Consider the following 102,077-nt stretch of genomic DNA (forward strand, 5'->3'; position numbering starts at 1 on the left):
CCCCCTTCTTGGCTTGTTTCCAAGTCTTCCAGGGATCGGATTCATAGACCCCACCAACTGCCTGCTTCTCTTCTTGACGAAGAGGGTAGCCTTCGTTCATCCATTCATTCATCTTTATCTCTGGTGCATTTGCATTTCTTTAATCTACCTTGCCTCGCCTTACCTTGCCTTACTCACTCCCACACTACATTACATTACACTACACTTCTCGGTCCCAGGTCCCTTCGCCCCCCGAGACCCTTATTTAGCTGAAGCTAGACTTCCACTGGCTACTACTGTTCTCGATATAACCAACTCCAGATCCCCCTTCTTCCCAATCCATCCATCACTTACTCACTTCAATCTAATTCTCGATCTCTTCACCATGGCCTTATGAGCCTCGCTCAGCCTCTCTTTGCCCCTGCGTCTCCAGAGATGACGTCGACTACCCCGATCAACGCCTTCGCTATGCATGATTCCAGGACTGGCGACCGGACGCCATTACACTATACAATGAAGACTCCTGCACGACACTCTCCTGGCGGACAGTCTCATTCTAATAATATTTCCCATTCACGATCTAATTCGTATAACCTCAACCACTCCCATTCTCACTCTCAGACACTCCGACCAACCAAGTCAACAAAAACATCGACTCCTCTCGCCTCTCCTCGGATGCCATACTCGGTCGGCCAGAATCACCCTCCGCCCAAGCTATCGCCTCGCGTGGTCTCCGACAACAGATCACCAAGTCCTAACTATTTTGGCCTCATCGTCGAATCAGCCAATGAACGTGGAGACTCCTCCTCAGGACTTCCCAACGAGAATTGGAGCCCTTCATCATCAGTGAAATCCTTCCAGGCTGCGATTCCCAAGCAGGTCCCTCTTGATGCTAATCCCGAGTTCGAGGCCTTCAAGAGACAGGCTGACTTCAACCGCGGCAAGTCGTTTGCTCTCTCCACCAGTCACTATGCCCAGCCGTCAGTGACATCAAACGGAGTTGCACCTGTGCGCCCTCGACCTCCTAGATGGCACACCCATGGAAGTGACACTGGCGGCCCATCGCCCTTTGGCCGTGGCTTGAGCTCTGCCAATGTTCGACCAGCCAGCCGGATGGATGTGGACCAGGATAGCCTAGGAGACTCGGCCTATGTGTCATCAGACTCGAAGCGTAACTCTGAATCATCTCTCTATGGCCATGTTCCCACTCTTCACATGCCTCGATTCGACTCCCCGCTACCAATGGACCCTCAACAGCAAAGAACGAGTCTAACTCGATCTGAGGATCGAGACCCTCGGCTATCTATAATGGAACATCGCCCGGATCCTCTTGATACTCGAGATGTCAGACGCTCTGCAACAGTACCAGCAACTCTGGAACCAGGACAGCCTCACATGATCACAGGCCAACAGCTACGGGATATTCTTCAGAGTGTGAAGCCGGAAAGACTGCTTATTCTTGACCTTCGATCATCACAGAACTACGCTCAGTCCAGAATTCAAGGTGCTCTCAACCTTTGCATACCCACTACACTTCTTAAGCGAGCCACCTTCAACATTCAGAAACTCAAGCAGACTTTCCAGACTAGCTCTGACTCAGAGAAGTTCTCTACTTGGCAAGACACTGAATACATCGTTGTTTATGATGCTCACGCCTCCGATAAGCGCGATGCTATCACCGCTCAGAACATGATCAAGAAGTTCACGAGTGAGGGGTATGCCGGCGGCACCTGCATCCTCAAGGGCGGCTTCAACTCTTTTCAAGAGAACTTCCCTGACCTGGTCGATCACCAATCGGCAACTGGATCTCCCGGAAAACCCGGTCTTGGTCATGGAGGGATTGCACCTGTCATCGGCGGAGTCATGCTTCCCAATACCAGCAACGACGTGAACCCGTTCTTTTCCAACATTCGCCAGAACATGGACTTGGCTGATGGTGTTGGTCAATTGGATGTATCACGACCTTCAGCCCTTGACTCACCCTCTCTTCCCCGCTGGCTACGAGAGGCCGCCGCGAAGCCTGACCACGGAAAGAAGGTTTCGGACAAGTTCCTGCACATCGAGGTTGATGAACAATCTCGAATGAAGGCGGCGTATGCGGCTTTTAACCCTAACAACAAGGATAAGCGAAGTCAAGTACAGCTCTGTGGTGTTGAAAAGGGAGTGAAGAACCGATACAAAGACATCTTGCCTTTCGAGCATGCTCGAGTGAAGTTGCAAGAGAAGCCCGAAGGTTCATGTGATTACATCAATGCAAGTCACCTCAAAGCTTCCCGAAGCAACAAGCAGTACATTGCCACCCAGGGGCCGCTCCCCGCCACTTTCGAGGTATGTTGTAAGCCACTTGCACAATGCGAAAATTGACTAACGTCTATTCAGGACTTTTGGTCTGTCATTTGGCAGCAAGATGTGCGTGTGGTCGTAATGTTGACTGCAGAGTCTGAAGGCGGGCAGCTCAAGTGTCATCCTTACTGGAAGGGCAGAGACTTTGGAGCCATTAGACTCAAGCTTCTGTCTGAGAAGAAGGTATCTCTTGACATCGACAAGCATAGGTCCGAGTCCCACCACATGCCATCGGCTTCGGCCAGCGAACAGGGACGCAAGCGCGCAAACACCACGACAACATTTGAGTCTTCGACACCTACACCGAGACCAACTCAAGCCCCCGCAGAGGCCCCCTACGTAATTGTTCGCAAATTTGCACTCTCTCATACCGCTCATCCTTTTGCGCCCATTCGAGAGATTACTCACTTGCATTTCCCGTCATGGCCTGACTTTGGTACACCTGCACAGCCATCGCACCTGTTGGCGCTGGTTGAGCTGGCCAATGTCATGCAGCGTTCTGCTCTGCCTGTTGAGACTTCTTCGGTGGTGGGATCCAAGATTACGTCACTTGAGTCACTCCCTATTACATGGTACGATGAACCCGAGACCGACTCTCGGGCACGACCAATGCTGGTACACTGTTCCGCTGGATGTGGTCGTACTGGAACATTCTGCACTGTTGACAGTGTTATTGACATGTTGAAGCGTCAGCGACAGGCCAAGATGGATTCGGTACGATCTCGTGATCATGACGGAGATGTCAATATGGGTGAGAACGGGGACATGTCACCCCGCTCTACTAAGCACTTTAACTTTTTCACCCCTGGCCAGCGATCCAACATGGAGAGAAAGGTGGCCCGAGGCGGTGCAAACATCAACATCGACTGGTTATACGACGATAGCGTGGATCTTATCCAGAAGACGGTGGAGGATTTCCGAGAACAACGACTCAGCATGGTGCAGAGCCTGCGACAGTATGTTCTCTGCTATGAGACAGTCCTCGAATGGGTAACGAGGATGAATGAGCGAGCGTCAAGCGCTCCAAACGGACGATTACGAAGTGGCAGCCTCCGCCACTAAGATCAGGATGCATCACGAATAAGTAACGGTTATTATGGAGCACATCTGCACAGGGCACATGGAATAATGCAACAAACGGAACTGGATGGATGGTACAGGCGTTTAATGGTTCAGCTGCGTCTGACTCTATACGGAGGCCAGCGCACCGTGCATGCAATGCTTACGAAAGGGACATTATAAAAATCAACGTTAAGGCGGACCTTGGCTTGATACTTACTATGAGTATGATTGGTTCTTAGGGGATTCTGTATAGTAGAACAAAAAGGTACGATGCAAGGGGAGCGGAGCAACCTTGGAATCATTGGACTTGCATAGTAGGATCATGGAAGGCTACATTGCGTGTGCGATTACCCTTACGAGGAATTCGTTTATGTGAGATGTATGATAAGAGAATAAGCCAAGTTAATTTGCAGTATAATAACTTACACTATTGTCCTGAAGATAAGGAGCCACGTCTGAATCTATCACATATTATCGTGGAGTTGTGTGAGCCCATCGTTACAGCAAGAACAGACAATGCTGTTATTCCAAATATATCGATTTCCTAATTGGTCGTTGTATCTATCACGCGAGATGTCGAGGCGCATCTAGGCCCAATTACAGCAAGTCACCCAGAATGGCACTGCACAAGCACAATCGCAATCTGGGCTCCAGAAAGCGTCACGGGAGGGGAAACACGTGTGATGACGTCGTATCGAGCACACATGCATGAATCTGGGGGGATGGGCTTTTCGGCAAACCAAAGATAGAAATGTCATGGCTGGGGTATGAGACGAGACGGGCATGACCGGGCTGACCAGCCTAGGGGGGCGCGTCGGTACAACGGGAAAGGGCCTCGTTTCAGTAAATCGTCGACTAGTAACAGTAAAAAAGGAAACGGATAAGGTTAGGTGATTTGCAGAATTGATGTGATTGATAATCGTGGAGACATGGTTCTGGTGGGTTCTTTGGAATGGATTAGAACTCATCTTACTCCGTATAAGCTGACCTAACGATACTCGACTAGCTATCGTGGACTCGCTGTAAACCAGTGAGCGAGTCCACTGGAGTTTAGTGGCCGAACCCCAGGCTGTCCAGCCCAGGGATCTTGACACATGCCTGTCCATTGTCCACTGTCCACGAAGCCGGGGCGTCAAAGTTTCACAATGTTCCAAGGAAAAAAAGGGTTCTCCCTCAAGTAACAACAAACAACAAAAGAAAAGAAAAACGTCCATGCTTTTGGTACTCGAAACTGGAACCTTCCCTCCTTCTTAGGTTGTTAGCCCCCCACTTCCCTTCCATTGCCTCCCCTCCCTCCCACTCTGTACATATCCCTTTAAGGTAGTCGCGGCGCATGCATCCATCTCATCGTCCTTGAAACGGGTGCCTTCCCTATCGTCGTCGCAAGCAGTGGAAAGAGCGACACTTGGAAGCCACCAACTGCATATGCAACAGCGGGAAAGTGCGAGTCCAACGATAAGGAATTACACTTCATTGGTCTGACTCCCCCGCCATCACCTGGCACTCACTGGCTGTCTTCTACTGTTTTCCCTCCTCCAACCTCACTCACTTCCATTCTTTTCTCTTTCCATCTTATTTTTATTCACAATAGCCTGACGCTTCTGTAAGCTTTAATAAACGGCTTGTGCAATACTTATATTTGGCCTTCCGCATTCCCCTCGTTTCTGCTCATCTGCGCCTTTATTATACGCATTCATCGCGACTTGTTGCGCTGTCTCTCCTTTCAACCCATCATCCATTCTTTGGTGGGCTCGTTTAGCGGATTTGAGACCTCCCCGTTTTAGCCTTTCGCTGCTGATTCAGAACCACCCCACTGCGCCACCAGAGTTGCCCAGACGAAACGCTCCTAGTCTCTCAACTCTACTTTACGCTTTCAGCGCCCAGCCTGACCTCAAACCGGCCTCCCCCGTTTGGGCGCCGATAAGACGAATATCCCGCCCTGGGATTGACTTTACTTTACTTTTACCATTGATTCATTCTTTGGTAACCTCATCATTCAGCGGTGGCCATGTCACATCTGCCATCAGCCGCCGACACGATGCGCCGCCTCTCCCACGACCTTGCGGAGCCTTCGCGCAATATCGAAGACTCCAATGGTGCGCCCTCAGACCATGAAATGGAAGATACACTCGATCTCTCCATGCCTCCTCCCGATGAGGAAGACGATGTCCTAGATGACGATCCGAGAATTTATACACCACCTCCCCACATTGCCGCTCGCTTCTATCGCCCGTCACAGGCTCGTCGCAGAGATTCGGCTGCCTCATCGCGCCGCAACTCAATCTCGTCTGCTCACTCGCGATGCTCTTCTATTCAACCATCAAGTCACCGCGGAGGTGAACAGAGCAAGCATGTCGCACAACATCTTCGCCGCGCCTCTTTTCTTGAGGACCGCAGGGCGCGACTTGCCGATCGAGCGGCGCATGCCGAAAAGGTTCGCCTTCGAGCGGCCCTGGCTAAAGCGACCCATCGAGACACTTCACTATCGGAGGAGCGAGCCATAGCGGCACAGCAGGCCAGGGAGCGCAATTTGGCAGAGATTGTCGCCAATTGTGCGGATGAGGTCAAGAAGGCAAAGCAGGTTGCCGAATTTATGAAGGAGAAGCGAGAGCAGGATATTTCCCGACTGAAGGCTCAGATCGAGGAGCGAATGGCTGAGGCAGAAAGACGAAGGGAGGAACTACGAACCAAGAATGCGTCTAAGCGGAGTCGTGGGCAGAGTATTATGGCAAGGAAGCCCACAGACTCAATGCCCGATGTCGAGCAAGAGAGACGCAAGCCCACGGAAGATGAGGCCGCAAGGAGCATCCAATGGTGGTGGCGTGGCTGCCTCCGAAAGAGAGCCATCTCCGAGTTCAACAACCTCGGCTTGACCGTGGATGGCATCAGAGACACACACTTCGATACTGTCGTTGAGCTCCTGGCTCAAGAGCGGGTTCTTGTCATCACGGCACAGTTGCTTAGACTGTGTGGTCTTGAGGAGGGTGAAACTGGTTCGGTTGGCGAGATGACAGCCGTTCGCACGTTTCTCAGCGCCTTCTTGATCCTTGGTCATCCTAATCAAGTACTCAGCAACAAAAATGACAATGGCGATGAAGACGTCGTGGATGTACTCAATTCTCACCGACTGCCTTCTACGGACCTTGCCAATCCTCAGTTACAAGGCTTGATAGGCAAGGCGCGAGACTTGCTCATTTCTTTTGAGAACACACTCTCTCGCTTGACATCCGCCAACAAATACACCATGCCACCTGCACTCAAGAAGAAACTTCCTGAGGCGTATGCCACTTTCTACAATGCTTTCATTGCTTGGAAATCTCGGGACTCTAATGCCTTGATTGAGGTCATGCTCATGCAATTTGTCGAACTCGACGCAATCTATCATACCGTCAAGGACACAACTGACGATGCTGCTATCGTTCTTTACAAGAAGAGCATCCAAGACAACCAATTGATGCTCATTGTGCGGATCAAGAAACTAGCAGGTGCAGAAAAGGGCAAAGAAATGATCTTCAACGCGGTTGCCGAAGCCCGCAAAAGTCGACTTGCCAAGAAGAAGACCGGAGACACAAAGCCCCGTGTGGCTGAGAACGCACCGGGAGAAGCATCTGAGACAGCCAAAAGTCTGGTCTCATCTGAGTCTCAAACACTGACTCCTCCTGCAACACCAGCCAGCAAAGTCCAGGAGAAGGCTCCTGCGCCCAAGACTGGCCTCAATGGTCTATTGCCTAATAACAGGATTGTTGTGCATGAGCTGGCCATCAACAAGGAATATCAGCTCTCGCCTGACGAATACCGAGAACAGCAATCGGAACGTTCGAAATTTATATACATGAAGATGCGGACCACTATGACGGATGACGACAGTGAGATTAATTTCCAAGTTTTTGCTCTTATCGCGAGCTACATCAAGGAAAGGCTCCAGCGCCTGCTCAAGCCAGGTAACTCCATGTATAACCTCATCGGTGAAATCCTGGACCCCGAGATGGCAGAGCGGCAATTCGCCCTCGGCAACTTCTCATATGAGAAATTCTTCACTGCGATGTCGTCACTTCTACCCAAACTATGTGCCCCTTTTCGCGATGAAGAGGTTCAGGATTTGATCCAGAACAAGCTGGCAGACGGCGACATTATTGATCGAGTTGAGGCCCTCAACGGGTTCATTGATGTGATGCTCTGCGACTACATCAACTATCTTTTGCGAAGTGCTGCACCTCAGCTTATCCAATCCGCGGCGCCTTATGAAGCTAAGAGGTTCGCCGAGGATGTTGAGAAAGGTCAGCTTGGCCTTGCAGCAGCTGAGGCGACATGGAAGGCTTCCCGAGCAAAGGTTCTTGCAGAAGTTCAGAAGAGGGACCCAGAGGGAATCAACCATCCGAGGTCGCGACCGAATGCTGGAAAGTTCTATGCGCAGATGCTCGTGGACATCTTTACCAGGATCTCTCCCCCACCCATCGAGGAGGTTCCAGAGATGCTTCGTCTAGATTACAACCGCATCGGCCAAGTCTCTACCACCATTCAGCGGGTCATTACCGCAGGTGCTGTTCTATTGCAGTGCAAGAACCTCTTGAAGCGGGATGTTCGGTCTTCATGGAAGATGGAAGCGACACGCGTCATGGCTGTTCTCGAGGCTGGTCATCCTCTCCAAGCTACTGTGGACGGCGTCATGGCTGCCCTTGAATCTGGACGGTCGATGCCGACGGCGACCAAGAGCCACCTCCGCGCTCTTGTTACCAAGGTTCTGACTGCCAGTCAAGACATGGCACAGAACGGAAACGAGCCCAGAGAACCTGTCCTGCGACTATTGCTCACCCGTCTTCGTAGCAACATTCTTGCCCGCCTCGCTGCAGGATCAGCAAGCGAGAAGGTCAAGGCGGCCAACACGGCTGGTGAGAAGCTAGCCAGTCTTGGCCTTTCCGAGTTTGTTGATCGAGTCAGAGAGATTTCAAACTTACTGGAGAAGATTGGAACGGTTGACAGAGCAGCCCATGGGCCTTGGTGGGATGCTGTCGCAACGAAGGTTGAGCAAGAAGAGATGTCAACATAGATGTAATGGATTGGATTGTTTTGATAGGGATTATGCATGATGAGCAATAAGGATGCATGGTATTTGGAGGTTAGCATTTGATTCTTTCGATCAGGCAGGAATGGGTTTGCTTTTACTGGGAAGCGCTTTTGAACTTGGGTTGCATGGCGTACTGGTGTGGAAAGCCAATATGGCTTACTTGGTGGGATTGGATTAAGCTTGCCCCTTCAAAGAAGTGTGGCAGTGTTGATGGGTAGCTCATGGGATCGGCAAATTGCTCTTTGGCTGGAATAATGGATAGAATGTCATTTCAACAGAGCGCTAGGAGCGTAAACTATTTCTTAGTTCTGAATTGAATCATGAGGAAGCAATGGAAAGCGTTGTGACAATTTGGACTTGTGAGCATGACTTGAGTATAACCGTGTCTAAATAAGGAGAATACTTGCCTAAAGATTAACTAAGAAATCATAAAATAAAAAAAGTATTGCAAAATTTAGGGTATCCCAGGCTAAGATCATCCCAATGTATATCAGGTCGCAGTGAAGGTGAGCGCTGTTTTTCTCGATCCTCTCCCAATGGCTTCGTATCCTAATACATACACTGTTTTGTATATACTTAAATAGCATGTGTATTAGTAGCCGACTCGATATTGTTAAAGTTCCAGTCGCTCCTTTGAAATCACCACGAGTTACCCTATCTCATGATGTACAGTGTGAGTGAATGTCATGACACAATACACACGGCTTGGCCATCTCGCTTGTCGCCGGCAATACGGCATACCAAACGGCCCTGAGCCTTATATTGACCCGAAAATTTCGACACGGCATCGACACTCTCTTAATACTGATACGATACTGGGGGCAGCTACGCTACAAAAGTGCCATCAATGGGGGCTCTCAGCTGCTAAAAGAGGATATCATTGGCATCCCATAAGAGTTCACCCATCAACGACCTGCCCAATTGCGACGCTGAAAAGGGTCAAGGATCCGGGCCAAAATGTCGTCCTCGAAGGGCCTTTTGCGACATCTGCCTCTGCCTCTACGTCTGTGGAGCAATTGTAGCCCACTATCGGTGATTACACGGCAGACGGCACCGTCTGTATCTGTTTCTGTTTCTCAAGGAATTGGAATTGTCAACTGTGGTATCTTTTCGAGAGGTCTTGCTTCACTTGTAAATGGTCAAGTGAAGCCGTTGAATAGTCGCCGTGATAATGGACGGCCTATGCCAATCGGTATTCGGAGGTACGTTATCCCTTTATAAACGTTGGATACAGAGAGGAGAGGGGCAGCTGGGGTCTTCAACGGAAATGGAACCGGCCCACACCCCACCAACCGCGGGGTCCTCCCTAGGTACACGGCAACGCATCATCACGCTCTTGTTTGCTCTGCCTGCCTACCTACCTACGTTACCTAGTCCATTGCCCTTTTGTCAAGCTATATCTTGCCGCCTGTTCCACCCTCACATCATCATCTGTCTTCTGCAATTTCTTCTCTATTCTCATTATACCCCATTGTTCTCGTCGAGACTCGCTAAGCTAAAGCTCAGAGCTATAGCTTGCTAACACATCAAACAGTCTTGTCCCCAAGATCTCTGATCGAGCTTGCTCCGCCCACGCCAGACTCGCACGCAACGAAACAATGACTGACCGCGATGTTCTCCCCGACAATGTCAAGCCTAAGCACTATGACCTCTCCTTGAGGGACCTCGAGTTCACCAACTGGACTTACAAGGGAACTGTTACGTACGTCACGCCGCCTCTACCCCTCATCGTGAAGCTAGCTCTGACAGCTCTACAGTATCGACTCGGAAATCACAAAGCCTACCAAAGAAATCATCGTCAACACTCTCGAACTCAAGCTCTCTCACGCCAAGGTCTCCGTCGACTCCAAGACATTCGAATCTACAAAGTTTGACTATGACTCCAAGGCTCAGCGCTCCACCATCACCTTTGACGAGGAGCTCCCCGTCGCTTCCAAGGCTTCCCTGATCATCGAGTTCGAGGGTATCATCAACAATGAGATGGCTGGTTTCTATCGCAGCAAGTACAAGCCTACCGAGACTCCTTCTGCTTCGGTTCCCAGCGATGGCGAATGGCACTACATGTTCAGCACACAGTTCGAGGCTTGCGATGCTCGCCGAGCTTTCCCTTGCTTCGACGAGCCCAACCTCAAGGCCACTTTCGATTTCGATATTGAGATTCCTTCCGACCAGGTTGCTCTGAGCAACATGCCTGTCAAGGAGACTCGCCCTTCCAAGGATGGCTGGAACATTGTATCATTTGAGACCTCTCCTGTCATGAGCACTTACCTACTAGCCTGGGCTGTCGGTGACTTTGAGTACATCGAGGCTTTCACCGACCGCAAGTATGATGGCAAGCAGATTCCTGTCCGTGTTTACACCACCCGTGGTCTCAAGGAGCAGGGTCAGTGGGCTCTCGAGCACGCTCCCAAGATCATTGACTTCTTCTCCGAGATCTTCGACATCGACTACCCTCTGCCCAAGTCCGATTTGATTGCTGTTCACGAGTTTACCCACGGCGCCATGGAGAACTGGGGTCTTGTTACCTACCGTACTACCCAGGTTCTCTACGATGAGAAGACCTCTGATCCTCGATTCAAGAACGCTGTCGCCTATGTCGTCGCCCACGAGCTTGCTCACCAGTGGTTCGGCAACCTTGTCACCATGGACTGGTGGGATGAGCTCTGGCTCAACGAGGGTTTCGCCACCTGGGTCGGTTGGCATGCCGTTGACCACCTGCACCCTGACTGGCAAGTCTGGGCTCAGTTCGTCAACGAGGGTATGGAGGCTGCTTTCCGTCTGGATGGTATCCGTGCCAGTCACCCTATCCACGTTCCTGTCCGAGATGCTCTTGATGTCAACCAAATTTTCGACTCTATCAGCTACCTCAAGGGTTGCTCTGCCATTCGCATGCTTGCCAACCACCTTGGTGTCGAGACTTTCCTCAAGGGTGTTTCTAACTACCTGAAGGCTCACGCCTATGGAAACGCTAAGACTACTGCTCTCTGGAACGCTCTTGGCGAGGCCTCTGGCAAGAACGTCACTGAGCTTATGAACCCTTGGATCTCTAAGATCGGTCACCCCGTCCTTACCGTTGCTGAGGAGCCCGGTCAGATCTCTGTCAAACAGTCCCGATTCCTGTCTACCGGTGATGTTAAGCCTGAGGATGACACCACCACCTGGTGGGTCCCTCTCGGCCTTGAGGGCAAGAAGGATCACGCCGGTATTGCTTCCCTGTCTCTTACCACCAAGGAGGACACCATCCGTGACGTCGACGAGGACTTTTACAAGCTCAACAGTGGTGCCACTGGTTTCTACCGTGTCAACTACCCCCCTGAACGTCTCGCCAAGCTTAGCAACCAGCTAGACAAGCTTAGCACCGAGGACAAGATCTCCATCATTGGTTCCACCGCCGACCTTGCCTTCGCCGGCAACGGCACCACACCTGCTCTGCTGACCTTCCTCGAAGGATTCGGCAAGGAGAACCACACTCTGGTCTGGCGCCAGGTTCTTGACTCCATCGGTGGTGTCAAGTCCGTTTTCGGAGAGGATGAATCTATCAAGAAGGCTCTGGATAAGTTCACACTGAAGCTTATTGACCAAAAGGTCAAGGAGGTTGGCTGGGAGTTCCCTGAAGGCGAGGACTACCTCACCGGTATCTTGCGAAAGGAGATCATTGGTGTTGCTGTTGCCTGCGGCCACCCTGCGTAAGTTTCTTGTATCCGTATTTTTGACTGGACTAACAATAGTAGTGTTACTGAGGAGGCCCTGAAGCGCTTCAACACTTGGGTTGAGAACCCTGAGGCTGGCTCCATCCCCGCCCCTATCCGTACCGCCATCTGGCGCGCTGCCATGATGAAGGAGCCTGCCCGTACCGTTGAGATTCTCAAGAAGGAGTGGTTCAACACCAAGTCTATCGATGGCAAGCTTCTTTCCCTCAGCGTTCTCGGCACTGTCAAGGACGCTGAGCTCCTCACCAAGGAGGTCATTCCCTTCAACTTCAACGAGTCTCCTCCCTCCAACGCCGTCCCTGCCGGAGACATGCACGTTCTCGGTGGCTCTGTCGCTAGCAACGTCATTGGCCGTCCTTTGCAATGGAAGTTCATGCAGGACAACTGGGATGCCGTCATCACCAAGCTTGGCAACCCTGTCGTTGTCGACCGATACATGAAGCTCAGTCTGGGCAGCTTCACCCACGTGTCTGCTGTTGACGAGATTGAGAAGTTCATGGCCGACAAGGATACCAGCAGCTTTAACCGAACTCTGGAGACTGTCAAGGATAAGATCCGTGGACGTGCTGCGTACCGCGAGCGTGATTCTGAGAAGCTCAAGGAGTGGCTCAGCGCTCATGGATATGCTTGACTGTGTAAGCTATGATGTTGGAAGCATGTTTGTAATAAAAGTTAAATACCATTGAAATATCACGACTGTTGGGATTCTGCAGAGTTTGGCTCAAAGACTGCGTTGACGTTAGAAACCGTTGGCAGCAGGTTCTGTTGGATCCGAACACGACATTGGCACAATTGAAACCGCACGACATTCTGGCTATGTCCAAAGACTAGATTAAAGGCTCCTGGTCACAATACCGCAACTTGATCTCTGATATTGCCCTGATGGTGGTGCTGGTGCTTCGGCCCAGGTCACAGTAAGTGACGATTCAGTACAATATAGTATCAAATCCCGAACCCAATCTCAACGATTCCACAACAGGTTCTTCGGAACTTTGATCGGTCTGGTGGTCTAGTGGTATGATTCTCGCTTAGGGAAAACCCTACAGCATAGCTTGCGAGAGGTCCCGGGTTCAATCCCCGGCCAGACCCTTCCTTTTGCTTTTTTAATAGTCAGCTCAACGGGAATTTATTCCTTTTTTTTTTTTTTTTTTAGCTAACGGTTTCTCACCTCAGAATGTTGTGTTGAGTGAGTGGAACATGGTTTGTTTTGAGGCCTGTTTACAATAAGGTGTGTGTGGTATTGACTGTGTGACTCTTTTTCAACTTTCACTTTTGTGAAAAGTAGAAATACTTCGACAACATATACATCTTCTGAATAGAGCTAGAAGCTCTAGGCAAAGAGAACTGAAGATAAATGCTAAGACAGCTTATGCTGTTTGCTGAGACGTAGCTGGCCTGTCAATGAACATCTCCTCCAGCTGTCGATGTACCAATAGATGAGTGAGTGAGGCAAGATACAGTGACTCGACATGTGATGAAGACCATAAGACGAGAGAAGGTCAGGGGATATGAGGAAGAAAATGACTCGAGCTCTCAGATTGACGAGCGATAGCCGAGTCAAGAAAAGAGATTCTTACAAGTCCCTAAAGACGATAAAAATGGCAAGGCTGTAGAGTAGAATTTGATTGGAGCATATCTTTGAAGGGCTGGATAATGAAATATTAGGCTTTCAATATCTGAAAAGCTTTCAGTGACAGACAGGACTTTTGGAACATTGTAGACAAAGTGAGGATAGACATGGATGGTCTAAACTACACAGCTCTTGGGCAGTCATAGGAGATGTAGTGAGCGATATGTGGACATTCTCATCTTGAACAAGCAAAGGCATATACATTTAGTCATAACTGTGTCCTAAATTATACCCTCAAAACATCCACATTGTCCGAAATCCAATCATATTGCGCCGTCCTGAAGTTATCATCAATGATACTGTTCTTATTCGCCGTCTCAAACCACATAAGCTTCTTGCTCCCCTTCCACTCTGGCCAATTCGCATACTTGGTGACGCCCTTGTTAGGATCCAAATTATACAAAAAGTTGAAATAGTACGTCCTAATACTGCGCATAGCGTTATTCGGCCAGAGACCATAAAAGACTTGTAGCAGATCAGAAGCATGCATCGTTCCGAGAATAGGCGTGCCGTAGTTGTAACTCGCGAGGTAAGACCATGCTGGGACGTCGGGGTTCTGCTCAGCTGCTAATTGGAGAAAGATTCGACGGGTCAGGGAGAAGACCAAGTCGCCGAAGATGGCAGCGCGGCGCTTGAACATGGGGAAGACTTCGTTGAGGAGGGATGTTCGAAAGGGACTTCCTGCGCTTAGGGCGGTGGGATATGTGTTCACCAGAGCGGTCAATTGCTCCTTGGTGGCCTTTTGGAAGTAGAGTTGGTGAAGATAGTCGACAAACTTGGCTGTAGTGGTCAAATTTGGTTGGAAGAGAGCAAAGAGAGTGCCTTCGTCTTCCTGGTTGCCGTTGATCATGGGGACTGCGTGGTAACTACCTGATGCGATGAGTGCTTCTGGACTATCAGGAAGAACAGTGCCGTCCGGGCGAGGGAGGTATGATAGAGCGAGGGAGTTGTACGACAAGAGTCCGGGAACAGAGTTTGCTGCGTTCAAGAACTTGTCGTAGCTCAGACCACGAAGACAGGCGAGCGTATCAGAAGATCCAGAGCATCCGCCCGATTTCACAACTGCGTCGTAGATAGCTTGCGCCTTATCGCTATCCACAGGTTCCGCGGGGGCAACACTACCAGAGTTCATGATGGCGCCGCGGAAAAGGGGCTTGCCGTTGTAATCGGCATCACCGCCGTAAAGGACCATCTGATCGAGCACTGAGATGGCACCAGCGGATTCGCCCCAGATAGTGACCTTGTCAGGGTCACCACCGAAGGAAGCAATGTTATCGGCAACCCACTGAAGACCCATGCGCTGGTCAAGAAGACCCAAGTTCGAACTTCCGTCCTTCTTGATCTCGGCACCTGGCATGAAGCCGAAACCAGCGACGCGGTAGTTGACAGCAACGTAGATAAATGGCTGGTCCTGGTCAATGGCAGTGCCCAAGAGACTAGTTCCATCGTACATAGCGCTCGAACCAAGCTCAAAGCCGCCGCCAAAGATCCAGAACAGAACAGGGAGTTTATCACCAGGCTTGGTACCAGCCGGTCGTTGGACAGTCATGGTAAGACAATCCTCCTGACCAGTGATGGGAGTAAGGAAGGGAATAGCCAAGAAGTCTGATAGAAACTTGGAGATGACATCTTGGGCACCAGATGAGATGAACATCTGAGGACATGACGGGCCGGTAAGTCCTGAAGCATCAAAGTTGCCTAGAGGCTTGGATAGTTTCTTTGGCGGTTTGAGTCGCAGAGAACCCGTCGGCGGATCCGCAAAGGGAATTCCTCTGAAGGAATCAACAGTGCCAGAAGTTGAGCCGATGACAGTTCCAGAGGGAACAGCGACTGTGACTTTGGCAGCTCGTTCTTCAAGAGCTGGCGTGGCTGGTTCAACAGGCTGAAGATGCGGAATAGCATCTGGTGCAGGGAAAGGAGCTGGGACAGCTACCACAGCCGTAAGAAGGCCGAAGCCAGAGACAAGACCTGTAAACTTCATTGTGAAGCTCAACTGTAGGACTGATAGCCTAGGATGTAGGAGTGGCTGGAACAAAGTCTGAACTGAACCGCCACGGAGAGAGCCGTACGCAACAAAGCTTAATAAGTGTCTCAAGCGTCAAGACAACGAGCCAACAGACACTGATCCCGCTGTCTCAGTTGAATTGCTGATCCTATTTTCACACGGGAAATGAGCACAATTTGAACTCTCAAGCAACACCGCGCTCGTCCCCTCCCGCTTTGACATATTCCCACAATATATTGAGTTTCTCTCTCCCTCTCATACCCTGGTTCGACGTCGACGGTGAACTTGCATCTTTTCCTCAAAGGCATATTCCCCAGAAGTGGAAGCCATCGCCGTATTCACAAAAGTATCAGTCCAAAAGAAGTCCCTGAGCCGAGTGCAGTCCCCGCTTCCCCGTGGGGAAATCAGCTGCCAGACGAGAAACCATGGTGTATTTGCCAAGTTTCTGACTCTACGAGACCGAGGCAGAAAAATGTCGTCCCTGTTAGTCTATCCACGTGGAGAGGGGGAGGGATCGACGATCAGCTGAATGGTTTTTGTGATAGTGTGTTTGCTGTGGTTGGTGGAGATGTAGGGGGAAAAAAGAAGATGGTGGTACCGGAGGGAACGACTGAATAGTTTGATGGTGGGGAAGCAAAGTTGATCAAAGATGGCATTGGCATTGGCATTGGCATTGGCATTTGGTGTAAGTCGAAAAGAGGTCATACCCCGGACCCTGAGATCCTTGTCTGCCGTAGTTTGTTTAAGTCAAGTTAGGCCCTGGTGACCTGTCCAAGTCCGGGGAATACATACAGCAACAAGAATGCGGGGGAGGATTAGAAATGTCGGTCTGTAGCTAAATCAATACGAGGATATTATTGTTCTTATGAGGGATTAATGTCTATTTCGAGTAATCTATTCACTATCTGCCATTTCAATCCCGCGTATAGATCCAATACCTATCCCCCTGTTCTCACATTCGCATCAAGAACGTCATCACACATGACCAACCCAACCCCAGCCTGTTACAATTGAAACAAATTAAGCGGTAGAAACCAAAAAAAAAAAAAAAACTTGTTAATTACCAGGTAAAAGCCCAAACCCAACCCAGCACCAACTCAGCCTTATCCGAAGACAAGGTACTATAACCATGGCAGTGTAAAAATGGCAGTATTTGCGATCAAAACCTGGAGATTATCAGACTTAACTAACAACCGCTAATCCATCACACACACAACCATTCTCCGATGTTCGAAATAGGAAGCTCTCACGATGCCATTCCTAAAAGAATACTAAGATATGCAAGTGCAAGTTCGGATCAAGGTCTGGAGAAAACTCAGAATATCTCCGCTTTCCTGTAAGCAGAGCTGAAGAAGATGGTGTAGTCGTGCAGCATTCCGAGGTTCGGACTGAGTCCGTTAGGTTAAAGAGAAATGGATAGACATGTGTTTCTCCTTGCAAGAGACTTTGACAAGTGGTTGCTAGTGAGAGTTGGCTTCCAAGTTGATCCAAGTTGAAGGGCTCGCGTCGAGCCTACTAATGGTCAGAAATGCTCTACCCCGCGAACAACCCAAAAAGCAACTGACTTCAAAGTGTCAAGGGCAATGCTCAAGAAATGTCATTGAATTCGTCATCAAACGCAGACCATCTCGCTAGAAAGATCAAAACCACAAGAAAGGCATATGTATGCACATGTCCTAAACCTATCCCTCACTTCAGTCCCTCTGAAAGCTCAATTCAATTCACAACCAGTCCCCAAAAGCCAAATGCTGTTTGTTGCTCATACATACCCTGATAACCTAACCTTGCGCCGTCGACTATCTGATAACCCTGCGCCGTTGCCCATGTCATGCGTGCCTGTGAGGCAGATTGAGTCTTCATGCAATCCCAAAGACAATCCAGTCCAGTCCAGCCCAGCCAAATGTATCGTGTATACCGAATGCGTCCTGTTGCCCTCAAAATTAAACCGTGGGGGTATATCCATCCCATCTGAGTTTCATATCATACACCGAATTTAGCTTGCTTTCACATCACCACGCCCACAGGTGTGCCCTCGTTTAGACAGCGTTTCTTTGAAACGATTGCTGGCTCTTCCTCGGTCTCTTCCTCGTAGCTACTGCTGACGACTTCGGTGAGGACATCTCGCTTGCGCTTCTCGCCAGTTGGTTTCTCAGGATCTTTCTCCCATGTCTCGATCTCATCGGGGTTGAATGTTCCGACAATCTCTTGGCCTAGAGCTTTGCCCAGTCTCTCTCGGAGCCCCAGAATCGGCCAGATGGGAACTCTTGTGTATTCGATCTTGAGACCAGAAACAATAGCGTCGTCATCGTCAGCTGGAGCCTTGAAGGGATCGTGGAACTTCTCCAAGAACGCCTTTGTGATGTGGCCAGTATAAACAATAAACTCGGATGTATCAATGTCGTGTGTGAGAATCTTCAGCTTGATGTCGTGAAAGTTGGGGCTTGGAGGAATGCCCTGTCCTGGTGAAATGCGCGAGTCGCGTCTGCCACTGATAGGTGGGGTAGGGTAGAAGTGCTTCTGCGCCATCCCTAGAAAGACACCCACAAAGTGGGCATCGTGATCGGAATTCGAAGGCACGAGGATACGGGCTCGCAGTTGCTGAAGGCGAAACACGGGCTCGTTCCAGGTTCGTCCAGGTCCAGAAGCGACGCGAAAAAGGTTGTTTCGGACTGAAGCCAATTGAGTCTTGCCGATGTAACAGATCATAGGTAGGTTGGCGGGGCTGTAGTTTGGCGAGGACTGTGTTGAGATGTTAAAGGATTCAGCGGGTCGCGTTGAAACTGATTTGAATGAAGAGTATGAAGACTTTGCCTCCTCAGAAGGGTAATTCCACATAAGCTGCGCGCGTACAGCATCACGGTAAACGCGACCGCCAAAGAAGAGATGGAGTTCGGGGAGGTACTGCGGCTTGTTGAAAGGTGTAGGCCACAGTGTGTTGAGGACCGACTTGACAGCATTTGAGGATAGAATAGGATGCAATGGGTCGGGCAGGAGAATCTGCGTGAGCGCGTTGCTAAGACTGATGATGGTATTCGATGGACTCAAATGTCCTCGCGATGGTGGTGTGCCTGGAGCCGCTGACGGCTGAGGTGTATCGCACGGCGGCAGTTCCTCCCATCTCGCGCCGAGCAGCTGAGCGTGTAGATCCGTCCAACAAATGGGTCGCACAAAGAGCGATGTGCCGGCGTGTTGCTGGAAGATATCGTAGAGCGAGTTCTTTGCGGGCCGGTAGATGCGCTGCGGACGCCTTTTTCGCGGGGCGACGATGGGCGCCTGTGAAGTGCAGGGCGTTGTGTCCAGTGATACACCGTTAGCGTTACCGTTGCGCGACGGTGAAGTCGAAGAGATAGCAGAAGAAGATTGCGAAGTCGCCATATCCACCAAACTGCGCAGCTGTCCGATGAAGCTGCCGTTGCCGAATAAAGAACTGTCGCGAAGGGGGGTTGATTAGCGCTGCGTGTAAATGGGTTGTGTTGGTTGGGGGGAGGAAGGATATCGTTGATGTCAGAGGAAAAAGAACAGAAGAATAGCGTAAACTTACTCAAATGCAAGCATCCGATGATTGAATAGTCGATCTGTATTTGCCTCCCTTTGGATGACTCTTTCAGCGCTTGTTGGTTGCCTGAAGCCAGATGCTTCTCTCGAGTCTTTGTTGTAGAGCGAGCCTTGGTTCTGCGACGCGCCCTTAACGATTCCCTGTTTATCTCCAGTCTTTTCCAGTGACAAGCTCTCCGCTAGCGTCTGGCACGAGCGTCGCCCTTGTCTTTTTGACAGAAAAAGTAAAAAAAAGGGGAGATCCTTAGTGTCCAATAGGAAATGAGCAAAAAGAAGAACAAGGCAACTCTTGTTAAAAAGTAGACTCTTCAGTGAAAGAGAAAAAGAAGGTGGAAGGAGGGGAGAGGAGAGGAGAGACGGGAGGGAGGAAATATCGGTGACACTGAATGAATCACACTTAGGGCGTGAAACCAAGGCAAGGCAAGGCAAGGCAAGGCAAGGCTTCTTTTTTTCACTCTTAGGTATGAGTTGTTAGTGGATACGACCTGCATCTGCACCAGGAAGAATCTGCACGAGGGACGAGGGAAAAAGCGCGTCGCCACCGTGATTCGTCGCGGAGCTAATCGGCGCGAATGAGTAGCGAGTTCACGTGAGCAGCCATCCCTCGCATTAGGCAGCCATAAAGGGAGGCGCATGTGCTGCGCCACATCATCATTTGTAGCCTGATGGACAATCCACCGATTAAGGCATCAACTTTGCTCTGGGTGCCAGCCAGCCTTGCCCCACATCAATCCAGCCCGTGAGTGAGCTTGGTGAGCTCAGGTTGGTGTAGCCCCGCCGGTGACGAAGCGAAGCGCAACTCAGCATCAATCAGCCCGTATCTTGCGCCGATTTGTCCATTTCCCTCCCAAGCAGCTTTGATATACTGGAATTGGTCTGATAATTGCTCTTCAAGATGCCGGTATGTCCAAACCAAACACCCAAACTTCACAAATAACTACACAAACACACTCCACCATCTCCTATTGCATCACCGCATCTCACGATATATCAACCAAGCTAACAATAACAACCTCTCTAGGCATACAACTCCGTTTTCAACAATGATCCCAACATCCCCCGCATAATCGGCAACTTCCCTCTCCTCCCTCTCCGTACCAAGACCAGAGGCCCTGCCTACACCCTGCCCAACCCCTCGCCGCCTCTGCCGGCCAACGAGTCTCCCGACCCCGACAGCGAGAGCTACGACATCCTCGACGAGGTCCTCGCCCTCTTCCGCGCCAACACATTCTTCCGAAACTTTGAGATCCAAGGCCCCGCCGATCGTCTGCTTGTGTATGGAATCTGGTTTGTCAGCGATTGCCTGACAAAGATCCGACCTCAGGCTTCTCTGCGAGATGCCCAGAAGGATGTTTTGAACTTGGCGCTTGACCTTAACTTTGCTATTCCTGGAGACCCTGCATGGCCTCTCAACCAGGTATGTTTTACCAAACTCAAACTCGAACAGCACGACGAATTGGCCGGTTTACTAATGTTTGAGTGTAGATGTACGAGCCCCCTAGGGACAGACAAGAAGCGGAGCAGCTTAAGCAATATATGTCGCAGGTTCGACAGGAGCTTGCGTCTAGATTGCTCGCTAGAGTATATGATGAGGATGAAACTAAGCCTAGCAAGTGGTGGTTGAGCTTTACCAAGAGAAAGTTCATGGGCAAGTCTTTGTAGAGTATTGGCAAGGGGGGAGGGGAGAGAAGGCATTTTAGAAGACTATCACCAAATCGAGGAGCTGGCGTCATACAAAATACATTTTCAGTACTTACTTGACCTATTTCTGTCGGCTTCTCAGTACTTGGAGAGTCGGGACACTTGAGATTGCTCCAAGCGACCAGAATGAACCGCCTACACAGACCTGTCAAGATTACCACATTAGCAGTCAGCCACCATAACTCATCAGATCTTATTATAACTTATTGTAGTTTACTCTAAGTCACCGTAAAAGTAGCCGCGTGTTTTATGACTTGAGATTGAAGGTCTTTGCTATTTGGTACTGCTCCTTTGTCATATCTTTGACAATCAGGGCCATCATGTTTATACTGGTTTGCTTGCCAACATCAATGCTATTATCAGGCTTCCAAGAAAACACATGCGATTGTTTAGGCAGCTTAGCTACCGCTAGCCTCGCTTCAACAATCAGTTGTTGAATGACCTCATATTGATTGAATAGAAAGCAATCAAGGCTTTCATTCTGACTATAAATTCTCCCACATTCCCCGACCAAGAGTCACAGTTTACTTCACAACATACCACCAGACCTTATATTATACAAAGACATCTTTATACACCTTTCTCCTCCTATCACATCGACACAGGGGAGACTAACACATTTCGCTTCGTTCTCATCACCAGCAACAGCAGCCCCCGTGATCGGTTGCATCTACTCTAGAGCTTTCAACTGTGAACGACGGAGACGCTACACTCCTCGAACTCACCCCAAATTCGGCAAAAATTACCCAGTCAAGAAACTCTGACAGCTCTCGCTCCCCACGAAGATCTCCCAAACTTGAGCGGGGATAACAGACAAAAGGGTTGGCGGAGTCTATCTTTGTTTCTTCTGTTGAACAAAGCCTGGCCACTCAACCGCCTGTTCACAAAGTCATTTCTCTTAAACTATACGGTACGCTATAAACATATCACTTCCTCATTTATTGCGAACATTGTACACTGACTCTTCATCTCAGCGTCACCGAACCCAAAAGTAACTCAATTGATCACGACCCAGATTGTTCAGACGGTCAAGGATAACATTGACTTGTTGGATGACCAAGACTTTGAAGCTGTTGTCGGAAACAGCGATCTGGGACACTCCCTACATCTATTTTAGACAACCTCCATATCCACGAGGCAAGACTATTATCAGTTCTCCTCAACCCCTTTCCCTTCCAAGTTGCTCATGCAAGATAAGATATTCCTTAGTCTCGCCTTCATCAAGTCTTATATACAATGAGTCTCTTTCCAAGCAGCCATATAAGGTACTCATGGAGTCGCATTCGTCATTTCGAGAGGTTCGACTACCAGAAAAACGATGACGGGACATATGAGAACGTCCAGAGGAATCTGCACACCATGATGTAGATGGTTGTCGAGGTCTTTCGGCCTCACAACCCGTTTCAATTCGATCAACTAGAGTTGGCGTTTATTTTCGCCCAGGACGTCTCGGAAGAATGCCATGTCAGCTCGATCGAGTATGATAGACAATCTGATACTCTGGGCAAGTTTCATCTCATCAAACGGAGTGGCATACCTGGTACAGCTAGATGCGAACCAACATGCAGAAATATTTCGCCTTACAACCGTATTAGCGGATTTCCCCATATCACGCCAACATAGCCAACGTCTTTGCAATCGGGACTCGGGCATACAAGTATCTGCCTCGGTACCAGCCTTGCAATGGCTGACTGCAAGAAGCCCAGAGTAAACATTATATTCCATCTTCCCTTTGACTATTAGCACCATATATAACGGTGTTACTATACTCCCCCTACCTTAGTTACCGACGTCAGCAAGATTATACGCACTAAGCCAACACCTCGCCGCCGCAGGCAGATATTTCCATTCGAGACAAAAGGAGTTTGGGCTAGAGAAGCCTTCTTGTGCTGAGGTAGTGGCCTCGCATTATCCCTTCTACACGGTAAGTCGACTGTAGCATGAAGTCTTATAGTCACTTACCGCAACACAGAAGCTCTGACTCTCGCGTTCAAGTTTCACGTTCGGGCCGTTATCCTCCCTTGCGGACACATCTTTGGCGCCTCCTGCATCAAGCAATACTTTGACATAAAGACGCGGGAAGGATGACTCACATCCTGCATCAAGTATCACACTGCCTGCTACTACCATTGCTACTGATATCCCTTCTACGGGGTACCTATGCCTTGTAGTATACCACGCATGGCGTTTACTCGGCATATCGGAGGCCACGACATTTCGGCCGCATGCCACAACCCCTACCTCTAGTCTTATACTATCACCACCACTGTCGATCTCATAGGTCTTGCAGAGATTCAATTGACGCCAGCAAGACCTGGAAAGCAAGATTGGAACAAATAAAGCGATCGCAAAAACTATTCGCTGGCCAAGACCTTGATGAACCTGCAATTGTTTCGCCCATGTCATATACGACAACCCTGGGCAAGGCCACGAATGCTTCGTATATATCGAACCTTTGGCTCATCGATGACAAGATTGTGCACATCACCTTTCCACACATCTCTGAACTCACCGGGTTCGGAACGCCCCCTATGAGTTTCTATTGCGCCCACTGGCTAGATCGCTTCGCTACCGGGCAGTTTTGGGCCACGCCAATTGTACCCGTGAGACTGCAGGAGATTGTCGCGGAGTACATTCTGATTCAGGCCAATCTTTTTAAGAATAAGAAGGACTCTCAGGGACTAAGGCTTGCATATTACCCAACCACCTCGAGCGTTCATTGTTCAAGATACTAGATCAGGACCCATTGACGCAAAGCGGAGACTAAGCCATACCTCGCCAAAGAGCAACACGAGTTCTTAGTACATTCTTTCTTTTTATTATATTATATTCTCCATGCGAGACTTGGCGCCCATGTCGGCGATACCAACGATGAGATACACGTCGTCCACTACGATGGACGATTGCATCCAGATGATAGGAATGCCACTGTCGTCAACTTCAATGCCTGTCCTCGTCCCCGCATCCTTCTTGCGAGTCGAGGAGCTGGAGGCCAAGGCCTAAATCTACAAAGTGCTAATGTGCTTATTCGATGTAGATCTTGGTAGAAAGTGTCGTGGGAAGACCAGGCTGAAGGAAGGATATACCGGTATGGGCAGCAGATGGAAACTTATGTCACCAACGTTTTCTGTGAGAATGCGACCGTCGACGACTTCTTCAGAAGGAAGCGAGATAGGAAGCATATCACCAACGCCAGAATTGTAAACGGCATCACCTTTCCTGACCCCCAGTCGTGTTGGAACTAAGGATATAGAGGATATGCCCGAAACCTCCTCATCGTCGTCGATCGAGACTAGGAGAACTTTCTGATATGTCCATCCGGGTCGCGTGGGGGGTTCGTGAACTGACACGAGAACAGTTGCTAGGGTCATCACGGACACCGGTATTCACATGTTGGCAGTTCTAGAGCAGCAATCACGCTCCATCCTCCACAAGCGTGGCGGCTGTATCAAAGTATATAAGGCATATTTCAACAGCATGGCCGCTCAAAGGGGCTACCTCTTCATCAAATGCTGAGCAGAATGACCCGAGCCCTCAAACGAATCGACAAAGTCAAGCATCTTCCAAACCATCTTCTCGAGCACCAATGACATCTTATCTGAGCCCTCTCATCACCACAATGAGACCGGTTGTGGAGTTGATCCGCAGATATTTCCCCCATAAACTTTGGGTTGAGTATGTACAAAGGAACGAAGTCCGGAAGGCCATTGAGATGGCTTTCGACGAGTACGTTGGTACCAACCTTATCTCGTGATCAGCATACAGCTCAGAGATTTCCTTCCCTCTCTTATCATGTGTGCTAAGAAGGGAACATGCCTCCCTGCAGCCTGCTTATTATCGACACAGAGTTCTCCATGGCCACTCGTCAGCCGCGGGAAGTCGCAGTTATTGAGTATTCGTCTGGAGATACTCAACTGAACGCGGTCACCAAGTTTGACTGGGATGTTCCAGAACTATATACTATTTACAGGCTGGGGTCACCATAAGCTCTCTCTCCTCAGCTCCTGGCAGCCCTCAAATACGGGCGAACATGTGAAAAGAAACTGGACTGCAACACATATATTAAAAGCCCTAAACAAAAAGGCCAATGAGAAAGATGATCTCACATAATAGCTGGGATTTCAGACACAAGCTCAGAACAGAAGAAAACAATTCAATTTTCTGTATATATTAAGAGGGACTGAACAACATGCAGAGAAGTCTATGAGCTCAACACAGACATATCATTGCTCGACTGAAAATAGCCTGGAATAGGGCCTTCCCGCCTCTGATGAAGACGGCGCATACGCTATGTCTTTCAAAATCAACTGAGAGAACCTGGAACTCCTCTATAACAGACTTCCAGTGTGGCAGGAAACAGTAAACTGTCAAACAACAGCTCTCGCTTTCAACACTCGCAACGAAAATACGAGTGTTACTTCTGCGGCGAGGCGTTCCACCATCTCTCGAGCCTATCATACTTCTGCCACGTGTCCTCCCTGCCCCCATCGCCAAACATGCTCCCGAAAGTCTTGCACGAGAACATAAGTCACCGACTCGAGCTGCAGATGGAGTCTGCCCGTCTGGCAGACATCCTGTACCCTTTATTTCAACCCCGCTGAGGCTTTGCGAGATAAGGACTGGGAGCTGAAGAAACAATGATAAAGGATAGATTGGCGATTGAGTTGATATAAACGATTTGGTGATGGATTATGGAAAACGCCTTTCAAGCTCGTCTCGGCACTCTCTACAAGACAAGAGAAACCTATTCTATAAATTACCAATTCCAAAAGTTCCTGGATGAGTCTGGGATAAGTTGGGAAGAGCTCGACGGTTTTTCTGACGAAGTGCAACCACCCGAACCTCTGCGGTCTGATATGTTTTTATCACAGCCCTCAATTCGGTTACACATGAGCATAATATTCAGTTCACAAGACGCTTGCCAACCTGGTAGAGACTTTGAAAAGAGACTATCCCAACCTCCACGGTCTCCACGACGAGATTAGGGAGAAGTTCGAGATCAAAAAGCAGACCTGACATCTGGCCAAGGAAAGAGAAGAATGTTACGGGATTGTGGACGAAATCTGCCATCGTCTCAAACAGAGTCAACACCTGAGCCAATCTGAAAGAGACTTGAATACCGTCAATATCAGGGTCCAGCATATACAGGACCTCATTAGGGATGACGATAACGGAGTACTATATGTACCTCACAGCCAGGCTGGACCCTCACATGGAGATGCCCCAGACCAGATTAGTATCCCTGCGCCGGATCTGCGGAGCCCCCTCCTATCCAGGATCCTACAGTTGTCGTTCGATGAATTGTGAAGCAGAAGAAACGACTCATAATATCCGTCGATACATCTTAGGTCTAGATGTAAGATCAAATAATCAGCATGTTTCACCCGGTAAATCTAGAAAGATTGCCGTAAGACATGCTCCCGCACTATGCACGATTCACCATGTATGAAAGTCACCGAAAGCCCCCTGAAAGATCCGGCGGCGATGAACGCAGGCCTATTTACTGACTACCCTCAGGCGGCCAAAGTGCCACCTCAGTACACCACAGGGGCTAGACGACAGTCCACGGTCTTGGGAACGTGAGGACTTTCTACAACAAATCGATCACGAAACTGTCTATGGCTACTGGAAAGAACGCGGTGGCCGAGACGAGGTGACACGCCTAGACTGGACGTATTGTCTTTTTTACCTAATATCCTACCTTTTCTAAGCGTGAAATTCTTACAAACACGAGCTATATTATTTAGACAAACTCGGACGGGAAGCCGAGGAAGAAGCCCGACCAACGATCAGAACAGCCGAACGTGAGAAGACGGCGTGGACAGAGAGGAGTAACTTGCCCATTCTGCTCGGCCCACTGCAATGCTGCCAGTGGTATCGTCCACCATCTTGAGCAAGGTGCTTGCCCAGCGCACCTCTGGACTTGAGATATGCTCCAAGTTGCAAAGAGATTGATGCCCTCTCATATCGTACATTTCAGCAATTAGACTACGTCTATCAAATGCCAACTCAAAACTGTCTAGCATCTATAAAGATCTGGAACACTTCGCACTGACAGATGGGTCACTAATCGAGATATGGGCCAATCTGCCCTGCATTTCCTTCTGCGCTTCTTCAAGGTGAAGTGGTTTGTCTTGGAGACGATACATGGAGTCGTCAATCAGTATTTTCCTTTTCTTGCAAACGTCACCTCACAGGGCCAGAAGCGTGTCTCAGCTGATGTAACATATATATCCCATATCACGAATCGCGAGAACTCATAACGACAAGTTTCTTTCCGACGACCAGATCAATGATTTCATTCAAGGCCAGGAGGAGTCTGGAAATTATAACCGATTTTCGGCATGCCAATCCAGACAAAGAAACAGACTTAATAGAGCTCAGTCGCCAACAGTATGCTCAAGAGCACGCCCTTTCATCAATACAACCTTGTCGTATATAGCAAGCAACGAGAGAATAGATCAAAACAGAGCTACGTCTACGACCCACGAGTTTGGTGTGTGGTAACACTATGGAGCATGAAAAGCTGATTGGAAAGATCAACTCTTTGTTCTATAATGTATATCTACTCAGCATACCTATATCAGGGACAGATGACGATTCCGACTCGAGAAGACAGCCAGAAACCAGATGAGAGAGCCAGGAGAGGTCTTGAGACTAAATGTAAGGCGTTCAGGGTCAGCAAAAGCTAGCAACAAGCTTGACACTATGAATAACCGAGAAAAGCTGACCATGAAAACCCCTGCCTTTCGACATCATGTGGCCACCGCACACGTTTGGAGGAACGAGGCACTTCTGATGGTGCTGGTCATGATTCATAAGTAATGTTCGAAATATAGAAACTCTAGCAAAGCGTCTACGCCAATGGTCCAAGAACCTAGAGCACACGTCTGGAACAGACATCATACGTGCCAGATACTTCCTTAATCTCTTCCGTCCTTACATTCCAGATGAAGACCTGGAAACATTAACAAGGTGGCCCCACCTCAAGACACTCATCTTCTCCTTCCTGAGCTTCCGGATATTTATAAAGACGTGGAGGGATCTTATGTGACTGGCAGATCATGGGGCTCTGATGAATTCGCAATTTCAAAGCCCCAATGCAGTGATTCGGCATCACTTATGGTGCCATACTTCAGGCGCGCCCTGGAAGAAAGAAACGAACCCGCAATATCCAGCTGTTTTATGACTGTCCCTCATGAAGCAAGTTCACCGTCGGCGGCTTTTTTACTACGAGATCAACTTGGCAAGACTTCTGGGGCTTCATTGCTTGTTATTCAGAGACCGGGTTCGACCCAAAGAGTTGGATGCAAGAAGATGAAGCATCTTATGATCCGAGAAAACAACATCTCGAAGGCGATATAATCTATAATAACACTCCTTCCACGCACTCACCCTAACATCCTACAGCCACACTATTTGTGGAGGCAATGATCCGTCGCTACCTACACCACGTTGTGTGGGTGAGATAGGCGCCAAGAAACACCGACTTTAATGGCTAAACACTTACCAAGCTCTATATGCATCTTATACGCAAACGTTTAACACTCTTCTATAAACTAGATATATCATATCCCTTTAGAACTTCCCACCGCACCTGATGGGAAGCTATCAAGCACGTCAGCGGGAGTTAAAGCAACGGCGAAACACTGTTGGAGTTTGGTTGTTTGGAATGGCTGGTGTTTCTGTTTCACACCTCTTCGAATCTTTCTTCCCCTCCCTCCCTCGCTCACTCATAGTCTTCCCAAGACTATTTATAGCAAACATGAGCCCATCAAAGTCACGGAGTGGGTTTCTCTTCATCCCGCCGTTCTTCCATATTTCAGACACAGTTGCTGGTACGTGTCCAGCTCCCAGCAGATAAGGCGGATGAAACCCTCAAAACAGCTAGACAGACACCTATCCCATTGAAAACAACATAGGTATTAACCAGGATCAGGAAAGGAGAGATTAGATAGACGAAAAGAAGGCGCAGACTCCGTTCTCCAGCTATCTCGAGACCATTTGTTGGATGTGAGATATTGTCTTCAAGTCTTTCCGCGACATAAAAAGACATTAAGATCCCCTATTATAGAAAAACCTCATAAAGAAGCGATATACTTATTCCTATACGGCAGAATCACACATATACAATACACACTCCCCTGCTATCAATTCGCAGTCAACCTTTCTAGCCGTCGAGGGCAGGTGGCCTGAGGACCAGGAAATAGCAGACCCAGGGCACCAAACGGCATATTAAGGAAGAAGGGAGTCTTTGCTCTTGGGTAATAAGCAGTCAAATACTATCCAGCACAGTTTCTTGCATCCTCTTCACATTTGTGTATGGCCACAGAACGATTCAAGTTTAGGAGCACTCCATCTGTACCTAGAAAAGTCCTGCATCCATATCCGTCTGGCCTAACTCTGGGTATGCTATACAATCCACAACTGGACATAATTCATATGTCCACTTCACAGAATATTTGCTCCATTGGTCTCAGAATGCACTGAATTTAGGGTCTCTATCCTAAGTGTTGAAAAGATTTAGGTAAATTTAGGATCAACTTAAGAGGTCTTTAGACTAGCGTTTTTTACACCTTGATCTGAGCAGAAGGTTTCGCGCCCCCTTTAGGGGGTTCTTGTATGTAAATCAATATTTCTATGTAGAGTTTGAATAGAAAGACCATTGGATTATGAATGGATTAAGTTATCTGAGTACGTCTCTGTGCGTTGCCCTCCGTTGGTATAGTAGCCTTGGTTGCTGTATCTCCTCTTCGTCGCTCGCAATTCGGGGCTGAATTCAAGGAGTTCGTATGAAATTTGAATGTAAGGCGTTTCTGTGACAAGAGTCTCAGGAGCCCCTTACATGTATCGTTGGGACTCAGGATTAAGGTGAATTGATGGAAGGAGAGGATGGCATGTAAACAAGACGAGCTCATTGACGTTTTATGATGGAACTGGCTAGAGGGGACGAAACTGTGAGAGGAGAAGAGCAAACACGAGTTGAAACAGTTTATATACATGGAACTGAGAGTGCTTTAATGGTTAATGAGGTGCTTCAGCACTGTCGGTATACTCGCCATCTCCTTTACAATGTCATTGTCTTGGTAAGCAAGACCGACTGATGCTTCTTTACGCTGAGGCCCCTTTGCACTTACTTCTCCTTCACTTGTCGATACGCATGTCTACTTCATTCTTGCACCTCCTAAGCTTTAAGACAACACAACTGTTTCCATTGGGTTCGAAAGTCTCATCATCACAATAGGTCATCATCTTCATTTGCTATCCCCTCATTTACAACTCACGATTCTCGACATCGCGTCATTGTGGCCCGTCGACGTTTCAAAGATTCTTTAATACCATGTACGTTCCTCCACGACTTAAACGAACCAGGAAGCCGACTTCTAAATTACGTGACTCGGTAAGCCATTATGTCCGTCAAAGCGGCTGTATACCTGATTACTCGAGTAGGTTGCGGTTGCAAAACCTGCCACTGAGAAGCAAAAGCAAAGCCGGCAAAACCGGCCAGACACGCCCCCCAGAACACTCGAATGCATAGAGGTATCCTCTTCTCCAACACCTTCCACCGCAGTACGCAACAACTATGATGTGCCCTGTGGGGCAGTAGTCTCTGCCACAGAACATGAGGATGCACCTCCTGAAGAAGTATCCTACACTGAGATGCCTGAAGTCTTGAGCCAGCTGCCGGAACCAGACAATTCTAAAGTTTTCGGATTTTGGCTCCAGGATCATATTGAGGATATTTACGCCGAGCATAGAAGTTTTTGTTTGAAGCAAGATGAACACGGCCTTCATCAGAAAACAAAGCTCGGCATGCTCGAAGTCACTGTCCCAGAGAACGGGCAAGCCATTCCGTTCGAAGCCATATCCGCCAAGCGCCCCAATTTCCAGAAAGTACAACTCCTACAAGGAGTGCAGTTCATTTTCTATTCACCTGAGTCACTGGTTCGATTTACGAACATCTTGATTACCACCCTTTTTTTACCACGCCTTTTGCCCATCGTGCCATGGGTTCACCTCAAGCTAGTCATTTTCGACCCGACTTGTCTTCCTCGAGCACCAGAACTGATGGCTTGGCAAAATATTGGCGTTGACCAATACTTCCTTGCTTCTTGGGCGTTTGCCTACGAGCATTATGATGATTGGATGAAAGCCATGAAGAGGTTCTGCAAGCTCTCGATGGTAGCCCTGGTCACTCTGCACTTTTGCTACCCTTATCGGAACTTCGACAATCTTCAATCTCTTTCGAAACCACTCCGAATAACCGAGAATCTGGGATTGTTGAATATCGACTTTGAGGTGAGTAACTAGAAGAAGGTTCCTGAGCCGGAATTCCATATGGCCATGGCCGTACGTGCCATCCGCCGTCAAACCATGGATGACAGAAATGAGAAGATGAAAGAGGACCTCGATATCAAATCAATTTTCCAGGCACATGGGTCGTGCTATTCGACATTGCAGTTGGATGAGGATAAGAGTGAGTGGAAGGATGCCCTTAAAGGTCGTTCACACGCATCCGAATGCAAAGCAATACGGGCACACATAGACCAGATGCTTGTACTCATAGCAGTATGAGATTAGGTTGGGCGACAGCATCGCATTGCCATTCAAAATTCTGTTTCTTCATTGATATGAACAAGAGGTTCGCCTTGCAACAGCTTCTTCAACAAACATTGCGATTCATTGATACAAGTCTACCCATGGCATACATACTACCTTGATAGCTCAGAAGGAATAAGCATTAGATAGATACCAGAAACGCTTAGAACGTCAACTAAAAGAGGCCCAAAATGCCTGTATCATGTCGAATGGATTTGTGAACTGGATGAGATGGCCGTCAACCTGCACATGCTCCAGCTGGACGATTACTTATACAAACGCTGTCAAACCATCCCTGATCCAAAGCCTCTCTTCAACTCAGGTATCTAGCTTTCTCCTCTTGAACCTTCCCCTCGCCTCAATTTTACCTTCAACGGGCACCGCCCTCCATGCTGTGAATAAGAATCCGTCTGCACCTCCACGGCCCATCATGAAAGGATGTGTCCTCCCAGGAAGAACCTGCCATCGTCGTGCCCTGCTACTCTGGATAGTCACACCGAGCAGAAGCGTAGGGTTAATAGGGAACTCTTCACTGCCCTCCCAGCGCTCAAGCTCTTCAGCTGTCTTGCCTTCGACCTCTGGTGGAGGCGATGATACCCACGCGGCTCGACGCGCCACGCTAAAGCAATCGGCCAGTTGCGTCAGGGGCTCGATGGTGGGAGAGTAAATGGCGATGGGGGCGCCACCCGCTAGCAAAGGTACTGTGCTGCGGACAATAGAGATGGGATCCATGGTGCTTGCAACTGCGAGGCCAGAGAATCCTCCGGCGCGTGTTGTGTCGACCACATGCCGAATACGCGCCCACCTTCTTCTCTTCCGGTGATAATTCCCTCTGCGATTCGTCTTCCATGTCGCAATTTCCTCTGGTGTTGCCTCGGGTGGCTTGTTGTTGTATGCGTCGTCTTCATCGGGTGACAGGAGCTGCAGCCATGAAATATCCAAGAGGTTGGTGTCGAGGGGGTGGTAGGGCGGAGAGGGGTTGGCGTTTGCGGCGTCGTAGTTGAAGTATCGTAGAAGAGCGAGGTTAGGCTGGGTCTGGCCGTGGATCAGGGTGAGTGTGTTTCTGTTGACGTAGGGAACGTTGAAGTCGCTTCGCTTAGAAGATCGCTTCTTCTCCTGCTTTTGTTCGGGGTCTGTTGCTTCTATTGTCTGGGGCTGGTCTTGGTCCATCTCGTCTGTAGGAGCAGTGTTGGTTTCGGTGACTTCTGGTGCAGCGGGATCTTCCGTGTTCTTCTCCTCGAGCTTGGGATGCAGGATGTCCATCCTCTCAGCCAAAGATGCCACCAACAAGCCACCCGTATCATCTACCACCAACCACCTCCCGCCCTGCGAAGCACCAGCATCCTCAGTAGCAACACCTCCATAGTGAACATCAGCCCAGCAACCGACCAGCGCCATCATCTCCTGCCTCATCTCGAGAATCTTTGAAGCATCGCGGTCCTCCAGCAACCACTGCGCTAGCATCGGTACGTCAAGAGGTAGCACCGTAAACCGTCGAATATACTTTTTCGTCTTGAGGAGCTTGTACTTGGCCAGAGAATACGCCGTCTTTTGGTCAATAGCCGTATGCGACAGCAGTAGTTTGGCGATCAGCTCCTTGCCCGCCGATGCGCCCTTGCGCTTGAGCTCCTCGATCTCTTCCGGCTTGAGAGTCTGTCGGGCCGAGTCGTCGATGATCTCGCGATTCGATCGGATGAGGACCTTTCCGCTCTCATCAACAAGAGTGAGCTCCTCGCCATCTGCAGCTGCAACAACATCGTCTCCCTCGGCTGGTTCTGTCGCTTCGGCACTGGTGTCGGCCAAGTCGTCGGCATTGAGCTCCTTAGCGGGCACGACGCGGAGGCGCGCAAATGTCTCTCCTTCGCGCTTGTCTTGGACCTCGTATGTGAAGTGGTACGGACGGTTGATGATCAGGTTTGTTGGGAATGAGCCATACTTGCCCAGCGAGATTGTCCTGTCGCAAAGTTAGTCGTGCAGGGAGGGAGTGGGAGAATGACGATTGGCTTACGTATTTGGTACGACCTGTAATACGCGATATGTCTCGTTGGGGAGCCGTAGGGCTACCCACGAATTGGGCTGTACCGTCTCCTTGTCCATTGCGTTTGTTGGAGCGAGTATGATTTGGTTATTGAGAAGAAGAAAAAACTAAGGTAAGCCAGCCTCACCTCGGTGAGCCCCGCCACGGCCCCCACACTCCGATCTTCACCGAGATCGCGGCAGCAAGGGAACCTCGTCAAGGGGATGCAATAAAACTTAGGACCTCTACCCTAGGTGACAAAAAGCCTTAGGCAAATTTAGGTAAATTTAGTATAGTTTAGTATAGATATAGAGGATCTTAGACTAAGTACTTTTAGCACCTTGGTTTAACGTCAGAGGTCTTCTTACACCTTGAGGCTTGTCTAAGTAATGAAAAGATGGTAAGTTTAGTATGTCTAAGTAAGTCTTTGGACCATATCATGGGATTTATTCTCACGAGAAACTTTTAGAATGGAAGTTCTTGTTAAATGGCAGTTATTTTGAGAATGAACACTAAATTGAAGGTACTGAGTACCTAGCATGAAACTGTCCCGAGGTACTGAAACAGCTGCATCTGCAATAATCGCCAAAAACTACAAGTCATTCATCTGTTTATTGGTGTCTCTACAAAAGATCTACTCCGTAGCACTAAAGACTTCCGCTAGTCTACAGGAAACCAATCACAACTTGCAAGACCCAAACCAACCTCTCATATTTGGGCATAAGTCAACATCGCAAAAGACCCAAAGTCTATCCTTTCATGTGCTCAACACTTCTCACTTCTCGTGGCTTCATACTCACAGTTAAAATTGGATGTCAATGTCCACTCACGCAATTCGGTCGCCATGGGCGTCCCGTTCGTTAGTAGCAGATCCAGAGTGTCCGCCAAAAAGAGAGGCGAGATAGTTGCAGATACCGTACCAAGCATAGAGGAACAAGCTCATGCTTCCGAAGAGAAAGAGGGGGACAAGAGTGTAGGTAGCAAGATCTGTGAGATCAGTCAGTATATGATACAGATAGGAGACATGGGGGAATACTTACAGACAACGCCGCCGGAGCGCTTGACAATGTTATACAACTCGTTTCGCATGATGTGCTCCGCACCCTTCTCCCACTTCCAGGGACCGACCATTCGGAACTTGGTGTTGAAGTTGGAACCCATGGCCCAGGTGTAGAAGACTTTCTAACCCTTCTTCATGACTGAGCCGGCCTTGGGTGCAGAACCAATGTCGAGAGCGAGCTGGTAGGCATAGCTCTCATGATCAACAGCTCGCTTGGTTTCATAGAAACTGTAGTTACCTCGAGGGTGAAGACGATAGTCGAGGTTGTAAGACTCGAGGGCATTGGAGTCACGAACAGTAGGTACCTCCTTAGGGTACTGGTGCTGGAGCAGGTGAAGAACCCACAGCTGAGCCTGGAGCTCGGCAAGGGGTGGGATGGCTCCAATGGAAGGGCGGACAAATCCAATGTAGCCAAGAGTCACATCTCCTTCTTTGTAGATCTCTCGAATGTTGGTCTGAGCGACAGTTGGGTAGTCGTTGTCCAGAAATGGGAAATCTCGAGTGTAGCCGGTTGCAAAAACTAAGACATCAGGCTTGAGCTGCTCCTTTGGGAGGGTCGAATCGCTCGTAAGTTTGTTGTCGAACTGCATGTTGCTATCTCGGTCAATGCTGGTAGGCCAAGTCATCACATCGATCTTCTTGCCCTTAGTGTCTTCAATCTTGACATTCATGAAGAAAGATCGGATACGGTTGCCCCATGACTGGGATCGTTTGCCGACGCTCATGTAGGGTAGAGCCTTGTCGGACTTGCAGAGGAGGACTATTGATATATTAGCTCTTAGGTCTGATCAACGAAAAGGGGATACTTACTTGAGTCCATGTACTTGCGGTCAGGGCTCATCTGGCCGACCCACTGATCAGGACCCTCTTCGGTGCCTGAGATGAACTTGTGCATATTTTTAATCCAGCTGTCGTAGTAAGTCCAGAGAAGTTGGCTCTTCTGCAGTTTTGGATGCGCGTAGGCCGTGTCGAACAGGCTGGCGACAGAGGTGTCAACAGGCTTGTTGGCAGTAGGTGTGGAACGTCCCAACGCTTGAGGAATAGGGATGATCTATAAACTGTTAGCTGACTCTTACAGTATTAGTGTGATGACATACCTTGGGCGCACAAAAGAAGCCATCGCGATGGCAGAGAGTCACAGTCTTTGCACCAGAAGTGACAGCGAGATACGCAAGATCCATACCGGTCTCACCAGCACCCATGATGTACACATTAGTGTTTTCACCAAACTGATCTCGAGACTTGAGATGGGATGAGTGAAGGACCTTGGGGACTCGTTCGATACCCTCGATGTGCGGCATGACTGGGTTGACGTTGATGCCACTGCAGACAGCAACGGCATCACACTCCCAATCAAAGGCACCTTGTTTGTTGCGCAGAGAGATGACATGACCAACGTCGTTAGGTCCACGACGAACTTTTTCAACCTTGGTGTTACACTCAATCATAGGCCAGAGGTTGAAGTTGGTGGCGTAGTCCTTGAGATACTCGACGTAAACTTCAGGGGTAACGAAATCAGGGGCATCGTCTGGGAGACGGAAGTCAGAGAAAGCAGTGAGATACTTTGAAGAGACGAGCTATGATATAGTCAGCATTTGTTTCCTCAAAAGAAAGAGGTGATAACTGACTTCAGCATCTTCATAGACGCGATAGGAGAAAGTGCCGCCGATCTGGGACTCAGCTTCGAAGAGTCGGACCTGGATAGGAGGGATGGGGAAATACTCATGGGCGTGAGCAAGGAATCGAAGGGTAGCTAGTCCAGCTGGACCGCCACCGATGATAGCCACCTTCATGGTGACTTACTTTAAGACGTAGTGATGATACAAAGAGTTTTGAGAAGGTATGGTTGATAGAGAGTGAGATGGTGATTATCAACAATGAGATGCTGTCCTGACTGATGATGTAGGATGAAGAGATAGATGAAAGGGAGCTTCAGAGAAGAGGATGATATCGAGACTGGGTACAGATGAGTAAAGATACTGTAAACAATGTCACTGGTAAGTCAGGCTGGACGCTGCCACTGCCAGTGTCAAATGGAGAGTAGTGGTACATGGCGACATGTTCACCTTGGAGTGAGCTGAACAGTATGTCAGTCGAATCCACTGGTACATTTCATTAATCGTCACTATTGAAGGGTATCTAATTAATGTAATGGATTATCTAGATATTAAAGACACATAGAAGAGTGCCGAGGGGAAAAGTGAGGGCATCGCGAGCTTCGTGTGGTAGTAGATTCTATGGCTTGAAAGCCCCGCGGCTAGATAGTTTAAGACAGACATTTCATGGCACACAACTTTCAACAGTCTCTTTGGATGTCCTTGGGGTGCAAGAAGACTTCTGACATTGAACTAAGGTACTAAAAATACTTAGTCTAAGATCCTCTAAATTTATACTAAATGATGCTAAGTTTACCTAAGGTTTTTTGTCACTTAGGATAGAGGTCCTAAGTTTTATTGCATCCCCTTAGATGTTCACTGTCAAAGCCTTGTGTTCGAACGTTTTCATTATTCATATATCTCATGCCTGAACATCCCATTGCAGCTCATTCAATTGAATCAATGAGGTGGGTGCTCATCCCCAGACAACGTTACATACTAACTATTGCGAACACTTTTACACGCAGTGATGGCACCTCTTGTCTTATATCTTACTTTACTATCGAGTACTTTCTTTAATCTAAAGCCTAGAACACAACTTGTGAACTTCACTAACTTCCTCCTAGGTGAGGCCTCCTATGAAGGGAATACATGACCACCAGCTGAAATCCCCCTTACCATTGTTCTTTACAGTCATTGTCTCATTATTACTTTGAGTCCACAAAACTGGCCAAACCCCATGGGGGAAAAGAAACAATGGATCGTCGATTCGCCTTCGAACTCAATGACAAAAAGCCTCGACAGTCGCCTTGGAGAGCAAGAAAACATCGGACCTCGATATATGGTATCAAAATAAACTTAGTAAAGGGTATTCTAAGTCTATACTAAATTTATCCTAAACTTATACTAAGTTACCTAAGTCTTTTTGTCACTTAGGATCAAGGTCCCGAGTTTTCTTTCCTCCCTTAGACTCGTTCAAGCTTAAAGCTTATCGCGAACCTGCAGGACACTTAAATTTCGTATTCCATCGCCTGATGCCTTGTTTTATGTAATTTTTACTGTCATTGAACTCAACTAATTGTTAGGTTATCTCCGTTCCTGCCTGTTGCCCTTGTTTCGACCTATCGAAGTTTCCCAACAGAGTACTTCTCAATTTGAGCCTCAGGAACCAACAGAAAAAGTCCCTCGATAGCATCGACAACTTCTTTCTTCAGCATCATCAATCAATCATTGGACTTGTTTTCTCGCAAGATCATATGCATCCTGCAGCCAGCTTTGGAGCCGGACCGACCTCGTCATTTGAATACAGCCTATCATCAACTATCAAGCAGACCTGCTCTTGATCACTTCATGTTGGATTCACATGCAAATCTCGATCAACTTGTGGACTGTGAGGGCCATGGAACTCATACGCGCATACACGAAGAGACAGAAACTAGGACTGGGACTGGGACTGGGATGAGAGCCTAGGGAATCGACTTACTGTTCCTAAGCAACAATGAGACCGTATGATGTGGAACTCGTCGAATGGCGCGATGGGTATTCATCTGCATATTGGCTATGTGTCACAAAAGCTTCATTCTCCTCCTCGGAACTGAAGTCCTGGGTGGGCCTTCTGGAATATCATCCCAATTTTGAGTCGGGGCGGAAAGCTTAGTAAAGAAACTGTTATGGCATCTCGATTACTTTCATGGTGTTCAATCATGGCCACGGACATTTCATGGAGTCAGGCTGAACGGCGGAATTTTAAAGAAACCCACGAAAACAACTGGAATCAATTCAAGTTCTTGTTTCATTGCATCGACTTCGATAAACATCAGGAACGGTCTGTTGTTGACGTCCCTCTTCTCTAACCTCACTCTCATTGGCGACGTTGCTGAGGCATCATCGATCCACCAAGCGCCTTTCGGCACAGTATCTTCTCATCCTGAAGCTTGACATGCTTCTCACCGAAGCCTCAAAACTCTGAATACCGCCATGCAGGAGGCGTCATCCTGCTTCCAACCTCCTCCTTACACATGTGAGATTCAGCAGGTGAGATGAGACGTCAGATGAGTCTAGGTACAAAAGAGATGGAGGATCTCTATTCATCAGTCTCATCAAGCCGATCAAGTTCAGTTCTCACCTCATTCGTTACCCTCTCATTTCTACACTCTGTCCGAGTAAGAGATGAGAACGTCCCTCTTTTACGCCCTCAACGGGGCCCTCGGGGTTGTAGCCCACGAGTCGCTTGCCCATTTCAAGATTGAATCCGGTAAAGAAGAGCAACGCTCTCTTGAAGGATGCTCAAAGGATGGCAAGCACAAGTGGGTTCCCGACCCTGCGACATTTGTCTTCCCTGAGAACGACTACAAGCCCGGCAACTCCTGGGATCTCTGTGTCGGCACATCTCATTGCGCCCCCCACGAGGCCTTGACTCAGGTTTCCTTCGATTTCAAGGACAACGGCATCGTTTTCAACTTCAAGCATATCGACCACTACAAGTACGAAGATGTAGCCGTCTATATCGAGCGTGGTCAGCCTCCGACAGAGGACTCTTTCAAGTACAACAAGAAGAGTGACCACTGCAAGGCCAAGAACGACTACAAGGAGGCCAAGTGCTTGGTTCCCTTCTTCTCACTCTCGGATGGCGGCTCCTACAGCGACCTCTGTCCTCTCGAGGACAATGGAGGCTGGAGACTTTACATCAAGGTCAAGGCCACCATTTCACACGGGAACAAGAAGTACGAGCTCTACAGCCGCTCTCCCGATATCAACGAGAAGTACTTCGTTATCAGTTACACCTGCGCTGAGTGCAAGGAGTAAGTCAACCCGTTAATCAGTATGCCTCACTTTACCTAACATTACTCAGGTACAAGCACAAGAAGATCGAGTTGATCGAGGAGAAGGAAGAGGCTGAGGCCGAAGCCGAAGATTCTGAAGAAGAAAAGGAGTATAAGAAGAAGAAAGAGGCTGCGGAAGAGGCCGAGGAAGAGAAGAAGAAATACAAGAAGAAGAAGGAAGAGGAGAAGGAAGAAAAGAAGAAGTATAAGAAGAAGAAGGCTGAGGAGGAAGCCGAGGCTGAGGAAGAGGAAAAGAAGAAGAAATACAAGAAGGAGGAAGAGGAGGAGGCTGAAGCCGCAGAGGAAGAAGAGAAGTACTACCCCCGCTTTGTCCTTTCATTTCACCAGTACTAATGCAGCTGCAGGCATAAGGAGCACCATCATGAGCATTACCACAAGCATCACCATAACCATGGCCACAACCACGCTCATCGCCATGGACACAGACATGGCCACCTCCACGGTCATCTTCACAAGGAGCATCACCACCATGATCACCGCCATAAGAACCACCATCATGACCCTCATCACAAGGACCCTCGTCATAAGCATCATGCTCGTTCTTATGATCATCATGACCACCACAAGCACCACGATCCTGGACACTACCATCATGACAACCATGATGGTCACAAGCATCACGATCCCGGTCACCACGGTCACCACGGTCACCACGATGGTCATGATCATTATAAGCTCCATCACTACTATGATCCCAACAGCCACCGTGACTTTAATGCTTTCTTGGACGATTACTTTAAGCACTTCGGTTATCACTACCACAACGATGATCCTGGTCATCGCCATGGTCATCACGGTCATCATCACGGTCACCACGATGGTCACTACCACCATGATCCTCACAAGCACCTCCATGGCGAGCATCACGATGGAAAGCACCACCACAATGAGCACCATGATGGCAAGCATCACCACAATGAGCATCACAGCCATCATCATGTTGAGCACCACAACCATCACCACGGTCACAACGAGGGACACAAGCACCACCATGGTGAGCACCATGACGGATATAACCACCACCACGCTCGCGGCTTGCACGGACATAAGCACCATCACGGACATCACCATGGCCATAACCACAGCCACGCTCATGACCATGTCCACAAGCACCGTCACAAGCACTTTGACGACCATGTCCACTATAAGGAGCATCACGTTTACTACGACTATAAGGATGATGGTCACCACGACGGTCACCACCATGGTTATGATCACCACGATCCTCACAAGCACCACTATGGTCACCATGATCCTCACAAGCATCACCACCATGATCCTCATAAGCATCACTACAGCCATGAGTACGACTACGGCCACTACAAGCGATCTGAGCACAAGGAACCCATTACTATCTACTACAAGGAAAAGTCCGATCACTCTCGCACTCACATTGATACTTCCAAGAAGGAAAAAGCTTCCAAGAGTGAGCTCGAGGCCGAGAAGCACAAGAAGCTTTTAGAAGAGGCCAACAAGAAGGACGAGTACAAGTACAAGCACAAGGGCGACCCTGAGCACAAGTATCACTCCGAAGAGGATAAGTACAAGCATGAGAAAGAGCACGGGCACAAGTACAAGTACGGACCTAAGTACGAGCATGAGCATGAGCATGATAAGAGGTCTGCTTCCGAGGATAGTGGTTACAAGTCCAAGCAGGAGGTCAAAGGGGTCTTGAAGGGACACTTCCAAGAGGCTCTCAACAAGTTCTACCATGCTTACATCGCAAAGAAGGAGCACAAGCACTACGAGCACGAGAAGCCTGAGGAGAAGCACGACTCTGGCCACTACAAGCACAAGGAGTACAAGCATGAGGAACCTGAAGAGAAACACCACTCTGATCACCACGAGCACGAGGAGCACGAGGAGCACGAGGAGCATGAGCCTAAGAAAGAGCACGAAGAGCACGAGGAGCACGAGCCTAAGAAAGAGCACGAAGAGCACGAAGAGCACGAGGAGCATGAGCCTAAGAAAGAGCACAAGGAGCATGAGCCTAAGAAAGAGCACAAGGAGCACTCCTACAAGCACCCAAAGGAACATGAGCATGAGCATGAGCATGAGGATAAGGAGCACGAGCCTAAGGAAGAGCCCAAGAAGCACGAGTCCACCGAGTTCGAAAAGTCCTCTCACTATTCCGCCAAGAAGGCGAGCTTGGAGAGTGAGAAGGAAAAGGCCAAACACGAGGCTCTGGAGAAGCTTTGGGATGCCCGCATCACTCATGAGCGCAAGTTCAAAGAGAAGCTTTTCTTCATTGAAGCCGGCCACTGGGGTAAGAAGGGCGCCCACAAGCGCTCTCTTGGGTCCAAGTCTAGCGAGGCTACCGAGGTAGAAGTCAACAGTGCCAAGGTCGAGAAGTACATTGAGGACGCCGAGGACAAAATCTTGGACGAAATCGAGGAGGCCATCCGAGTGGCTATCAAGAAAGGCGGCGACAACCCTAGCAGTGGAACTATCCTCACGTACGTCAGGAAGGTTGAGAAAGCCATCAAGATCATCATTGCAGAGAACGTCAAGAAGATCATCGCCCATATTGTCAAGATTGAAGGCGTTGAAGAGCCTGATGAGGAAACCATTATCAAGTACCTTGCTCCTGCTATCAGCGAAATCGTCAAGGCTGCCGACAAGATCTTCGCCAAGACCCTCGAGGCTCTGGGCGAAGACCCTACAGATGAGGAGATCGAACACGCCATCAAGAAGGTTCTGAAGCTTCTCGATGAGGTCATCGACGAGGTACTCCGCAAGGCCCTCATTCTCATCTTCGAGTTGGAGGAGGAGACCGCTGAGACAAAGCTTGGTAAGCACGATAAGCGCTCCGATCCCTATGACGACACCACGGTCGAGAAGGCTGTTGAGAAGACCGTTGAGAAATGGGCTGCTAAGTACGTCGAGGCAGATGAGAAGAAGCACAAGCCCCTGAAGCGCTCCGTGCGATTCGCCCGACTCTACAACTGAGGCGCTCCCAAAGGAGGGCAAGTCCATCCAGGCTAAGATTGAATACAACGATCTTAAGGCCAGTGTCACTGGACACAAGAGAACCACTTGACCTGGGTACATAATAAGGATGCAGTAGTTGGTGCTGTGTCTAGTTGACAGGTTGAGGAGGGATTAGGTACATTGTTTCATCATTTAAGATAGCCATTCCTTTAATAAAAGTAACCTCTCTCTTTCTCTTACTTGAGCTGCACAGTCAAGATGTGATAATGCTTCAAAGAGCCCCTTGAGGAGCAAGAACACCTAACCTTAAGTCACATGTGCAAGTTTATGTGTTCAGTTTGGAATCATAAAATTGGTATATTCTGTATCGTATTCCCAAACGCCATTTAACATAATTCACATAAAATCATAATAGTTCTATCGCAATCTTTTCTCTAGTTCCAGTTAGGAGCGTATGTGATGAAGGCCATCAAGCAACCTGAAATCAGACCAGCTGTAGGAACAGTGATAAACCATCCAAGATAGATCCATCCAACCATGCGCCAGTTGATAGAACGCCAATCTCCGTTGCAGAGACCGACTCCGACAATGGCACCAGTGATACATTGAGTAGTAGACACAGGCAGTTCTGCAAGAATGGTTAGGGTATGTTGCTGAAAAGTGTTTGTGGGAAAACTTACTAAGACGAGTGGCCAGGATGACAGTGATAACAGAACCAAGTTCCATGGAGAAGCCACGGGCAGGGGACATGAGAGTCACACGGTTACCCAAGTTTCGCATGATGTTATAACCATATGTCCAAAGACCAATGACAATACCAGCACCACCGAAAGCGAGAATCCAAATGGGGAGTTGAGCCTTGCTTCCAGGGACGGCCCCGGACTGCCAGATCTGGTAGATGGAGGCATAAGGGCCGACAGCGTTGGCAACGTCGTTGGCGCCGTGGACGAAAGAGGCGGAGGCAGCAGTCATGACTTGGAGGAAAGTATACAGGAATTCAGTGCGATTGTCGAAATGTTCAGCACGAGCGTGAATCTCTTCAACATCGCCGGCAACAACAGACTTCTCGCTCTGAGAACTGACAATATCCTTATCGACACCGTGAAGAATGGCAAACTTGAAAGCCCACCACATGAAAGCACCAGTATACCAAGGGGCATCAGGCTTGGGTCCAACCATGGACTTGTGCTGGTGAGGGTTGGCAGCAGGCTCCTCGGTAGCCTGCTCGGTGACAACCTTCTTGTCATTGCCAGCGGCCTCGAGATCCTCACCAAGGGCAGCAGCACGCTGAGTGCGGCGCTCCTCAAGCTCCTCGCGGGTAAGATGGCCTTCGTAGAAGTTACGGACAACGCCCTGGAAGTTATCGGGGGTGGGAGGGACAGGACCACGGCGGAGGAGGAGAGGGCCAAGGAAGATATGGTAAGCCTTGAGCTGCCAATCCTCCTTGATAACGATACGGTACAACCAGGGGACGAGGAAGATGGCCATGAGAAGACCCCAGCCAGCACCAGCAGCGACGATCACACCGGGTATTTGCGCCTCAGTAAGGTTGACCTCATAAGAGCCACCCTTCCAGATGAGCAGCATGACGATGAGTGAGGCAGTGGCCCAGAAGTAGAAGGGGACAAGGATAAGACCTTTGATAGCGGGGTTCTTGCGGAGGAGGACGCAGTATTTTGTGAAGAGGAAGATGGATGCACCAAAGATACCGGAAAGCATAGGGGCGATGATCCAAGCGAGGAAGACCTGTAGGATTTGAGTTAGCGTACGTGAGTGTGAGACGGTGGTTGAGTACTGACCTGAACGACACCTTGCTGAATATCAAGAGAGCCGTCCTCCTTGTAGCCAACCCAAGTAATACCAGAGCCGCCAAGGGCACCAACACCCATACCCAAAACACCACCGAGGATAGAATGGGTAGTAGACACAGGGAAACCAAAACGGGTAGCAAATGTGAGGTAACTAGCAGAGGCAACAATAGCGCAGACCATACCCAGCATAAGAAGAGCAGGGCTATCGTCAAAGGCCTCAACGTCAACAATCTTTGTTCGGATGGTATCAGCCACACGGCCACCAACACCAAGAGCACCAGTGAACTCCATGATGCTAGCACCGATCATAGCCTGGAAGTAGCTGATAGATCGGGAAGACACCGACGAAGCCCACGAGTTGGCGACATCGTTGGCACCGATGTTCCAGGCATCGAGGAAAGCAAAGATAGTGCCAACCGCGAAGAGGTAGTCGTACTGAGCGAAGACTGCCATTTCAGTGGTGCAGTACAGTAAGAAGAAGTTCAGAAGGAAAGGGAGGATGTGTAAGGGATCTGGAGAATTCAGCTTCTACGAGATATTTCCATAGTATATATAAGTTTTTCCAGCTGGTGGAGAAGAAGAGAAAGAATTATTCTACGTGGGCTATGGAGATACTCACACGCCCCCCAAGAAAAAAGGCCAAGACAAGACATCGCCAAGACGATTCCACCGAAGAAAAGGACCTCGAGCTAGGATTAACATCAAGCATCCCGGGCTTGCCACAGAAATTCTTGTACGCCAAGAGTCAGATCAACAGAGTGCGAGTGTGACTGCGTAACACAGAACAGGGCTGGAACATGCACGAAGGGGCTATACAGCAAGCAATTGGCTTTCTCTGTCAACGGTAGCAACACATCCGGGAGGCGTTGAAGAAACTGGAGACACTCTCCACCTGGAGAACTAAGCTTACCTTAAGCTTGTGACTAACCTTGTTTCCAGTGCTAAAACGTCTCAGGCTGTAACTGGCGATCGCGGGAAAGGAAGACGTGATGGTTTTGGGAAATAGAGCACGCGACACACAAGCTGAGAGGGGAATACGATGGTTTTGAGGTGGAAGAGGAGTGAGAATGCGACATGATTCCTAATGCGTCACCGACGTCTGAGATGGTGATGCAGATGGCTAATGCTAGGGGGATGTATGCCAAGCTGTAGGCGAGCCATGGCTTGACGAATCCTGGAGGGGGAAACGAGCTGGGGGAGCTTGTGATGATCGGTAGAGATGGTAAAGGTTGAGTGAGCTTGGAAGGTTTCTGAACTCAATGGCTAGAACTGAGCTGCTGAGCCGTTCTTCTATGGACAAGCTCTTCACAGCTCCCTTGAAAGAGCCCAATGCCTCTTCCTTTCTCAGCCGTTGATACTCGACGAACCTCTGCTCCTGAGTAGCCCTCGTGTGCCTCAAGCACAGACACGCGACTCGATACTCTTTCCAGCCAAAACCTCAGAACCTCGAAACACACAACGAAAAAGCGACCAATCAAACAGGCACCATGCGTTCAAAAGTCGTCGGTGCACTAAACGAGAAATGCTGCAGGCAGGGATCATGACAAAGGGGGGCCCTCAACTTTATCGTGGATAAAGCCAAGGAGCTTGCTCCTTTTTGTGTTAGATCTACGGGTATTGTCCGAACCAAGCTTTCAAGCACGACGAATCAGAAGAAGGGATCTCTACACGTGTGAGACGTCAATGCCAGATTGGCTACTGGGGCTGCATTATGATGGGCAATGTTTTTATGGTGGATAGAGAGGCAAAGAGAGGATATTCTCGGATGATTTAATCGGTATCCGAAAAGAGTATATCCCAGGCGGAAATATGGTCTGTGAGGTGGTTCCTGAGACAATTGCTATGGGGACTTGTTCTCAGGTGTCACCGAGGCAATAAGACAGCACTCTTGGCGTAAAGCCGGGAACTGGGATTCCCATCGTCGATGATGGCTATGTTACTGATTCCATGCTCTTCCTTGCCACGGCGCATGTAAATCAGTGCTCAGATGGACGTTGCCTTTGACTTGACCCACTCGTGATCTTCACGGAGTTGAGGCGAGTCAATATGGAGCACTGGCTGCTTCACAAGTCAAGGACAAGGCTATACATAGCTCATCTCTAACAATTATATGAGTTTTGGGTAATGGTTTGGTAAGATACTGAATGTTTCTTGTAATGTAAAACCGGGAGATAATAAGCTTAGAATTAAGGTATCGGCAGTTAACGTCCCGGTTGAGATACAGGGTAGGATCTCGGGATTTTAAGTTGATGATAAAAATAAACGTGAAACGGTCAGTACACGCGGCAAAGCCTTGACTTTTGTTGACGATCTTGTGGAATTTGAAACGGTAACTCAATGCTTGACTGTGTGTGTTTCTTGTGACTGACTGATATGTCACTGCATATTCTGTTTCATCGGAACAAGGCGAGCATGTCACTGCAGGATGGTTATTGTAGATACTTTAGACTTGAAGTGTTAGATATGAGAGTATCTGAAGTCAGCGATTAAGCGACCAAGTATCATGCTTGGGCAGTCAGACTCTCTTCTGAACCTTTGCTGATCTCCATGCTAGACATCTAGAATACATTTCAAACAATGAAGCTTGGGTCGGCCACGTGACAGCTTGCCGTTTCGAGAACTGACTAGTACGTCTCTGATTGGTTCGGCTGACACCACGCCGCTTACCCCACAGCTGCCCCACGAAAAAGTTTCAGTATATCCACCAAAACTCGGTATCGTAACACATGAGCTGCATTGCAACACGACTCTTCAACGAACCACAAGCGTAATTGGTTTAGTGGTAAAATTCTCCGTTGCCATTCGAGCAGCGTCGGGGAGCCCTGGGTTCGATTCCCAGATTACGCATTCCTTTTGCCGTTTCTACGTCTTTTTACATCTGCATCTTTTTTGGAAACTTGGTAACTATTCTGTCCACTAACTACACTACTCTGAAAGGTATTGTATAAATCAGGCGCGAGCAGTCATATCCTTCTCCTCGTGCTGAGTACCCTGAATCTTCTCTTCATCGAGAGTTCGCTCCCCAAGACCAATGTCTGCCTCGTAGAAAACGTCAACGACCTTCTTGTAAGAGGGGACAAAGTTGACAGCAATGGGGTATGACCAGGCTGCGACGAAGAACATCATGGGTACAACCATCGAGATACCAACGTCATGCATATCTGCAACAGCTCCTGTCAGGGGAGGCACACAAGCACCGCCAATGACACCAGCAATAATGAAACCGCTTCCTCTCTTAGTATGGCGACCAAGACCTCTCATACCCAAAGCAACAATGGTAGGGAAGCAAATAGACTCGAAAAAGAGAACGACGTAGAGGAAAGATACACCAGCAGTTCCGTGGTGGACGATAGGCGGTCCGATAAAGACAATGCACATGGTCAAGAACACGAAGAACACCTTTCGCGGTTTGCAGAACTTCATGAGAAACGTCCCGAAGAAACGACCGACGGTAAAGGCTGCCTGTGCGCCGGCGAAGAGCTTAGCTCCCATTGAGTCTGATGTTCCTTTGCGCATCTCAGTCGCGTAGTTGATGAAGAAACTCGCGATAGCAACTTGCGCGCCGGTATAACAGAACTGAGCGAACGAAGCATGGAAGAGCTTATACTGTTTATAGAAGGGTTTGTCATCGGCGTCTGAGTGCGTCTCTTGAGCTTGCAAGGCCATGTCTGGAAATTGTTAGTGAACGTAGTGCTGGTGCAGGGGATTCAACGTACCAGCGTCGGTGATTTCAGGAATCTTGGAGACGTAGAAGAGGCATGCCAGGATCAAGACAAAGACGGCGATGGAGAGGTAGACCCATTGCACGTTGGCAAGCGCTGCGTTATCGTCGAGATTGTTGAAGAAGACATATGAGCCGAGAACGGGAGCAATGACGGTGCCGATACCGTTGAAGGCTTGGGAGATGTTGATGCGGATTTCTGAGTATCGAGGAGGACCGCAAACTGAAGACGTCAGAGACGGACACAAACTGAGGACGATTCAACATACCAGTGATGAATGGGTTAGCAGCAGTCTCAAGAGAACCAAGCCCGTTTCCGATGATGAAGATGGACATGCAAAACCCGGCAAACGACTTTGCCTTGATACACGGAATAGCAATCAACGCGCCAACAGCATACAAGCAAAGACCCCAGATGAACACAGCCTTGTATGAATAATGACGAAGGATCCACGCAGCATGTCCCAGCGACGCAAGAGGATAAGCACTGAAACGTTCATCAGCTCTACTATAACACCCGTCGATGCTGATATACATACCCAAAGTACGCAGCCTGAAGACCTGCCGACCGCGCACGATCGATATGCAGTACCTTTTGAAAGTGCTTGTTCAGCGTATCAAGGAGTCCATAACTGAAACCCCAGAGGAAGAAGAGCACAGTAACAAGTGCAATAGGCCAGATGGATTCTCGCAGGGTGAGTTCCGCTGCCTTGGTGACTTTCTTATCCGAGACCTTGAGCGATCTCTCCTTGAAGAACTTTTTGGCGCCCATGATGGAATGTATTACGAGGAAAAAAAGAAAGAACTGTAAATTCCAACAAGGCGAAAGGGGAAGAGCAAGCTATTTACAGTATTTCTCTATCGGCTCGAGCAAGGGGGCAGGCGTAACACATTGACCGTCATAGAAAGTGTGGCATCACGGTTCTCCTGCGCTGTAACCTCATAAGGGAAAGGGCTCCAGTAGCTTGAGTGTGTTTGTTGGAGAAGAATCTGGGGATTTGCGGGGGAAAGGGGAGAAAGGGTCTGGAATGGGTTTAGTTGATGGAGTGATAGGCATGGTTTATGGTTGTTTTTGGTCGGGGACATGATTCAGGTTTTTGGGCCATCCATGGTGATCGTTGCAATGATGGACCGAGTGGGAGGGTTGAGGATGCATTGGGTGATACATACTTCTAGAAGACATCACAGAGATAAGCATTACTCTAAAGTTCTAGCTAGAGCTTTAATGAAGGGAGATGTATAGTAGAGTAGAGTAGACATTGCTTTGAGTGATGTTGTTCATGCATATCAAGTAATTACTCCAACTTCACAAGGATTCATCTGCCGAACGTGGCTGGCAATAGCGTCAATTCCCAACGGCACTCTCCCTCGGCAAGTCCCCGTCTGTTCTGGTGGTCTCTTTTAGTTAAATTACAATCTCCTCCTTGATTTCAACCCCCAAGAACGCGGGGTCAGAAGGTGAAATGAAACACAAGAGCTAAATCCTCCGTTCGTGATACGCACGCAACTTACGTGCATAAAGACCTTCTTATTACGGCTATTTTCATGTCTATCATCGGACTATTTTCTCTCTAGTTAACCCCCATGCCGAATGGTAATCTACCTGAGATGGCCAATCGCATTACTCTGTTGGTTGCGAGGAAGTTTGTTAAAGTGCTGTGTCTCAGGATGCGACGTCAGACAAGGGGATCTATCTGAAGATTTGACATGGTGAATCGTTGGTTGGAAGTGATGTTGTATCAGAAGGTTACAAGCTAAAGTCTATTCACTCCCTTGACCATGATCGAGAAGTGTTCTAGACTTTTGTCACTGTCGCATACGAGAATTATCTTGCTCACTCAGCATCACAAACCATGAATATTCATTTTGCACTGGTAGAATATCGAACCCTCTCTGTTTATCGACGTCCTGAATCATCACGTGACTATATCCTACCTCGCTTTCATCAGCGTATCGCACTGCAAGCGCAGAGACGAGATTCGTTTTTTTCCCTCCGCTTGATACTCCCTCAAGACTATCGTATTCCAATATCAGCAGCAGGATATCGCCCATCATGCCATCGTAATCGGCAGGCAGAGCATTATGACCTCTCACCCAACGAGCTCACAGTGGTCGGACCTTACGAATCAGGTATTGCTACGACATTCATGGTGAGCGAATGAATGTCGATGCCCCTGGTCGAAGGCGTGTTTGGTCAATGCTACTCGTGGAGCACGTCTGATGGTCCGAAGAACGCTTATTACAAAGTCGAGGGCGATGGCCCCCATAAAGGCTTATGCCCGCGTCTTCCTCACGAAAGCGAACTCATGCCACACGTTAAGGCCAATCAATACCTTGAAGTCGGACTGGTCATCGGCGAAAATCCTACCAAATACAAACCGATAGGGTTATCCCGGAATAAAGGACGACAAGAAGAAAAGACAGCCAGAGGAGTTTTGGACTGCAGTCAAAATGTAATGCAAGCCTTTATTCGCATCGGCGAGTACATCCAACCACAGGCAAAGCTGTTTGTTGGCTGTAGACTCAGAGATGGCCACTTGCATGCTGCGAAGATCACGAAGGATTGTATCTTCTATTATCATGAGTTCTATGGTGGCTATGATGCCTTGAAGATGCAAACAAAGTCACGAGATGTTCTCGTGACCAAGGCATGCAGGTTTTATGCTGCAACGACCCGGGAAGTGCCTCCGAAGCCCAAGGTCATTGTCTCATGGAGCCAAGAGAGCGCCCCAGCTAAAAAAGAAAGAAAAAAAAGAAAGAAAGAAAAAAAAATACCAGACCTTAGGAAAGGTATCCTAAACTCATCCTAAATGTATCCTAAACTTGTACTAACTTTATACTAAGTTACCTAAATCTTTTTATTATTTAGGATTTAGGTGCCAAGTTCTCTTTCCTCCGGGGCATATAGACACAACTATCCTTGTCAATACACAAACCGGCGACATCAGGTGTATGACCTCCATATTAGACTCATTCGCTCAGTTCAACACAGACAGACTGTACTCCCCTCAGTATGATGATTGAGGGGAGAATGCCTTCTTTCACGACAATGTGGACGAACCACTCTCAAATCAAGCCATGTCGAGTCTGGCCACTGAGTTCAAAGTGAGCGCTGCTCTTTATTAAGTAACTATATGTGTGAAACTAATCTATACGCAGAAAGCCTGGCCTGTACACACAGACCTGAACAAGGAGGTCGTGCAAGCTGTTCGCCTAGTTCTTTGCGCTGAGCAAGTCGGCGGTTCGATAGTGCTAGCAAGCCTCCCACGATCATGCATATTCTACTTCCTCGAACTCTGTCAGTTGCTGATCACACCTGACGATGATGGTGCCAACATCAAGGTCTGAGCTATCTTCACGTCAACGCAAGTGCACGCCAAGTACACGACTTGCACCCCAGAGACTGCTTCAACTGTGATGTGCGTTGCACCTTGCCCGATGTTGACATTCCGGGGAGTGAAGAGGAACCGAATGCAAACCAAGAGCTATCGGACTGGTTGGTGGCAGTATGCGAGCATCTACGAACGATCCAATCTTCATCACGCGCTCATGCCGATGAGAGGGCCGAGAGACATGGGCTCGTTCTATCAAAATCCATCGACGGTGTAATGACACACTCAACAATGCGATCGACGTCAGCGCTCTCTGCGCCGGTTTGGAACAACTGGCTTCCATCCACGCGTGTTTACTCGCCAATAACACGGCATCCCTTTCCCGGCAGCTCGGATCCGTTATAGACGGCATTGAGAAGGGGATTCTCCGACTGAGAGCAGATGGCTGAATACATTTCGCACTTGAGTATGCTCCGATGGAAGGATACCATCAGCTTTCATCTTGCTTTGCTTCGATTCTGGGCGAAGTCTGCCTGCGACTATCTCAAGCATATACTATCTTGATTATGTATGTAGCCAGCTATTCCAGGAGGGGTAACATTCAAGGTGGAATGTCCCGCCTGACAAGAGCGCACGGAAATGCGCACAACAGTTACAGGTTCACACGAAAATAGCAACACAACGTCAACAATGAACCAATAATTTATAGTTATAATAACAGTCGAGCTTGGCATGAAACTCATTTACATATATATCCTTGGGCTTGGGCTTGATAATATCCGCTGTGCTTTCTCATGGTCACAAACATTGCAGATTGTGGGATAGACGACGAAGTAACGTTATCTGGGGATGAACATTCACGAATTCGTGAATGAACAGCAATGAGATGTTCTGGTATTAGGTATATGGTCAAGAGCAACATTTAAATACCAAACTGTCGCATACGAGAACAGTCGTCTTGTTCACTCAGCATCACAATGCCTTCCACCGTGAACATCCACTTTGCACTGGTAGAACATTCACTGACATGCTCAGCCAACATCATCTCAAAATGCTACAAATTCACGACCTTCTCTTCCTAACATCTTCAACCATCTCAAGAACCTGGTGCTTCAAAATCCAGACTCCAAAGCAAGGTAAACCAAGAAACTCACTAATCAACGGACATTATGCCTTCCATACAGGAAAACAAGTCCAACCTTACCGCTATAACGAAGAACATCAAGCAACAAGACCTCATCAACATGTCCGCCGACGCCGCAACGATCGAGGCTTGCTACACTCTCATCGCCATGTCCCGCGGCACCAACGAAATCATGCAACACTGCCAAACCTCCAATTGCAACAAGTCAGTCAAGACCACTTTCTATTGTAAATCCTGTCAGGCTCGTGCTCGTGCTCGTGCTCGTGCTCGCACTTGTGCTAGTTCTCACAAGCACCAGTACTCGACTCGATCCAAGGCTCGAAGTAATGAAGATCGAATTAATGCTGACGCGATATTAGTCTGACAGGTGAGCTCCTAATCCGAACTAAGACAGATGGCTGAGCCATCGGCGTTTGAGAGCGGTAAGGAGTAGGATACTCTAGGAATGGTAGCTGCTTCATCAAATAGTACAGACTAAAGAACCTCCAAGTGAGTAAGTAGAACCAAAAAATAAAGTCTTTCTTTTAGTACGCGCTGTGTCAATAGCACAAGTAAATCTCTCTCTAACCCAACCCCCCCAAACTCCAAAACTATGTACCGTTCGCTCTTCGTCCACCTCTAGTACTCCTATCAACATGTCTCTTAAGAACCTTCCTCGTCTCCACCAAACTCCTCTTATGCTTGCTCTTCGCCTTGCCCATCGTCATAAAGATATTCTTGTTGCGCTGCTTCTCCCTATTACTCGTGCTCTTGCCCTGGGCCTGCATCTTGGACTTGCTGATAGCCCGCGTGCTCTTGTGCTCCTCGCGGTCTGGCTTGCCCTCCTTAGCAAGCGCGACACGCTCTTCCTTGGTGAGCTTGCGGAGACGCGCCGGCGCTTCGATCTGCTCGGCGGTGAGGCCGTCGTCGCGGTGGCGGTCTTCTTCTTGCTGGCGCTTGCGGCGGTTGCCCATTGCTTTGTCGATCGAGGCGGACATGCGGAGTTCTTGGAGCTTGGCGAGATCGGCCGGTGTGAGGATGGTTGTGGTGGCGAGCTTGGAGATGCGGTCGATTTCGGCCTCCTTCTCCTCTAGAGCCTTCTTAGTCTTTTCGTCCATAACAGGTTCTTCGTCTGTCTTTTGCTTCTTTGACGCAGGCTCGTCTTCGTCATCCTCCTCATCGGAAGAGTGATAGACATTAATCCAGTCTCCAGACTCGCTGCTGTCATCAGAAGCAACCTCCCACTCGTCAGACTTGTTTCCCTCATCCTCTTCATCAGTAGCAGCATCCTCTGGAAGACCCTTGGCAAGTCGCTTCTTCTTCTTTTCCTCCTCCTTCCACTTCTCCAGAAGCTCCAGACCCTCAATGCCGCCGACATCCTCTTCACCAAACTTGCGCTGGGCCTGGAAACCAGCCTTCAGGTTAATAGTGGCATTCTTACCACGGTCTCGCTTCTTCAAAAGCTCGGCACCGACCTCTCGGTACAGTGACAAGAGACCCTTGGCAGCCATCATAACACCCTTGTCCTTGCTCTTGCGGTACTGGACCAAATCTTGTAGTAGAGTATCGGTCATAGCCAGGGGTTGACGAGCGCAAATTTCGCGAATAGAGTTTAGACCAGCAGCGGCGACCTCGGCGGCCGAAGCTTCTGAAACGAACTCGTTTGCAATCTTCTGAATAAGGGGCTCCAGCACATCAGGGGGCACCAAGTTATGGACTGCCTGCGCCAATGAAGCCAGGAAAGAAGTAACAGACTGTTGTCGAGGAGTAAGGAACTTAATGAACCAGGAGTAGAGCGCCACAATAGTCAACTTGTGCAGACCAACAAGTCGGGTAACGAGTTGTGTCACTAGAATCTTTGTATCGAGAGATAGCTTCGCCTTGGTGTTTTGTAGGTGTTTCGAAAATAACTCCTCAGCAAAGTTCTGAGGATCGTGGAGAAGATGAAGAGCGGAGAAGTTGAGAGGATGAGGCTTTGTCTTCTTGCGCTCAGCGCGCTTGACCTTATCGACAGCCCTGTCGTACTGCTTTTTCGACTTCTTGGTCTTCTTGTTGATACCCATCTGATGCTTGACCTGGCTCAGGTCAACTTCCTCATCACTGCTCTCGTCCTCAAGCTCCTCACGCTCCTTGTCTCCACCCAAGAAGAAGCGAACAGCACCGACAACAACCTTCTCGTTGTCAGACAGACAAGCCTCCTTCATGACATCAACGGGCTTCGCATCGGTCCAGAACTGTCGCTTCCACATCTCGCGTGTGAGCTTGATGGCCCAGATAGCTCGAGGAGAGGATCGATCGGCGGTGACGAGGTTGTAGAGAACGGTCTGAACGGTTCGGTTGAGAGGGTGGTTGATAGATTTCGTGTTCGAGTTTCGCAGATCGCTCAGGATTTTCTGGAACAGAGTTTCACGTAGCGTTTTGCTGGGCGACGACACGAGGATGGGAAAAAGCGTGGTGAGGACGCTGGTCGAGTCGATAACTTCCTTTCTTCGCAGCAAGACCAGGCTTCCCACGATCTTCTCCCGTAGCTCGGGGTGCAGAATGACATGGTGCTGTGTGAGAATGGACTTTAGGTCGTCGGGGAAGGTAGCAGTCTCTTCCTTGTAGCAATCGGCGACGTGAGCGATTAGATCGATAATGTTGTGGAAAGACTCGACAGAATCGGCGGTCGCAGTGCCAGGAGAGACCAAGAAGATCTCACGCTGAGCCTCATATTGTTCCAATTGCTTCAAGAACTCTTCCTTGTACGACCTAGCGCTTCGTATCAGTATTTAATCGCGGTGTCGAGAATTAAAAGACGTACTTTGGATCGCGGCGGATTTTTTGTTGCAGACTCGCGCTGTGGAAAATGTCAGTGAAGGGTCAAAAAGAAGCGGAATCGTTTCGCAATTGACGTACAAGTCAGCATCGAGCTTCTCGAGCGCAGCGACCTTTCGTTTGACCATTGCGACGTCGAGGCTCTCGCTGTTGATCCGTTGATGTAGAGCGGGAGGGTGGGGGATTGGTCCCTTTGAACTTTGTCTGCGAACGAAGAAAATTTGGGAGATTTTCTGGCCGATAAGATAAGCTCATCCCCACGCGGAATTGGACCGCGGTTCTAGGCCTCGACTCTCAACGCTCGCAACAGAAAGACAATTGTAAGTTGAATAAAGAAAATATTAAATAGAAAATTGAAGAGAACAAAGCATGAGTCCAGATAGACTCATTACATGCAAGGTCGTTGATTTGGTTAGGAGAAATAACACTACCTTAAGTCTATTCTGATGTCCCACATTAGCGTTTAGCCATATAATTAGAGCAACATGAAGCTCAATCGTCCGTAGCCATCATGCTGTAGATTTAACCTTTGCCCCCTTGACTGTCTCTTCAAATAGCATCCATTGCGATTGATGTGTGAGGAGAGATGATTCATCGCAAGGGAGGAGAGGCAGTCCATGCGTTGAGAGAGTGCTGAGCGCCAGTTTCACCCAAATCTACCTACACAATGATCAAGATGTGATCTCAAGATGACGCCAGATGAAGAGCATTGATCATCGTTAATCGAACCATTTGATGTTTCTATTTTTGGTTAAGGTACAAACGTGCGGCACGTGGGGGCCTCGTGGGCTGGCATGATGCGAGGAGAAGGAAGGTGCGGTAGCCTGATGCTCAGCCTTATTACAACGACATGTCATGATGAACATTATCAATTCAAGGCGACATTGAGTTTGTATGTAAACAGTCCTCTAATGAGTTCTTTCTGGATACTAGATTGCTCAATCAACATCATTTCGTCCAATTGGTCCCAGGGCGCCGTTGGTGCCAGTTGCGAATAGCTTCACATATCAGTCATGATGAACAGAACAAGTAGATATAAGAGTCCACAAACTCCCAGTCTATGATTTCAGCGTAAAAAGAGACTATTATACAACCTTTCGGCGGGGTATCACCCGTCTGCTGCCCATTAATGCGGAAAGGTATCATAGGCAAACATGAGTCTAACACGAGCATCCCCCCTCCACCAAAAGATCACTTTTTGTTTCCCAGACAGCGAGAGCATATCTGGACGTCATCCGTAAGCTCCTGCCAAGCTGTTTTGGCATTAACAGCAGCTGTTGTTACAAGTAGGCCCAGCTCTTGGGCAATACTTGGGCCACATTCCCCAGACTTCTCATATCACCTCTCGCACCCCGCGAATCTTTCTAGATGTGTTTAAATGCGCTTAAGCAGCGATTTCTACACCACCTGTAGCCCCCATTGCTGTCCGCGAGTTAGCCGGGTTTTTTTGAGTAGAAAATTGAGAGAAACTTACCCTTCTTGAGATCACCGTAGATGGCGAACTGACCGGCGGTAAGGGTACCGACCATGAAGAGACGGGCACCAATACCGGTGTAAGAGCCACGGATACCGAGCTCCTTACCGATCTTGATGAGACGAGAGACAGTGCCCTCACCGGGGAGACCCTTGGTCTTGTTGATCTTGGAAAGCATGGTATCGGCGGGCTGAGAAACAATGGCGGCGGCGAAACCGGCAATCAGACCAGAGCCAAGGTTGGCAACGGTCTGCATACCGTCGGAGAGGTCCTTCTTGGGGAACTTGCGGAAGACAGCCTCAGAGACCTTCTCGTAGACGACGAACTTGGCCATGGTGTAAGGGATCCTAAGTGGGAAAGTCAGCTTCCTGAAACTCAAGTAAGCGGTATAGCAGCAGAAATACTCACTGCTTGAAGAGAATGGGTCCGAATCCGGCGTAGAGAGCACCGAAACCCTCGTTCTTGACAATCTTGCCGAAGCCAGAGACGAGACCGCTGGCGTAGGTGGGCTCAGAGACGAGACGGATACGGGTGGCCTCAAGAGGGCAGAGAGCGATATCGGCGAAGAACTCAGCGGTGGCGGAAGAGGCAAGGTAGACAGCAGTTCGGTTCTTGGAGGCGGTCTCGTAGCCAAGAGCGTCGATCCACTGCTGCTTGAAGAACTCGTAACCACCGAACTTCAGAGCACCCTGAAGGAAGTAACCGGCGAAGGTAGGGCCGGCACCAGTGAGGAGGGCACCAGCACCCTCATTCTGGACAACCTGGCGGAAACCACCGACGAGACCGCGGTTGTAGGTAGCGGGGTCGAGCTGGATACGGGTCTTGACGCTGTGATTTCAGAGTCAGTATACTTGTTCTTCCGGTTCGGTTTGGTGCGCTTTTGCTTCTCCGTCATGGCTAACGAGGTTTGCAGTACTGAAAAGTGTCCATCTCGGGTCCCAATTGAGTTTCCCCGAGACAACCCGCACAACCACAAAAACCCTCTCAAGCAATTGACGACGAGAAACTCAGCGCAGAGGCGATTCAAACATACACATCGACGGGGGTGAGACCACCGTGGGTGACGGAACAGCAGACAGCACCGGCAAGGGCGAATCGGGAGTAGAGAGCAAGACCAGACTTCTTCTCGGGGGTCTCAGCCTTGATGTTCTGGACGACGGCGTCGACCTTTGTGGAACCGGTAGAGGCAGCCATTGTGAATGGTTATGTGATCAGACGTGAAAAAAAGACTGAGGGGAGATGGTGGAGTGAAAAAGAAGAAGAAGAAAAGGGAGAGAGAGAGAGCTTCTGGTGTTTTGAGTGACTTTTTTTTTTACTTGGTCCCGCGGCGGAGCAGCTGGGGAAAGGGAAAAATAATGCCTCCTTTGCCATTGATTTTTTTTAGAGCTCGGGAAGACTCGGATAATCGGCGCCGGCGAATGCACGGACCGGGCCAAGGGGAGGGATGCTACGCAATTTGTGTCCGTTAGGTAACAAACTCAGCGCCAGAGACTGGCTTTTCGCACTCATGATGCCCCTATATCATGCCTATCCACTGGCTCACAGCGACCAACAGATCATGAATACTCGCAAGACCCGGGGTAACAGGAGAAATTGGAGAATGTCCCCCCTGTTTAGCCTCCCAGAAGCAAAGTTGGCCAGTGACGTTATTCCCAAGACCGCTCTTTCGGTGTAATCACCATACTACATACAGTATCTAATGTATGTAACCTGATAACTGACTGACATTTCTCATACTCCGCCAAGACCTAGGCATCAGTGAGTTTATAAATCTCTTCATCTTACTCTCCCAAAATGAAGAAAATACCAGATGTTGGTGAACTCTCACAAACTGTGCTCCCCGAGAATTCCTCGGGCAGACCCACCAGTAACTAACCGTTGCTCGCCAACGTGTCCACGGCATTGGTTGGATAAGACAAAGAAAGACAAGGTTTTTTTTTTTCTCTTGCGTGCTTGTGTATTTTATTACCGGGTCAGCCAATGGATATTGCACGATAAGCAATGTCTCCCCTGCTTGACTCGGTCTCGGAGGTTAATCAAGTTCGCGACAGTGCGTTTGTTCTTCTATCCGTAGTTCGACGTCATACCCTCATGAAGATGATACTCAGATAAATGAAAGACTCTGGAGGATATCAATGTCTTTGTAAACGGATTTTTGCAACATTTCCTCTTCTGTCTGGTGGACACTTCGACATGCATTCAGCCTGATGCAGCCCTGATAGGTGCATCTCAGATCAGTCGCCGATTTCACCAGCTTGAGCCGATACTGAACCACCTTAATTAACCATCATCCCTGTTCAGCCAAGCTGAACCTTGTGTTTCTCCCTTATCCCCGATAAGGATCTTACCACCGATACCAAAGTCTCCTTTGTCTTTCAGTGGAAGAACATCACAAATAAGTAAGTGTCTCAGGTCATGACATCTTGTCAACTTACACGAACGCCTGATTCTATCACTCTTTCCCGAAGTCAATCGGTGATTGAGAAACTTTCCTGATTCGGATATTGAATCAACATGATTGGTTCAATTGTTTACTGTGACGTCGTTGAGGCTATTCACAGTAGCAGAGCATTATCATCTGTGGCCTCACTTATGGCTGAAGCTCGTTTTACATCACGTGTATATCAAAAAGATTATGCAAGAAGATTTGGGTTAATCATAAATCATCAATGTAGCAGTACCTTGCTATCGTAGGCCCCTCATTCCCTATCATCCTTACCATCCAGATCAAACAATTTCAGGACATTCTGATTATCATAAGCCGTCACTAAATCCAAAGACGACCGCCCATCAACATCCTCCGCCAAAGGATCAATTCCCTTGTCCATAATAGCTTTAAACAATTGCTCCTTCTCGTCCGCCATTTCATGAAGAATAGTTCTCCTCTTGTCGTCTCTCGCCTGCCAATCTACTCCCAATCCATCCAACCAATTCACCACCTCCTCCACATTGTCATCATCATAGCCTCTCATGGCAAGAAAGAACGCTGGTGTCTGGCCAGCATTGTTGCGCCCATTGATATCCAGTCCCAACTCCAAGAACCGCTCAAAAGGATCTCGAGTATTACTTCCATCATAGCAGAGACACCCAAGGAGGCCAGGGGCAAGGTAATGCAGCGCGTTGTTTCCAAGACCATCAGTGGCAAGCATATCCGCCCTGTGTTATGATATAGTCAAGCCAGTCGGGCTCAGTTTGGTCAAACTCGCCATGCGCCAGTGCAGCTAGGCCATAATGGAGTGGCCGATATCCATCAGCATCATTCTGGTTGATCAAGGCCGGTACAGCATTCCCTAGGTCCTTGAGTCCTTCCAATTTATCATCGTTCAGAGCTCGAGATCCGAGTTTAATATGAAGTGCGTTTCTGCCGAAATTATCCACTGCATAGGCATCAGCCCCTTTGTCGAGCAGGAGTCGTAGAGGTAAATAGTCTTCTCTAGCGCCCCGAGGACGCCTACTTGACACTCGCTCACACGCAGCCAGAAGAAGAGTCTCCCTAGATGCATCGCGGAACTCCATATCAAGATCGGCTAACTCTAAGATCGGCTCATAGACACGTTTTCCTTTCAAGATTTCGTGCACAACTACCCTTTCAGCCATAAAAGGTGGTCTGAAAATGTGAGGACTCTTAGCATAGGAGATAAACTCAACCGTGGAATCCTTCTTGTGCCACGCATGGGTCGCTATAGCCATTGGTAGGGAAGGTCTGTTTGGCAACCGAACCTTTTCAACGATGACTAGGCATTTGGCATACGGACTGAAGCCAGCTCCGAGGAGAGCTTCCATCATCTGCTTGGCGGCAGCATCACGATCGAATTCGACGCCGCCCCGAAGCGTGCCCAATGCGGAGCTTGCCAAGAGCAAAGGATGACCTTGTCGTATCATCTGGGCTTCTTGCGGGTTTACATCAGGATCCAACTCCTTTGCGTACTGTAGTGTCATCTCCCAAGACGCCGCAAGGGAGGCAGACTTTTCGCCAGACAGCAGAATGCTCAAAATGTTCGGGTACTTGGACTCAATCGCAGAAAGGATAGTGGTTGGACTGACTTCTGCTCCATGACCGACTAAGAGTCTAACAAACTCTTCTTTGTGTGCTGCTTTATTCAGACATCCATTTCCCTCGGAATCGACGACGTTCACGTCGGCTCCTTTATCGATCAGCAGCTTCATCGCTGCAGTCCGGAAGGCACCCCATTTTGTGAAAGAATAAAGCAGTGGTGTACATCCCTTGTCGTCTCTAATTTCCATATCTGCGCCTTTAGAAAGCAAGTATAGCATGGCGTGAAAGACTTGCCACCACTCTTTGCCAGTGACTAGAACATGAAGAGCAGTAAGACCGCCACGACCTCGTGCGTTTATGTCGACTCCTTTTTCCTCTACCAAGACACGAATGGCTTCCATATTGGGAGAAGAGCGTCGACAAGCCGTCACAAGCAAAGGCTCAAGCTCTTCCGCGCCTTGTTCCTTTATCCGTTTAGGATCATCAAACCTTACTGCCTCTTCAGGAGAACAGCAGTCACTGACTAATTCATAATAACCATATTCGACGAGTCGCGAAATGATCGACACACCCTCGGCATCGACAGCAGTATAGTTCGCACCAGCTTTGTACAAGTTCGCTACCAAAGCGAAGTGGCGGTCCGACAGCAATCGTGCCACTCTCTGCCATTTTGTTTCTTTTGCACGTGGTATGAATGACTCACCTAACACCGTAACCTCTGCTTGACGGAGAGCTTTGCTTCTTGATATTCCAACATGAAGAGGAGTAGGGAGTTCCAGATGCCCAGCTTTCTCCTGGCAGTTCCAGAGGAGGTTCGTAATGTAATCCTGCCACTCGTCTGATGCGAAAAGCATCGCACGATAGAGTGCCGACCTTGGACCGTGTGCTCCCAGAAACACATCTGCCCCTGCGTCAAGCAAAGCGTTGATGATCTCATCATATCGCGATGCCTCATACACTGGATCGAGGACTTCAAGTTGAGGTCCTGATACGATCTCATCAAAGTGCCTTTCCTTGTTCTCGACAGTGTAACCAGCCGCGATGTTTGTGTCAGGATCATTCAACTGGTGAAATGGAAGCTCATCATCACTTGGTATTTTCTTGACTGGTCCGCGCCTCCAGAGACGTTGTTCACGGTCAAAGAATGCACACTGAAGAATTGGAGGGAGCCAGGGTTCAGGACAGCATGTCCCTCGAAATTTATCAAACGTAGGGTTGACCTCAGCTCCTGCTTCGATCAAGAGTTTCACAGACTCGATGATCCCAGAGCGACTGGCGTAATGCAATGGCGTGTATTGGAAAATATCCTTCTGGTCGAGTGCCACTTTCGCGGTGTCGGGATTTAGCTCGTGCATGCGCTGAAGTAGCAGGCCAAGACTGTTACTTCTCTTACACCTCGCGGCGATATGTAGAGCATTCATGCCTTGGTTTGTGGTAACAAATGTATCTGCACCGACGCGCAACAAGCGGTCGACAGTGTAAGTGTTCGTGGAGGCGGCGAAGTGGATGGCCCTCAACCCACGGGTATCTGAAGCGTTGGCATCGGGTGATTGTTTCAGGAGCCATCTCAAGCAATCTTTTGCATGGTAATTGACCCCATGACTTCCATCCAGACGCATGCGGCAGGCCAGATGCATGGGTGTCGTGCCAGCATAGTTGGGTTGGTTTACATCCAATCCCGCCTTTTCGAAAAGTGAAAGGAACATCTCTCCTTTACCTGATAGCCTTGTTGCATTGGGTGCGAGAACCAACTCGTGGCATAGAGTGTTGCCGTCTAGGTCCACGGCAAAGGGTGAGGCACCAGCGTCAAGAAGGTATTGGTAAACATCGGTAAGTCTCCTTTGTGCATAGTCAAGGTCGGTAATGCTATGGATTGCTTCGTGAAGGAGGGTTCGCCCATAATTGTCGCGGACGACCAGACTTGCGGAGGCCTTGATAAGGATATCAAGAATATCAGTCATCATGGGTTGCTTTGGATATTTGCCCACGGCCCGGAACAAGGGTGTCCGACCTCTGATGTCCTTGGCATCGATCTCAGCTCCATATTCGAGTAGTATACGCAGACATTCCTCTTGGTGGGTAAACCCCTTGGCGACAAGAATATGTAAAGGCGTCTCTCCATCGATATTTGTCAGACTCGGATCCGAACCAGCTTCGAGAAGTTTTCTCACAACTGACAGTAGATTACTCTCTCCATTCTTCCAGCCATCGTCTGCAGAGTTCCTAGGCGAAGACATTCTCTCATAATGAGCAAATGCGTAATGGAGAGGTCCATTTCCTTCGAAATCAGTGACAGTACAATCGGGACTATATTTCAGCATCTGGAAAGCAAGGGCTGAATCATGATAGAGAGCAGAAAGAAGAGGTGTCCTGCCTTTGATGTGTTCTCTTTTGTTGATGTCCACATTCCCCTCTTGCAACAGCAGCTTCAGGTATTCTTCTTCACCTTTCTTCGGCAGGCAGTGCAGCGCGATCTTCCCATCCTTTGTCTCAGCATTTGTATCAGCGCCCTCTGCGAGCAGACGTCTTAACACGTGCGAAAACTGCGCAGAGTGTATAGGAGCACGACCCAGAGAATCTCTCTCGTTGACTTGTGCACCAGCTTGGATAAGCAATGCCAAGTTCCGATCAAAATCTGAACAGTTCAAATCCGACATGTAATGGGGAGAGATGTATGGCCGACGTATGAAATGAGACTGTGGCTCACACAGCTCTATCAGAGGAGTCGACCAAGGACGTTCCAACACATTCTCTTGTTTGTCCCAGACGTCGGCCTTCACCCTACAAACAATAGAAGCATCCGCGCCAGCATTCACCAACACCTCGACTGTTTCAACACAGCATGTTCTAGCAGCGAGAAAGATAGGTGTCTCAAATTCTGTATTGTCATTCGGATCGACATCAGACTCCTGAAGTAGGCGTTTAACGAACTGGGGCTGTCTGTATTTTATGGCGATGCGCAAGGCAGATTGTTTCTCGGTAGTGTTCAGCAATGGAAGCATCGCTTCTAAGCTGTTGACATGGCCGTATGATGCTACATATGACAGTGGTGTATCTGCATAGTCTGTGGTTGGTTCGGTGTCTGTTGGGAGACGTGGCACTGTAGGAGCTATTCCCTTTTCAAGAAGCAGCTGGACAACTTGTGCTTTATCCTTCTTTGCAGCTACATGCAATGCCTGGTGGCCTTGAATGTCATGTGTACTAGGCGATGCCCCCTGTTTTAGTAGCAACTCAATGATATCTGCGTGACCGCTGGAAGCAGCCCACCACAGGGGGGTTCTCTTCCTTGCGTCTTGCTCGTCTATGCTCTTCTGACCCAGACGATCAATCAGGGCCGAGATGCACGCTTTGAGGCCGCACAACGCAGCGACATGGAAATCCGACATGGAGGTGGTGTCTTCTTCAACCCTCACTCTTTCAGGGGCATCGAAGTATGTTGTCAGCCAATTGTTTCGTGTCTCCTTATTTCCCAAGAACAATTCAATTTGTTGATACAATAAGTCATTTTGCAAGCAATTCCATTCAGATTTTGCAGCGTGCGCATGCCAATTCTTTATAGCATACGATGCGAATGGAAAATCCAGGTTGCGGTTGTGTTCGCGATCGATAGTTTCTGACGGAGTAAGAGTTTCATCTTGAAGGCAGCCAGCGCAGATATATCGGAGGCAAGCGAGAGCAAGATCGTAGTGAGTCGGCGAGGAATCCAATATAGGATAAGCAGGGGTATGTACTGTTCTTGACGTCCCAACCAAAAACTCGGTGAGTGAATGGTGCACAACGCTTACAGTCTCATCTGGTAAGACCTCGATCAGAGGGCCACACGCAGCCCGAACCAGATCTTTGTTCTCTTTCAAACTATCTGGGAATCTACTTCCCTCGACTGTCTTGAGCATATCGGCGAGCTCTAGCAGTCGTAGAGGACGAGTCGCGTGAGTCACCCATTGCAGGATCAGCACCTGCGTATTCTCTGGAACGCCGGATCTCCGAGCATGCTCTCGTAGAATTCCGATGTACATAGCGTCCAAATCAAGCGGAAGCTTGCGGATCGCCTCATGAATGTCGGCTTCTGGATCTAAGAATGATTTCATGGCCAATTTAGCGTAGAGGAACAGACCGTTGGCTCGGCCAGGTACCGCTTCCTTGACAAGGCGTTGATCGCGCTCAGAAAGAGAAGTGCCAGATAGACAATATCTCACGTAAGAAGAGATATCGACATCCACAGCCTTCTCGTCCATTCGGATGTGAAGAAACCTCGTGCCTCTCATTACGGCCTCGATGCTGGAAGTGGGTCGGCTGGTCAACAATACCTTCACAGATGAAGGCTTCCAGTTACCAAGTTTAGCCATTTGGTTGATGAATTCGCTATTACCGTGGTCCATTTCGTCCAACGCGTCTGCCACGCAATAGACCCTGGGCACAGATGCCAGAGCTGTTCTTAGGTGTCTCCATAGCTCGTCAATCGACAAACTATCCAGGTCCCGGCACTCGTCAACATAAGCCTTTAAAGATGCCTGCAGTGGAGGACAGTAGACGAGAATCTGATCTAGCCAGTCTCTGAGAAGGTTGATGGGCCGATGATTGGCATCAACAATCTGCCGAAAGAAGAAGTAAAGAACTGGGCTTTCTTCTTGAGAGAGTTTATGAATCATGCTGGCTGCAATAACAGACTTTCCAGAGCCTGGAACTCCTTTGATCCACAAGAGGCCATCTTCCTGGCTCTCATGCCATTTGAGGTAGTTCTCTGATCTGTGGATCCATTCTCCAGTACCTTCGAGATGGAATACCAAATGTTTGCGATATTCGCTGCTTTCGATATCGTATTCTGTAGGTCGCAGCCACTCACGAATCCGGGTAATAGTAGCTTCAGATTGCGGTAGGATATTTCCCGAGTTATAATTGTTGGTGTCGTCTTTACCAATAATCACAATGTCACTGCCGTCAGACATATTGCTCGACGGACTGAAGAGTATGAGTGGAAATGTTCCAATTCTTTAGTTTGCAGAAATGGCCGATTCTCAACGCCAATTCCATATTAATACAACACGATGGAAAGACAAGTGATTGTCCAAGGTTGTAAGAGGTGAGAAGGAATATTAGGCTGCAGTCAGCAAAAGGCATGGATTAGTTCACCTGATGATCCTAGCGAAAGGACTCCGTAGTCCGTAGGACTTGCCGACTGACATTGGGTACTAGGTACCTTCTTGGTCGAATCATATGAGAAGGAGAAACATAATGATCATGATTTGGAAGTTGGACACACATGTGATGAATACAGCCAAGTTTAATTGAATAAAATGGTATTCTATCAGAGGTGAACTGCCGATTCTGTTATACAATGCCCAGAAGGAAACAACTTAAAAGGCTCCAATTCTATCCCCAACGCCACGCTAAAAGTTCACAGCCACAAGCCTCCCGATCCTGTCTTACAACAACACATGTGTCCATTGATATGCTCATTTCGTTCGATTAAAGTCCCTGTCGAAAGCCATAGTCTTATCCATGCCTTGCCATACACCGTGACCAGTTCTTTCGCCTGTGACGTAGAAGCGTTCTGTGGGGTCTTGGGTGGTGGCCCACTGGTTAAGCATGGTGCTGTTGGAAGCGGCCTGGCCACCCGTGTAAGTCGAGCCACCAGAGGTGTTGCTGTAGGCCGGGTAGTTGTAGGATCTGAGAAATGACTGTCAGTGGATCATTTTCGACATGTAAGTTTTCAATGACTTACTGGTTGGCCGTTGAAGACGGCATGTTGGTTTGTTTTGTTGGTTCAGAAGTATAGTATAGGTACTGATTGGTTGGTCATATGGTTGCTCTAAGCTCAAGTTGCAGTGATAGGTTCAAAGGTAACAAGACAGTCAATGTATTGATGATGATATCAAAATCTTTAATCTAGGGGGATCACCTTCTATTTAAGATGAAATAAATCAAGTAACTCTTCAATCGCAAACACGCAGAAAGGGGACTTTGAGCAGCCTCAAACTGGAAAAACACCACCATCAACCTCTCTCAACTCCAGCATCCGCGATCCCCCCCCCCAAAAAAACGGCCCCCATAAACCACGGTCGCGCAGAAGCGTAGAGGCAACAAAGTCAACCGCCAGGCCATCAACACCACCGTGAAAGCCTCAATTGGACGGTGGCGAAAAAAAGCAAACTGAAACGGAGACTGCGCCGCGGACAGTTCAGAGGAAAAGTTGAATAACTCAATGTTTGGCGGAAATGGGACCCGTCTCATACACCCGCAATTGCGCAGAACTCAAATCGTTAGAAACACCAGCCACAGAGGTAGCCAAGATAGTGGCTCAGCAACCCGGCCGGCCCCCAAAGATAAGGTACCTATTGAGTATGAAAAGTACTTCGGTGGGAGTTTAACGCTCATTTGCGGCAACTTGCAGATAGTATGTTACATTGTCTTCACGGATGATGAAAGGCCCTGAGTTGAGCGCTTTTCAGCATATTTTCACTAATGGTCACTGAGCGGGATGAACAGTGTAGCTGCGCCACAGTTTCAATCCAGGACGGTTATCATCAGTGTAACGTCAGATTGGTTGACTTACAGTTCCCTGTGATCTAATCTTATTGGAGGCCTTCCCAAACAATTTGCTGCACGTTTCAGGGCGAAATCGGTTCAAAACATATGGGCTATGAGGGAGGCAATTATCACGATGCTGACAAGTTCATAACGGCCGTCATGAAGCTCAATGCATCCCTGGAAATCAAGACCATGTAGATTGTTTTCTGTCGGTCATTTGCCACCCTCTCGAGATTGCATTTGCGAATTTGCAATTTTGACGAAAGATCATTTTTGTCTAGGTAGAGAATGGCCGCACAAGGGGTTTGAGTAGGCTGACCTGGCATGCTTGTTGAATGCTAACTTCGGGAGGGAACCCATATCTGACATATGAGATGATTTCCTAGTAAATGTCAGTTTGACAGAGATCAAATTGAGTCGTGGTGGTCGAAGCGCAGCATTGACATGTCCTTGGCACATCGTAGGGCTAGCCTTATGATGCTGCCAGCGTTTCACCATTCACATGACAACTATGGAAAACCCATGGGCACAGACTACTTGAGCATACCTAGACGTAGTTCGAATACTAAAGTATCATATTGCTAAAACAACGAACATCTAACACTGTCACTGTTGTCTTTCATGGTCACAAGAGCAGATTGTTCATTTGTACCACATATTTCGCTACCCTACACCTGAAGCACGCAATTGGGGGATCTCATGATTTCACAAATAATCTCTAGACCATGGGCAATACTCGATCTAGGCTGACTGATCTCATTCAGTTTCGGTTCTTCTGTCAATTGTGATACAATAGTCTGATCGGACCTATATCAACGGCTTGTGCTTCACGTCAAAATAGATGCGAGAAATATGAAGTCAAAACCCTTTTTTGGTTGCGAGGGTTCGCATACATCATCTCACTCTGTGATAAACTACATCCTTTACCTGAGCCAATATTGAACATAAGAAAACAACAGACTTGGTAAGATCTCAGAGTCTCAAAATTATTCTCGAAGTCGTTATGGAATATGGACCCATTGCAGAGCCTCATTGTCCCACCGCTAAAGGCTCAAACCTTGAGCTCCATCAGCATTCCAGTGCATCGGCAATCGAAACTTTACATTCCAACGGTCTGCAGCCCTATTTGTAACTGCCGAGACATATCTGAGATATATGCGGTATGCATGTAGATGAAGTTGTAAGCTGCTGACTTTTGCCATGTTATATTTTCTCGTCAACAGTTCATCATCCACGGAAATTGCCTTCACCACTGAGGTCGTAAACCAAAGTGAGGACGCCATTCCATCCGAATTGAGGCAATGGGCCTCGGGATGCAACCGGTAAGATCGTTTGTAGCTGAGTCTAGCATAGATATTCTGAGGAGAATGAGATCTATCATGGGCGATCGAAAGGGACAGGGTCAACGGCCACTTGAGAAACCGATCATAGCACAAATGCGAGCAATGCAGCCCGTGGTTGATGTGAATTGAGAAATGGTACCTATGGTAACGCAGGCCAGGTTAGAGAGCAGCCTTCTATGCACAGAGTGCTGATCGAGGGGCAAGGCTATCATTATCAATTGAGGTCAGCATTGTGTTGAGATAGCCTTTCTGTTGCCTTAGAAGCTGGAAAGTCTATCGGTTGCGGAGGATCAGCGCATAACATTAATATGAGTCACAATGGACCCCAGATCCAGGCTCAAAAGGTATAGCAAATCGTTGACAAGGTGACGGGCATCAACAATGAGAATAACTCAAAACAACAACACTGCTGGGACTGATGGCTTCTTTAACTCACAGTTCACCACGTAGCACCTCCAGCACAACTTGACAGCACCACACCATCATCACACTCGCATTGAACAAAACAGCAAACTCGGGAGCCTCATTTCCGCAAATCCCAAGACTAGCCTCGCAAGCGCAACGCAAAAGCCCAGAATAGACGTGAGCTTGGCCAAGACGAGCTATTCGCAAAACTATTACTTCCAGTTTTCGATAGCTCAACGCTTCGACCATACTATGAAGAACCCCTGCGTTCAGCTTGGCCTCGACCTCTAGAGGCTAGAGAGGTCAACAGGGCTCCCCTCCCCTATCTGGGGCAGATCATCGGGACGAGCAGAGCTTCCTTCTTGGCTCCAGTTGTGGCAAAAATACCAAAGGCACCGGAGCGTGCGAAAACGAGAGTGAAGATGAAAATGAGATTTAGACTAGACTTCTCCGTAAATGACATTGCTTTTTTACTATACGACGAGGCCTGAGCACAGGTTGCCAAGGCATAATGGGCTGATAGGAAAACTCAGAGCCTCCGTGCATCACTCATCACTATGGAGATAGGATGCGCTGAACTGTAATGGATTAGGCCAAAACGTGCTGGTGAATGCCTGTATGCTTTTGCATCGGTAGCATGCTCCCATGACGAAAGGATTCCCCTTTTCCATGCTGCAGGCCAACACAACAGCAACGCGGCCAACGAAGAGCTCACCAAGAAGGGAAAAAACAGACTTAGGCGCGGTTTGAGAGTGACAGGCCTGCATGGAACTATCACCGTTGGCGTGGTGCGCTAACACAAATCGTCTCCGGTGACAGGGGCAGCATTGGTAAAGCAGAACGTGAAAGTGGACTACGTTTTATATGGGGAAAAAAAAGAAGCGCGATAGGAAATTGTAAGTACGCTTTGAGGTTATTTCGCACTGGAATGCGGCTTCGACCGATAGATCGTGTCCCGCTGTGAGACAAAACGATACAAAACGATATGACTCTCCACTCCCGCAGCCGCTGAATATTTTGAGGCTTGGATTCGTTGAATCAACTTCAGTTGAGGAGAGCGACAAGACGGGGATATTAATTGGTCCCTGGGGCTATCGTGTGGTAATGAGCAAGGATTTCTCAGATCGTGTTGAACCCTTACGATTTTTGTGCGACAAAATGCCACCTTGTAGGTCATGTTCCTTGCATTATCGCGATTTATCCATTTATCACCGGCAAGGTATTATTTTATGAACAAGGAAACAACTCAGGGGTAGGGAGTAGGGATCCTCAATGACCCAATGAGATGAACTAGATTGTTGAGAACTTGCGAATCAACCTCGGCGCATGGATCCGAAGCACTGACTGTTTATATATGCCAAAAAGTTTCAGTCAAATCGAGTGACAGGACGATGTCGAAACTTGACACCTCACAAAGGGTCCTATCACTCATGGATCATTGAGTATCGTCAACGAGGCTTCCCCAGTATAGCATCAGTGTCACCGTAAATAAGACGATTATAACTCCCACTACCGGTAGCACGACAGCCACCGTCAGGAGCGCTTTCGCATCGGACTCCTCCTTTTTTACCCCTAAAAAAAGAAACGATTCGTTTTATGCAGATGCATAAAACACACCCTCTCGCATGCGCGCAATTGCTTGCAATGGCTTGGGACCAAGTGGGCGAGTCACGGACGCCAATTGGACTCTAGAAGACGCCACAGCGCGAAAGATGCAAATTGCACCGCTGTCGTAGCGCTTCTTTCAAAGTGCCCCAAGCCACCAAACAACCGGATCTTTCGATGCCCGTTTTTTTCGTGGCAATTGCGTTCATCCTTCTTTAATCTCCCCCCTGGGTTAATGCAAGCCTTGACAAACCGTCTATGACGCTTGGTTATGTTTCTGTGTGTTTCCTTTGTCGGTACCATCCACACACTCTGGAGATTGCGGACGCTAAAATCTGCATGCTGTCAGGTACCCGAGCTTTCAGTGTTGATCGTGCGACGGTCATTGGCAGGTAACTGGCACACAAAATGGACGTTTTTGGAACCTGTGTGGTACCGAAAGAGAATCTGAAGGCTGTGCAATGCTATAAACGGCATTTGATGAAGATGAAAGAACCGAAAAAGGGCGAAAGAATACTCAACGGTGAAACAATATTGCCTTTCTTGTTCAAAGGATACACATAGTCGAGAAAGAAGACAGAAACAATAGAAAACAAAACGTCAGATGTGTAAGTTTTTGGACTACAAGCAAGTCATCATGAGGGGCTTCTTTGAAGCAGACCAAGGAAACAATTCCCACTTGACCAACGGCTTCTTCGGGTCATTGGGGGCTATGATCCTGCCATTCGTAGGCTACCATCACGATCGATGGGATTCCAGAAAAGATCTAGGTGATCATCATGACGATCAGTGAAAATTCGAGATGCCAAAACTTGGAATCTGCGGTTCTTCGGTCGTTATCGCTCCGTAGGGTAACGTATTGTCTGTCACTGTCTCTCACTAACAAAGCCGACATGGGTTGCTTAATTTCCTATTCTCCATACGATATTGCTCCGGAGAAGACGATAGAGTGAACACTAAAAATAACAAACCTTCTTTGATGCTACATAGCAGATCTAATGGCCAACAAAGGCTAGCAACAATACAAAGTGCCGATGACTAACAACTCGCGATTATAGTTGCATGAAGTTATACAGGAAATGAAGGACACTACCCCTATCGGTAACAGAAGCTAGGAAGCAATAGACAGCCTCAGCTGCTGGGATACTCCAGAAGGTTATTCGTATCAATCAAGGTTATCGCAAACTATCTGGTCCAGCCTTGAGCTGAAATAACGACGTGTAATAGCGTCAACAACCCAAGAAACCGGACTCTTTGGTGCGACATCCGACGAGAAACTATTGCTCAGCGACTCATCTCTGCTAGCTATTACAGCATTAGGCCTTGCAAGGTTCAATGTTTGTAGACGTCTGCCCGGCTCAAATAGACGAAAGTCCTTGTATGTTAATCCCAGCATCGTATCGCTCCACCGCAGCTCTCGGCGACTGCCTCTTAGCGACCCCCGCTAACAACGCCCGAAGCGGTTAGTTTAGCCACGATCTAGTCAGGGGTCAGGGGACCACCCCTGTGGAGACCCGACTCAGCGCACGATTACCCAAGTGGCTAACGACTTTCATCGTTCTTTGACCCGCACGCACTTTGTTCGACTGTTGTTTTTCCAACAAGCGCCTTTCACGGCCAAGGCCGGGCTGACGGCACAAGAGCCCGTTATTTACAGCACAGCACTGAGCAGGGCTCTCGTTCTGGATTAGTTCCATCTGCTCATCTCTCACATGGGTGTGAAGCCCTGCTCAATAGCGCCCTAACTAACGCGAAGCTCAGGCACACTATCAAATCTGGTGTATGGGTCACCCACCCACGCCCAACGGCGGCCCACGCCCGCGAGAGGATGGGAAGAGAGAGAGAGTGAGAGAGGAAGAGATGGAGGAGAGGCAGGGGAGGGGATGACCAGGCTCACTCTTTCGTTTCTTGCATATAAACACCATCCTCCGACCTACATGGGCATTCTTTTCCTTCCCACTCCTCTTCTTGTCACTCTTTCTTATAACAGTCTTCGCGGAATATAAGTAACTCTTCAGAGTTCTACCGCAGTCCATTCGTTCATTACTGAATCTGTACATTCTTTCCAACATAATGAAGAGCGTTACCTTTATGGCCATGGCCTTTGGCCTGGCTTCTGCCTCCGTTGTCATTGATCCCACCCCGGAGACATGCGAGTGTGATACCGATGACCTTTGCTACCAGGCTGTTCACGCTGCTGGTGCCTCGTACTGCAGCTACATCGATGCTTCCAACATCCCTTCAGCATGTGCCGACCTTCCGTCTCTCCAGGAGGCTTGCACCTGTGTCCTCCCCACTACCACCACAGCTGCTGCCGTCTCTACCACCGAGACTGCTAGCACCGAGGCCGGCACTGCCACAACAGAGACTGCCACCACTGAGGCCGAGACTGCTACCACCGCTAGCACCGAGGCTGGTACTGCCACTACCGGTACCACTGAGGCCGAGACTGCCACCACCGGTACCACTGAGGTTGACACTGCTACAACCGAGACCGCCACTACCAAGGTTGATACCGCTACCTCTGAAACCGAGACTGCCACCGGTGTCACCACCGAGGCTGCCTCCACCACCACTGCCCCTGCTGAGACCAACACCACCACCGAGGAGGAGGACTGCGACTCTACCACCGAGGAGCTCTCCACTGGTACTGAGACTGCCACTGCCCCTACCGGCACTGAGACCGCCCCTACTGGCACTGAGACCAAGACCGAGACTGCTCCTACTGGTACCGAGACCAAGACCGAGACCGCCCCTACTGGCACCGAGACCAAGACTGAGACTGCTCCTACTGGTACCAAGACTGAGACCGAGACCGCCCCTACTGGCACCGAGACCAAGACTGAGACTGCTCCTACTGGCACTGAGACCGAGACTGAGACTGCTCCTGTCAACACCAAGACCAAGACTGAGACCGCTCCTACTGGCACTGAGACCAAGACTGCGGGTGTTTCCACCACTGAGGGATCCCACGGTACCCAGACCACTGAGGCTACCGTCCCTTACACCACCAAGACTATCTACACCACCGCTACTCACACATACTCTAAGTGCCCTGACTACGTCAAGGACTGCCCTTACGGAACCCACGGTCCTTACACCGTCACTGAGACCGTTGCTGTTTCCACCACTGTCTGCCCCGTGACTGAGGAGCACCCCAAGCCTACTGGTTACACCACCAAGACCGTCTACTCTACCGAGGTCTACACCATCTCCAAGTGCGCTTCTACCGTTAAGGACTGCCCCTACGGATCCGTCACCACCAAGAGCTACCCCGTCTCTACCACTGTCTGCCCCATCACCGAGGAGCACTCCAAGCCTACCGGCTATGCTCCTCCTGAGTACACTACCAAGACTGTCTACTCCACCAAGATCTACACTGTCACCAAGTGCGGCCCTGAGGTCAAGAACTGCCCTTACGGTTCCGTCACCACTGAGACTGTCCCTGTCTCTACCACCGTCTGCCCTGTCACTGAGGAGCACTCCAAGCCCACCGGCTATGCTCCTCCTGCCCACAGCACTCTCTACACCACCAAGACCGCCTACCTCACCAAGGTCTACACCGTTACCAAGTGCGGTCCTGAGGTCCCCAACTGCCCTTACGGCTCTGTCACCACCGAGACTGTCCAGCAGACCACTGTCTACGCCACCGGTACCAAGGAGATTCCTTCTTACCCCACCGTTGTCGTTCCCAAGCCTGAGCAGCCTTCTCACCCCGCTCAGCCTGAGTACCCTGCTCCTAAGCCTTCTCAGCCCGAGACTCCTGCCCAGCCTGAGCACCCCGCCAAGCCTGAGCAGCCCGAGACTCCCTCCAAGCCTGAGCACCCTGCTTACCCTGCTCCTCCTGCTAAGACCGAGACCTACCAGGCTCCCGCTCCTAGCCAGCCTTCTGCCACTCTCCCCTACCATGCCCCCACTGGCACTGCCCCCGCTGTCGAGGTCACTGCCGGTGCTTCTCGCTTCGGTGTCGAGATGGCCGTCGCTGCCGCCGGTATCTTTGCCGTTCTTCTGTAAATGCATCATGGAACATAAAACTTTCCCTTTGCTGTTTATTTATTACAAACATAATAAGCTTCACTATGTACATAGTATGATTTAGACGATCTTGGCTCGGCCAAGTAGTGGTAGAAAGAATGGTTACGATTTTTGGATAATATTGTGTAATTTTGTCGTTGAAGATACCACATCAATTATAGACATATCTTAATACGTCTTTGTTCCTTGTGATGGCCAAAATGCCTTTTCACTTAGACTCGAACAACTGACAGACTGCTTCAAGCCCATGTTTTGCATTGAAGCTCAATAGCCCAGCCGTTTATCACGTGTAGTCACTTAACCCTTTGTCTTCACTAGCGTCTCCCTGCGATACCAGTTTTCCCAAACTCTATCTCCTTTGATTCATCATGTGGAACAGCGCTAGAACAAAGGAGAGGGGGTGAGCAAAACAAATTAGGGGACCGTTTCAATCAGATCGTTGGGATCAAAAGCAGGGCGGGCTTTCCCCGAAAGTCAAAAAAGATTTGTGGCCGTTGAGGAGAAAAAGGGGAGACATGTCTCTGCTCTGGAATGCGGGAAGCAGATAGTGGCACGTGAAAGGGTTCTAGAAGATAGGTGTGTTTTGAATGGAAATGTGGCTTTTGATTGCGGTGAGAGAGTGAAACGCAGAGAAAATGATAAAGGATGAATGATAATGAGTTGAGATAGAACCAGACTGCTAGAGGATTGTCTTGGACTGTTTTCAAGTTCTTTGAAGGGCAGAGGCTGCCTATGCAGGAGTGTGTGATAGAATCATTCGGAGGTCGAAGAATAGCCGTGATTGGCTCTTCAGAACGAGACAAAGGGAAGCAAACTCACTCCTTGAATGAGCCCCATGAATCGTCTGAGAATGTCTCGTCACTCAATCCTCCCTTTGTCCCGTTACACCCGCAACATTTCGTACGATGACATAGGGCCTATGTATCAGCTATTACAAGGTGGGTGCGGTTCCGTCGATGGCTTCAAGGTTTCAACAGTCAGCCACGAAAGAAACGGTGTCGTGGCTACAAACAACCAACCGATTTTACCGCTAAAGTTGACAAATGGAAGTTGTCTTTATGGCGGGGTAGAAATGTCTCTTTTTCGAGGTCGGATGACTTACAGAGATGTCGAGCGCGGCTGTTTCAACTAATGAGGCGGCGAATGCATGCAAGGGCTGATGACATACATGGCGCGCTTGAAGAGAGACGTTTCAGACAAGGGATGCCAAGACGGGCCGTTTTCTATAATTGAATAATTTGTAGTATTTCGGTGAGCTCTGTTTGATAGAAGTTATTCGATAATCAGGTATGAAGTATCCGATCTGTCATGTCTACGGATAGGTAATGTCCGTTCAGTTAATCCAACCCTAATCAGGCAGCTGGTTCTTCAGTCCCGGCAATTCCATCATCGTCAGTATAAACCGAGGAGTTTGTATTATCTCCAGACATATTGACATCATTTCTCTCCGCTATTGAGAAAAGAGAAGAAGCATTACACTGAAATACTGCATAGCAGTTGGTGGTGATGCCGAAAAGCCTCGTTGGTGTGGCGCAAGGCTTTTCGTGCCTGGAGCCACAGTAAGCACAGCCGTGACCTGCGCCTCTGCATGTGTTCCCACTGATGCCAGGGCAGCGACCAAGGTTCCCTCTGGAATGACAGATTCGGCTCTGGTTCTGTGATGGAGAATTGAGTATTTCATCACTTATTTGATCAAATGATTAAGAGTTTTGACGTAACTGTATTCAGGTGCAGACTATTGAAATGCCCCATAGTGGTTGTAATTGGTGGGAACTGTAGCATGGAGCCCTGTAGCACTATCAAACGGCCTGTATTATAGCTGTCTACGGGAATGGCCTCAGCGTCTTAGTTGCAGATTAGATTATCTCCCTCGTCTATCTCCAGATCACAAACGTCAATGCATCGGGAACACGGCACTCAGACCTCCTACGGACATATGCTCCTCTAGCTATCCATTTACAGCACTCACTGTCTCACCCGAACCTCCATTTGTAGCACTCGCAACCTCTTTCCGAACAGGCCTCCTGCGAGCGCTGAGGCGCAGCACCTCTCCCATTCCACAGTCTGCTGCAGGTTATTTGTGGCCCGGCCGGCCTGTTCTGGCGGCCATCTTTTGCTCCCATCACCACTGCCCTCTACTCCATACCTAGCGACCTATGACTCTGGCCTAAGAGGGAGCTGACTTATAAGCTTGCGATTCCTGTATCAACCATCAGCATCATGACAGCCTCGTGAATTATAGCTAAAAGCAGCATCGGAATCACCTCTGATTGCCTTTTTTCCATTTGTTGTTGATTGTGAATCAAAGCCCAACGCAATGAACAATAACGTTGCTTCGCCGTTCAACCTTCAAGTTCCGATATCATCTGCTTCGCCTAGCGGATCAAACAATACCACAACTGGAAGACCACCACTATGGACGCCTTCATCGCGACGAAAAGTCTCGCGACTTTATCTTTATACGACTCTCCCTCTGGAGAAGATTATGGCGGTCGTTCATGCTAAATCCCCCGATACTCCTGCGCCTGGGTACGTATTTCTTGACGTTGCGCTGTGGATATACACTAACAGCTGTATAGTAAAGATTCCGCCCACAAGACTCTCAATGCGATGCTCAACAAACAGCCACGATGGCTTCACCCCAAGACCGAAGATGATATGGTTCGCCGATTAGAAGAGCTGGCTCTTTCTCCTACACGCACCAGCTCAACTCATAATTCCGTTGCATCTCCAACACAAGCTTCTGGACCCATCCCAGCTCTCAACGCTATCCCGACGCCGCATCTTGTTAGAGATCCCGGCACTAGAGTTTCGCTCGAGGTTCCGCCTTTTAACCAATATCCGCAGCAGTTTGTCCCAAATAATGGAACGGCCGCTCAAAGACAGATGCAACAAAATCAGGAGGACAACAGTACGTTTCGGAACTTCTTACAGCGACCTACATTCATGACTACATCGACGGACTGCACGACTGGGAGTTTACGACAAATACTCAATGACTATTCACATCCATATGTCAAGACAGTTAAGCGCCTCATAAAGCGGTATACGGCGCCTCTCAACCGTCGAGGAACAAGTCTATCTCCCATCTCGGATGAGGAACCAAGCGTGGCATCATGGCTCAACGATCGCGACGCACCGATTCATTTGCCCATGGGACCTTACTACCTTCCTGGAAACTTTCTCTGCATCGACGAATTTGCCCAATATACATGTTTTCCACAAGATGAGATTCATCAGAAATTGGCTTGCTTCTGCCGCCCTATCCACGAGATCGAAGAGCCAGCTTGGATCACAGCATATGGTCCTACTCAAACTGGAACCAATGCCTTATCAGCTGCTGTTCATGGTAGTTCATTCGAAGAGCGCGATCAGTTTGGACATACGGCACTTCATCTCATGGCTGCGCGATTCTTGTCGGATTATGTCTTTCAAGCAATCATCTCGGATAAGGCCAACCATGTACTGAATGTGCAGAATACAGCGGGCCAGACACTCCTTCACGTCTTGCACACTACCTGGTTTCAATCTCAAAACCAGGAGTTGCTGAAGCAGTTGTTGGATGCACTCGCTCACAAAGGATTCGACTTCAGTGCGCGCGACTGTTATGGACGCTCATTCTCGCATATTCTCTTATTACGGGACACACCGCCTGAGCTACGAAATTATGCACTGGGACTGTGCAGTGCAACTAGCTATCAGAAGAGGGACGCTTTCAACGTAACACCTACTTATTCAGCCATCCCCGAGCCTGGAATGGGTATCAGCAGAGCGAGCACACAGGCTATGGACGTTGACCCCCCAGTGCCAATGTCTCGACAAGCTAGCATCGCCGACCCTTGGCACTTTGACGATATCCATCAAGAGACGCAACTCCTCAAGTACATCAACGACGCGGAACACAACCTCCGACTTGAAGACAACCAAGGTCGTAATGGACTCCATTGTCTCGCAGCCGCCACACTCAGCGAAACCAGTATCACTCAAAAGTACTACCTCGATGAGAACGGCGCGCCAATCGACCGACGCCGCCGAAGGGACAAGACCACTAAGAACTCGGACTCGTGCACCGATAGATTGCAATTCCGTCTTGTTCTTCTCCAGAACCTCCTCGATGCAGGCGTCGATCCAAACCACTACGACATCCACGGCAATACACCCCTAATGGCATTCGTCGCTCAACTGCCTGAAGATGACGACTACAAGATTGGTCCTGATATCATTCGAGAACTCATCGATTCCGGCGCACAAGTCAACGCTCGAAACCGATCAGGCGAAACAGCACTGCACATCGCTGTTCGCTGCGGTCACAAACTCGCTGTCAAACAGCTTGTTGAGAGCGGCGCATGTGTTCATGTTCGCGATGCAGCGGGCAGAAGTGTGCTAGAAGTCGCAGACGCTAAGATGAAGGGTTTAAGAGGTCACGATGATGCAGAGTATGCGCACCTCGAGGCGTGTAGGGCGTGGTTGAGTGGGATTTCGGGAAGAGCGGTGCAAGAACCAACGGTACTGCAGGAGTGGGAGGTTGTTTTAGGTGATGAGAGTTGAGGAGGTTGATGGCTATATATGTCTATATGGGGTTTGCACTTATGGATGGCGTTGGTATAGAAGCGAATACCCTGGTGTTATATGGCAAAAGAAGGTATAGACTTGCTTTCACTGTACATATAGGGACCTAAGATCTCCTCCACAGAAATAAAGAAAGAAGTAAAAGCGATATTCTTCCGAATTTCATGTAAGATGTTGGTGACAATGCGTTCTGGAGCAGTTACTCTGGCTATCCTCTGAAGTGAAGGCATACGCCACAACAGTGCATCACATGTTTTCAATAGACTGGGAAACCGGGGGAATAGCAACCAGGTACTTTTCAGTATCTCCGGTGAGATTTCTGAGTCCCCTCGTGAACTTGATTCGTGGACTTTGCAGCGCGCTTCGATGATTCCTTCAGGATCATGCATTATACTCTCTAGTCTCAAGAGGGATCTATAAACGCATCGCTGCATCTTTGCCGTCATCCTTCCGTAGATGATACCCTTGCTCTAAAGTCCGAAAGCGAAGGTTGTCTCGACCAATTCGCAATATGATTGGCTTTTCGGACATGTTGGCGAAAAAGCGTCAGCATCGGTCCCCTCTTAAGCCGATGATGGCTGACGCCAGCCGCGATGTACTGCAAAACCCGCACTTCATTATTCGTATCTGCCATAGAATCTCAATGAGATCAATTTCGGACTTTAGAAATGGCCTCTAGAATAAATATTGTGGGAGATTCCCACTTGAATAGACTTATCATCAATACTCACAGTTCAAAACACACACTCAACAATACACTAAACACATCTTGAGCTTTCATCAGCTGTCAATTCAACCATCATGTCTCCTCACACTGCTTCAACCACCACCAACGACCTCGCCAACGAATATGCCGACATTATCAAGGGCAAGACAATCCTCACAACCGGTGTCACGCCCAACAGTCTCGGCGGAACATTCATCCTAGAAAGTGCCTCTAAATCCCCATCGCTTCTCATCCTCGCAGGCCGCAACGCCTCCAAACTCCAAGAAATGTCTGAAGCCATCACCAAGACCAACCCTTCTGTCAAGACCCGCTCTCTTGTGGTAGATCTTGGCTCTTTGGCTTCAGTGCGAAAGGCTGCTGAGGAGGTTAACAGCTGGAGTGATGTGCCTAGCATTGATGTCGTTGTTAACAATGCTGGAGTCATGGCTATTCCATACACCAAGAGTGTGGATGGCTATGAGATGCAGTTTGCTATTTGCCATCTTGGACATTTTCTTTTGACGAACTTGATTATGGATAAGATTCTTGCTTCAGAGTCACCTCGCGTTGTCAACATCTCGAGCAATGGTCACAGTCTCGGCCCTATTCGCTTCGCCGATCCTCACTTTAGTGTAAGTCACCTGGTTTTGCATACTGAACTATACTAACTTCAACAGGACGGCGAGCTTTACGACCAATGGAGTGCCTACGGCCAATCCAAGACTGCAAACATGCTATTCTCTGTATCTCTGGCTCAAAAGCTAGGAAGTCGTGGCCTTCAATCGTACAGTGTTCACCCCGGCCTCATCTTGTCAACTGGCCTCGGCACACATCTCGACTTTGCCAGCATGGACGCTGATCTCGGCACTTTCAGTAAGTCAACTTTTCGCTCTCCCAATTCTCTAGCTAACAAACTTCAGTCAAATCGCACCGCGAACGAGGCAACTCTGAGGGATGGACAGCTATCCCCCCTGTTCCCGTTGAAGTAGGCGCTGCGACGCATGCATTCGCTGCTTTCGACCCCAACATCAAAGGTGAGATATGAGTTCCAACTGGATATGAATAAATACTAATAGCTGATAGCGAGCAACGGTGCTTATCTCTTGGAAGCGAGGGTTGCTGATCCTTTTGTTGATACTGTCAAGGCTTGGGCGCGAGATGCTGTTGAGGCTGAGAAGTTGTGGAGGCTGAGTGAGGAGCTTGTTGGGCAGAAGTTTGGATATTAATCGATGCAGTGTGCTTTTGGCTTGAGGTAATAAAGTAGGAGTTGGATTCAAAACTGCAGGTGCTTAGAATACCTGGTATAATGGGATTATCGTTTTTCACGCTTAATATGTATCATTCGCTCTTTGTCAACTGCATCATTCTCTAAGGCACTTTTGCTTGTGAGATGCATGTTTCTTCAACCTTTAACTAGGTGCCTCTTGGGAGTGGAAGGCTGCAGACAAACTACTTCAATCCTTGGAGTTGCGCAAGCCAGTTGCTTTTTCTTTCTTTCTTTCGTTTTTTTTTGATATTTTCTTTGTTCCTAATCTGAAGCAGGGTTTCTTCTTCTCGGTGGCTATATGGCGTGTCACAAAAAGCCAGCCATGGATCTCATGTCACACGTAGATTGAGATCTGACGTATGACTTTAAAAGTGCAGTAATAATACTTTGCATTAATTGAAGCTGTTTTCTTCATGAAATAGTAAACTAAATGACGTTATAAGCCTCAGTAAATGAAACAACGAATTGTAGGCAATTAAATCGGATTGAGTTCTCACCTGACAGCTTGACATGACCCGTCTAGCCCGTCAAGGTGCGGTGGCATGCGTTGGTTGGCGCATCTTCCGAAGCATTGAATCATCAAGGTAAATGCGGTGAAGCGCTTTACACAAGCCAGCCAAATCACGAGACAAGAGATATCGCAGGACATGCCAAAGCGTAGCCAATGCATTTGAAAACTCAAGCGATATTTAGTAATGATATTTCACATATTGCAGTCCTTCATCCGCTGAAAACTACCTAGCCCAGGCAGACCTGATAGTGCTGCGTTGTGGCGCTGAGCTGCCTGTTTATTAGCGGCTGAACTCTGCAGCACCTTCTCCAACCCAACCCGACGGGAACTGGCAGACTGGCTGTGACTGCCTGCTTCCCCGCCGATCCCGATTACTCACTGGCCACTGATATGAGGCTTCCGCTACTTCTCCAACTTCATTTACTCCATCATTTTTGTTTCTGCAACACCATCGATACTCTGTATCTTCACTTTCTCTTCGCTTCATCCAGCTCCGCCGATCGCTCTTGTTGCGTCGTCTTCGCTCTCTTGATCGTCCGTCTTTCTAATCTACACCCCTCCTTCATGATCGCGAGATAACGATAAGCTCATGGCCCACGGCTATCATGAGTGCTCACGACGTTGATAATGCCCACGATGGCGTCACCATCCAACTTCCCCCGGCATCAAAGGATACAGATCCTTCTACGGAGTCCCTTAAACAATCGATAGAGACTCCTCTCAAGTTCCAAATACCTGAAGATTGCCGCACCTTCACGCCTTTTCCTCGCCTGCCGCCAGAGATACGTGCCCAGATATGGCAAGCTACCCTGGAGACTCCCGGCATGCACTTTCTCAAAATCGACACTGACTGGCACCCGGCAACAGGGCTTGGAAAATGGTGGCTCAAAGAGTCGACGTTCCTCCACGCAAGTGCTCAAGGTCAAGATGGGGATGTTGATTCTATGGCGTTCGAGGTCAGAAGGGAAGCTCGCCCAACTGCAAAGGTGTACGGTACACTGAAGCCTCTCTACCCCACTCCACAAGCCGATATCTCTTATTACACGAATCTCCATCAACAGCTCACCAAACTTTCCGTCACATGCAATGAAGCTGCCGCCGTAGCCAAGTCCCTTACAAATCGGTCTACGACTTTTCGCCTTAACACTGGCCGGATTGTTAGTCTCAACTCCTTCTCGGATGTCATCTATCTCGAATACGTCCCACCTGAAGTCTACGAAGACAGCATACGCTTCAACAAGGTTCTGAACTGCTCAGGGCTCGATCAAATCCGTAAGGTCGCGGTCAGATATTGCCACAAATGGTACGAGCAACAATCGGCCAGGCGATGTCCAAACTGCGGCCTGATCCACAGCACTCCTGATAAAGTCAGGTACCCAAAACACTTGTACAGGTTCTTGGCTCAATATCTCCCCAACCTGGAGCAGTTCTTCTTTGTCGATTACCTCATTCTACGTAAATCCGACCTCAATGCTGCCACAGATCACCACGGGTTCCAGAGAGACTTGAAAGGTAAGCGATAGATGACAGAGGCTTGAGACAACTACTGACCTCATTCGAAGCGAAAACAGGCACATGCAGGTTCGAGGGCGGGAACAGAAGCTATTTCGAAGCGGATACGCAAGATTGGACTATCAGCTCCAGAGTTCTTCAAGTCAAATCTTGGCTACAGGAGAACTTTGTCAAATACGCCAAGTCGAGCAGCCTGAGCACCCACAAGAACCCAGAGCAGGTCGAGTTTAGAGTTCTCGCTTGCGAATGGAATGTTGAACCACCATCAGAACCAAAGAAGGCACTGGCGATACCGGTTAAGAAAGGAAGAAACAAGAGAGCCAATAGCGAGGAGCACACTTTATCAAGGACGAACCGACGAGGATCGACGCCGACGGCATCAAGTCCTGTTGCCGATAGCCTCCCACTCGACCTGGCTATCAAGTTCCCGTTCGTTTTTGACGCAGGGGGCAGCAACAACTTTGAGTTCACCTTTTCTATGTCCCTAAAATGACTTTGCATGGATTTTATTTGGCTTTTGCGAGGAGTTGAGGCTAGGACTGAGATTTGGGCTACAAGAGCCAGCACTATGATGCTACAGAAGGACGACGAAGAAGCACATTAACACCAGAGTGCTCAGCCATGAATTATTGTTACAGAAATTAGATTAACTTAGAGTATAAATTTCCTCGATGAAACGTCACCTTGAATTCGAATTCTACGACTGCGTTTTGCTCCTACGCTACGAAATTGCTCCTGTAACTACTCTTGTTAACTGGATTACAGGGCCAGCTGGAAAGGTTCAGTAAATCCCCATCATGGTGAACTCGTCTAGCATATCCTTTGTTATCCTGTTAATCTCCATCAACTTGCTTGGCCGCGTCGTCCACCCATCCTCCACATCTCCAAGCTCAGTATTCAGCATATCCCGATACCGTTGATTGGTCAACAGACCTGTCCAAGAGCTTTGGCTTGACCAAGCACTGGGGAGTCCCATGAGAAGATTCATCTGACTCATAATGTGGCGCAACATCTCAGAGAAGAGCACGAATTGGGTTGACGGCTCGATCAGAGGTACATCGGCAAACGACATGGGAGCGGCATCGATCAGGTCCTGATGTGGATCTGATATTGAGTTGAATATGATCCTTAGCACAACTTCAAGATGTTTGATGAGTTGTACGTAGCAAGATATTATTAGAAACATCGTGGGCGAATCGAATACTGGGGGAAGCTCGGGTGCAATGCTTCCGGATGTTGGTGTCGCTTCACCCGATGAAGAAGCTATCGACTCAGGAGACTCTGTGTTTGCCGCCAAGGACAGCATCATCCTGTTTGTATGTGGCTTGCGACCTTGGCAATACACAGTACGTGTCCCGAGCTGCCGGTGCAGTGTCTTGAGGACGACAAGGTACTCCTGCGCCGCCTTCAAGACCACCTGGATATTCTGATACCCATTCTGTCTCTCTCGATCCTCACACACAAACGTACTCAACCGAAAGTCATTCTCAAGCTGCGACACGAATTCCCATCCCCGGTGGATATCGACATTAAGTTTCGATAGCTTTTCAAATACCTGCATACTAGGCACTATGATCTTTTGCTCGAGCTCCGGTGGATCAAGCTCTGACACAGAAGGCCACGCATCCATTGGAAACGGGAGACTTTCAGGCGTATACCCGCAAAACGGATCGAGATTCCAAGCCGTGTCGTCCAGTAGCGCTTGAACAAACTGCATATCATCAGCAGGCTTGTGAAGCACCATGTCCTTCTTAGGCGGTCTGCCGACGCGTCGTTGCAGACCAGCCTGACATGTCAGGCCGAGACGGGTGCAGCGGGCGCATGAAGGCGAAGAGAGGGACCGTGAGCAGCGCAGTTTCTGGCGACGGCAGCGCTCGCATGCAGAGCGAATTTGATTCGGGTGCGTGTGCATTGTTTTGGTTTGGTGATGAGTTTTGAGAAAACTGACTGATGAGTGAGACGGACGGAGTTGACGGGGATCGGAGGGTTGATGTGGGGCGACCGGAGGCTTTTGGGGAGTGGAGATGCGGGAGGGACGGGAGGGACGGGAGGGAGGCGGGGCCGGGGGTTTGTAACTTGGGCTGTGATTTGTTCGATTTATAATTAGATGGCGGTTTTGGATGGTGAGTGTTTGAATGTATCACATTATCCGTCATTGAAGGATCTTTGCGTGAGGAAGTTAGTTGACGTGGCAAGGACGGCTGAGGTTTGTTGAGTGTGAGTTGTTGGTAGAATTGAGTTGTGACGGTTGTTCACACGTTTGGGTGCATCATGTCCCGTCGGTGTGAACGTCGGAAGGCCTGGGCTTGAGGGGAAGCTGGTAGAGAGCCTTGACCGTGGTCTGCAAGATTTGTGATCGTCTCAGAGCTGTAAAGCAGTGACTTGTGGTTGTTTGGCTGTATCTCTTTACTTATTGGTCCAAGTGTGTATTCAGAGGTTAGAATTTCGTGAATTGTACCAAGGTTTTAGTATGTCATTTTCCGTCGGTGTACACTTTTGGAAGCCCAGGCATGGGTCGAAGCGGGTAAAGAATCTGGACCATGATATCTGGTATTTGCAGTCGTTTCAAAATGGAAAACAGTGGCTTGTGCCTACTTGACTGCATCTCACTGCTCACCGCTCCATGCGCACAGAGAGATTGGGACGTGGATTTCTCAAAAAGTTGAAGTTTTCGGGTTGTGATGTGATAGATACGATATCAGATCTGATACCTCACGGGAACATGCCTGAGTACACCACAACTCCCGTTAACACAACACTCCGCCACCACGGCAAGGCATGCCACCTCATCAAACACAACTCAGCATGTAGGATACAACAAGTTCTCTCTTTTCTCCTAGCTCATCAAAAACTGATGATGTAATGTAGAGCTCGGACTTGTCACCCAGATATATAACCTCCTCTTCTTCCCAATTTCATTCCTGTTCTTCAATTATCACGCCCCGGGCTTCCCTCGTGGTTGTGCTGGGGCAACCCCTTTGTGACGGTGCTCTGGGTCTCTGACCTTGGTGCTGAGTCTTTTGTTTCTTAGAATGCTTCGACTTCATCTTCGAAGAGGAGGTCAAGTACACGCTGGCTTGACGAAAGACCGTTGCGGAAAGCTTTTAGTCTCTCCAGAGGTCTCCCGAAGGTTTGCTTATCGTTTCTTCCAGTTTTCATCTTTTGACTTAGCAAGACTAGCTCTACCAAGTTGAGTTACCATTATTCTTGAGGGATGGGGTGAGGGGGTTGTTAGTTCAGACCCCGAACACACTTCACGCGCCCATCAACCTCCAAGACATTTTGGTGGCGTGGCATTGGACCATGCCTTGGCATCACCCACCATGGTAAGGTCCAGATGCTTCAAGTCCGACTCTGGTAATGTCACTTGGCTCTACCGTCCTTGAAGTCAGGAGCCCCATGCGTTTCATGCCCCAGACGGATAATCAAGAGACTTTACAAGATGGCAGACCGCCATCGACAGAGTCAATTCGTGGTATTTTACACCTTTTACTCTCTTTTAATCGAAAAATGTCTAACTTCTCTTGGGACCCAGAAGCCTGGCAGACGGAGCTCGGTTTCGTGCTGTCAAGCGTCGAGACGTTTGATGCTTGCCAACGAGCAAGATTGCCCGGGTTGCCAGTGGACAAGGTCGACGCCAAGATCGAGCGGCAGATAAAGGAAGATACTGCCATGACCAGGCCTATCCCTATCCCAGTAGGAACTGGACAAGACAAGAGTAAGAACTCCCCCATCCAAGCCTTGTCTTGTTCTTACTAACAAGTTTGCTTGACAACAGTCTTTAACATATGATAAGTCTTATTGTTGTTGGCCTCAGCGAGAAGCACGATGCCGCAGCTGAACTACCAGCAGTGCGGGCATCACAAACATTTCCTGCAACCAAAATCATGCCCTCACAAAACAACTCACCTACTCGAACATAACTCGAACAAGTGTCTACGTCGAGTGGCTCCTAGCACTGAGTGAAACATAGTCTTGTACTATGTAACTACAACCAGCAGATGATCAAATGGCGTCTGAGTCTTGTCAAGCCTGATTTCAACTCTAAGATCGACAACGTCCCTCTGGCCGGGGGTCTGCAGAGTCTCAACATTCTCACAAACCCAAACTATGACCACTGCTACCGACCCTGAAGATCTATCATGTCTCACCCTTGCTTGGTTGCCTTTATAGGTCTTTGCATTGTTACCAGGCTATGCTGTCCATTGCACGCCCAGAAGATCGCCGCAGTCCTAAGTTTCGTCTATCATCTGAGCAGCCACAAGATGACGTCGACCAGGGTGGCGCTGATGAAGCTTTGCACTGGAACATAGCAAGTCCAGAGTAATGTCTGCCCCACATGTTCATGGCAAATGTGACCCAGACATCATTGTGAGAAGCACCACTGTCCTCAGTATCTGATCCAGGTACCTCGCGGGTATCGACTTGGACACAAAGTCTCGGCAAAGCCAGATCAGCGATCCAGCTTGACCAACTCAAGGAAGAAAGCGGAAGTAGAGCGGGTCAGAAAAGAACGACATATCAACCAGCAGTCGGTTCTGAGCCATTCAAACTTTTCGACAAAGCCCGATCGAGTACGGCATTGGCAACAAACCTGGAAACTCAGGCACGAGAGTAGATAGTATCACCTGGGTGACCTCGAGCGTTGATCAGTCTAGTCTGATGCTGAACCAAAGTCTAAGCCAACACCCTATACAAACCGGCTCAACGGTACTCGGGGGCCGGCTCGGAGCTGCTCTCCCTCATGTCTCCCTTAAGAAAGACACAACCTCAGGCTACCAAGTCCAAGTCTGCGACTCACTGCTTGAGAGATTCAAGGTGATAACCATCGATACATCAAGCACTATGGGTTGGACATCTGATGCCAGCTCAGCTTGTCAAGTCAGCGTCCGTGAACTAGATGAAGCACGCCTTCATCGAATGTGTTACCGGTCCGCCTGTATACTATTATTAACAAGTCGGCATCGCTACGCAGTATCGACAGCCTTCTCTCATTCGGAGTTGTCATCTTTCGGATACAGTCTCTACAGAATTCCCTCGTGGTGGATATCCCAGGAGTTCGGAAAACAGGAAGCTTGAATAGCTTTTCCTTGGCAATCTCCGCTCCGTCTTGGAACTCTTGTCGTTATTTGCTCCTGACGACTTTAAGCCTTGCCAAAATTCGCAAAATGATGGCCAAGTTCTGCAGTTTTCGACAAGAAAAGATCCGAGCTTATTCGGCAAGGAATTGTCCAATACGTAAAGCTTGAAACGGAATGTAAAGCCTTGAAAGAGAGTCTCTCAGAGAGCAAAGACCATGTTCACACGATGATCAAACTTTGGTGCTTAGTGTGACTTTTGTTACCAAGAGCGGGCCGCTTTATATCAGTCAATGCTCCCTTTGTCATTTCGTCCGCCTAATTATTCGAATGGCACCCGTCCTCCTGCTTCCTCGACATTGCCAACTCCGGCGCTCGATACTACTGTTGAATTCCAAAGGCGTGTATCTTTCTAATGCCCTGATAGCAAGTCTCCCGCCCACAAGGCGTTTTTCTTTTATTCTTTGATGGCTTGCTTCCGCCAAGTCTCATATAGTCAAGCTCAGAGCACTCATTATCTTCCGGCCAGAAATGAGTCTGAAGTTCCAGGAAGGAGAATCAAGCTCAAGCTTAGTCGCGGTGCAGCTTACTGGGAAGCTCATGCTTCAGACCAGAACTTCCTTTCCTCACATTCTTTCACATCCTGTTACAATGTGTCTAGACATCTACCACGACTACCAGGAGTGCAGGCACCACAAGTATGTCCGAACCCATACTTGATAGTCGGGTCAGTTCACGAAGACACCGACACCAACGTTAACACCTCATGCCCCCTGCCTCGCAGTACGAGATCTGCTCCTATGTGATACGAAGATGTAAAGTTTCGAAGCATGTCACAGACTCATGCAACAGGAGGGTATCGAGTACAGCAACACGTCAAAACATGTAACTAACCTCCGGACAAGAATACAATGACGATGACGATCAGAATGAATACGAGATCGGAGTCAGACCCCTGAGAATTTCGCGAAGTATAAGCGATACAGGAGAAGGGAAAAAAAGGCGGGGAGAGGATGATGATGTATACACTTCTCAACCGGATGGCCTCGTGAGGTTACCCTTGAAGATTCCTTCCACTCCAGCCATTTATATCAGACAGTAAAGACCTTACCAGGCAGATGCTGTTTATTTGGGGTATGAGCCCAGCCTGTACCGCCATCACAGGAGAAGGAGGCAATAGTCTACCCAAATTCAAGTTCAACACGCTAAGAAAAACATTCGAAAAGGCGTAACTGAAAACATGGAAGTATAAGAAGCCATGTAGACTGAAGTGTTGGAATGATGAGAAAACGACGAACAAGTCCTCGAACGAATCGATGACATTGAGGCTGTGAGAATCTGGGTACTACCTCTGACGGCGCAGGTGTAGAGATCATCATGTCTTCCCCAGTAAACACCTTCTAAGTTGTTACTGCAGGGCGCTCCATCGGTTGCATTTTGGGAAGGCCCTCACAAGGACCCTATCCCTTGTGATCACCCCTGCCTTGCTAGATCGCCTTGGTATCAACTATGAGATCAAGCTAGGTACAGCAGGCAGGGGACTTGGTCCTCACCAACCCCGCATGTATACCACATGGTGGTTTGCACCACGCCCTGACTTGCATGCTCGATGAACTTCAACCTTCCCTCTGAGGAGGTAGCAGCAGCGCTTGAACCTACCCGCGTAACTGAACCTGCCTATCTGTCACCGCGACAACCCTAAACACATCAAGGTGGCGAGGCTCGTACTCAACAGCCTTACATCTATCTCCCCAACGCCTCAGAGAAACAATCTCGGCCACCGTGTTGATAAATTCATTATCAATGCTATCCTCGTTACTGGGTTTTCTGTACTATAGTACGGTCGCTAGAAGTACAAGAATATCCAGGGGCGATTGTGTCAATCGTCGTTTTAGCCATCATCATCGCTATCCGCCCGCATAAGCAGATTTGCAATTTCGCAGTACGGTCAGTGGAAGCAGTGGCATATCGATGGACGCTTTAACAGGTCAAAGGCAGTTTCGGTTATCTTGACGATCTACGACTCCAAAGACCCGAATCTGGCGAACTATATACAGAGCGAATTTCTCCAAGTCTTCAGGCGGGCAAACCTATTGCCTGCCGTACCCAAGCCTGACGGCAAGATCGTTGGGAGATGCTTTGCGCTTGATCGTCCTTCCCTGGGGTATTCCCATATAAGACAGAACCAGCATGCCAGCACTGACTGCAGAACCAGTAAGTTCGGCTAGGCATGTGTTCAAACTGGGGGAAATGCTATCAGCACGGGTTGGGTAGAAATGGAAGCATTTCAAGACGATTGACGACCTTTTCAAGTCTCACGTCGCTTCAGCTGTCATCACCACACGATCTGAGCGACGATGAGGACGATGAGCCTTCACCCGCATAGAAATCAAACACAACCAGGTGATTCAGTATCACCATGCCCAAACTCCACGCAGTATGGAAAGCAGATCAAGTTCAATGGAAAGCACCTCTCAGAGTTATAACCCCAAGTTAACCAGCAAGTCATCACGAAAGGTACACGGGCTTCCTCGCACTTAGCAATGGAGCAATGGCTTCGATTCACTTGGCGGCCTGCGCCACCTCAAAGGCTCTCACCTAATTTCCAAGGCGAAATGGACCGGAGCCAACACAACATTCCCTTGAGTCCACAGGGCTCTGACCTGAACCTAATATAAGCTGAAAAGTTATGTGTCAGATGACTCGTCGAATCAGGCGATCGCCGTATGACAAAAGGCGACGTCATCAACATTCTTGCAGCACGAGAACACCTTGACATCCATGACTTCGAAACAGTCCCCGAGGAAGGCTGCGGATACGCCCCAGAGAGAGACTCTGGCACTACGCCAAAGTTTCTCGAACCCCATTTCACATTGATCAGGAATGAGCGAAGCTGGCCAGAGAGTTGGTTCGATAACGAGCGTGACCTCATCAATGACCTCAAAACCAAGCGACTCAAGAGTCTACTGTCCGTCTGGTGCATCTGATTGGTCTCAGCACGCTCATATGCCACTGCCAGAATCTCAAGACAGACAAGTGGGTGAGAACTATATAATGCCCTAACCCACAAGCTCGCTTACCTCACACCATTGCAAGATCAACCTATCTTCCAACCTCAACATGAACAAGGAGGGGAGGATGTTCTCATGCTGCCACTATCTGAACTTGGCGAGAACTGAACTACTCTGGTAGCGAAGGATGCAGCTCGTGTTTCTCAACAATATTGTCGACACGATTCGAGCTTCTCGGGGCATTGGGTCTCGGAACGATGCGAAAGCTCGCCTATAGTCGCAATACAAAAGCGGTGAAGAAGGAGATTGAAACACTCCAGGCGGCCTTCGTCGAGATCTATAAGTTATACGCCCCCCGAAGTACATCCGCATTGAATTGCTTAGTTTAGTCCAGACTCGAAGAGTTCTCAGGACGAGGATGCTCCGGAGATTGATAGTCTCTACGATGTTGAGGAAGAGGGCCTAGACGAAAACTTTGTATATGGCCGTCTTTCACCTATCCCTACCCCTCGACGGGATTCGAAGACACTATATGAATTGAACGGGTACCTTCCGGATACCGTTTTGTCGGCAACCGTGATGTTGAGTCTCATGCTGATACGCCTGCCAGTGTCACGAATGAGAAATCCCTTGGTTCACCCGGAATGGGCTTGCTTTTCATGAGTCTCTTACGCAGCTGCCTCGATCAACATCAATGTGGCTGCCCCAGGATATGCTCAGTTCGTCAAGAAGCGATGGATGCTGATCCTGACATAGTCACCAAGGCTGTAGCGAAGCAATTTGCTCAACTTGCTGAGGCTGCACTGAAGGAGGCAACCAAGAAGCCGCTCGCCATTGTAATCGATGCATTAGATGAATGCGAAGGTTGTGGGTGTTGAGAATGAGGTTGATGGGTCCGAAGATGAACAATTCAACCCAAGCACCCCCACGTAGCGAAACTTCACCATCAACAAGATGAGAGCCAGGTCACAAGTGAGCCTTCGAAAAGATCATCCCGAGGTCTGTTCATTTGTCAATCAACCTCAATACGACCGGGCTGATGTGCCCGTGTGATACGGAGTTGAAAGAAGTTGAGAACAAGGTCGACAAGAGATAACTCGGCGGTACCATTTCAACTGCGCTGAGGAGGCTCGAGTGGAGATCGATGAACCGACGTGGACTTTAGAACGTATGGAGTTGAGGAGACCCTACCATGTGCTTCAACCACTGCCCGATTTCCCACTCTATGTCATCGCGGAATAGGTTGTTCGAAGCCAAGGCAAGCCAATGGCATAGGTATCAAACCCTTGTCGTGGTGATGGCTTGCTTGAGCCATTCATCTTTGGAGGCCTTGACCCAAATGTTCGCCTTGCAACCCCCAGCTTTGTAAGCTAAGGCAAACCCTTTGGAATCGACTTCGACATAATCAGCCAAGAGCTCTTGCAGCGCAAGTTTAGCAGTGTTCTCCTTGAAAGCCTTGTTCACAATACCCGGGCAAGGCTTTCCTGGACAAAGCCCGACTACCTGGTTATGTATAACTGGCTGGCTGAAACAAAGCACAGCCCCACAACGATACGATCTGGGAGGTATGCCCAGGATGTGGCTATCTTGATGCTTCTGCAATTCTCTTCACTCATATGAGGCGCCCTCGCCGTTCAAAAGAGACCGTCGAGCATAGATTTGACTTTGCAAAGCTTCATGATCAAATCAAGCGGGTCGATTGTATTTTCTCGAAGGACATTAGTCGCTAATCGACCATCATCCACGGGCGCTCAGACATTTGGGAGCTCCTTAACCCTTGATCAAAAGAGGCAGGGCCCCGAAATGTACAATATCGCCGGCGGTGACCCCCAAGCTTCCCTACTTCCATCAGAACAAGACGCGCAGGAAGCAAGAAACGGCAGCGAGATAGCAATGCCACAACAGAAACTACGCAAGACCTCTCGGACTATCAAAAACATGTACACTGGAGTAAAATATCGTTGCTCCGCCCCTCAGCATGAAACTTCTCAAGTTCCATCGACATTTCGGTGACACGACCTATTTGCCGGAAAGTCCACACCACCGGCAGCACCCTACAAAGTGACATGTAGTCATGCCTCCAGAGACGAGGGAGGTAGGAGCGAGTTCGCTGCTATCGTTGTAAATGAGGCAACGCTGGTCAAGGATACTACTCCATGAACGAAAAACTCGATGATTTCAAAGGGCTTGACTTCAGCAAGACCGTCACCAAAGTCTCTAAGATGTACCTGAAGTACCGCCATAGGCTGGCGTTGATGTGAACAACACGATCCCCGAAGAGCGAGCCAAATGTTCTCGAACAAGCCTATCAAATCCGAGACCTAGCCTCTACGGTTCAGCATTGCTGTCTTCTTCACATTTGTCTTCACAGTGCGAAAACGGCAAGAGCATAGCACCTCAGAGTCTGGAACGGAATGGAACGATGAGTCCTTTGCTTCACCAGGAGTTGAGAGTACCCGAAGGAACCTACCCACCGGTTAGAGCTATCTTCAAAACATCTCTCCTCGGTGTTCTATGGACGCCTTGAGCTGATTGCACATAAGCTATTCATCATACATCCTTCATCATACATAAGTCGATGGCCGTCTCCTCCATCTCGACCCTCCTTAGACTCATACGTGGAGGTAGACGCTCGTCAAAACAGATGCTGGCACTATGGAACGTGCGTGCCCAGTATTCTCAGACATCACTTCTGTCGGACTGAATGCCAAGTTACCGCGCCCGCTTGTCAATAATCCTTGAGATGAAGTTTTCTCGACACCTCAGCCATCGGGATAGCAGACACGCCATCAGCCCCCAAAGATTCTTGTGTCCCCAGAACAACGGATCCAATCCTAAGCCATATACATTTATCAACAAGCCCGGGGGACCCTATCAAGCGAGCATTTCTGATGAATCAATTGCAAAGAGCTAACCCCAACAAGACACCAAGAAATGGTGACTCAAAAGGAAATCCTGGATATCCAGCTCAGAGTGCGTCCCGATGACGAGGGTATTGCCTAAAATATCAAGATTGGATACTCAGTGGCCTTGTTCTCTCGTGAAGCAGGAGAAGTTGTACCCACGATAGTGCTTCAACCACGCACGCGAATTATCACTGACTAGGCACAACATCATATAGTTGTCAATCTGCGACCTCATATGGCTAGTCTGTCAATCTTATAACTGGCGAAGTCAGTGCATTCCAGACCCTGCTGAAGGAAAGACTCAGAATAGGGGCATTCTGGTCAGCTTTGCAGTCGCGTTACTATCCCCCCGATGGTTGTATTGGTGAGCTTCAAGACACTAGCGTTCAACTTGATGCCATCTATGCAGATGTCATTATGCTGTCGCCGACATCATACTACACAGATCCAACTGCAGCAGAAATTCCAGCCAATGTGAGATCTCATTCAGCCTGTCGCCGTTAACCAAGTCATGTTCTTCGAAGAGCTGCTATCGAAAACCGAACATGACGATGAACTCAACTGAACGGAGTTCATCAGCGAGTATCTTCAGACGAGTCGCAATTTTGGCGTCTCAGTCGTGTTATGATCCGTCGCAAGGAGCGCAAGGTCCCTTGACAGGGCCCTTTAATTCAAGCTCACTAAAGAATTTGTTGATGAGAACATTGGCGTGGAGCGAGACACGGACAAGGGCAAAAAAGGGGAAGAGAATCTCCTCTGCGAGCATCCGGGGTCAAGTGACTCTCAAAGAGGCCAGCTTCAAGCCAAAAGACCTGGGCTTATCCGTCAGGGTGTTATAGTACCGAATCTCAACTTCCCTACACGACCAAGCTGCCACAAAAAGAAGACTTAAGGAAATCGACAGACTCATCTTTATCGTGTGTTCATCTGAAGAAGCAAGAATCGGAGCTTCGTGGAGCTGGAGCTCAGCGAGCAGCAGTCAGTTTATTACTTTGATGTTCATCCATACGCGACTGACTATTCTTTTAGCAACCCCTGAAGAGGATTCCATATGTCCTCTGACGAAACCACATTCACTGCCAAGAGAGAGCGTCGAATATAGCTATTACCTATAATACTACCTTACTAATCTTAACTACAATATAAGTAAAGTAATAGTTAAGATATATAAGTGTAGGTAAATAATCCATGCCGGGCGGAAGCGGGCAAATTCAACACTGAGGTGAACAAAACCAGGGATTGGATTACCCGCGATATATTTGTTATAGGAAGACTGACGAATGTAGTGACCGAAAACGATGCCCTTATTGAAAGATACGGTGCTCTTATGACCCTACAACGGGAACGACAGGACTTGAGGGACATTGAGGCCATGGTTCTTTTGATATTGGAATACAGTCTCGATCTTGAGATGGACAAGATGGCTTGGTTATCTGATGCTTCTGCTCAGCTTCTTTCGGATAAGTATCTCGTCGCTCACACATCGTTGGATTCCATTTTCAGCATCATTGTCAATACGATGTTTCTAATCCTCAATCAAGAGCCGGTACTTGTACCATATTAGCCATTCGGGCAGCCATTGCTGTGGAGCATGAGAACCCCGGCATTTACTGAGCGTAGGAGGACATCCTCATACAACGGCATGATCATGGACTTGTTCGGAAGCTCAGCTCAGCAGAGGGCCGAGACTATGTGAGAACAACTTATGATGACCTCGAAGAGTTCATCAAACAGCGTCGCGAAGCACAGGACTAGAACATCCCTGGCGAGCTGGAAGAAGTCAATCACGCGATGAACGCACTCGAGGTTGTGTATTCCTACACTTTGACGGAACAACCCACAGAATATGAAGACCGAGGGAATGCTGATGGTAACAACGTTTTGCACGCCGCCTCGCCGTCCAGTGGTACCGATACAGACTCTGACAAATTCTCTCATCCCCCCCTAACTAATGGTTGCGACAAACCTGAGGGAGACAAGGCGACTGCAGAAGAGAGAATTGAAACACTTGGTGGAGGCCCGGGATTGACCCCGAAAACTGAACAGTGCACCATCGTCAACGCAGACATCCCTTCGCATCGTGGTCACTTGGACGGAAGAAATGCTCCTATATTCTCGATTCACCATGTACGGAACTCAAGACAACCATCTGCGTCTCGTCGGATCCATTGCCAAATCCTTTGCGGTCCCTCAAAGTCAACGACACTTCGTTCACTTTAACTTGCGCCGTGCCTGCATTTCAGTTGGAGTTTTCGGAGTTAGAAGGTCGTACACGGTCGTATGACGAATTGACTGTGTAAGGCTTACCACGACCCGGAATCACAAAGCCTAGACGAGGCCGGTAACCCCGACAAGCTTTAACATGCGCCCTTCTCTCCGAAACATTCAAGATGACTAACTCGGACAACTCGGGGTTGGAGACCGAACGCACGCGTCCAAACAAACGACGCCCATATCCGCCGAAATACCGTGAAGCTCACGGTCGACCACCCCTGAAACGCAGCCATGCAACGAATGGAGTGCGCAACACGCCAGCATAGTGGGAACCAAATAGGTAGTCAGCCTCCGAACACACTTCACACCACAGTTACTCTTAAGAGCTGTCTGTGGCAGGCACAATATATTGTTTGCTTACAACAGCCATAAAGACTGGAGACACCGGAAGCTATGGCTGTAAGTCATTTCGCGTCAGTCGAAAAGACCTCCAACAGCGGTAGAGCAAAACTGTCTCTTCCACTTACACCAAACCGCAACGACCAGTAGCGGAATGATGCTGTCCGCAAAGCCTCTAACCTCTCACAAGTGCGGGTTATTGTGAGGAGTGCGGATCACTCCCTCTTCCTACCATCATGTACTCGAACCTGTCATGATTCCTTTAGGGCATCGCCTCGCATGCGGTGACTGGGACTGAGGATATTCTCACTGTTGGGCTACGTCACAGTTCCCATGATAGCACGCAAGCGAGATGGAATCTGGGGCTCGTTCTGGACATGCCTCTTCTCCTGTTACTACTGTCTGATGACGGAGAAGAATAGAGCCCTAAACACACTTGGCCCCTCTGTAATTTCCAGGGTTTCGTCTCACAGGCCATATGCGTATCAACGTCAACTGGCCTGGCTTCAACTCTTCATGTGTGCCTTCTCCCGTATACATTATACAGGTCTGGGAAAGCGGTTTACACTTACAATGTTCGAGATTTAGCTTTCTGCAGAGCCACTAACTAGTGCCGCTCACATTCTTCGACGTGATGAAATTGGCAGTTCTGCTATCTCAAATACTGAAGTATGCCGAGTTCTAGCTGCACTGTTCTTCGACCGTTACTTCCTTCAAGAAGAGGCTCTTCATGAAGAATCTTGTCTTGTTGTGTTCCAAGACACTGCTAGTGCCTCTGGTAAGTGAGCCTAACTGTATAGCTTCGATCCATCACTAATGCTTCACTTGTAGGTCCGACTGAGCCGAAGTCTTTGCCCTCTCCACTCATCGTTTCTTCTGCCCTGGGTTCTGTCTTTGCAAGTAGAAGGCGACATGATGAGAGACGCAGAGATCGAAGATCTCATGTGCAGAGCGTGAGGACGGCGAGCAATCGCCTGAGAGCGACAGTCTACTGGAAATGGTGCGGCAGTGAACAGTTCAAAAGCCAAGCCAAGTTAACTAGCAATGGTAAGCCATGGCAAGCATGTCTCAGAGGCATGTCAACAAATTTATTTATGAGCTTGTCCGCAAGATACCGCAGTTGGCCCGAGAAAGGAAGCAACCTATGGACTCTCACAACACAGTTCCCAAAGTGGTTTTCAATAAAGAAACCGCAGAGAACTTTTTGCCCGGTTGATTCTTACATGCAGTCAACAATTCAACCTCAGAACACATTCTCTCACCATGCCTCCAAAGAAACGAGGCCCTAGCAGAAAGCGACAGCGATCGCCGACTGTCAGTCATGTCCTGCAAATGACACAGGCAGCACGCCGATATAGTGACGACGAGATCGGTAGTCGGATCCCCAAAGACAGCAACGAGGCCCTGGAGTCCCAAGAGATCCAACCGGTGGTTCAGACCGAACGGTACCCGAGTTCGGGCAGAGTCTGTTCGAGGAGGTGATCATCGGCTCTGTCCCTCTGTCGACCAAGACAAACGGCAATCGCCAAGCTGCATGCCGAAATTCATGATATAGGTATATCGTCGACCGGTTCCCTTCCCCAAAAAGCGGAAGACGTCCGAGATTGACCTAAACCTCATCATGACTACAGCATCTGCTCAGAACCCCAGCTCAGGGGCGGACGTTGGATCCTCAAGGCTGCCCAACAAATCCAGCACCTAGCTCATTTCTTGTCTCAAGGACGTCTCTAGATGTTGGTTTATTAGTGGCCCATAGTCATACTTGGTTTTCATTGGGACTTGGCACCACTCCTCGCCCACGAGAGTCTTCTACATTGTCCAACCTGCATTCTAAGAAGGGGACTGATCAAGCTTAACGCCCGTCAAGGTGCAGCTAACTTACAAGCTAATGCTTCAGACCAGAATCAGCCTGCAAGCTTGAGCTCAGAGCACGCTTCTTCACAATCTGCTGCGGGCTCTTCTGGTCAGGACCGTCCTCTCAGCATAGGCCCTAGCTCAAGCTCAGGGCTTTCATCACTACCATTTACAACATCACCGACTCAAAGCTGAGCAAAGCAATACTGGCAGGGAGAATGAACCAGACGAGAGATGAGTGGGACAGGAATGAGTCCTCTGCAAGTCTTCTTGCTACACAACTATCGCGGCTGAGTCTCTGCGTGTATATCCAATTCACAAACCTGATCCTCCATCCGACTCTGATGAAGGATAGAGAAATGCGACGCCTAACACCACAGAAACCGTCAGCTCTCGAACTACTCTATGCGTTCCAGAGACGCAATATCAAGCTACCCTTGGACGAGCACCCTCAGCCATGCATCCTAATAGACCCGAGAAGTCACTTGAACCAGACATAGAATTGACGGCAATTCTAAGCTCGCGAAGCTGTCTGAAAAGCAAAGATGGCAGCTCGTAAAGCGGCCGAGAAGGCTGCGAACCAGCAAAATGCCATCAACATCGGCGATGACCTGGAAGTCTGAAACCCCGCTCCAACAGTCGTCAGTCGGCTCGGTGCTTTAAAAATCAATGGAGATGTATAATAGGAATATCTTTCGTTCACGAAAATACCAAGAACAAATCTCCTAGAACGAAAGGTACGTCATCAATCTCAATGAGTTTTCCATAATCGTTGAGGCCATTGCAATTTCCGAGACGACAAAATGCTATCGTCTTAACGGCTCTCACTGGGTCGATTTCGACCTCAGTCTGCTTACTGCTTCATTGTTATGATCACATTCGACACCACATGCAGACTGCTGTGGAATATGAGACCAAGCTGAAGCGCGATTAGTTTGCGCTACAGGGCCTGAACATTCTTCAGCATGAAAGCGTTGAGGTTTTCCTCATTTTGAAGCAAAGGCAACGTGAGGAAGAAGAGGCTGAGAGACGCCGGAAAGCCGAGCCTGGTCTTGAGCAAGAGCTGAAGCAAAAGGAACATGATCAAGAAGAGGCTTATAAGCAACGCAAGAAACCCGGCCAACGCTCAAATCAAGGAATCATGAGTTGTTTCATCTAACTAGAAACTAACAGAAGGACGAAATCGAAATCGACCCAGTTGCCACGCCGCGTATACCCTTGCGCGCGAGGAGACATTGTTCGCCCACATGAAATGCTGCGCAACTTATTGGCACAGTATCCAACACCAAATATGGATCCAGAATATCATCATTCGACATAGGGCCCCGTCACTCAATTCCGCTGCATTCTGCTCGTTGATGACAAGGGGCCCGAAGATCAAGAGGAGATGCCGACTTTGGGGCAGCGTCCATTGAAGCTGGATTATCAATCACTTCACATCGACGGAACTCAAGTCGAAGAGTCAATGGTTTGGCAAGACTTGACTCGCAGTGAGGGTCTGATCAGCATTTCTCCTATCGCCATCGAGAATATGCCAATGGATCCATAAGCACCCATGCCTTTTCTTTTCAGGATCTTGCTCCGGGTTGATATCCCCTATTCCCAATCACTGAAACACAAATGACATGGCCTCCAAACCTTGCACACCTGAAACTGGGCCACCATTACCGTCACGCCAATGGATAAGCTTACCGTCCGTCATGATCTAAGCCTGACTCTCTGGAAGGCGTGTGGGCTCAACTACAAGTATCCCCACGGCCTTGCCTTCCACCTTTCCTGTGGCTGATGACAGTCGTTTCTCAAGAGTTCCATACAAGCTGGACGCTTCCTCCCCTCCCCTCAGGGACAGTACAAGACGACAGATCCCAGTAGATCTAGGATTACACAAAATAGTCCAAGAAGGGCTGGCATTGTGTGGGACTGTATTGATCGGCCTCATACTGTTTCTCTTCTAATAGAGGATGAAAGGAATGCTCCTTAGGTGGAGATTCCGGCCCAAGACTAGTATTATGAACGAGATCTGCGAAACGAACACCTGCAGAACACAATTCGGACAAGTGTGGAACGCAGCAAGTCTCTATCGGCCTGGCCTAAATACTATTCGGCGGCGTACCCTCTTACACGGCGGATTCGTTGTCTTCTGCTACAGCATATACGCCGCCAAACGACCGGCTGCAGATTTCCCCCCGAGCAGCCAACAAGCCCCCATCTGCAATGCCCATCAATCAATCAGCCAGCTCGACAGCAGTGAGATAATCACGCTCTTTACCCACGCCACGCAAAGTATTACCAAAAGAAATTGAAATCTTGATAGTGAGAGAAGACAATAAAAAATAATAAACAAAAAAAAAGGGAAAAGGAAAAGGAAAAAAGGGAAAGGGGGTGGTGCTGGGACCAAGGACAAGGTCATCTTTGCTGGGAGCTGCCCACACAAGCTGACCCTTCTTATCATTTGGGCTCTTAATTTGTTTTCAACTTTGTGCCACCCTGCACCATGCCGTTGTTCGAAACCATTTCAAGTCAGAACATGATTTGAAACGCTGGATTGAGAATCATCGACAACAGGCGAGAAATGGTTATCATGGCCAACAGCAGGGCCCAGCTCGATCTCAGAGTCGCTATGTTTCATGGGCAGATCAATCTATCTCCCCAATCATGAATGCCTGTCCAGCACAAAGAGAGCCTCAAGGAGTACCGTTGTCAAACAACTAGTGACAACTTGAAAGATCGTTCGAGCTCCGATAGCTCCTACCAACGATGTTTGAGGCCGAAGAGGATCTCAATCTCAAGTCTTCTGACAACGAACATCACGCGAGCTAGCCGACAGCGAGATCTATACATCAGCTTCGTCTTCTCTACAGTTGGCGACGTACTGGGTGATTGGCAAACTCATTTGCGCCTTACCCAACTCACAGGAGAAGATGCTTCTGCAGTAGCGAAAGGCGATAATTTGTACTGGTAATGAGGCACATCATCATCACACACAGCACTGACAAGTAATAGACGAGATCTGTGACGTGTATGGACTGTTCAGGGAAGAAGTACCAGGCTACACCGGCCCGCCTTCGCTATACTGCACAATTTACTTGTCAAGATATGCTATTCACAAAGGCTTGGATCATCTGAAACTCGACAACAAAGTATTAACAACCAACTATGTTCGAAGTCACTTACGAATATTTGGAATCGGTGGACTTGGCTCTGAATACGGCCGGCTCCAACACACTGTCTACGAGGGAGCATTCATCAAGTGCTTCCAGCAG

General features: G+C 48.8%; 27 protein-coding genes across 27 annotated transcripts; 14 read left to right on the forward strand and 13 right to left on the reverse strand.

The window, feature by feature from the left end:
- Positions 1-492: 492 nt before the first annotated feature.
- On the forward strand, positions 493-3,384 carry FSUBG_7965 (putative tyrosine-phosphatase; the record flags this gene model as incomplete). Its single annotated transcript, XM_036686324.1, has 2 exons — positions 493-2,307; positions 2,359-3,384. The coding sequence occupies 2 exons, from the start codon at positions 493-495 to the stop codon at positions 3,382-3,384; spliced, it is 2,841 nt and encodes a 946-aa protein (XP_036536487.1).
- A 2,038-nt stretch (positions 3,385-5,422) lies between these two features.
- Positions 5,423-8,431, forward strand: FSUBG_7966 (t-complex 11 1; the record flags this gene model as incomplete). Its single annotated transcript, XM_036686325.1, has 1 exon — positions 5,423-8,431. One exon carries the CDS (start codon positions 5,423-5,425, stop codon positions 8,429-8,431), a length of 3,009 nt encoding a protein of 1,002 aa, XP_036536488.1.
- Positions 8,432-9,406: 975 nt separating this feature from the next.
- On the forward strand, positions 9,407-12,790 carry FSUBG_7967 (glutamyl aminopeptidase; the record flags this gene model as incomplete). Its single annotated transcript, XM_036686326.1, has 4 exons — positions 9,407-9,651; positions 9,984-10,151; positions 10,207-12,135; positions 12,181-12,790. 4 exons carry the CDS (start codon positions 9,407-9,409, stop codon positions 12,788-12,790), a joined length of 2,952 nt encoding a protein of 983 aa, XP_036536489.1.
- Positions 12,791-14,015: 1,225 nt separating this feature from the next.
- FSUBG_7968 (triacylglycerol lipase V precursor) lies at positions 14,016-15,770 on the reverse strand (the record flags this gene model as incomplete). Its single annotated transcript, XM_036686327.1, has 1 exon — positions 14,016-15,770. One exon carries the CDS (start codon positions 15,768-15,770, stop codon positions 14,016-14,018), a length of 1,755 nt encoding a protein of 584 aa, XP_036536490.1.
- Positions 15,771-17,798: 2,028 nt separating this feature from the next.
- FSUBG_7969 (uncharacterized protein) lies at positions 17,799-19,169 on the reverse strand (the record flags this gene model as incomplete). Its single annotated transcript, XM_036686328.1, has 1 exon — positions 17,799-19,169. One exon carries the CDS (start codon positions 19,167-19,169, stop codon positions 17,799-17,801), a length of 1,371 nt encoding a protein of 456 aa, XP_036536491.1.
- Positions 19,170-20,244: 1,075 nt separating this feature from the next.
- On the forward strand, positions 20,245-21,011 carry FSUBG_7970 (tRNA (adenine-N(1)-)-methyltransferase non-catalytic subunit; the record flags this gene model as incomplete). The annotated part of the gene is made up of 3 exons (XM_036686330.1): positions 20,245-20,250; positions 20,371-20,766; positions 20,835-21,011. 3 exons carry the CDS (start codon positions 20,245-20,247, stop codon positions 21,009-21,011), a joined length of 579 nt encoding a protein of 192 aa, XP_036536492.1.
- A 2,858-nt stretch (positions 21,012-23,869) lies between these two features.
- Positions 23,870-24,421, reverse strand: FSUBG_7971 (uncharacterized protein; the record flags this gene model as incomplete). Its single annotated transcript, XM_036686331.1, has 2 exons — positions 23,870-24,049; positions 24,173-24,421. The coding sequence occupies 2 exons, from the start codon at positions 24,419-24,421 to the stop codon at positions 23,870-23,872; spliced, it is 429 nt and encodes a 142-aa protein (XP_036536493.1).
- Positions 24,422-30,390: 5,969 nt separating this feature from the next.
- On the forward strand, positions 30,391-31,361 carry FSUBG_7972 (uncharacterized protein; the record flags this gene model as incomplete). Its single annotated transcript, XM_036686332.1, has 2 exons — positions 30,391-30,450; positions 30,501-31,361. 2 exons carry the CDS (start codon positions 30,391-30,393, stop codon positions 31,359-31,361), a joined length of 921 nt encoding a protein of 306 aa, XP_036536494.1.
- Positions 31,362-31,967: 606 nt separating this feature from the next.
- FSUBG_7973 (tRNA (adenine-N(1)-)-methyltransferase non-catalytic subunit) lies at positions 31,968-33,746 on the reverse strand (the record flags this gene model as incomplete). Its single annotated transcript, XM_036686333.1, has 2 exons — positions 31,968-33,603; positions 33,658-33,746. The coding sequence occupies 2 exons, from the start codon at positions 33,744-33,746 to the stop codon at positions 31,968-31,970; spliced, it is 1,725 nt and encodes a 574-aa protein (XP_036536495.1).
- Positions 33,747-34,441: 695 nt separating this feature from the next.
- FSUBG_7974 (flavin-containing protein) lies at positions 34,442-34,827 on the reverse strand (the record flags this gene model as incomplete). The annotated part of the gene is made up of 3 exons (XM_036686334.1): positions 34,442-34,454; positions 34,497-34,653; positions 34,707-34,827. 3 exons carry the CDS (start codon positions 34,825-34,827, stop codon positions 34,442-34,444), a joined length of 291 nt encoding a protein of 96 aa, XP_036536496.1.
- A 21-nt stretch (positions 34,828-34,848) lies between these two features.
- FSUBG_7975 (flavin-containing protein) lies at positions 34,849-36,519 on the reverse strand (the record flags this gene model as incomplete). The annotated part of the gene is made up of 4 exons (XM_036686335.1): positions 34,849-35,486; positions 35,537-35,777; positions 35,824-36,303; positions 36,355-36,519. The coding sequence occupies 4 exons, from the start codon at positions 36,517-36,519 to the stop codon at positions 34,849-34,851; spliced, it is 1,524 nt and encodes a 507-aa protein (XP_036536497.1).
- Positions 36,520-38,991: 2,472 nt separating this feature from the next.
- On the forward strand, positions 38,992-39,998 carry FSUBG_7976 (uncharacterized protein; the record flags this gene model as incomplete). The annotated part of the gene is made up of 2 exons (XM_036686336.1): positions 38,992-39,623; positions 39,674-39,998. 2 exons carry the CDS (start codon positions 38,992-38,994, stop codon positions 39,996-39,998), a joined length of 957 nt encoding a protein of 318 aa, XP_036536498.1.
- Positions 39,999-40,026: 28 nt separating this feature from the next.
- On the forward strand, positions 40,027-42,614 carry FSUBG_7977 (uncharacterized protein; the record flags this gene model as incomplete). Its single annotated transcript, XM_036686337.1, has 2 exons — positions 40,027-40,659; positions 40,716-42,614. The coding sequence occupies 2 exons, from the start codon at positions 40,027-40,029 to the stop codon at positions 42,612-42,614; spliced, it is 2,532 nt and encodes an 843-aa protein (XP_036536499.1).
- A 416-nt stretch (positions 42,615-43,030) lies between these two features.
- On the reverse strand, positions 43,031-44,860 carry FSUBG_7978 (family inorganic phosphate transporter; the record flags this gene model as incomplete). The annotated part of the gene is made up of 3 exons (XM_036686338.1): positions 43,031-43,224; positions 43,277-44,342; positions 44,396-44,860. 3 exons carry the CDS (start codon positions 44,858-44,860, stop codon positions 43,031-43,033), a joined length of 1,725 nt encoding a protein of 574 aa, XP_036536500.1.
- A 2,496-nt stretch (positions 44,861-47,356) lies between these two features.
- On the reverse strand, positions 47,357-48,900 carry FSUBG_7979 (major facilitator superfamily transporter; the record flags this gene model as incomplete). Its single annotated transcript, XM_036686339.1, has 4 exons — positions 47,357-48,075; positions 48,124-48,351; positions 48,398-48,615; positions 48,668-48,900. 4 exons carry the CDS (start codon positions 48,898-48,900, stop codon positions 47,357-47,359), a joined length of 1,398 nt encoding a protein of 465 aa, XP_036536501.1.
- A 2,306-nt stretch (positions 48,901-51,206) lies between these two features.
- Positions 51,207-51,476, forward strand: FSUBG_7980 (uncharacterized protein; the record flags this gene model as incomplete). The annotated part of the gene is made up of 2 exons (XM_036686341.1): positions 51,207-51,233; positions 51,288-51,476. 2 exons carry the CDS (start codon positions 51,207-51,209, stop codon positions 51,474-51,476), a joined length of 216 nt encoding a protein of 71 aa, XP_036536502.1.
- A 1,153-nt stretch (positions 51,477-52,629) lies between these two features.
- On the forward strand, positions 52,630-52,968 carry FSUBG_7981 (uncharacterized protein; the record flags this gene model as incomplete). The annotated part of the gene is made up of 1 exon (XM_036686342.1): positions 52,630-52,968. One exon carries the CDS (start codon positions 52,630-52,632, stop codon positions 52,966-52,968), a length of 339 nt encoding a protein of 112 aa, XP_036536503.1.
- A 226-nt stretch (positions 52,969-53,194) lies between these two features.
- Positions 53,195-55,528, reverse strand: FSUBG_7982 (SDA1-like protein; the record flags this gene model as incomplete). The annotated part of the gene is made up of 3 exons (XM_036686343.1): positions 53,195-55,334; positions 55,387-55,422; positions 55,482-55,528. 3 exons carry the CDS (start codon positions 55,526-55,528, stop codon positions 53,195-53,197), a joined length of 2,223 nt encoding a protein of 740 aa, XP_036536504.1.
- A 1,256-nt stretch (positions 55,529-56,784) lies between these two features.
- FSUBG_7983 (mitochondrial phosphate carrier) lies at positions 56,785-58,068 on the reverse strand (the record flags this gene model as incomplete). Its single annotated transcript, XM_036686344.1, has 4 exons — positions 56,785-56,822; positions 56,875-57,221; positions 57,283-57,702; positions 57,908-58,068. The coding sequence occupies 4 exons, from the start codon at positions 58,066-58,068 to the stop codon at positions 56,785-56,787; spliced, it is 966 nt and encodes a 321-aa protein (XP_036536505.1).
- Positions 58,069-59,573: 1,505 nt separating this feature from the next.
- Positions 59,574-65,817, reverse strand: FSUBG_7984 (serine threonine phosphatase 6 regulatory ankyrin repeat subunit C; the record flags this gene model as incomplete). Its single annotated transcript, XM_036686345.1, has 2 exons — positions 59,574-60,030; positions 60,077-65,817. The coding sequence occupies 2 exons, from the start codon at positions 65,815-65,817 to the stop codon at positions 59,574-59,576; spliced, it is 6,198 nt and encodes a 2,065-aa protein (XP_036536506.1).
- Positions 65,818-66,324: 507 nt separating this feature from the next.
- On the reverse strand, positions 66,325-66,616 carry FSUBG_7985 (uncharacterized protein; the record flags this gene model as incomplete). Its single annotated transcript, XM_036686346.1, has 2 exons — positions 66,325-66,538; positions 66,594-66,616. 2 exons carry the CDS (start codon positions 66,614-66,616, stop codon positions 66,325-66,327), a joined length of 237 nt encoding a protein of 78 aa, XP_036536507.1.
- Positions 66,617-72,825: 6,209 nt separating this feature from the next.
- FSUBG_7986 (membrane ycf1) lies at positions 72,826-74,766 on the forward strand (the record flags this gene model as incomplete). Its single annotated transcript, XM_036686347.1, has 1 exon — positions 72,826-74,766. The coding sequence occupies one exon, from the start codon at positions 72,826-72,828 to the stop codon at positions 74,764-74,766; it is 1,941 nt and encodes a 646-aa protein (XP_036536508.1).
- Positions 74,767-77,104: 2,338 nt separating this feature from the next.
- FSUBG_7987 (ankyrin repeat domain protein) lies at positions 77,105-79,335 on the forward strand (the record flags this gene model as incomplete). Its single annotated transcript, XM_036686348.1, has 2 exons — positions 77,105-77,316; positions 77,367-79,335. The coding sequence occupies 2 exons, from the start codon at positions 77,105-77,107 to the stop codon at positions 79,333-79,335; spliced, it is 2,181 nt and encodes a 726-aa protein (XP_036536509.1).
- Positions 79,336-80,157: 822 nt separating this feature from the next.
- FSUBG_7988 (oxidoreductase) lies at positions 80,158-81,288 on the forward strand (the record flags this gene model as incomplete). The annotated part of the gene is made up of 4 exons (XM_036686349.1): positions 80,158-80,694; positions 80,740-80,935; positions 80,983-81,096; positions 81,146-81,288. 4 exons carry the CDS (start codon positions 80,158-80,160, stop codon positions 81,286-81,288), a joined length of 990 nt encoding a protein of 329 aa, XP_036536510.1.
- A 1,157-nt stretch (positions 81,289-82,445) lies between these two features.
- FSUBG_7989 (uncharacterized protein) lies at positions 82,446-83,845 on the forward strand (the record flags this gene model as incomplete). Its single annotated transcript, XM_036686350.1, has 3 exons — positions 82,446-83,143; positions 83,234-83,352; positions 83,403-83,845. The coding sequence occupies 3 exons, from the start codon at positions 82,446-82,448 to the stop codon at positions 83,843-83,845; spliced, it is 1,260 nt and encodes a 419-aa protein (XP_036536511.1).
- Positions 83,846-84,133: 288 nt separating this feature from the next.
- On the reverse strand, positions 84,134-85,264 carry FSUBG_7990 (uncharacterized protein; the record flags this gene model as incomplete). Its single annotated transcript, XM_036686352.1, has 1 exon — positions 84,134-85,264. One exon carries the CDS (start codon positions 85,262-85,264, stop codon positions 84,134-84,136), a length of 1,131 nt encoding a protein of 376 aa, XP_036536512.1.
- A 1,598-nt stretch (positions 85,265-86,862) lies between these two features.
- FSUBG_7991 (uncharacterized protein) lies at positions 86,863-87,485 on the forward strand (the record flags this gene model as incomplete). The annotated part of the gene is made up of 2 exons (XM_036686353.1): positions 86,863-87,048; positions 87,354-87,485. The coding sequence occupies 2 exons, from the start codon at positions 86,863-86,865 to the stop codon at positions 87,483-87,485; spliced, it is 318 nt and encodes a 105-aa protein (XP_036536513.1).
- Positions 87,486-102,077: the final 14,592 nt, after the last annotated feature.

Source organism: Fusarium subglutinans, assembly GCF_013396075.1.
Source record: "Fusarium subglutinans strain NRRL 66333 chromosome Unknown NRRL66333_c0000106, whole genome shotgun sequence".
Taxonomy (NCBI): Eukaryota; Fungi; Ascomycota; class Sordariomycetes; order Hypocreales; family Nectriaceae; genus Fusarium; species Fusarium subglutinans.